General features: G+C 40.6%; 2 protein-coding genes and 2 pseudogenes across 4 annotated transcripts; 2 read left to right on the forward strand and 2 right to left on the reverse strand.

Moving 5' to 3' along the window:
- Positions 1 to 22,753: 22,753 nt before the first annotated feature.
- Positions 22,754 to 86,516, reverse strand: Mrrf (mitochondrial ribosome recycling factor). Of its 2 annotated transcripts, XM_074051074.1 has the most exons (8): positions 86,378 to 86,439; positions 84,826 to 85,714; positions 80,989 to 81,188; positions 71,710 to 71,865; positions 67,343 to 67,461; positions 59,865 to 59,956; positions 38,827 to 38,986; positions 22,754 to 29,666 (listed from the first exon to the last, which is right to left on the reverse strand). In XM_074051074.1, the coding sequence occupies exons 3-8, from the start codon at positions 81,170 to 81,172 to the stop codon at positions 29,589 to 29,591; spliced, it is 789 nt and encodes a 262-aa protein (XP_073907175.1). In that variant the 5' UTR covers positions 81,173 to 81,188; positions 84,826 to 85,714; positions 86,378 to 86,439; the 3' UTR covers positions 22,754 to 29,588. The 2 variants fall into 2 exon arrangements, with proteins under 2 accessions (XP_073907175.1, XP_020028703.1); XM_020173114.2 differs by lacking the exon at positions 84,826 to 85,714 and having other exon boundaries at positions 86,378 to 86,516.
- On the reverse strand, positions 29,678 to 38,807 carry LOC141415372 (intraflagellar transport protein 20 homolog pseudogene; annotated as a pseudogene).
- On the forward strand, positions 79,185 to 79,302 carry LOC141415836 (5S ribosomal RNA; annotated as a pseudogene).
- Rbm18 (RNA binding motif protein 18) lies at positions 86,463 to 107,448 on the forward strand. Of its 2 annotated transcripts, none has more exons than XM_020173116.2 (6): positions 86,463 to 86,601; positions 89,731 to 89,859; positions 97,196 to 97,322; positions 100,288 to 100,374; positions 102,074 to 102,159; positions 105,386 to 107,448. In XM_020173116.2, exons 2-6 carry the CDS (start codon positions 89,747 to 89,749, stop codon positions 105,543 to 105,545), a joined length of 573 nt encoding a protein of 190 aa, XP_020028705.1. In that variant the 5' UTR covers positions 86,463 to 86,601; positions 89,731 to 89,746; the 3' UTR covers positions 105,546 to 107,448. The 2 variants fall into 2 exon arrangements, with proteins under 2 accessions (XP_020028705.1, XP_020028706.1); XM_020173117.2 differs by having other exon boundaries at positions 86,478 to 86,601; positions 89,741 to 89,859.
- Positions 107,449 to 117,247: the final 9,799 nt, after the last annotated feature.

Here is a 117,247-nt window from a genome sequence, read left to right on the forward strand (position 1 = left end):
CCTCTCTCTACCTTCCTAAGACATGACTGCCCGGGATCTGGGCTCCTCTCTATTCCTGTCTACTTGGAATCTTTTAAGTACTTTCTTATCCAACCTAATTCAACCCAACCTAATTCAACTCAACTCAACCCATCTCGACTCTTCTAAATTCAGGTCAAGTCCCAACTTATTTCCACTCAGCCCATCTAATTCAATCAAAATTAATCCATTCAACCTAACCCAGCCCATCCCAACACAACCCAACTCAGCTTAATTCTACTGAATTTCAAGTCAAGCTCATCTCTACTCAACTGTGATGTTTAATCTTGATTGTCAACTTGATTGGATTGAGGAGCATTTAGAAGATTAGTGAAGCACTCCTCTAGGTGTGTGTCTATGAGGGTGTTTCCAGAGAGGATTAAATGAGGGTGAAAATCCCACACTGAATGTGGGTGGCATCATCCCATTTTATTCTGAATGGAATAATATTCTGAAAGGGGAAAGGAGAGTGCCCACTAGCACAGGCATTCTCTGCATCCTGGCCACCATGATGTGAGCTGCTCTGCAAGTCTATGTCCTCCCTGCCATGATGGACTAGAAACTCTGAAACTGTGATCCCTTGCCAGACTCTAGTGGCTCATGCCTATAATCCTAGCTATTGGGGAGGCAGAGATCAGGAGGACTGTGGTTCAAGGCCAGCCAGAGCTTATCTCAAAAATATCCTTCACAAAATAGGACTAGTGGAGTGGCTCAAGTGGTAGAGCATCTGCCTAAAAAGTGTGAAGCCCTGAGTTCAAACCCAAGTACTGCCAAAAACAAAAAAAATCTTTCCTCCCTTAACTTGTTTGCTCAGATATTTTGTCACAGCTATGAAAAAATGATGAACACATCAGTCAATCCAACTTGATCCATTCAACCAAACTAAACTTAATTCAACCCAACTCATCCTAACATGACACAACACAATTCTACTCTGCTTTACCCAAACTAAACCAACTACACTCAACCCAACTCAACATAATCCAACTCAACTAAACCCATCCCTGCCCAGCTCAGTTCTTCTCCCTATGAATCTTCACCTTTATTCCAACACTAAATAATTTTTCCCCAACCCCTTCTTTGCTACCAGATTCCTTAAATAAAGAAGCACAGAGTTAATGACTAACTGACCTACAGAAAGCCAGGGAAATTGTTCTTTGGATTTTCTAGGTCCTTGATGTTCTTATAACCCAAACACATCCTCATACAGTTTGTGATCTTTATTCATCCTTGTCTTCACCATTTACCCCTACTTTCTAATGAAGCCCCATCTAGGCCTGTGAAGGCTCTAGATGGCAAGGAGAATTCTAGTCTCAAAGGAGGTTTGACAGACAGAAGAGGGAGAACTTGGCCTGAGCATCTTGAAGAAAAAAGCAGAATCTGACTCGATCCACAGACAGCATACCACTCTGTCTCTTGTTTTTCTGTTCCATCCACCTTGTTCTGCTTGCCCAGCTCTCTTTTCCTGGCCTTTATCAGTTTGTGCTCTCTCTCGCTCTTGTTCTCTCTCTCTTTCCCTCCCTTTCTCTCTCTCTCTCTCTCTCTCTCTCTCTCTCTCTCTCTCTCTCTCTCTCTCCATCCCTCTTTCCCTCTCTCCTTCTCTCTCTCTCTTCTTCTGTCTCTGTTTGGCCCTATCTCTTCGTCTCTGTCTTGAACTATCCCTGTATCTCTACGTTGCTATCTCTCTGGCATACTGACTGGTCCCTCTCTGCCTCTGTCTCTATTTCTGGTACCCTCTGTTTCATGTTCCAACATTTTCTGGGGAGTGGCTTTTTCTGAACAAAGCTACCTCATTCCTCCACCCTTCCCCTACCAGGAAAAAGGTAGGTCACTCAGGCTACCTAAAAGCCCCATCTAGGCTACTGTGCTAGGCCCAAGACCTCCTGATTCCAGGAGCTAAAACTACTGCCCATCCAGAAAACAGCATTAGACACATTAGAACTATAAGAGATTTAAGCCAATCTTCTTGTTTTATGTATGTGAAACAAAACTAGAAACCAAAAGGAGCCTTTCCCAAGGTCATTTGGAGTTGATGCAATGAGAATGAGGCCCTAGCAGTGGAGATCACAGATTCTGAACCCAGAGGAAGAAGATTTGGATACCACACAGGCTGGGAGGTGGGTGGGAGACAATAGTCCCACCCTCAAAAGCCATCTCTATCATAAGGACAGCATCAGCCCTGCCATGGCATCTCGGGCAACGCCTCCCTCCTCCCGTCTCTCCTTCTCTCTCTTTCTCTCTCCTTCTCTCTCTCTCTCTCCTTCTCTCTCTTTCTCTCTCCTTCTCTCTCTCTCTCTCTCCTTCTCTCTCTTTCTCTCTCCTTCTCTCTCTTTCTCTCCTTCTCTCTCTCCTTCTCTCTCTCTCTCTCTATCTCCCTCCCTCCCTCCCTCGCTCTCTTCCTCCCTCTCAGAGTAAAATGTATTCTCTGGATGATGAAAGAAGAGGAGACAGGAAATATTCTGGGTGCCCCTTTGGTGCAATCTTCCACCACCACTGACCCCAATCCTTCCCACCTCTTAAGGTTGGGATCCCCAGCACAATTCTGAGAGCAGGCTCTCCTGGGCCCAGGGGAGAGGAGGAAGCCTGGGTTTGGCCTTCTGTAGCTGAGTTGGTTGCCCGTGAGTGCTTGGGCTGGAGTTTAACCAACTGAATCCAGCCAGGCACAGCCCCCAAGACTGTCCTGGTCAGGCTGACCCTCCGGGCTGAGAGCCAGGACTGCATTCCTCCCTGCCCCACCCGTCACCAGTCTTCTGGGCAGTCTGGGCTCCAGCAGAAACCTGTGTCCTCTAGGGGCTGGGCCAGAGCCAGCTTAGGGAAAGGGAAAAACCCATAGCACAGCATTTAGGCCTAATCCCCTCTCCATGCCAGAAGCAAAGCCCTAGCTCTCTCCTGAGCCTAGGACTCCCTGCGCATCTGACCACACTCCTTCTCTGGAGATGCTTTCCTCAGCAGCTCTGAGTTCCTGAGCAGGCGCCAGCCTGGGCCTTCCTCAAAACTCTAGAATGTCTGAAAATAGAAAAGGAGAAGAGGAGGCTGTGGTCTGGGTGGTGGGCAGAGGAGAGCTGGGAGGGGGTGAGGAACCAGGCTGTAGGCTCATGGACAGGCACTACCAGGACCCATTCCAACCCAGACTGGCCTCCAGTTCCTTCTCACCCTTCTCTCAGCCCCTTGCTTCCTGTCTCTCTATGAAAGGGACCTCAAGTCACTACATACACCTAAACCTCCAATCAATAGATTGGTAGACTGAGGCCCCAAGGGGCAAGGAGTTTGCTTCAGGACACATAGCATTAAAGCTGGAACTCAGGACTTCTGGATTCCAGACATAAGTCCTGCTTTAACAGACACTCAGAATGGAGTTTGTTTGGAGCCCTGATTTCTACCACATCTGCCCAAGGGGTTAAATTCCCACCCCTGCACTCCCCTCTTTCTCAGAACCCAGGGCTAGGCCTGAGAGCCTGGGATGAACCCTGAATCCCAGCTCCCTCCCAGAGGCCTTGGGAAGGCCAGGCCTCCTTCCCTCCTCCCCCTGCTCCTTCAATGACCTCTGCCTGGGTAGCTCTTCCTTCCCTTTTCCCTTGCACCCCTCTCCCCACCCCCAGCCTGGGCCCAGCAGAGTTGGGGGGTAAGCAGAGAGGGAGGATCTCAGCCCCAGCTTCCCTGATTTCAGATTTATCTGGACCTCAAAACACCAGGTCCCTGTCCTTTTGGCATACGTATAAGTCTAGAGTTTATTTGTTCCCTTCCCACCACACAGTATCTATTCTTATGTCTTGGGACACACAAAACTGAAATCTGCTTCTCTGGTCTCTGGGGCCCACAGCACAGGTCACTTCCTCTGCCCAATAACTCCTTGGAGACAGGCAGGCTGCAATAACACTCCCTGGCAGTATAATTATTGCAAAAGACCACAAGTGCTAATTCCTCCAGAGGGCCCTTCCTTGGCCCTCCCTGGCTGTGTGACCTTAGACAAGTCACCTGTGCTCATCTCTGACACAGAGGAAATTATGAGTACATGAGTTCGAAGGAGAAAAGAGATAACATGAGCAAGCATTGGCATAGAACCTGACATATAATAATCTAAACTAATAATAATCCATGGTTAATATCATGACAAGGTACAGGAAATGCCTCAGTCTGGCTGGTGTTCTTCACTGAACTTGTGCTATCTATTTTCAGTTCCTTTCTTTGAGCCTAATCTGGCTTTTAAGTTCTGTCCTAGAGTAGGGAATTCAAAATTTAACTTAATAACCAGCTCCCTACAGTTTGCTTACTTTGTGATGGGCATTGGGGGTGGGGAAGAATAAGACTAATGTACTCTTGCACCAAGATGCCCAGACTCTGATGGTGGAGATAGGCATTGACCACTGACCAGACCATGACTAAGTAATAAGTCCTGGGGTCAAGGAGAAGAGGAGTCAGAAGCACAAGCATGGCACCTAACCCAGTCCCTAAGATTTTTCCCAGAGAAAGTGTTCTTCCCAGAGAAAACAGCATGTGCAAAGACCCAGAGGCAGATGGGAACTGTGAGAAGCAGACTGCAACTAATGTATGATAACAGCTAGGACTCTGGTAACACTGTAAGTCAGACAGCATTCTAAATACTTCTGTGATATTATGGATTTGGCCTTGCCCAAATAGAAGGTTTGGCCTTTGCCCTAGGCTTCTGGAAAGAATCTCTGGGCCCTTTGAATATTATGCATGATAGGAGACGCTATTGGCCTGGGGACCTTGGGTCACACTGGATACTCTTAACAAATGTGATTTAGGGTGGGCTGGCCACAGCCGTGTCATCTTAGGGTTGGAGCTGGCCATTTGAGAAAGACCAAAGATGTGATAGGGTGTGGGACTTTGGATCAGGCCATGTCAGTCAGCCTGAAGTGAGAGGTCAACCACATGAACAACCAACAAACCAAGCAGTCAATTGAACTACATAACTGAATGCTGAGACCCAGGTGAGCTTCTCCAATAGCAATACTTTAGGCATTGTCTTATCAACCCTAGGAGAACACACTGGATTCCAAGAGCAGAGGATAACAGAAGCTTCATTTCTGGAAGGAGCCCTCCTGGACTCTACCCATGTCTCTTCCAACCTTAATGTGTAGCCTACCTGTAACAAACTGTAGCTGGGAGTATAATAGCTTTCAGTGAGTTTTGTGAGTCTTTCTGGCAAATTTCTAACCCTAAGGGTAGTTTAGGGAATCTCACAAACTTATAGTTGAGTCTCAGAAGTGAGGGTGGCCTTGCCTGGAGACTGGACCTCTAACCTTATAGTTGGCTTCAATTTAGCAAATTTCTAACATGATGTTTCTTTTAATCTTCACAATTACCCCCTGAAGTAGGTACTGTTGTCATTAAACCTGTTTTCTAGATTGGGAAACTGAGTTAAGCCACTTGACAGAGGTCAGGCATTTATCAAGTGACAAAGGTGAAACCTGAAAATAGTCCTCAGGCACTGATACATAGGTCTTAACCACCACGCTACTTTGCCGGACTAGGACAGGCAGGAGGGGACCAGTGAGAGCCAGGTTCGGGGCTTACAGAGGACTGTACCCAGAGAAATTCCTAGGTAAAGAGACTAAGTTTTCTTATGAGGACAATAGGGAGCTACTGATGTTTTAAACAGGGAGTTCTGATAGTAGCTGTGGGTTTTAGAATGTTCCTCTGGACACAGTGTGGAGAGTGGACTGCAGATGAGTCCGAGGGAAAGAAGAACAACTGTGAGGCTCCTGTGAGAGTGAAGTGGCTGGAGCTAAGCTGGCCTTGGAGATGACAGCAGGAGACATATTTCAGATCTTTTACAGATAGACATGTCAGACGGGGGTCAGATTGGATTTCAGGCATAAGGGAGCAGGAGGAGCCAAGGGTAAAACCTAAACTTCTAGATAAAACAATTAGGATGTTCAGTCCATAGGACTTGGAAATACAGAAAAAAAAAAGCAGATTTGATGTGACCTATACCACCATTAGGAGTCCCTAAGGGGTCAACGATGCAGAACCGGGCATTTCCCACACCCAAGCACAGGATTCCTTGTCTGTACCATCAATTACCAGGACAGTGCTGCCATGTGACCACCAGGTGGCAGCACAGGCCGCCTTTTACCAAGGAGGATGTGAAGGCTGGATGGAGAATGGTAGGGGATTTTCTTTGCTGAGAATGCAGATCACCAGGACCAGGCACAAACTGGGACACTAGCCTCAGTCAGCAGTCGCAAAATTAAGTTCCTGCAGGCAGAGAGTTCAAAGAACCCTCGTGGAGGAGGCAGGAATCCTGGGCTCTAGAAATTGTGACCTGGGAGCAGGTACCTGCCCTGTGAGGCTTAGGTTTGGGAGTTTTCATCCCCCCCTCCCCCCCCACACACACACCCCGCCCCAATAGTTATGGTGTTTAAACAAGTTTTTAGAGGCAACATTTTTTTTCTTTTCTTTTACAAACAAAATCCTAAGACCCACCCTTCAGCCCCCTCCCCCACTCTACCCCATGTATAAAACAGACAGCAGGTATAGACTGGCCTGCTTTGGTTGGACTGGAGATCAGAACCCTCCCAAACACAGAATAAAGTCCCCTCATTGAGAACTGTCACTCCCTATCTCTCCAGTGCCATCTCCCATTCACCCCTCACCCCCATTCTCCTATCTAGATCATGCCATCTTTGCCCATTTTAGTCTTTAATGTCCAATCCTTCAAAAAGCCTTCCCCATGCCTCTGATGAAAATGGTCACTGCTCCCCACATTGCCCTGGCACTTGGGCCTGCCAGCAGGTACCAAGCTCCTGCTGTGGCTAGGTACCTCAAGCAAACCAACAGTGTCTTCCTCAGTGCCTCCAGAGTGCAAACCATGCCCCATCCCCCCACAGCAGAGTGTGCCCAGCATCACCCAAGCTGGGGGCTGGCAGGCCAGACCAGGCCTCACCAAGCACATGCAGGGCCCAGTGCAAAATGAAAATGTGCAGCCCCAGGTTCAAATGTGATTATGAATTTCAAGATGTTGGCAGTAGACCATTAAACCAAACACAGGTCACACACAGGAAGCTGCCCTTGACTGTTGTGTGTTTACTGAGCACTTGCCATGTGGCCAGCCTAGTCCTAGGCCCTATGATCAGCAGTGAGCAAGACACACAGCTGGGCTGAAATCCAGTCAAACTATGCTCAGAGAGAAAGGCTTGTTGGCCAAGAAGATGACCATCATCTTCCTCACTCAAAGTCATGATCCACTAGATGAGCTGGGGTCCAGCAAGGCTGCATCCTCCCAAAAGGATGGGACTTTTCCCAAGTCACACAAAGCAAGTCACATGGCCAGGAGGCACGCTGCTATGTGTCTGCCCCACAATTGTGCTTCCAGGCTGCTGTTGGATGAGTACAGGGACAAAAACTGAACACAAGAAATTGGAGACAAAGGATTAGCACAAAGCCTAGCACATAACTGTGGCCTATTAATATTAGTGAGTCCATTTGATAAGTGAGTGAATGAATGGATGGACACTTAGACCAGGCATCTAAATAATGGCAGAATTATGGTTCTGAATGATACTAAGGAACCATAAAATTGGAGTTTTTAAACTATGCCCTTCAAAGCTTAGGGACCAGCAGAGTTGTCTTTGGAACAACAGGAGGGGACCATAGGAAAGGCCAGGCACTCAGAGGTTGGGCCCCTTTTCCACCTTTTGCCCTTTGTGGGTGGAATATACTTGACTTTCCATGTTAGTTTTTGTTTGAAGAAGAATTCGGCTAGCTCAGGAAGGGAAAGAGACTTGCCCAGAGTCACACAGCAGAGACTGGAAAGAGGAGGACAAAAAGGAGGAATCAGAGGCATGAGGTGAGAGGTCACCCAGAGCTCCCAGATAAAAGCCAGAAGCAACAAAACGCATGCAGAACAATAAGCATCAGAAACTGGAGTTTGAGGGCTGGCAGAGTGGCTCAAGTGGTAGAGCACCTGCCTACCAAGTGTGAGGGCCTGAGTTCAAACTCCAGTACCATCAAAAAAAAAAAAAAAGAAGAAATTGGAGTTCAATGCCAAAAATGTGAAATCATGACAAACTGGAGACTATAGGTCAAGGATAGCAAATCTCAGCTAAGAGCAAAGAGATTCAAGGTCAAGTTCCAAGTTCAAAAGCCAAAAGTAGAGGGTCGTTGCTATGTTCATTTAGCCAGTACAGTATTTACTGAGCACCTACTAAGTGCTGGATGCAGTTCCAGACCCCATGATCAGCAGTGAGCAAGACAAAGCCCCTGTCCTCCCAGTGTCACATTCTTGATGGAGGAGGGGTAGAATAAATGTCATTATAAGAAGATAATAGAGCTAGAGATATAAGTGATAGGAAGGAAATGAAATGAGCTGAATGTCAGGGACTGCCAGTAGGTGGGCTAATTCGTATAGGGTGGTCAGGGAGGGCCTCCCAGAGGAGGTGACATTTGAGCTGGATCTGAATGAGCCAGGGCCAGCTGCAAGGCAGTGGGGGTGGTGGCAGAGCTGTTGGCCTGAGCGCCTGCAGATCCACACTGCAAAGTTGGAGGCTGGCGGCTGGGCAGGAAGTCTGGCCCCCTGTAACTGTATCCCCAGGAAGGAGGAAGCCAGGAAGGCGCTTTCAGCAGTCCTATTCATCAAGGCCATGGCTCTAACCCCAGGCAGCGCCAGAGGCTCCCAGGACCCATCCACCTTCAGTCGCCTGGGGAGGAGACTTTGAGGGAGGGAGGGGGACAGCCAGGAGAGGGTCCTGGATTCTCTTCCAGACAATAAATGCTTCCAGGTTCCTGGGGAGCATTCTGAGGGTCACAGCTGCATCTGATCTCAATTACCCCGGGGTGTAGGGTTCCCTGGCAGGGGGTAAGGGTGGAGGGGAGGCCTGTTCCTCCATAATCAGAATCTCCTGGCCCAACTGGTGAAGGCACCTCAGAACAGGTTCCCCAACATTTCAGAACACAGGAAGATGTTCTCCCCAGAAAGAGAGGCCTGGCCGTAGGTGGAGATCAGGGTTCTGCGTCACAGTCATTTTGTTGTGTGACCTGGTGCCTCGCTTGAACTCTCCAGGCCCCTAACAGAACAGCAAAGATCAGACCTGTCTGGACATCATTTTCCTCCCGTCCACCTCCAGAAAAGATGTGAGGATTCAATGAGTAACAAGTGCGCAGTCAGTTTACCTGGTTACAGTGCTCATTTAATCAATTTCACAACCCACAAGACCACAAAAATGACTGTACTTTTAGCACAGGGAGAAAGCTCCTGGGACTGTACAAATTCTGCTCTAGAGGGGTTTTGTGATTGATGAGTTCGAGCAGGTCTGTCTCCTTCCAAGCCTCAATTTCCCCACCCATCACCATGCCTGCAGACAAAGGCCCGCTCAGAAGGGAGTCAGACCCGGTGTGGGTAACCCCATTTGCACAAAGGAGCCTCACTCAAGCTACGTGGGGAGGTTCCAAAAACCCCTGAAGCCTGGTTCACCACCTGCGCTTTCTTCTCAGAAGATGCTAGGGAGGCAGTGGCAGAGGTCGGGCTTGTGGGGGAAGGTTAACGTGGACCAGAGAGCGAACACGGGCTTCTCTGGGCTGGGTTTCCTGCGGCTCATGTGACTTTTCCGGGCTCCCGGAGTAGGCGAGCCGGGCTTCGAACCCGAGCCTGGAGGGCTGCAGGGCGGATCCGCTCCACCTTCACCCGCCGAGGGCCGGGAGCGGATGCCGGGGTCAGCGGAGCGCAGGGCCGCGCTTCCTCCGGCCGCCCAGACCGCTGGCCGGCGGGCCGCTCCGCGGGCGCTGCTTTCTCCTTTTATGTCCGTGCGGGGCCGGGAACTCCCTGCCGGGCCGTGGCCCGCGAACAATGCGCCGCTTCCTGCTGGCCTGGCCCGGCCGCGACCCGCGCGCTCCCCGCCCTGCAGCAACCGGGAAATGCCCGAGCAGGATCTGCCCGCGCGGGTACACCAGGTCGCGTCTCAGGAGACCGCCCGGGCGGGGCCTCAGCTGCCAGTCAACCGACCGAGGGCCACCAGGCAAGAGTGCAAGGAGACCCAAGCTTGGCCAGGCGGCAGCTGGAATGCGTCCATCATTAAACATGCACGCAGCACCCTGTTTAAGCCTAGGTCTACATGCACCCACCATGCACGCACAAGGTTTACGTTGATGGCACTCCTCTTGGGACGTGCCTGTGTCTGCCCTCACATTGCTGTAACGCAAATCCAGACTTGCTGGTTCAACAAATGTTAAATGGACAGCTGCAACATGCCAGGCCCTATGTTGCACACAGGGAATTCAGCAGGGAGCAAAACTGAAAAACTCTTGGTCTCCTGAAGCTTATGTTCTGATGCAGGAAAAAGCAATGAACATCATAAATCACTGCCATGTGTTACATTAAAGAAGATACTTGGAGCCTGTGGGGTGGCACACTCCAGCAATCCCTGAATTGGGGTGCCAAGGCAGGAGGGTTATGAGTCTACATAGTGAAACCCTGTTTCAAAAGAAAGAAAAAGCAAAAAAGTGATACTTCCCTTGAGAAAGATAAGCTACTGGCATGGGAAATTGGGGCTATTTTAAATAGGGTGGTTATTGATATTTTAACTAAAAAAGCAAAGATGCCCAAACCACAACTAAATAGACACATGTCAAAAGCACATGTAATGCTCAAGTATTAAACACTTTTTTCATCTTTGTGTGTGTGTAAACACTCCATACGTCTCTGCTCATCGAGAACATACATATATATGCATGGTATACAGTACATATATCCACTATGTGCACATCTGAACCTATAGCATCTGTATCTATACTGTATATTATCTCAGGACACATGCCCCCACCTTAAATGTCTATCATTACCCCATCTACACATACAGGGCCCTGGGTAGGCTCATATATGTCGCATTCCTCAAGAGTATCTTTTTCTAATTTCACAAACCACATGTCAATATAGTATATCCCAAGGTACCACAATTCACTGATTTACATGCCTTGTGTTAAGATCATCATGTAAAATAGATCACATATGCATATCCCCAGGTACATGTATCACAGACCTTGTGTACATCTATACTGTACACACTACAGACTTACCTGCATCTCCCACATACAGATATGCCTCATACACATTTCCCACCCATTCTCCTGAGGTTGCTTTATATGTCCTGTATGCATACATCACGTGCCAATAACATTTACTGGCTTTTGCTATGTGTCAGACACCATGCTAGGTACATTATGTCATTTGGTCCCTAGGACACACCTATGCAGTAGCTATTCCCATTTAGCCTGTTAAAAGCTGGTGCCCCAACAAATTGTCAGGGCTGGAATCCTACTTCACCATGAGCCAGCCTGCCAAGAGCTTCTACTTCCTTTGTAAAATGGGGGCAAGGTCAGTGCTTACAATTTAGGATTGCAGTGAAGTCAGTGAGAGACGTATATTGTACAGCACCCCACATATAGCAAGTGCTCAATGTTAACTGTGATTACTCCCCATCTTACAGATGAAAAAAGTCAGGCTCACAGAGATTAAATGATTTGCTTATGGTCACACAACCTACAGTGAAGGAGGCAGGTCTGAAGCATTGCATGGTTCTGCCTCAGAGTCCACACACACCCCAGACACATTCCGCACAGACTCCATATGCTCATACTTTTAAGGCATGCATCACATGGCCCCTTGTTCATACCTCATAAAATAAACTCATTTAGCAGCTGTATAGGCAATGCCTACTCACCATATCAGGCACCCAGTGGGTGCTGGAGGATCTCTGCCAGTAGGCAAAGCCAACTTGATCCTTGCCTTTATACTCCTTGCGGATCAGGACCTGACACACCACTGAACACACCACATGTAACCTGCGCACACATGGCCCTGCCTGCCATGTATACATATCTCATATGCAGGTATCCTGAATACCCAGCACATGTATAGAACTTCCATATGCCCCATTAATGGGCCAGCTGCACATAATTCAGACACACCTCTGTATCATTTGCATATTCATTCATACCAGTATGCCCATACCACCTGCACTTGCACCTCCATATGCTCCACATATAGTGTGCACAAAAATGTTTATATGCCACATAAATTTCCTGCCTTTTTATATTTCACATGTGTACACGTACCATATGTCATTTACCTATAACCAGTGGACACATATCACACAGACCCAGCATGTGTGACTTGTGCACCCATTTCCCTGCCTGCCTCACATGGGTAGTTAAGGGGTCCAGGCTAGCTCCTCTGGGTATGTCTGGCATGGGAGTGGGTAAGGAAGGCAGGGCCTGGACCCCTATCCCAGGGGAAAGAAGGTGGGCCCTGGCTTCACGACCAGTGACCGGGAAATTACAGTTGACACCAAACCAAAGTGGCCTCTTCACAGGCCAGGTAATCAGGCCTCTCCCGGATTTGGCCTGACAGTTTAAATGTTCTAATTCCGCTGCCAGGGCCCGTTCCCTCACTCCAGTCTCAGCCCAGACCCTGGCCCACTGTAGTAATTAGACCCACGTTTTCATTACCCTGAGATTAGACAGGTCCCCTCCGGCTGGCCAGAGGACGCCCGCAGCTGCACGGGAACCATCCCCTGCCCGAACGTATTTACCTGATTATGAAGTTTATTTTATAGCGATTGCTCCAGAGCCCTGGAGGCCTCCTCTGCCCCGCCCCTGTTCCCCAGGCCCCAGAAGCCTTTACCAGCCTTGGGCAAATGGTTTCTGCCTAATGTACTGACACCACCTCCCCCCAGGCCCTGTGATCCTGGAGGCTCCTTGCATGGACTGGGTCCTCCTTTTTAAAAAAAATCACTTAAGGAATTTGAGAAGGAAAGAAAAACATTCCAAAAATCTTCTCCTGGGGTGCATATGGGGGTCCCTGAAGGAAACTTCCTTCCAAAACTGTGTTTCATTTATTCATTTGACAAACAGAATTCAATCCCTGAGCTAAAAGCAATACTGTTGCTGGGTGAGGGGATTCATTCATTTTACATCACTGTGTGCCAAAGAATAGGCATGTGGTCACTGCCTTCCTGGAGGTCACAGTCTGGAAGGAGACCTGTGATTTCTACAGCACATGATGGAGGCTTGGCTTGGGGCCCCAAGACCTGCAGGATGACACAGAATTAAGAAAGTAAGATGGGAGAATCATTCCAAGTTGAAGACAGTGGGGGCAGCAGCTTGTAGAGGGCTGGTTTATGCAAGCAACTGAAAACAGACAGGTGAAGCAAGAGTTTAGGGTACAAGGGGGCAGTGGTGAGACTGACACAGGAGCTGTGCAGAGCTCTGTTCAAAAGGGCCTCAAATGCCAAACAAAATTATTTGTACCCTATCCTGAGGACATTGGCGTTATGGGAGGGTTTTGAACAATAGGGGGACTCACTGTATGGTGTCAGCATAGATCGGAATTCCTTGTATTAGTTAACTCATCTTATCTGCAGTCAGCCCTGAGAGGGAAATACTCCAGGCCCACAATCCTTTTTTCTCCACTGTGTTGGTTAAAAGCTTTAGTGACCAAAAAGGTTTCAAAATAGATTTGATGCTAAAGCTGACCTGAAGTAAGGAGAGGCTGTTTGGGAGGGGGGGTATCTTTGTTTCATTACCTGGTGTGCATATTCATGTTTTGTTGAAGAAAATACAAATGATTTTGCTTATAATAAATGCCCTATACCCCCATGGGAGGTCATGTAGGAGCCTGAGCTCTGTGTTAGACTTCAGGAGCAGAAAAATTCTGAAAACCATTTGACTTCACAAATTTTAGCAAAGGGACTCTGGACTTCTAAGCCCTATTGTACAGATCAGGAGACTGTCACTAAGCTAGTTCAGTACCCACTCCAGAAGACATAGCAAGACAGAGCCAAACAGTCAGCCTGGGAGTCTGACCACCACACAAACATCTTTTCTTGACTTTTGATGAACTAACAAGGAGTCTAAGCCTTGCCCAAGGGAGAAGGAGCCAGTATTGCCCAGATGGACTCTGCACCTACCCTCTGCTGGTCCTGGTTTTAGCTGCACCTAGCTCGTGGGCATCACTAGCCCTCCTTCATAGGTGAGGTACATAGGTATCAGAAAGGCACATTGGCTAGGCCAAAGTCCTGCAGCCAGGGGGTAACAGAGCTGGAATGGGGCCCAAGAGCCCCAGGTGTTCTACCTTTCTGGGGACCAGCAAGATGGAGGCACCAGCTGGGCCAGGTAGAGCCAAGGAAATGGGCCCCAACCAAAAAGCAGACCTGGGCAAGAACCTCAGCCCCAAGCCATGGGGCAGCACAGTCACTATTCAGGCCCTGGGTGATGGCTCCATCCACATCTCCTCTACCACCAGGGTTCTTTAGCCTCCCTCTGGCTGTCTCTCTTCCACATGCCCACTCCCTGCAAAACACCTTCCCTGATTTATCTGGGCCAGACCTCCAGCTTCTTGATACCCAGGCTCTCTGATGACGTCTTCTTTCCTCCCCTTCACTAACTGAAGGTGTTTCTAAGCCATTCTATACACTTGACCTCTCCTGTCTAAAGATGTGGGGTCCTCTCTTTTGGAGGGCCAAGTGATACTAAGGGACCAAGCATCAGCTCTGGAGCCAGCTAGACCAGGGGTGAAATCCTGACTGGGATAGTTAGTAGATGTGTGGCCCAGAACAACCCCTCTCCCCATCTGGGTCTCAGTTTGTTCATCTGTAATATGAGACTCATGAGAACATCTCATGAGTGGCTGGGGTGAAGACCAAATGAGGTAATGTTTGTGGAATGCCACCAGTGCAAGGCCTCCTCTGAGGTAGTTGCTTAGTTGGTTACCTGGTGTATGGTTGACACTCAGTGAGATCCTCTGGCCATTGTTTTCCCTGAAACAAGGGATGCTCAATTTAAAACAGCAAATATAAAGCCCTTGAGCTTGGCCTGCAGATAGTGGGATGTGGCCCTGCCTCATCGCCTGTTGGATTTTGGGATTCTGGCCTGCACCTGTATTTATTTATTTATTTTTGGAGGTGCTGGGGTTCAAACTCAGGGCTTACACCTTGAGCCAGTCCTTTTGTGTGCTGGGTATTTTTGAGATAGGGTTTCACAAACTATTTGCTCAGGCTGGCTTCAAACTGTAATCCTTCTGATCTCTGCTAGGATTACAGGTGTGAGCCACCAGTGTCTGACAGTCTCCAGGGTTTCTTACCCCCTGTCCCTACTCGTGCTATTCTGGACACCTGGCATTCTCCTGCCACACTCCATTCATGCATGTCTATGCCCTATAACTCATTTGTTATTTATTCATTCATTTATTCCTAACAAATGCTTTACTGAATAACTACTTGGTAACCAACCCTGAAATAGATACTTTTACATGTTAATTCTCATAACAAACTTGAAAAGGATGGAGTGGTCTGCATTTTACTGAGAAAGAAACTAGGCTAGAGAAACTAAGTTATTTGCCTGATATGATCCAGCTGGCAAGTGTCAGAGCTAAAATTTGGCACCAACCTATCAGCCCCCAGAGCCAGTGCTCTCCTCTCTACTCTGTAGAAAGAGTAGAGGAGATGTGTTAGGGAGGCAGCCCTCTGTGCTGGGGTGGGAGGGGTGAGTGAAGAAAGGAGAGGAGGCTGCCACACAGGTCAGGAGAAAACTTCAACTAGGTTGGAGAACAGGTCAGGAGGGCCTCAAGGTTGGAGAGGCAGGTGGAGGGCGTAGGAGATAGAGGTTGCCTCAGACAGCAGCAGGCTTTGGTCCCACTAAAAACAGGCACCTAGGTAGGATGACCTCAGTCTGCTTGCTGAATCAATGGGGGCCTTGAACCCTCCTGCCCTCAACTCCCAGCCCCATCTTCCAAGCTAGGTGGGAACAGGGCTGTGATGAATGAGAGATGGCTGCTTGACTGGGAGCCTAAGATGGATGGCCAGGGCAGGCAGCTGCAGGAAGGATCCGGAGAGTTCAGAAATAACCCTTCACCCCACCTCCTCCCTCCAGGGCCCAGCTCTCTTGGGGCAGCCCTGGGGTTTCAGACTGCCCTCCAGACAGAGACCAGCTCTGGCAACACATCCTGCTAAAAGCAAAAGAGCAGATGTAACCTGGCAAAGGGACCAGGCTATCAGACAAAGAAAGATGGAGAGACAGACAAGAAGGCAGAGAGAGATAACGAAGAGAAAGGGACATAGAACCAGAGAGACAGAGGTACAGAGACAGGAGAAACTGGGGGAGAAATCCACACAGAGACATGCAAAAAGCATTGCTGTGAAGGCTGAGGAAAAGCAAAAGGCAGGCTCATGGGCAGTAGGGGTGTACCCATCCAACTGGAGAAGGGGCTTCATGACTGTACACAGGACAGAATGACAAAAGAATGGCCCCCAGAGGAATAGGAAAAAGTTCCCAGACAGTATCAGGAGACTCTGGTTTCAGTGTTGTGTGACTTACTGCTAGTCCTTCCCCTCTCTGGGCCTCAGTCATCTCACCAGCAGTGTGGGAGTCACCTGCTTCTGTTCAGATTCCTAGATCTCTATAAGCCTCATCTATGGGGTGGGAGCTGGGATAGAAAGGGGCCTCAGCTAGAGCTGTGCAGCACAGAAGTGGCTCATTTATGCCCATGGCTGGCTGTGGTTCTACTCGCTACAGGGTTCCTTGTGTCCAGGATTATGACAGTAGAGCTGGTCAGATCCCTGATAACTTGTGTCTCTCTCTGGCTATCAGACTGCCACTGTCTTGTGAACTTGTGTTCACAGTTGGAGCTCTTATGAAGCAGCTACCTGAAGGAAATGAGGGTGGGTATGTGCAGACACCTAATCCTGACCATCCCTCAGCTCAATGGTGCTCATGAGGTAAGAGGGTGTGAAGTGCACAGCTTGGTCCCCTCGGTCTACCACCTCCTGCAGCTTCATGCCTAGTGTTGAGTCCAGCCTGGACTATGACCCATGACAGCCACCAGGAGCATCTAGAGGACAGACCAAGGCAGGCAAGAGGCTGGAGGCTGCCTTTGGGAGATGCTGCAGCCCTAGGGAAGGTAACTCAGAAGGTCCCAGTCACTGCCTTCTGGCCTCAGGGGTTATCATGGGCTGAATAAGCAGAGATGGGCTGTGAGGACTGCAGCCTAGGGCCAGATGCCTCAGAAGCCACACCAAGCACCTTCTCACCTGTGTGAGAGAGGATGAAGCAAGCACCCCTCACTCCCGGGAGAGAATAAGCAGAGGTTGCCAAGCATCTGATAGGATGGGATAAGAGCCTTCTGAGACCCAGTTCTGAGAATACCCTGCCCTTCCACCCACAAAAGAAGTAGAGAAATCCAGAAAGTGACCCTGAAGAGAAATGCCCCAGGCTGCAAACTTTCCCATCTACCTTAGGCTGACTTTTGACTTACTGATTGCTCTCCCCTAACCACAGCTCAAGCTGTCCAGAAAGAATAATGATGATGCTTAGGATGTTAATGACAGAGCTCATTGGGTCAGAGCAAGCACACACTATAAAATAGTGAAACACATCCACCACCCCAAGCATTTTGAACACACCCCTGTGAGCCAGCTGCTAGTTGGAAACTCCATGGTCCATTCTCTGCCCAGAGAGAGCATTCTTGTGCCTCAGTTCACTGGGAGGAACATCATCCTCCCGGACTCAGGACTATGGCTGAGTCCTGAGTCAGCCATAGAGGCTGCCCATGGCAGAGCGCCCCTCCTGAGGGCCCTCTCCCAAAGCCTGAGCAATCAAGGCTGCTGCCTCCCAGGGCTGGAGCAAGTGCCCACCTCCTCTGGGCCCCTCTCCTCTGTTGCAAACCCAGCTCATTTGCATGTGGATCGTGCCTGCCACCATGGGTGCTGGGGTCAATTGAAACTCAAGAAAAGAGAAGAAATTTATGCAAAACTGTTGATTGCATTTGTATGTAATGAAATCATCCAATATTCATCTGACTATAGAATCTAATCTGAGAAGAGAACTGAAGGACATGAGTGTCACTGCAAAACTGTAATGAGCCACTGTAGTGATTAAAAAAGCTCTTGAGCCTTCTGAAAATCCAGGCAGAAATAGCGTCTAATCAACTCTGAATATAGGAGGCGAGATTGGGCTGGCACGCTGCGCACGGCCCACCCCGGCGCCGGGGGTGCGTGGTAAACCCTGACGGCCGCGGTCTGTGGATGCCAATCGCCTGGCCACAATCAGCCGAGGCCTCAGTGCACAAAGCAATTGCTGCCTCTTGCCACGCAGAAAGAACCCAATCACAGCTGTTGTGAAGAGCAGCTTGAGGCTTCCGCACCAAAGCATAAGCCTCGCCAAAGACCTTTTTCTGGGTTCTTTGCTCCAACAGGGAGTGAGAGCTTGAGGATCTAGGACTGCACATCTGGATGCCCTGAGGTCCAGCCAGTTCCAGGCAGGGGAGAGTCAGTGTTTTTCAGGGGCCCTGGATCATCACTGAGATGTCACCTTCACCAAGAGGCATTCCCTGACTACCCTAAATTTTCACTCCCTCTCCCAATTCTCTAACCCCTTACCCTGGTTTTGTTTTCCCTCATGGTATTTATCTATATTTGGCATTATCTTATGGTTTTATCTGTTGAATGTCTGCCTCTCCCAAATAGACTGTGAGCTCCATGAGGGTAGGGACTAGACTGCATGATGGTTGGCTCACCTCTGTGGAGCATATGGAACCAGCCTTGGTACTCAGAGGATACTTGACAAGTATGGATTGAGATGCTTAAATGTTTGTTGAATGGATAAATCCACTTCAATGAGCAGCCAAATGTATTTATTTGTTCATTCAGAAAATATTTGCTGAGTGTGCAGTGTGTATGACGCTTTGTTCCTGGCAATGAGTGTGCTGTGGCAAACAAGGCAACAATCCCTGCCTTCTCAGAGCTCAGAGTCTGGGCAGAAGAGATATTAAAGACATTACACTTAATCAGACAATGCAGTGCTGGGATTACCCATAGGCAGTGGGAACAGCTGTCAGAGGAGACACCTGTGAGAGGGTAGTCCCGCCACAGGGAAGGCTGACCCAAGGTGGTGACAGGAGCTAATGGATGCGCTGGAGTCAGCAAGACCAGTAAGGTCCAGAGTGTCCTCAGCAGAAGGAACACAGTGTCAAGTGACAGGTGTGTGAGAGGAGCTGAGAGAAGCCAGTGTGGTGGAGAGGCAGGAGAGAGATGAGCGAGAAGGGGCCAGAGCAGTGTCCCAGATCATTAAGTCCTTGCATAAGAATTTTGACTTTTAAACTGGGAGCCATAGAAAGCCTCTGACAGGGAGCGGCATGGTTTGTATTTTGATGAGTTCACCAAATGGAGAAGGTATCTGGTTAGGAAGCTATTTAGCTGTGATATTCAGTCCTCCAGTAAAGCAGAGAAACTGAGTTTCTGAGCAGGGCCATGTCATGGCAAAGGCTACATTTTAAGATGATTGATCAGGTAGCAAGAGATGGAGCAGAGAAAGGGAAAGCAGGTAGGAGCTAGAAATCAGCCAGGTAGCCAGTCCTTGGTTTGTTCATTCCTGCATTCAGCATTTCAGACATCTCCGTGGGGGAGATGCCGCCCTTCACATTTGAATTTATGGTTTCTGATCTGCTCTGGGTTTGGACACCAAGTGGCCTGTTATTAACATGGGTTCTAAGTTGGAATCAGTAGGTTCTGAGGATCTAAAAGAACGGGATCATGAAGTTGCTTTTTTTAGCAATGGCTTTGTGACATCAAAGGGTCCTTGTGAGTCATTTGTCTTCTTTAGGTCTTTAATTATCACTACAAACAGGGAGCCAAACTATGTGATCTTTATGGCCCTTCCCTACTTCCCAAATGTTACAAACACCCTTCCAAGCCCAGTGGCTTAAAAATTCCAACATGAGGTCTGACTGGCTAAGGTGAGATTACACTGGGCAGCCAGCGAACAGAAAGCAGTGATGCTGGTGGCTCTCGCCTGAAATCCTAGCTACTCAGGAGGCAGAGATCAGGAGGATCGTGGTTCGAACCACCACAAGCAAATAGTTTGTGAGACCCTATCTACACACACAAAGGGCTCAAGGTGAAAGTCCTGACTTCAAATCCCAGTACCACAAAAAAAAAAAAAAAAAGAAGAGAAAGAAAGAAAACAATCTGGACATCTGGATTCAAGTTCCAGCTCTGCTGCTCATTTTGGCTGTCAATGTACAAACTCTTCCCATTTTGTGCCTCATTATCCCCAGACAAGTTCCTGGAAGTGGAGTGAGCGTACACTGCCCAGTCCCTACTACACTCACCCCCATCCAACAGGTCAGACTCAAGTGCCACATCTAAACACTTACTGCCTGCTATGACTTTGAGCAAGGCTGCCAGCCTTTCTGTGTCACAGAAAGACTGTAGTTAGCTTTCCTCATCTGTTCAATGGGGGTCATAAAATCTAAGCCAGAGGGCTGGTAAGAGATAGCTTAGATAATGCAACTTGGGTAATGAGCATGGAGTGAACACTCTATAAATGGTGGCTGCCTGGGCAGGTGGACCAGGATTGATTTTGCCTTCCCTCTCCACAATGGTCCCTTTTTACCAGCAGCTAGGATTCACTGGGAGCTGACAGAATTTGGGGGTTCTTTCCTCTCTTTTCCACTGGGGTGGGTTGGGAGAACACTGCTGAGGCTCTGGTTAAAGACCCTGTCAGCAAAGCTGCCACAATGAACCAGCTAACCAGCAATGGGATGGTCCCCTGACCACACCAAATACAGCTCCTCCTCTTTCTTCTCTGAACATTTTTGCATAGCAGCTGTCCCTCTATCTCTAACAAGAAGCCTTGCTCTTAATTTCAGAAGTCCCCAGTCATTCACTTCCCCACCCCCAAGTTGATCGTGTGTAGTGGATCTGAGATGTGATCAGAGCCTTCCTGGTTTGCTTCCACAGTGCAGGGGCAGGATGGGAAAACTAGGTTCAGTCTCAAATACCTCTGGGCTGGCCCTATGCATGAAGTCCTTGCTCTCAAGGGGCTGCCATTTAGTTGGGGAGACAGACCAGGAATATCACTAGGGGAAACAGGTAGAAAGTGCTTAAGAGTTCTGGGAGCTTGGTGCAAGGAAAGGAGAGACCACATAGGAATAACAGAAGGACTCCTGGAAACTGAAAATCAATGCTGGTAGTGGTGGTACGTACCTATAATCTCAGCACTCAGGAGGCTGAGGCAGGAGCATCACAAGTTCCAGGCCAGACTAGGCTACATATTAAGACCCTGTTTCAAAAAGACTAAACATAACAAAAACAGAAACAAGGTGTTTATACCACTCCTATTTTCACAGAACAAAATTAAGATATTTGTCAAGTTTTCAAACATATATACGCACATATTCATATCTATACACATATGTATGTAACAACTTTAGGGAGCACCTACAGTCTTCTTCCCTTTTCCCAGTGGCAATCACCATTACGACTTTACTTAAGTACCACTCACAACTCTCCCTTGAATTTTATAATTCAAAAGAGTCAAGAATTGTTGTGCATTTATATTCTGATGAATGTAAGTGGCATAATACTGTATATACGACTGCTTGCTTTCTCCTCTGCCCCTGGTTTCCAGGGCTCTACTCTTGTTGAAACACATTGTCATGGCTCACAAATGTATGCATCCTATGGATTCACTACATTTATTTACCATCCAGAGATGGGGTTTCCAGAGATGGTTGTAATCAGGGTTGGGGGGAGGGACACTGGAAAAGTAGGAGGTTGGCCAAGGTCCAGCCAAATGCAGGAAATGGGGCAGGCCCATGCCCCAGGCCAGGAATCTTCAATGGCCACACTGAACACCAGGGAGTGGGGTGGGGGAGCAGGTCCCCAACTCAATAATTTCACTTATCCTCTCTTGGCATCCTCCCTGGAGAGGACTCTGTTGCTCTTTCCATTAATTGTCTCATTAATGACCCAATGAAGTCAAGTACCCATTGTTTTCCAGGCCTGGGGCAGCCTCCCTGACTTTCTCTCCTGGGGGATTTGTAAGCGTCTTTCCTTCCCTATTTTCCTTTGGCAGGCCTCCTTATCTAGTCCCTGCAGCCTGCCCAAGCTAGTGTGTGCTTCCTCCACCCACATCCAGGACCCAGGCTGCACAAAGCCCTGCCCCACCCTCTCACTGCCTCTCCCCTTCTGGAACTGCCCCACTCGTTATGTCTCTTTCCATTTTTCTTCCTTTTTAAAAAATACTGTCTCTCTGGCTCCCCACTGAACTTCTGTCACCTTCTATCTTTGTGTGTACTTCCCATTGTCTCAGTGTAGGTTGTCTCTCTCAGTCTCTGTACAGATGATACTGTCTCTTGTTAATATCTCACTGTCACCATCTGTCACTGGGACTGTCTCCACCTCTCTTGCTGGGTGTCTCTACCTGGAGATCCATGCTGTGTGCACACATTTGTGTGCACATTTTTGTATTTGTCTCTGATTCTCTTTCCGTCTCCCTCCATCCATATATACATCTCTGTCTCCCTCTCTCTCTGACTCACCTCCTCCTCACTGTCCCTCCTCCCTTGTGGGTCTCTGAACCCTCCTGATTGACTATTGTCCTATTTCCAACCCCTGCCTCATCACCACCGCTTGCTCACCCACGGGGTCCCTGACACCCACATGGGTCAAACCGCCTCTCTTCATTCCTTCTCTCCCTAGTTACAGCTCCAGCTTCCCTTGGATGACAGCCTCTGGGACATCAGAGCCAGGAGTAGGTGTGAGATCTAAAGCTTCCAGACTTTGAGATTCATGCACCTGTAAAGTTAAAGAAAGGGAGGGGGGCAACAGAAGGTAACCAAGTCTTCATCTTTCGAAATGGGGTTCTTTCTAGACTTGCCAACTTATTTCATATATAATATCAAAAACAAAAGCAGAAAGAACAAAATATAGAAACACAGTCCTTAATTTTAAATTAGTCCATAATTTAATTTTATGAAAACATTTGCTACATTGCCTTTATTTTGTCCCAAATGGGTGAAGAAGTCACAGATCAGCACAGGTTCTCTGACCTGGCTGGAAACCACTCAACTTATTAAATCCCTTTTCTGATACCCATAGAAAAATCAAATGACCTTTACTGACAGGAGAAAGAGCAAAACTGGAGTAGGACCTGGAAACTCTCTTTCCAGCCCCACTGGCCTTTTAGTAGGCTGATGCCTCGTAGGCCTGGGCATCAGCACCAGATTCTCTCGATTCCAAATAGCCTTGTGTGTCTTTGACCAAGTAACGTAACCTCTCTGCTTCCATCCTCATTTGTAATATATGCAAAATAACAACCAGCTCCTAGAGATGCCCAGCACATAGTCAAGGGTCAATACTTCACCACTCTCACTGTCTGGAAGGAGGGAGTTATGGAGTATTACTTTGAAAGAAGGGAGATATTTTGGTTGAAAGCCTGGACTCAACCTGATATGGACTTGTGCCCACATCAGAGGAAGAATCAACATGGGGAAGAGCTGCCGTCTTGGGAAACCTTAGGAGTGCCGGATCCCAGCAAGGCTGCCTTGGATGCAGGGGCCAAGGTAAGCATGGGATTAGGGCAGAGACCTTTTCCCTGTCTCTGTAAGTTTCCCTTGCCAGAAACCAACACTCTTGTCAGGGACACTGACTCCAGCAAAGTGAAGCTCCTTCAAGCAGTGTGGCCAGCCTCAGAGGCCTCGAGGACCTTGAGTGGAGAGGATAGTAGATGCTATTGTTGTGGACACATGTGACATCATCAGGAGATGCCAAGAAACCCTGGAGGCAGACAGTGGATGAGGCTGAAGGTCCTGAGAGAGGAGGCAGGAAGAATTAGAGAGACTTTGGGTAATTGAAGGAAGTATGACTTCATTTGTATTCATGGCCTAGCAAACCCACTACCATCAGGCAAATGTTTCCTCCAACCCTGCTCTGAACCATCCATGGTCAGCAGGTGCAATTGCCTTGGAGGTAGGGCCACATGCTCAGAGCCCCTGGTGAGGCCTGGCTGGGACATTTGCCGTATTTCCTGGTGAGCACCACCCAAGGATGTGAGTCCAAAAGTGAGTGACTTCAAAGATAAAACTAACAGGATCAGGTGACTGAATTTGGAGTGTGAAAAAGGGAGGCAAACAATGTTCTGGTTTGGTACCTAGGTGGGTGATGATGCCTATCCCTGAGGAAGATACACAGAAGGGTAGGCAGGCTATATTCCAGGCAGAACCAGTTGAGAATGAGGTGCACAAGGAATATCCAAGTGGCAGTGCTCAAGAGGAACAGGAGCAACACCGGAACTAAGAGGGATTTGAAGTCTAGGTAAGTTTTGCCTATTGGGTGGGGCAGGGACTTAAGGCAGAACACACTAGGCTAAGAAAACAGCCTAAGAAAAGGCTTGGAGGTGGGAGAAAGAAGCACGTAATTTCAGAAAAGCTAGTAATTCCATTTACCTAAGTACTAGTTGTTCAAGGTAGTTGTGAGAGCTACAGCACAAAGAGACACATTAGGTCTAGATTGCAGAAGTCACTGAATGTTAGGTTAAAGAGACATAATTTGGCAGGTAATAGGAAGCCACTGAAGGTTTCTGAGCAGAAAAGAAACATGGCGCCAGGCACCAGTGACTCATGTCTGTAATCCTAGCGACTAAGGAGGCACAGATCAAGAGGATCTCAGTTCGAAGACAGCCTGGGCAAATACTTCCACAAGATCCTAGTTCCACAAGATCCTACCTCGAAAACCCTTCACAAAAATAGGGCTGGTGGAGTAGCTCAAGGTGAAGGCCCCAGTACTGCAAGAAAAGAAAAGAAACATGGCAAGGGAAATGTTTCAGGTTGATCTAACTAGACAGCACAGGACAAACCAAACACAGATGAGAACAGCATGAGACAACATAAGACATGGATTATCACTTATTTGTTTATTCAACAAAAACTATACTTCCTCTATGCAGAAGCAACCCTTTCTCAATCTTATCTCTAGTCACTAATCTGCAGAGGGCCGATGCACCAAATCACTTGGTGTGAATAAAATTAATGGCTGGCTTCTTGAAACATACCAGTATTATCAAATAAATGAAAATGAGTTTAAGTTACCTATTAAATGGAGTTTTGTATATACGCACACAAGAATATTGTTTAGCCTTAGGGGAAAAAAAAAGAAATTCTCACACATGCTGCAACATAGATGTACTTGAGGACATTATGCTAACTAAAATAAGCCAATCACAAAAGACAAACACTATAGGAGTCCACTCCCATGAGGTTCCTATAGCAGTAAAATTCAGAGACAGAAAGTAGAATGGTGGCTCCAGAAGCTAGAAAGCGGGAAATAGTAAACTAGCATTTGTTTAATAGATATAGAGTTTCAGTTTTACAAGGTAAAAAGAGCTGTGGAGATTTGCAGTACAACAATGCATATGTACTTAACATTACTGAACTGCACACTTAAAAATGATTATAATGATTAATATTATGTTATTTGTATTTTACAATTAAAAATAAAAGTAAGAGGAGGTTCAGAATGGTTCATGGAATAAAACCCAACTCTTAAAAAAAGAAACACATCCAAAACATAGTGACTCTGAAAGGCTAAAAATAAAGAAATAGGGAAATATATACTAAGTAAATGCAAACAAAATTCATGCAAGGCTATGATCTGGACATATAGCGAGACAGAATTCAGACTCAAAGCATTGCATGAAATGAAGATGTACGGATCTGGAGTCCAGATATGCATCAAACAACTTAGGGGCAGTTCCATGCAGCAGAAGCTACAGGAAATGCAAGAAGAAACAGAAATGGCTAGGAGAGACTGAAACACACTACTTTCAGTTCAATTCTCATCAAAGGGTAAAAAACTAAGAATATAGAAAATCTAAACAACAACCTACAAGCTACGCTTCCTGTATGTATATCAAATATGCCCCCCATAGAGAATAACTCCTTTTGAGCATACATCATGAAAGCTGACCACATATTAAGACAAAGACAGCCTCAATCAGTGACTTGAGGTTATAAGCTTTATGATCAGATTTTCCTAACTGCAAAGTCTCAATCATTTCAATGAGATAAAGGATAAAGCAGCATGCCAAGCAAATATTACTAATGCTGTAAATGCTATTATTGTTATCATTATTTACTGCTTCATCATCATTTTATTCTCACTGGTCCTCTGATGCATTTTAGAGACATCTGCCAATTATGTGGTGTATGAATCTGTAATCTTCCGGAACTGTTTCCAGAACACCTACTTCTTCAGTGTTTACCATGTGCTACAGAGTATGCTGTTTTCCTGTACTCTTTTATTAGAAACAGTTAAAAAATTTAAAAAATATAGCAAAACTCAGCTTCTCTAACATCACTATCCAGGCCCAGTACAGTAATACACGTTTTGAGGGAGTCCTCAATGAAGCATACTGGTAAGGACCTACTTCAAAGTTAGATCTGGGCTTGAAACTTCACTCTAGTGCCTACTAGGCTGTGTGACAGTGGGCAAGTTAAATATACTTTCTGAACTTCAATTATCTCATATTCAAACATAGATAATAGTGGTACCTATATTAATTAGGGTTAAGTTTAAATGCAATAACACCTATAAAAAGTCTAGCATGGTACTTAGCTCACAATAGAAGAAACATTCTCCAGTGTACTTATTAAAAAATGTCACAGTGGTTAAGAGCAAGATCAGTAATGGTAGATCCATATCATGAAATGCTACATTGCAGAAAAAGAATGAATTATACCTGGATAATTCATGGCACATGTGGATGGCCAGAGTTGGTTTTGGGTTTAAAAAAGGGCAAACTTCAGAATATTAACAGAGCAGTACCCTTCCCTCCTTAAAAAAATTTATATATGAACAGAGAAAGAAGGCTATACACCTAATTTTAAAGGAGGATAAGACTGAAAATTGTAAAGTTTCATTTTTAACTTGTTATATGTTTCTTTTGTATATCCAAAACACATACACAAGAAAAAGAGGCAAAAAAGTTCATGGACTCTTGAGCTATTGAGCTGAACAGAGGAGGTGCTTAATTCTTCTGGCAAGTGTGAGAATTTCCATATCCAGCTTTTCTTTGGAAAGGCTGCAGGAGGGAAAGGGGGATGAATTGCTCCCACGAGCTCGTTACTCAGCACATCCAAACAGGTAGTCTCTTTCTCATCCCTGCCACCACTGCAGCCCTGACACACGGAGAAGCAGAGAACGCTTTGATAAATGTCAACTGAAATAGAGCAATCAGCTGAAAGCCATTTGCTGAGCTGTCTGACTGCCCTGGGCTCGAGGTTTTCCTTTATTCATTTATCATGATATACAGCTTTGGCCAACATACACACAGGAGAGAAATTGTTGACATGTGGAACCCAAGTACAGAAAATCTTTCATTCCCCCCACCCCCGTCTGTTCACTGAATAAGTTTTTGTTTATTTAAAGACTACAGAGGATTTGGCTGTTAAGAACCAAATGCCTTTGGAGTGGAGTTACAACATAATTTATCATTTCCTCTGTTTATTAAAAAATCCTGCATCTTTGAAAAGCACATTTGCAGTGAGTGGGGGATTTCAGCCACTCACGAAAAGACTGTTTGCAGAGCCCCACCATGTGTCTTGCCCCAAAAGGGTCTCCTTCACTGCTCTTTTTGTCCGTTCTCCCTTGGCTGACTTCTGATTGATCATGTGATGACCACTAAAGGCTGGGGAATGGACTTTGAGGACAGGTAAGGCAGGAAAATAGTTAGTTCCTTTCATCCTTAACCTTGAATCCTCACTGGCTATTTCACAGTAGGTTCCACTGGCATCAGCAAAGGATGCAATGCAATGCTATTACCTTAGCACAGGACAAAATCTGGAGAGAGTCAAATGTAAAGAGAAGTCAGATGCTGCTTTAAAGGAACTCAGCCAGGCCCCACTGCCACCAAAGTGATTTCATTCTGAAAGGAGACTGAAACAAACATCTCCACCCAAGACACTACAGATAGCCTTTTAGTTCAGTGTGTAAGGCACCACTCAATGACACAAGCCACACCTTACCCATTTTGTATTGTTAGCACATAGCACAGTGCCTGACAAATAAGCTCCCTAAATGCCTGCAAGGCAGCAGGAGGCAGTGGCTCCTTCTGAGTTGGTAAGCACTTCAAGGTGCTGGGGAAGATGGTGGCCTGGAGTCAGGCCATGAAACTGAGAGTAATTCTCCCATTACAGCTTGCGCTGTGCCTCTCCTCATCTGTGTCCTTTAAAATAGGCCAATAAATGTGCTTCTTTGAATTCTGTGAGCTAGCCTAGAAAATTCACTGAATCAAAAGAGGGATCTGAGGATCAAGTTTATAGTGGTCAGTCAGAAGTATGGATGACCCAGACTTGTGACTGGCATGGGAAGTGGGGGCAGTTTTGATGGGCTGAGCCCTCAACCTGTGGGAACCAACATTACCTCCAGGTAGACAGCATCAGAATCGAATGTGAATCCCAGTGTTGCTATTTGCTAGCTATGGGCAAAAACTTCCCCTCTTTGTAAAGTAAGGACAATGAATAATTAAAAGCCTCTACCACTTCCCAGCTTTGTTACATTGGGGAGGATTTGTTACCTAATATTGTTAACCCTCAGTTTTCCTATTTGTAAATGGAGATAATATACATCTGTCGTATTTACTGTGAGGATTACAAGTAACACCTAGAAATGAATTTAGCTCATGATGGAAGGATGGAAAGAAGAGAGGGAGGGAGGAAAATTGAGTGGGAGAGGGAGAAGAAACCCATTCCCTGAAGATGGGTCACAATAAGCCACTTGTCTATTAACAACAGACAGGTCCTAAGGGAAAGGAATCTCATTACCATACTAAGTAAATGTTGAGGACAAGGACAAGAGTGGAAAATTACAGAAGGAGTGTTAAGACCAGAAAGAGAAGAAAAGTAGCCAGTATTTGTTAAGCACCTACTATGTGTGATTTATTCACAACACAAACGTATCAATGCCTATAAATGTTACTCTGTATTATTCTCTTCAGGTTATTATACCAAGATACAGACTAGCAAAAAGAATAATTAAGGCTCAAATAAAAGCAGTAGATTGGGCTATGAAAGCCCAAAAGGAGGGACCCTGGTTGGGGGTACAGGAAGACTTCCCAGAGAACATGACAGCTAAGATGAAAAGGACTAAACAGTGAGGAGCAGAGAGTGGTCCAGGGAGAGAACAGAGTATGCATGAAGATGACCCAGAGGCAAAAATACTGCTCCTGGTTGCTTTATATGCAACTTCTTAGAGATCATCCATCCAAACCAACAATATCCTTTCCTTTGTGGTTATTATTTTTTCAATTTATTTAGATTTTATGGTTTGGTGAAAATAGGCTACCAGCAAAGGAGTGCAGTCAGAGTGAAGGCTCACATCAGTCTGAGCAGAATTTAAAATAAAGAACAGGGCCTGATTCACTGAAAAGGAGGCGCCTAAGATGAGGCACTAAGCTTGCCAACGGTCCCAGTCTGTGGTTACATCGCGGACAAGGTAACTGCCCAAGTAAAGATCCTCTGCCAGCAGCAGATATTCTATAGGGACCACCCATATCAGAAGGCTCAGAGAAGAATGGAGCAGGCAGGATGGGGTGGAATGGGTGGGATGGGGATGGAGAACAAACAAATCTGAGTATCCCACTAGAAGGCTTGGCCTCCCATGGATTGACAGCACAATGACAGCCTTCTATGTAGATGGAAGGGGCTGAAGGAGGTGCCAATCTGACACGTATGGGATCCACCAGAAACTAGACTGTGGCGTGTGGATAGGCCTGCTGGTTTTTCATCCAAGGAGTTCTTTGGTCTTCACTACCAGATATCTGTCCAGTTCGGCAACTGTGTCGTCGGCCATTTGGCTGATCTGCAAGAACACAAAAGAAGGTAGCTTGATAAGTGGGGCTGCAAAAAGGTAGAGGAACAGATGTTCTAGAACTGTGAAAAGGTTATTGAGGAAATAATAATAGTGACAAAAGTTTACATTGAGTTCCAGCTAAGCACTGTACTAAGAAATTTATACATACATTCTTACTGATTCCTAACAACCATCCCACGAGATAAGATACTATTATTACCCCATTTTACAGATAAGAAAACTGAGACAGATCACTTATTCAGAATATACAGCTAGAAAGGTACAACGCCAAAATTTAATCCATGGTAGTCTGATTCTACAAGCCAACATTTCTAACTATTATACAATACAGAGAAGCCACACTGTCTCTTAAAGAGCCTCCAGAATGTCCTATGCCTCAGCTACCCTGCTACATAGAAAGCCTTCTGATGAAGTAACGAAACAAATGCAAAGATCCCAAGAGTTAAGCAGGAAAAAAAAAGTCTTGAAAAAAGATTAAGTACATCTGGTTAACAAACATGGAAAATTCAATACAAATTGAAGAAATGCAAATTAAAACAAGAAACAGTTCAGCTATCATAGTTAGCAAATTTTGATGTTGTGGCTTTTAATTATGATCGCTAATGCCAACAAATGATAGTGAAATGGTTTCACTCATATATCGCTGACAGGAATTCAAATTGATGTAAACGTTCATCTAGTTAACCCCCAAATATCTCAAATGCGGAAATTATCACATGAACAGGACCTGAAATTTTTTTTCTTAAGATCTATGTGTAAAGATATTTATCCTGGCTTTCTTTTCAATAATGAAAAATCAAAAAATCTGAAGTTACAGAATAGGGAAGCAGTTGAATACATATAGTCACTAAAATGGTTAAGACTGTATTTCTTATGGAAAAGAATATGTCATATGAATGACATTCCAGTATCTACTCCTGAAATGTCTGAGTGTTTTATAATAAGCATGCATTACATTTGTAATCAGAAAAAAATGTTCAAAAATGGTTATTAATAGTGTTTCAACATACTTATAATATCATGGAAGAAGTGAGATTCAAAATTCTGTTTATATATCTGTAAGAGAAAAGCTCTATAAAATATGTAAATTAAAAATTGTGTATTTTTAAAAAACTAGAAAGAAATTTGCCAAAATATTAAGTGTATCTTTTAGTTATAGGAAGATACATAATGTATTATTCATGTCTATATCATCACATCCTGCTTAGAACACAACATGTATCAAGGTCTCAGAAAATTTTCTGTGCTTTTCTGTATTTTCCAAATTTTCTGCAATAAGCATACACACCCTTCTAAGAATGAGAAAACCAGAATAACATTTATTAGATGCTGTAGCCTCCCTCCCACATCTAAATGGGGATAAAGGCAGGAGGCTTGGAAGATGGCAACGTGGTACCCCAGGATCTATGTGCTCAGCAGCATGGCAGCTGCTTGACATCTTTATTTGCCAACCACAGGCCTTGGTCAGAAATTGGTAACTAAATGTACTGAAAAGAGCAGAAACTAAAAAATATATGCAGCAATTGGTCCCAGGCAGGGAGGCGGCCAGGCTCTCCCCACAGCAACAGCTGCACATTTTTCAGATGGAAAAGCAAAGCTACTGAGGCTGCCAGATACTCTGCAAGAGTGACTGGACACAGAATGGCAGCTTAGTCCCCCTCACTGCATCAGCCACAAGCCTTTCAGATGCTCTGACCCTGTAGATGCCTTGCATGAGGTGGAGAGCAGTTCCCAGCAGCACATCAGCACCTACAGGATGGCAGTCTGGGACAGCCAAGAACAAGGGCTGCAAGCCTCCTCTGGAAAAAATGGCAGGCACCGAGGGTAGTTTGGGCACAAGGATGGGTATGAGAGGAGGGACAGTACCCCTGGTAATAATTTGATAATGTGGGATGACAAGGTACAAGTCATTTTTTCTACTCCAAGTCTCAGTTTCCTCATCAATCAAATGAGGCTTGCCGGTCCCCTTCTCAAAAAAAAGTTGTGAGGGTTAAGCAAAACCATGAATATACAAGAAAGTTTTAAACTGGTTATTTGCTACGCAAATGTTGGTTGTGTTACTATGATTTTTCTATCATTTCCTGACTCCTTTTCAAATTATCCAATCAATGAAAATATTTACCAACTTTTTATCATAAGTACAAAGTGCCCTCAAGAACAGTCTATCTGTAGCTTCATCTTTTCAATCTTTATTGGACTTCCTAAAATACACCAACAAAACTCTCACTTGCTGAGTACTTACTATATGCCAGACACTGGGTTAACATTTTACATGCGTTACTACACATAATCCTCACAACATATGAAATACTATCGTCCCCTTTTGGCATAATATGAACGTTATTTCACCTGCCTGTTGCATAAAAGTTTCTGCTGTGCAGAAGTGTTTTGTCCTCTGTTACTTCATTCAAACACAACCACCTCACGTAACCCCCATAAATCAAGAGGAACAGGTAGTATACCCTCTCTAGAGAGGAGGAAACCAGGGCACGGAATGTTAACTGCTCTACCCACAATCACATAAAAAGTCAGTGGTGTGGTTGAGCCAAAAACTCACCCACCTCCCAATGACAGGTTTGATGCTCCTATTCCCTTTTGGTGGCTCATAGCACATGGCCTATTCCTTCTTCATTCCAGCCAGGCCATATAAGAATCACTAAGAGTCACGAAGCTGGGGAGAGGAGCGGTCATTTCTAAGTGTGTTGAGCCTCTCAGTCCTCACATCAAACCCACGGGACAAGCACTATTCCCACTTCACAGATGAGCTCAGAGATGCTCGGAAAAGTGAAGCCATTTGCTGACCTTCACAGCTGAGAAGTAAGAGCTAGAATTTTATCCAGGTCTGACTAACTCCAAAGCAAGCACCCTTTCCAGTACCATGAGCTGCTGTATAAAGATTATAACATCAACATCACTACCATAATCATTGTTATCATCACATTTGAGCTTTACTAGTTCAGCAAAATGAAAGGAAAGGATAGTGAAGTGGGTGCCTAGAGCACAGACCTACATATAAGCCATCATCCCTGAGACTGGCTCGGGACACCACTGCCTCACCTAGTCCAGCCTCCCTGCCTTGCCTGTCTGCCAGAAACCGTCCTATCCATCCACCCATCTACCCCCCACCGCTGCAGCCCCACTAGCACCCAGCTTCACTCATTTCAGAGCAGCTCTGTTTCTTGGAGAAAGGCTGCAGTGAAAGGATCTTGGCCAGAGTTACTGGAGGCTTCTGCCAAGTGCTTTAATGTTCAGCAGGCCCATTTATAGTAAACTAAAGTGAAGGTGAAACAGCAGGCTGGCAGATGTCAGAGTCCTGAGCGTGAAGATCCTGGTCCTCCTTCAACAGAGCTGGCCTGGGCTGGGGGATGGGAAGTTCAGAGGGGTTGAGAGAGTTTGGGGTCAGATACAATGGCTGAGATAGAACCTAAAACTGAATCATTTTGCTCTTACATACCAAAGATGAAAGAAACATTGTTATAATAAAGTTTTAAAGAATCTGGCCTCAAAAGAATCCTGGACAATGTTTTTAAAAGGAGAAAAAATTTCACAAAAAATAAAAGTCATTTATAATGCCATTACCTGAAGTGACTGCCTTTAATATCTTGAAACATATAAACTACCAACTATTTTATGTCTATGTGGCTTTTCTTTATAAAAATGAAATCGTAATACTGTTGTATGACATACCATTTTATTTATTTATTTATTTGTGGTACTGGGTGTTAAACCCAGGGTCTTGTACAAGCTACGCAAGGGCTCTCTACCACTTGAGCCAGGCCCCCAACCCTCATGTTTGTATTTTGTTTGAGAGATAAGGGTCTCACTAACTTTGCCAGGGCTGACCTCAAACTCACAATCCTCCTGCCTCAATTTCCCAAGTAGCTGGGATTACAGACATATGCCACCATGCCCGGATATAACCAATCATATTTAAAAAAATAATAATAAATTCTAAAAAATTTCCACATCTATAAAATATTCTTATAACTGTCATTCTGTATAGAACACAGAGAGAGAATATAAAACAATCATTTTCCCACTGTTAGAAATTTAGACAGTTCCACTTTTCTGTTCTTATACATAATATATTAATGAATAGCCTTGTAGACAAAATTTCTTTTTTTTTTCTTTTGGCAGAATTGGGGTTTGACTCAGGGCTTCACACCTGCTAGGCAGGTGCTCTACCACTTGAGTCACTCAGCCAGCCCTGTTTTGTCAAGGATTTTCGGAGAGAGAGTCTTGCGAACTATTTGTCCTGGATGACTTCGAACCGTGATCCTCCTGATCTCTGTCTCCTGAGTAGCTGGGATTACAGGCTTAAGCCACCAACTCCCGGTCTGACAATTTCTTTTGGGTAAATTTCTAAGTTACTGAATCAAAAACATATGGATTTTGGCATACACTGTCATACTGCCCTCCAGAAAGGTTATATGGATTTATATATAAAAAACTTAATTTACTCTGTAGAGTGTGGAAATAAAAGCAATGCTTTCAGGACAATTAATATTTTAAGCTCAGATTAAAATTTTTCAGTTCAAGTGTCAGGTTGCAGAAAAGTTAAAATTTAAAAAATTTATACACATTCTAAAAACCCTAAATGATTTAGTCAGTAAGGCACTAAGAACCTTAAAATATGCACTTCGATGTCCAATAATTCCACACTTGGGATGCTCTGTCCTAAGTAAATACAAGTATTTATAATGAAGATGTTCACTGCAACCCTACTTAAAATATAAACAAATTTTAAACAAAATGTCAAAAAGAAGAGCTTCTTATGGGTATAACCACAAGACCAACTATTTAGCAGCCATTAGAAATGACCAGTGATAAGGCCCAGTGTAGTGGTATGCACCTATAATCCCGGCTATTCAGCAGGCAGAGGTAGGAGGACTGAGATCCCAGGCAAAAGCATGAAACCTTATCTGAAAAATAAACTAAAGCAAAAGAACTGGAGGCATGGTTCAAGTGGTAGAGCACTTGCCTAGCAAGCACAAGGCCCTGAGTTCAAACCCCAGTACAAAAAACAAAACTAAACAAAAGAACACCCAGAAATGGCTATCCACAAAAAGTTTTTCAAGAATGAGAAAATGGTAATGCCTTTAATGCCAAATGGAAAATTAAACCTGGATGCAAAATATATATATTTAATCATATTTAAAATTATGGAGGGTTAAAACAAAGAACTGCTCCAAAATATTAACAGTAACAGCCTCTGCAATATGATTTTATGGGATGATTTTTTTCCCACTTTTTAAGAAAGTCTTCTGTACTCCACATTTTCTATAATAAGAATATATTACCTTGATAATCAGGAACAAAAGTAAACACATTTTTAAAAAACTATTGATGAAGCAACAATCAGCCACAGCCTTGTTTATATAAAACAAAACAAAAACAAAAACCCACACCAGAAACTTGTTCAGAGCCTTCTGATAAAGAAAAATAACAAAATGAATTACATGTAAGGCTGTCTCTTGAATATTTTCCTATCCAAATTTTTCTCCATATGACAGTAAATGAAATTAATAACAACACAACAATAAGGTAAAAATTAACATTTAAATGACAGACTCTTTTAGGAAAGCTTTTACACTGAAAAGTATCTGTATTATGTACTATAAATATTACAGATATGGTAAAAGAGATAGCCTGAAGGACTGCACACTAAAATGCTAACAATGGTCATCTCTAAGTGATGATATTTCAATAACTTTCTTCACTCTTTTTTTTTAAACAACAAGCATGTATTTGTTTAGTATCAGAAAAACTAACAAATGCTATTTTCACTTTGAAAAAACAGTAATAATCAACAATAAGAAGCAATGGAGGAAAAAATCAAATCTGAAGAGGATAGTAAAAAGTCAGTGTTAACAACTGAAGGTTCCAGGAAGGTCTGTGTCAAGCAACAGTGCTGGTTATCTGATTATTCTTCTTTTTCCAAGGAACTTGGACTCTGCTCCCTGAGGCAGAGTCCATAGGCTTCCCACTAGGAAGCAATGAAAAGGCCAAGTATCCACTGCAGATATAGAATGCCAGAGAATAGGGACAAGAAGCTAGACCAGTTGGGCAAGGGCCAGGACCGTCTATGTGAGGCCTGATCTGTACTCAGAAAAGGCGGCCAGCCCGATCTATGAACATCCTCTTTGAGCTGGTGCAGGGAAAGAGAAAGGCAAAAAAGAAGAGGAGCTTTGATGGTTTAGGTGTCAGGTATTCTAATGGTGCAGCCAAGGAACCTCTTGAACGTAGAAATTACCAATCCTTTTTATTTGAAAAAAGGACCCTCAAAGAGTTCAGTAACTTCCCCAAGGTCACAGGACATCAGGTGCAGAACAATCCTTTTCTTTTTTTGCATTATAAGGTTTCTAGGCTCTTATCTTCTATGTGTGCCTTTGCAAGATTATCTGTAGAGCTTTTTATAAATACTCATTCCTACACAGATGTACTGAATCAGAAAATGCAAGAGCAAGGCCCAGGAATGCATCATAAATTTCCTCAGGTGATTTTTGTGGCTGACCTACACACTAGTATGCTAACTGCCAGTCCAAAAGGGGAGTAGCTAATCACTTTATGGCCTCCTCCAGGGGTCCCCCTAACAGCTCTCTGCTCTCTTAGCTCTCTGGCTTCTTCCCTCTTCACTCCTCATCCTGCCCACACTCCTGTTCAACCTTCTTAACATGATGCTTATATTGTGCACAAGTAGGTTTTAGAGTCTATCAAGCCCTTTACATGACATGAAACATTACTAATTCTATCTCCTAAATATTGGTAAATTCACCTCCTATCTCAGTCCCCCACCCCTACCATTCAGGCTCAGGTAATCATCACTTTTTTTTTTAACACAATAATTTATTGCTTTTCCTTCCAAAGCTTTGTGAATTTACAAAAAAGTGGATCAAGGTGTACAAACTACTTAGTTCATACTAAGAATTCAAGAGATGTGGCCCTGCCCTGCCTTGCCACTGGCAGGGACTGACATGCAGTACCAGTGCCCCAAATTTGGCATTACTACCTTCAGAGCACTGTGGTCCTGACATACTATCATGACATGCTTAGGTCATTAGTCAAGTCAATGGAATGGGTACAGAGGTTTTTTAGTTTGGGTTTTTTTTTTTTTTTGCCTTCCTGCTGTAAAAATGAAATTTTCAGTTCACTTTTGAAAAATAAACTGGTCAATAAATTCATTTTATCCTGCTTCTACTTTACTCAAAGCTTCATAGTCAACCTGGCACCTTTGTAGCTGCATTTTCTTTTCTGCTATTAGTGCTTAAAGTTGCTGTTGTTGGGTTTCTCTCTGCTTTGCAATGGATTTGAGCAAATTCTGAACACCAACGGCCTTCATCTTCTCATTTTCTGCTTCTTTTACAAGTTGGTCAACAAGTTCAATTAGACTACCAACTATTTTCTGAAATGGGCCAATTTTGTCCAAAAAAGTCCTTGCACTCTTCCTTGAGCTCTATGGTCTGCTGGGTAACCTCTGGGACCAACATCCACAAAGTGTTCAGCTCATCTAAGTGCAGCTCTGCTTCCCCAAGGATATCCTTGGCCATAGCTGCAACCCAGTAACGGCAGCGCACCCAGGCTGCTATATATAGACAGCTTCTCGTTCAAGTTAACTGCAGTGGGTGCGTGACCCACCAGCACCAGCCACTGTCATGGCTACACAACCTGTTTACCCAATCAATCATCACTTTCTGGCTGGCTTTCTGCAACAGTTTCCTTGCCTCCAGTTGGTCTTGTCCCTGACAATGTTTTATTCCTGGCCACCACAGTCATCTTTCATAAATACAGATGTGATTTCCCCACTGTCTGAAAAAGAAAAATCTTTCCAGAGAGTTACTATATGAAAATCTCCTGGGAAGCTTTAAAAATTCCAGGGCCCCACTCCAGATTCCCTGACTTAATCTCTGCAGTACAGTAACAAATGCATGCATTTTTATAAGGTGGCAGATTATTGTTCAATAAATATTCACTCCCTTTCTCAGATCTCCATGAATAAATATACTTCCTTATAACTATGATTTTGGGCTTAGCCCATGTGACTAGCTTTGACTAATGGGATGTGACAAGAGCAGGTGCTTATGATGTGCTTCAGTGGCTGGACTTAAGGTCCTGGCATCTGCTGTTGCCAAGAAAAGATGCCCTGGGAAACTTGTTGACTCTGAAAGATTGTGAGATATATAAAGCAGGCTTGAGCCCAATCCAAGATTTAGAGCTGAGCTCACTGAGAGCCCAGCCTAAAACAGTTACACCCCAGCTGGCCCAAGAAACAGGACAAGAAATAATGCTTTGAGATATGGCAAATCAACAAGTTTAGGGGTAGCTGGTTATGCACCGTTATTCTGGCCATAGGTGACTGATACAGATGCACAGCCAATGTGGGAACCTCTGAACCTGCTAACTCCTCCACCTGGTATATAAGGCCTTCCATGATCTGGTCACTGTCTTCTTTCCTCATTCCCTAGTCTCACTAGATTCAAGCCCCACTGATCTAAGAGAACAACATTCTTTTATATCAATATTCCTTTGTACATGCTGTTTACTTTCTCCCTCATTTTTCCCTCATTTCCCTCATTTCTGTCCTTTAGGACAGGCGTAAGTGCCACTACTCAACACACAGAGAACATAACTGCTTACTTTTCAGCAACAAGACGAATGAAAGGAGAACAATGGCAAGTGGGTTCTAAGATCCATCTGCTTGTGTTTGGATCCCATTTCTACTACTTATCAACAGAATGACTTAGGAACACTAGTGAACTTCTTTGAACCTCAGTTTCCTCACTACCTACCCACAGTTTTTGTTGTTGCTGTTGTTTTTTGTGCTGGGGATTGAACCCAGGGCCTTCTGTGTACTATACAAGTGCTCTACCACTGAGCTAAATCCCCATCCCCATCTTACATTTTGTAGTTATGAGGAAAAACTACTCAGAATGGAGCCTAGCACACAGTAAAAGGTCAATAGCATCTTATTTTCTTCTATGGATCTCTCCAAGGTCCAGCATGGGGCTAAATCCAGAAAAAAGACTTGGTTAATATTGACCATGTGAATGAAAAGACCAGAAGCACTCTGTTTTAACTGTCCTTGCTTCAGACACGAACAAATGATTCCTTGGGTCAGACACATAAACACTACAACTGTTGGCAATAGTACCTGTTTCTCTATGAGCCTAACAGTATCCTCCGAGGTCTTGTCCTTTGACTTCTTCAGCTTATTAATTGCGTCGGTGCGAACCCTCCGTAAAGAGTCTTTGGCCTTGTTGGTGTTCTGTTTGGCCAGTTTCACCAGCATTTCCCTGTGCTCCCTGGTTACTCTGATTTAAAAAATACAAAAAAAAAAAAAAGCAAAAGACAAACATTCAACAAAATCATTCTAGAATTAACATACAGCCAAGAATTTAACTGATTTGTCTGTCAACTCAGTAGTCTATAATTTTACTCTTTGTCAGATGATGATCTTTACATTCCTGACACATGTCCATGGGCATGCCAGTGTCAAGCATAACTAGCTGAGAAGAACCGGTAAGAGGACCACCTAAGAGCATGAGCAAAGGAATCTACATAGACCCAGTTCAAATCTGGACCACGCTGCTTATGAGATACATTCCTCTCCTCAGAGTTCCCATCTGTCTAATGGGGACCCAAGAGGTAGTGTGAAGACTAAATAAGATGATGTGTGTAAATTATTTAGCATTAACATAGGCACACTTTAAGTTACCTGTAAAAGGAATCAATTATTAATCATAATTAGCCTTTCTCTCTCACTAAAGAAGGCAATGTAAATGAGTGATTATGTCATAGAATCATAGAAATGGCACTATCTCTAACTCTCTAAATCACCCCAAACAAGTAGCAACCTTCGTAATCTTAATTATTGTAAGAAATTACTTATAAATCACCTTGAAAGTGACCAAGACATAACACCAGTCCCAATGGAAACAAACCACTATAGCAGTTAACTTCCAAACATAAGATGTTTATTCCACAACTTAGAATCAGCCCTGGCATCCAAAAAATGGACAAATACATAAAGAAATTATCGTATATATTCATAATGTAGTAGCATTCAGTCATAAAGAGGAATGAAATTAGGGCATTAGCAAGAAAATGAATGGAACTGAAAATCATAATGTTAAGCAAAATAAGCCAGATTCAGAAAGAAAAATATCACGTTTTCTCTCATATGTGGAATCTAGATGTAAAAAAGAACAAAAAACATAAATGTATAAAGGGGATTATTTGGGCAGGGGATCAGTGAGGGAGCAAATATAACCAAAGTACATTATATAACATGTTCAAAAGTGTCAGAGTGAAATCCATTATTTTGTTTTGTTTTGTTTTTTTGTAGTACTGGGATTAGAACTCAGGGCCTGCGCTTGCTAGGCAGGTACTCTACCACTTGAACCATGCCCCCAGCCTGTAAAAAAATTTTAAAAGTACACGAGACTGACGCATGTTTTAAATGGCTAATAAACATCAGTTGTTTAACTATTAGCATTCTCATCATAACAGTGAGCACACTGCACTGAAGGCTGACTATAACACACTTGGATAGGCATTTTTTACAATAATCTTCACAACCACTACATGAAGAAGCTATCATTATTTTACATTTAATAATCATGACAACCAAGAAAATCAGACCAGCAGGTTTGTTCTGCCTTCTTCTCTCATCTTGTACAAACTGAGTGCCTACTCCCTATCAAAACCGAAGTTAGACAAAGAAATGCTGCAGCAGGCAAGTGAGGAAGGACAAGGTGCCACAGGAGAGAAGCAGCTCAGCTAACTCACCAGGAACTGTCTGAGTTTAGAGAGCAGGCAGTAAGAGATTTTTCTGGAGAAATGATATCTAACTGTGATAGTCACCAGGTCTGTTCACCAGTGTTCTGGTTCTTATCCTCCCAGGCACATAGTAGGAATGCATATTCCAACTACTTCTGAAGTTGGCTGTACAGCTTATTCTAGCCAATAAAATGTGAGCAGAAATGATGGGTTTCACCTTAAGACAGAAGCTTTCAGAGACACTGTGTGCTCTGCCATATGTGTTTTCCTTGGCCACAGTACAAGTTGATAGAGTTCAGGTCTATCAGGATGACTATGATGATGACTAGCATCTAACATGCAGCAAATGCAAGAAATATACTTCTACCGCTATAAGCTATGGAAATTTAGGGATTGCTTGTTACTGCAACATAGCCCACCCTATCCTGACTAAAAAGTTCACTTGATCTGAAGAATTAAGTCTACATTGTCAGTACTGGCAGAGAAATGGGGATTTCCAGATGGAAGAAAAGCCATTTATAAAGGCTTTAAGATGCAAAGAAACTTTGCTTCATTTGCTAAACTGGCTGAGGCACAGATAACAAAGAAAGTATGACTGGGAAGCCTTATCCTGGAGGGTCTCATAAGATCATGAATCCTATTTTATAGGTGAAGAAAATAAGGCCCAAAGAAGTTTGGTATCTGATTCAAAGTCAAACCTAGTCAAGCTCAGGACGGCCTGTCTCAAAGCCATTGCTATTTTGGTTTTTTGGGGGGTTTTTTGTTTTTTGTTTTTTTTCAGTACTGTGGATCCAACCTAGAGCCTTGCCCATGCTAGTTAAGCACTCTATCACTGGACTACACCTCCAGCCAAAAAGCGATTGGTCTTAGTATAAGATTCCTCTATCCTGAAATGGACATCACTGGCATATACTTCCTAATCCTCAAATCGACATGGGTCTTGCTAAGTAAGTTCTGGGTACATGTTCGGTTTGGAACAGTGCCGAGCAGCTGCTGAGCATTTAGTAGCATCTAACTTACATTTTCTCTGATGACAAAAATAAATGAATAAATAAATAAAGGAAGTTTGAGGAAGGAAAAGCTCTGAAGACAAAGTGGACAGCTTTGTTATAAATAAATCCTTCTGAATTCAACTACTTGAAGAGATTCTCAAAATAAAAATGATCCTGATTACTACCATCAATAAGCACCTCTATAACCAGGTGAGTACTTCACTGACCTCACAAAACTCTTCACATTGAGTCTCATTTTCCAATGAGGAAATTGAGGTTCACAGATATTAAGTGACTTGCCCATGGGCTTGAGTGACAGAACTGGAACACAAATCCAAATCTTTCTGCTACTCCATGTTGCTAACTCCTTACAATCTATTTCAAATAAATCATGCACTTCTGTTCCCAAACAGAAAGCTTTTCAAAGTCAGTAATATGAATCTTCGAACTGAAAAGGACAAAATCACCATGTCAGGAGTTTAAGGATTTGGATCGGATCTTGTTACTTTTATGGTTTTTAATTCATTGAACAAAAATCATGCTGACATGTTTAGGTCCCTTTTTTGTTCTGCCAAAGCATATGTCAGTATAAGGAAGGAAAAGGAAAATTAAAACTTGATCCACTGATTCAAAAAACTTAATCCTGCTGAAATACTAGGAGGGACAGAAAATAAGTAAATCTAAGGCTGAAAGAAACCTCTTAAACTTCTCTGAAGAGATCTTATTGAAGTATTTCAATCTTGTATTTCATACATAATTTGAAATAGGTATCCTGCTGTTTAGAAACTCTTAATGAAGATTTTTATCTAACCAACTTTTCTTTTTATTACCTTGTTATATTTATATTTTAAATGGAAGAACAAAAAAACACAAACTATGACTCAAAAAACTATTAACAATAAAAGGCTGTAATAAAGAAAATGAAATCATTATATGCAACTTGCCTTATTAAAAAGTCTTATTTTATATTTATTGATTGATTGATTAGTTGATGGTTCTGAAGTTTGAACTCAGGGCCTCACACTTGCTAGGCAAGCACTCTACTACTATTTTGTATCTATCAATGTAAATGTGACATTACCATTCCACTAACACCAGTTTGTAAATGTAATGGTGTATGATTAGCACTGATATATTTCTGTTTAGCTGGATGTGGTGGTACACACCTGTAATCCCAGCACTAGGGAAGCTGAGGCAGGCAGATTCTGAGTTCAAGGCCAGCTTGAGCTACACAGTAAGTTTAAACTTGGGCTGCATAACAAGTTCAAGGCAAGCTTGGGCTACATAACAAGACCTGTCTCAATAAAATAAAATAAAATTTGTTTTAGGATTCAAATAGTCAGTCATCAGAAAGACATCAGGGGGTACTGGAAACAGAAGGGCTGAGAGGAAGAAGGGCAAATGTAAATACATACTGGTTCAAGGTGCTGACCTGAAAAGTATCAAAAGCTAATTAAGCTTTCTGAGCTTTAGTTCCTTATTTCTAAAATGAAGATAAAAAGATACCTTGCAGAACGACTGAATCAGATACAACAGATCTATACCAAAAAAGAGAGCAGCACATAGTAGCCTTGGGTAAATGACAGCATTTATGAATGTTTTAATCAAACACATTTAATTACTTCCTCATGAAACAATAAGGGCACATGTGTTTTAGGAAAGAAACATTATATTATGGAAATATTTTAACTCCTTTCCAGACCAGTGATTAGTATTTCTGATCATCTGCACCTCACACTCATGGGACTCCTGAGCATACTCAGATTTGTATTCCAGGCTTCTGAACTCAGCTGGTTGGTTCCCAGCCTCTACCCTAAGTTGGTGTGCATTTGCTTATTAAAGCTCTGGCTGAGGTGCTCTACAAAGGAGGCAGGTCTGGTCCAACTTTTCCAGATTCAGTCAACTGGTGGAAACAAACTTGTTAGCCACTGCTCAGAACAACTGTGACTGCTGCTAAGACCTTCTATGGGAGGAATATGCAGAATTCTAGCACAGGTCTTCTGCCCTGAGATTTGGAAAATGCCTAGAGAGGCATGGTAACTTGTCAGCTGCAGAAAAAAGGAAAAGGAATTTTGGAAAGAAGCACAGTAAGACAGAAAGCAAGGCTGGAAAGAGCACATCCCACATTCAGGTCAAATTTGTTCTACAGGTCTAGAGTTTTCAAGTCACAAAACCCTGAAATCATAATAAAAACAAAAACAAAAACAAGAAAATGAGGAAGAGATCCCATTTATAAAACAAACAAAAACAGACTACTCCAGTTGGGGGTGGGGGAAGGGTACTAGGGGAAGTGTAGCACTCTCTATATGGCAGGCTACAAAGTTCAGCTCCACCTCTACTCTGGGCCTGGCACTTATAGCTGAGTGACCTTAAACAAATTATTTAAACTCTCTGGGTCTTGATCTTCTCATCTGAAAACAGAAATTAAAAATAAACAAACAAGGAAAACAGAACTTCCATTTCAGAGTTACTGTGAGATTCACATGAAATAAAATATGGAAAGTAGCCAGCACCAAACCTTATAGAGAATAAGCACTCAGAAAATTAAACTGTCTTTAGTTGCTGCTGTTTAGGTTTTCGCAACCCCCTCAGGCATCTTCAAATAGTGAAGAGCTTATTCATGAAAATTTTAATCAACAAAGAAGTGACAGGACAAGATCTATGCTTCAGCAAGAGGGCTTTTTGAGATCTGACAAGTAATTTAACATTTCACATTTTAAAATCCAGATGTTTCAACATATAGCCCTGAAATCTTCCCATTTTGGTATTCATTTATTCACTTAAGGCTTCATTCAACAACTGTTTACTGAGCACCTACTATATGCCAGCCACTGTGTCAGAAACAAAGGACATAACATTAAATACATATAAGTTTACAGTCTAGCAAGGAAGGTGGACATTAAACAAGTACATATATTCTGGAGACTGGCTACACAATAATGTGAACGTACTTAATGTTACTGAACAGTAACTTAGAAATGACTAAAATGGTTTAAAAAATTTAATGTCTATTTCACAGTTTTTTAGAAGTGTATGTGGGAAGGAGTCCTAGTAGATACTAGGATCCACATGAAAGAACACAGGAGAGTTTCAGGGGGCAGAGGAAACAACCAGGGTTATGTTTTCTGTAACTAGCAAATGGAGAGACTATACAGAAGCAGGTAGATGGGGAGCTTAGAACCATCCCACAGCAGCTTGTTGGCTTGATGATCAAGACAGCAGCCTTTTCTACTAGGGTCAGGGAGCCCTCTAGCACAAGGCAGAGGTTTGGGCTGAGCTGGCAGGGTCACACTTTGTTTGTACAAACTTCACCAGGCAGATCTTCCAGTAACATCCTGGATGGAGGCCTTCCTGTAAAATTCCTTGAGCATACTCTGGTGAACAATACGCAGAGGGCATGCCCCGCTGGTAAATAACACAACAGAGAATCCCACTGACTAAAATGGTATTTCCTATTGTTTCAACCAGAGGGGACATATGTACAAAGCTATACACTACCAAAGGAAGCCCTGGTCAGCTTGGGCAATTACAGTAAAACCCAGTAATAATGACATCCAACTTCAGAAGGACCTTTGGTCATTTAAAAGGGGACATTAAACATAGAAAGAACATGCCTTAAAGACAAGACCTAAGTTGGAATTCCAGCTTGCCACATGATAGCTTCAGAACTTTGAAAATGCTACTCATCTTCTCCAAATTCAGCTGTCTCACATATGAATAAGAGTGTGGATACTACTAAAAGGGAGGATTCAAGAATTAAATGAAATGATGGGTGACAAGGGCTTGGCACGCTGCAGATACTTATGTACTGCAGGAGTTCAACACTGGATGGCCTCATTCTTATTCGTGTTACACAATCTCCAAGTCCTGGAGAAAAGAGAATGTGAATGGTTAAGGAGAAAACACTTAGAAACTTCGTCGCTTGGAGCTTGGCCCATGGAGTAGATGGTGAGCAGAGAGGGAAAGCATAGGAACAGAGGACAGCAGCAGACAACCAAGGGTGTGGGGGCCAAGAGTTCTGCTCCAGAGGTGTGGGGTGGGGGGACAACAGGCTAAGGCAGAAGGAAGCTGAACTACAGGGAATGGCATATCAAAACACATTTCTGATAGTTCAACTGAGAGAAAGCCTGCTATATCCTCATTTAGCTGCAGAGACTCATGGGCCTAGTAGATGCATGGGCCTGCAAACAGCAGCAGACACAGGCCCTGCTTCATTGTTTGCTGGAGGGAACTGCCTACTGCCTTGAGGCCACTGGCCCTGAAGGAAATGTTTTTGTTTGTGTAGCCCAGCCAGATTTCCTATGCTTCTAGGTACAACAACTCCCCCTCCCACCAGCCTGTCTTACATACGTTAACGTCTCAAAAAGACATCAGACCAAAGGAAATCATACATTTGTGAAGACCTTCTACCACCAATTGTAATTTTAATTCTCTCTGGTGACACAACTAGTCACCTACTTTTAAAATATTGTTCTATGACTAAAGCTTGGCTAAGCCATCTTAAAATATAGCCCAGGGGGACAGAAAGACAAAGGAGCTGAGGTCAGGAGTTCCAACTCCACATACACAGCTGAATGGTTTGGATTAAGTCTCTTTTCTCCTTCCCTTCCACCCCAGAAGGATGGGAACCCAAGTTCTGGGACAAATAGTCACACCTCTTGCTCCAACTCCCACAAACTAAGAGCAAGCATACATTTGGTGACCAAAGCAGACCTGAGTCCGAGTCCCAGTCCTGCCACTTACAAGCTGAGTAACTGTGGATACTGGCTTTATCTCTCTGAATTGCAAGAAGGCTGTCTAGTGAAGTCTTTGGGAAAAACCTCTGAAGCCAGAGTGCTGGGGTTCAAGGCCCAGTCTACCATTTCTAAGCTGTGTGGTCCTGGGCAAGAAAATTAACCTCTTTGTCTGTTTCCCTATCTGTCAAATATGTATAATACTATTTACTTAATTAGATTATTGTGAGGATGAAATAATAAATGTGCAGGTACATAGTGATGTGCTCAAGAAACATTATCTATTATTATTTTCTCAAATGTCAAATGCAGTGCCAGGGGTAGGGTTAAAAATGTTCAACAGTGTAATGAGCAAATGATAGATGATGGTTAATGAACTGCATATGTAGGTGACTATTTTAAGTTATCAATTATGTAAGTAATAAAATTAATGATGGGCTAAGGGTATAGCTCAGTGGTAGAGCACTTGCCTAGCATGTGAGAGGCCTGGGTTCAGTCTCCCAAACCATGTGAGAGAGAATATATAGCATAGTGCCTATAAAACCAGGCTCTGAAGAAAGACTACCTGTTCTTTCACTTATAAGCTGTGGAGACTAAGCACAAAGAACCTCCTCTGTGACTAAGTATTTTCATCTATACAACAGTGATAATAACATACTGACCTCAAAAGACCCTTATGAATATATTAGCTAATATATAAATATCACCTGAACAGTGGACATACAGTGAGTGCTCACATTCATGTATTTCACAAACATTGATTGTATTATTGCTACTTACTATGTGCTAGGTCCTGGCCTAGAGGCTAGGGATAGAACAGGGAATAAAACCGACAAAGCTCTTCCTCTCTCTTCTAAAAGTATTCACATTCCAGTGAAGGAGAGAGAGAGATAGTAAACAACTAAATGTATAAAAAGAAATATCACTGCTATGAAGAAAATAAAGCAAGATAAGAAGATACAAAGGGACAGTACAATAACAGGCCCCACTTATATTTGCCTCATCATCTGACCCTGGTGTCATCTACTCCCCTTCAATAATAATAACAATAATAATAGTGATAACTAACATTTGCAGAGCCCTTTTAGTGACAGTAATAAGAGCAGCACTGCTGGTACATTAAGACCTGCTTAGATGTCCACTAGCTACCCTACACAACCAACAGTAGTGGGGAGAAAGGAGAGAGGTAATTTATAAAGGACCGCAGTGGAATAGAGTGGTCTGCCCTATAGCAATCAACTGCTAAGTAATGTAAACAGGTGCATGATATGAAGGGCAGAGAATACAGGACGGGCAGGGAGAGAAGGAACCTGCCCTTTGTGTACAACTTTTGAGTAAGTATTGGTGGCAACTTTCTCCTCATCCCAGACTCCACTCTTCATTCTTGACTGAACTTCTTTGTGTGCTTTAATCAGCACATCTGTGCTAGGAAGAAGGCACCATCTCACACTTGGCAACTGCAATAGCAGAAGGCACTTCTAAAAAGCCACAGTCCAGGTAGGAAGCAATATTGAAAGGACAAGGCAGGCATCCTGAAACTGCATGGAGTCTCCTCCAGACTAGAAAGCCAAGAGAGTGTGGTGAACTTGTGCTGAAGAATGAATGCCCCTACAAAGCAGTGATGATAATGAACAGGTAGAAAAAGCTGCTCAAGTGCAGTTTGTGGCTACCCCAGCCCAAGTCAGATTATCACCCCAAGTCAGGTCATCAGGCATTCTTCCCTGATTTTTTTTTTTTCCTTTCAAGATAACTAAAGGTGTGTATATGTGTGGGTTATGTAAGAAACGGTTATTACCAGTATTTCCTGAAACGTGCAAATTATATAGACCATTCCTGTAACAAGATTTACAAGGCAATACAGCAAATAGCACAGGAGGCCAGAACCAGAAGGAGAAGGCCCCAGGCTACCAGTCCCAGAAACAATGTGATAATATGGCAAGAACATGGGCTCTTGAAACATAAATTTCGGTTTAAATAATGGCGCCTTCACTTACTAATCTGTGATACTGAGCAAGACACTTAAACTTTCTGATTCCCAATTTCCTCATTGGTGCTACATCCATCCAAAAGGGTACTTCTAGGCAGCCAAAAAAAAAAAAAAAAAAAAAAGAGATCACCATGAAAAGATATACAGAAAATAACAAGAAAAAAAAAAAACAAGTCATGGTACTGCAGACATTTAGTCTCATTTATGCAAACTAAATACAAATGCTTCTCTTATGATGAGGATATGTCCTGATAAACTCATTGTAAACTGAAAACATCTTAAGCTACCAAACAACATAGCTTAGCAATTCAGCACACTGTAGAATATGGCTATTTTCCCTTCTGATTACATGACTGGGAGCTAAGACCCACTGCCCCCACCAGGATCACAAGTATTCCACAACATATTGCTAGCCCAGGAGGAAAAATCAAAATTCAAAGTACAGTTTCTACTGACTGATTTTACATCACACTTACATCATCATAAAGTAAAAAAAAAAAAAAATCTTAAGTTGAACCATTATAAGTCAACAACCATTTATGCATGTATATGGGTTAAAACATGCCCCTTTTAAAATGTGGAAGGATATATACTAAAGTTAACAGTGGTTACTTTTGGAAAGAATACTTGGGGAATAGTAAATGAACTTTTCTCTTTGTATTTCTATAGGATTTGAATTTTGTCATAAAATGTGCATTATTTTTGCAATTAAAAAAATGAAATTTGTTTATCGAGTCTAATAGCCAGAATATATAAAGAACTCTCAAAACTTAACAATGAAAGGACAAACAAACCAATTAAAAAATGGGTAAAGAACTTGAACAGACATTTTTCTAAAGAAAATGCAAATGGTCAAGAAGCACAGGAAAAAATGGTCAACATCTCTAGTCACTAGAAAAGTGCCAATCAAAATCATAATGAGGTACCGCTTCATATAGTTAGGATGATAATAATAATAACAAGTGCTAACAAGGAGATGGAGAAATTGGAACCTCATATATTGGGAGAAATGTAAATGTGCAGTCTCTGTGGAAGAGTCTGGCAGTTCCTCAAAAAGTTAAACAGAGTTACCATATGACCCATCAATTCTACTCCCAAGTATATACCCAAGAAAATTAAGAACATGTTCACACAAATGTTTGTACAATAATATTCACAGTAGTATTATTCATAATAGCCAAAAAGTACAAGCAGTACTTTAATACAATCAGCATTAAGCAACTGATAAACAGATAAATATTATTTTACAATAAGGAATAAACTACTGGTACATGTTATGAATGTAGAGGAACCTTGAGAACATTACGTTAAATGAAAAAAGCCAATCACAAAAGACCACATTTAAATTTTCATTTATGTGGAATATTCAGAATAGGAAATCTAGGCCTAAAAGAAATTAGTTGCTAAAGTTATCCTCAAAGAGGATGTTTTGGGTAGAAGTGGGGTGTGACTGCTAGTGGTACTGGGTTTTGTTGTGGGGGTAATAATGAAAATATCCTAAAATTGATTGTGGTGATGGCTAAACATTTCTGCAGATATACTAAAAACCAGGGTTGTACAATTGCAGTGCTGAATTAGATCTCAACAAAGCTGTTAAAAAAAAATACAGACCTCTCTTCTCATCTCTGAAGCACTGTGCGATCACCTGCCTCAGGGCAGTGAAGGTAATGCTGCCCTTAACCATTAACAATTCCCTGCAGAAAAGGTTACAGGAGTGCTCAATAACAATGGCAGACTTGACAATGATAATTTTTAAAAATTACACGAATTCTCTATTATAGTTCTTTTCTTTCTTCATGGTACTGCAGTCTAACAACCCTTCTGTCTACATCTGTTCCATCTCCTCTTCAACCTTCATAGGAGCCTCTCCCAATAAATCCAACCATAACACACCACAACCCACGATGCTAGGGATTGAACCTAAAGCCTCCTGCATGCTAGGCAAAGTGCCCTACCACTGAGCTACATCCCCAGCCCTCTCCCAATAAACTTTCACAAAAGTAAATGATACTATTATTCCATCTTACAAACTAAGGCTCAGAGAGTTCAAATACCTAGCCTGAGGGCACATAACTCTTATTTTGGTTTTGCTTTTTAGTTTTTCTGACTGCAACCTTGGTTCTTCCAGCTATCAGTTATGGCTCTCCTTGACTATACAGCAGTTTCCCTCCCTATTCAACTCAGTCTGGGACAATCCTACCCTGCCTCACCCAGTTTACTCTCCCCTTGGAAAAACCTGGGCATCATCCATATCCAAAACCAGCACATCAACATATGGTAGGAAAAAAAAAAAACAGATTTAGCTTGAGAGAACTATAACTCAGGGCTTTTTACTGTTACCTAGAAAGCTACCTTGTCTGACTCTAAGGTTCTATCACCCGATCAAAGGTAGGATCAACCTGATCCTCTGGTTTTATCACGTGAACAAAGTCTGGAGTAAGGAACCTAGTATAGGCATCAGTTCTACCATCCCCAACAACAACAAGAGGACAAGAGGGAGTTGATGACATGGTGGTGAGGCTTGAGTGGTTCAGTGGGCAGAGAGTACCAAGGGGAGCCATGGTCCCTCACCTTTACCAGAAAATACAGCATATCTCACACCATAGTTAGAGCTAGTCACTGGATTTTCCTGTTTGGGATATACCTTCCAGGAGGTCTTATTCACCATAATTCATATTCAAAGAACAAGCCAAGCACTTATTAACAATCAAACTACAGTGCTCCTGAGCAAGTTAAATTCCAAGATGATTACAACATAATGACTTAACTCCTTCCATCCCTAAAAGAGAAAATAGAATTTTAAAAAAAAAATGGTGTTAGGACAGAAGAGAGCATTAAGAACTAAGAGAAATGAACAAACAGAAGTAAAATATCCTTTGTTTTACTCACAAATAACCAGAAAAAGAGGTTTCTAAGAACTACTTAAGCAGGAAAATTAGATAAAAATACTGTAAGAGAAAGGAATTGTTAAGTGCCTATAACATATGACACAAGAAGTCTCACGGTATCTTGTGATTCCTCAAAACCACAGACTCATTTTACAGATAAGGAGGCTGAGATTTCAAAAAATTGAGCTACTTGCCTAAGTCCTCTGCAGTGGGAGGTATGCTGCTCAGATGGCCCTCCATGAGAACTGGCTTTGAGGAATACAGATGCGTTTGGCTTCCATCTCCCAAACTGTCAGATCCTCATTGACTTTCATGCTGAGATCATGCCAAAACAACATTACCCAGGATGCTCCCAGCCAACAACCATGCAGGGCAGTGGTACTCTAGAGCTGAACCACATGACCAACTTGGGACTCCTCCAGGGTTGATGTTTACTCAAGAACACCCCAGCAGCCTTACTGAGACTTCCACTTAGCAGTACTGCATTAAGTATCCTTCTATACAATCTTCCTTCACTGGTATCAGACCTGGACTCGTCTATACCTACTCCTCTATCTTTGATGGGTGTCTCCCATCCAATTCAGTCATGGTGTCTATTTCTCAAAGGATCCAAACTGACAAACCCAGAGAGTGACAGAACAGGTACTACAACCCAGGTGATCTAACCCCAAAGCTATGAGCTTCCCTTTATAACAAAGAGATAGACTAATTGATAAATAAATCAGGTTTCTAAATCCAGTCATTAGTTTTCTTATCTCACTGGACTCATCAACAGTGTTCAAAATAGCTGATCACTGGCCCTCCTTGAAGCCATCTTCACTGGGTTTCTAAGACCCCACACTTTCCCAATTCTCCTACTACACTGGTCACTCATTTTCACTCTCCTTTTCTGGTTTCTCATCTCCTTGACCCATAAACCTTGGAATGAATGCCCACAGCTCAGTTCTCAAATCTCTTCATTATCTATAGTTACTCTTTAAAGTAATTTCATGTAATTACATAGCCTCAGTTACATAATTCCAAAATTTATCTCTCTAGCCCATACCTGTCCTCTGAACTCCAAATACATATATCCAACAGCCTATCTGATCTCTCCACTTACATGTCCAGGAGCATCTCAAGATAAATATGGACAAAATCTGTTGTTCCCTCATGCCCAATCAGCCTTCCCACAGTCTAACCTATTTCCATAAATGTCAATTCCATCCTTCCAGTTACTCAGACTGAAAACCTTGAAATCATCCTTTAGTCCCCTCTTTTTATTTCCTTTCTTTCATTCATTCATTTAACCCAGAGTCTGAAGCATGCTAGGCAAGCACTCTACCACTTGGACACACCCCCTGCCCAAGTCACTTCTTTTTAAATCTATATCTAATCCATCAACAAATTCTGGCAGCATTTCCTTTAAAATGCATCCAGAATCCAACCACCTCTAATCAACTCCACCATTACAACACAAATCCAGGCCATCACCACCTCCTGTCTGGACTACTGCAACAGCCCTTAACTAATTCCCTGCTTTCTGCCTTACCTTCCTAGCGTATAATGCTCAAAATAGCTGCCCAAATGATCCTAACAAAACCTAAGTCACATGATTGTCCTGCTCAAAAACATCCACTGGCTTCCCAAAATTCTTATGGTCTGGAAAACCTTAACATGACTTGGTCTCCTCATTCTTCTCTGACCTCATCTCCTTAATCCATCTGCTACAGCCACATAAGTCTTGCTGTTACTTAAGCATCCCAGAAGACTCCCACCTCCTAGAGTCTTTGTACTTCCAGCTCACTTTGCCTTACTGCTAGATACAGACATACTTTACTCCCTCACACACTCAGTTCTCTGCTCAAATATCACCTTCCTCTGAAGACTTCCCTGAATGCCCTCCTCCATATTGAACCACCACTCCCACTCATGGCAACCTTTATTTCTTTTTACTACCTTATTTTTATTCACAGAGAGAACTCAATCTCAATCTCAATCTCTCTCTCTCTCTCTCTCTCTCTCTCTCTCTCTCTGTCTCTTTCTCTCTCTCTCTCTCTCTCTCTCTCACACACACACACACACACACACACACACACACACACACACTCACACACAGTATGTGTGTTACTGTCTCCTCAGCAGAAGGTCTATATAGGTGAAGGCTTTGTCTGGCTTGTTTACTACTTATCCTCAGCATATAAAAGAACTATGCCTAGGATATAACAGGCACTCAATGAGTATCTGTTGAGTAAATTTATGAATGTCCTAGAAGTTTTACATTTCAGCATAAAAACTCCACACTCTTACAAAAGCAGACAAGTGGATGGAACCAGAGGAGGAAAACTGAGAACTGACATGCCAAGAGGCAGAGGAAAACTTCTTGGGGTAACTGAATTGTTCTATATCTTGATTGGGGTGGTAGTTACAAGGACACATATATTTTTCAAAAACTCATCACGTGTACCCTTGAAATGGATTCATTTTATTATGTTACATCTCAATAAAGTTAGATGTTTTTAACTACCCTGTATCCCATACTGTCTTTCTAACCAAAAAGTGTCATAAAATTCACTGTTAGATTATGCATTCTGATTTGAGCTTTGGAAGTTATGCTTGTTCCACATAGTTTGAATTATTATATAATTAAAATTTAAAATATAAACTGTTGGCTTTTACTATGAAAACAAGCAAACACAAAACAAAAGCCGAAAGCACTCTTGGAAGTCTGTAAGTGTCAAACAGACCCAAATTTGAATATTGTTCAACTATGCCTTTACTAGATAAATGAACTTGAGCAAGTTATTTAATCTAAGGCCTACATTACTCATGTACAAAACACATGGATTACAGAGTGAAATGAGTTAAATAATACAGCATAAAAGTCTGTGCTTAGTAAATAGTCACCTTGCTAGTATTAGTTGTGCAGTGAAGCAAAGAAGGCATTTGAATCCCAATAGGGTTTCCTAAAAGCGTGATGTCAAGTTTGAGTCTGAGGACCAACAAAGAGGTCACCTGGGTATACTGCAGATGGTCATCTGGCTCTGAAATGACCATCTATCTAAGCAGCTGAGCACTATGCAGCACTGCTACAAACAAGCACTCAGGCAATGAAGCATCAGTAGCAACACCAAACACCATATTCCACATTCACTTCTTTCCTAACTGCAGTCCCCCACCACCACTTCCTATTTCCACTAGTGCAGAGAGCAAGACCTTATAAGATCACTAAAACACAGTTGCTAAAAGAAAAATAATTTAAACCAACATATTTGACATTTGGGAACTATGTATAAACAAACACTAAACCACCTTTAAAAACAGCGAAGAAGAAATCTCATGAGAGAATTCTTCTTATTAAAAAAAAAAAAGTACAACCTGGGTGCTGGTGGCTTATGCCTGTAATCCTTGCTACTTGAGAGGCTGAGATCAGAAGGATCGCAGTTCTATAGGCCAGCCCAGGGCAGAAAAAAAAATTTGTGAGACCCTATCTCAATGTAAAAAAGCTGGCATACACCTGTCATTCCAATGAAGGTGGAGAGCATAAAATAGGAGGATGGAGCACCAGCTTAGCCAGGGCAAAAAGCCAGACTCTCCAAAACAACCAGATCAAAAAGGGCCAGCGGTGTGGCAAGGCGGTACAGCCTCAACCTGGTAAGAATGAAGCCCTGATTCAAACCCCAGCATTGCCAAAAGAGAAAAAAGTTCAGAGAAGTATGTTTAGTATAATCCCATTATCATTATACAAAAAGGAATAGGTACAGACACATGCTTGACTTTACACAGAAAGTAGCACAAGTGGTTTCCCATGGAGAACAGGATGGAGGTGTTTTAATTTTTTATTTAATTCTTTTAAAATAAAAGCTATCACAGACACTGATGAAAGAATAGGACAATCAACAAAGGATGCAACCTCAGTGGGGAACAAATCAATCATACGTACTTTTGTGTTTTTAGTAAATTTATCAATTCCTTGTAGTGCTCATTTAAAACCAGACGTGACCCTGGCAGTCTAAAACCAAAGCAGCCCTATGCTGCTTAACGTGGTTTTCCCATTGATATGCAGAAAAACAATGACTATGGTGTGCATGTTTATTTATGTTTGTTTGGGGGCATAATGAAGATGTGAATAAGATGGAGACAGAAATCTGGCCTAGTGAAAAAAAAACTGCTCAAAACCTTTCAGGGACCCTGATTAAGAAGGGAGAGACTGGCAGGCAGAATAGCTCAAATGGCAGAGTACCTGCTTAGCAAGCAGGAGGCCCTGAGTTAAACCCCCAGTATTTCCAAAAAAAAAGACAAGAATCGGGGGAAAAAGAAATAACAAAGACTCTAATTCTAATCCTGCTTCTGCCACTTATAACTATTTGACCTCAGGGAGTAAGTTCTATGAGCTGCAGGTCTCTCTCATCAGTCAAAGGAGCCTCAAAAACAATCTGTCACCTCATAGTATGGAGAGAATCTGGGGAGAGACTGTATAGCACTCAGCTCAGCACCTCCCAGTGCGAAATCTCTAGTGTAGTAAATGGTACTCCAAATGTAATTACACAAACTGGAAAGAAAGTAGAAGAAACTAAGTGAATCTCCATTAAAGGGAATATTCAAAAAATTCTATCCAGTTGATTGACTTAGCAAATAAAAAAACAGCCAGAAAAGAAAAGCAAAATTATGCACACTGTCAGTGGAGAAAGATATAAGCCAGAATCTCTGGGGTCCAGTAGTATTTTACCTGAAGAGAAAGCCATGATAAAAACAGCCACAAAGAATTAATTCTCACAGGCTAAAAAAAGAAGAGTTGGTGATAAGGATCACTCAGGTTCCAAGCTAATCTGCTATGGATTTTGGATTTGTCTCCCAACTCCTTCCCAAAAGATCAGTGGCAGATTATAGTAAGTCACAGACTCAGTAGTCTTAAATAAGAATATAAGGCTCTGAGAAGTGTAATGAGGGTGAGGTAGTAGCTGAGATCTGCAGCAACTGAAAATGAAATGTGGTTCTGGGAAACCACAGTACAGCAAAAAAGTAAACCTACAGACTATCAGTCAGAGGAACAATCATGATCAATCAGGAAAGACTGATTATCCTAGAACTAAACTTGAAATTTTATAATCAGAAACTAATCCTAGGAATGTATGCTTCTTATTCCCATATACCTCCCAAACTCTAAGCTTTGGTGTGCTATTTTCCTCCTCACAGCTTTGCCAATTACCAGCTGTGTAACCCAGAGTCAATGCTTCACCTCTCTGAGCCTTAGTTTTCTCTTCTATAAAAGAGAATGATGTCCTTACCTCCTTATGCAAGGAAATGGAGGAAACAGCAATGTGTGCTAACATTAACTGAGTGTTTATTAAACATAAAAAACTTCCCATATATTATCACACTGAAATCTCTCAATAACTATATAAAGTGTAACCAGAGGTGTGGCTCAGGCAGTAGAGCACTGTCCTAGAAAGTGTGAAGCCCTGAGCTCAAACCTCAATACCATCAAAAAAATATTCAAAACTATATAAAACAAATTCCATAAATTTTAATTTTATAGATGAGCTCTCAGATTCAGAGAAACAAAGAAGTTGCCACCCTCACACTGCTAAAATGCAGAGAACTGGAACTCAATTTAATGCTTGTATAACTCTGGAACATAAATTTGACCACTACACTTTTCTGCTTTCCCTATATATATCAGGCACCTAAAAGTATCTAGCAGACTAATCCCTTTCTCACTCCTTCATTTTTTCCTCAAATTATATATAAATAGAAAATCGAGTTTACTGAAATAGCACTTATATAGTTTCTTTAAGGAAATCATACAACTTAATCTATTTTCTCTCTTAAGCTCACCAAATCTCTGCCTATCGTTATGTACTATTTCACCTACTTTACAAATAACTATCTGGAAGGTAGCAAGCTGCTAGGACAGTGTGCCCTGAGTTGTACGAAGTTACTGTCTTTATTAGTTAAAACTTAATAAAAACCTTGGTCCTCTTACTCCTACATCAATTTTTATCCCCTCACAAGACACAGTCTCCATAATAAAGAACAGATCACTCATTTTTTATCTGGAAAACTACCGAACACATAATTCAGTAAAGGGCCTCGTGACCCTACCACCTTGTCAAAAGGAAGAAAGCATATAAAAAATGAGGTTCATAGGTTCAAAATGATGGTTTTGGTCCATCAACTTTTGCTTGGATTACACCCACCAACCAAGAGAAAATAATGTGAAAGTAAAATACAACAGATCCCTAGGTCTTCAGAAATTCAAATTAAACTGACTGATCTTTCAAATTTTCATACACTGCACCACGAGTGACATCAACTCCTATGGGACACATTCCCCTCTTTAAAGAAAAATGTGACACCTGATTAGACTGTTCTTAAAACCTAAGTCAGCAATGAAGATTTAACAACACAAATTCACAGCATCACAAAATTTTGGCGCTTCCTAAGGGAAGCTGAGAACAACAAAGGAAAGTGAGTGGTTGACCAAAGTTTCAGACAGGAAAGCAAGAAGTAGAATATAAGCCTGCTGACTACAATCTATTCCACTTGTAAATCTTGCTTCTAATGTCCACAAGTACACCTAGAGCTTTACAGAATTACCTCTCCACACAGAAAACTCAGGAAAACTCAGGATTTAAATCCTGACTGCCACTTACTAGTTACATAATCTTGGACAATCCCTTAATTTCTGTGAATTTCAGAGGGTTTTTATCTATAAACTGTGGGTCATAACAGGTTCCACAAGTAAGCTGGAGGTAATATGAACAAGTGGCCTGGCACACAGCCTGAGAAGTCCATAAAGGGAAGCATCAGGTCTGTAATCACCAAGAAAGCCTCGTACATACACATTCTCAGAAAACTCGTTGAGCAAATCAATGACCTAAACCACACAAACAGAACTTGAACCTAGGTCTATATGACTTTAAAACACCAGGTTATAGTGTTTCCAATTCAGATGATTTCAAAGCAGGGTGTTAATTAGGATTTACTGAGAACAAAAAAGAACAAGATAACCATTTTCTAGCCATAAAGCAGGAAAAAGTTCAGTCAGGGTAGTTCCCGGTCTCTTAGTATTGTGATCAATTCTCATTGCTGAGTTAAGTAGTGCATGACTCTAACTCCAGAACCCAAGAGGCAAAGGCAGGAGAATCTGAATTTGAGGCCAGCCTAGGCTCATAGACAGACCCTGTCTCAAATTTTTTTAAAAAATTTTTTGTTGCTGTCATGAGGTTTTGGAATCAACTAAACCTGGGTTTAGGTCCCAGCTGCAGTATAAGATATGTGGCCTCAGAGATACTAATTTACCTCTCTAGCCTAATTTTCCATAACACAAAAAGCCTACCTTACAGGGTAGGTATGTGGCACAAAAAGAAACTTCATTATAGTTATACTTCATTTCCCTTCTAATTATTTAGAAAACTTTATTCATTCACTCATTTTACATTCGTTCAAATGTCACTTTCTCCCCAATCACCCCTTATCTATGTATTACTCCCAAATCTATCTCTTTACCTTGCTTATTCTTGTTCATAGTCCCTACCATCACTTGACATTACATGTTTATTTTTCTATATACTTTACCTATTCAACTATCAGGTAAGCTCCAGGAGGGCAGGGAATTTTTGTTGCTTATTTTGTTTTCTGCTATATCCCAACAACTAGGAAAGTACCTATCCTGCCTATAGTTAGTGCTTATGAATATTTGCTGAATGACTGAACAAATTAATTTATGAGGCACTATGTAAGAATAAGAGTTTAAACCTTCTTCTCTGGAATCCAAGACTTAATGTCTCAGTTGGACTGCTACAACTGCCCCCTGACTATTCTCCTAGTGTCCATTCTGTCCCCTACATTCCATTTGTTAATCAGCAGCCAGAGAGACCCTTGCAAAGTCCATATCAGATCCCTCCTTTGTTTCAATCTATCCAATAGCTTCCCATTTCAGTTAGAACAAAGCCCAACTCCCTCTCTGGACCTCCACCATCAGGCTCTCCTGACTCGTCTAACCTCCTCTCTTTCTACTCTCCACCTGAGTTTAAGACATAACACCTTTTCTCTTTCTCAAACACACCAAGGTCTTATCTTTTTTTGTTTTCCCTTTCTTCTTTGATACAAGATCTTGTGTAGCTCAGGGTGGCCTCAAACTCATGATCCTCTTGCTTCCTAAGTGCAACCTCTTTTCTAACTTAAAAAGGAACATACATTTTTATTAATTTAAAACTTTAAGTCCTATATATTTATATAATTAACATTATTCTGTTCTTATGCCTAAAATTCTTCAACTAGCAAGGTCAAATGTAAAAATATCTCTTCAAGGAATATGGGTTGGATTAGATTAAAAGTGCCAGGGACTTTTCTGACCTGGGGCCTTTGTGTTTGCTGCTCACTCTGGCTGGAACACTTTACCTAGGCTGTTGATGGTCTTCTTCATAATCCAGCTCTCAGCAGAAATGTTACTCTTTAAAGAGTCCTACTAAGCTAAAATTGCCTCTATCACCACTACTCCCCCCCACCCCCGACAATTCACTCTGTTGGACACCACTGGCTTTTCTTTCCTCTTAACATTCCATTATCTGGAATGACTATCTACTTATTTGTCTTAACTTTCCAACCAGAATGTTTGAGGACAAGGTATTTATCAAGGTTACTACTGCAAACCCAGCATCTAGCACGTATTTCTGAATCAGTAAACTGGATCTCAAACCACTTTTGCTAGGATAAAAGATACAAGTAAGGTATGCTATTGGCCTAAGAATATAGTAGGACATTGGTTTCCTTCCAAGGACAATCACCCCAATTCACTGAAATACATGAATTTCAGTCAAACTTACTTAGGAATGGGTACCCGAATTAGCGTGCCTTCGACTTCTGGGTTCAGATTCATTCCACTTTCTCTTATAGCCTTGATAGCTGCAGCTGTACACTGAAAACCAGATCAAAAGGTAAACAGAATTAGTAAATAATTATTACCATATGCAAGCCCTCTGTCGATAACTGGCAACCCATCTTGGCAGAACATGGAAACATTTAGTTCTGTTACCAGTAAGATCAGGAAGTTACATTGGTGTAGAGTGCTTTGATCAAGCTGAATAGCAAACTATGTCCACTCCTGGTACCAGTATATTGCGGAAGGAAAAAAAGAAAGGGAAGAAAAAATAAAAAGAAAACAGCTCTGCTTCTTTGAAAAGATTTCAATGGTTTGAGGCTACACAGATCAAAACCACAATAAATCCTCAAGGGAGGAGGGCTGGTCTGTGCAAAGATTGGTGTAAAGACAGATGAAAGATTTTCGTACGTTAAAAATTCCAGTTGACATCTTACACTCAAAATATACCAGTGCTGATTTGGAATGAGTAAATAAATTTAACTCATTCGCATCTACACTCATACTAAACTCACTCATGTTTCTGAATGAGCAATAAATCTCTGTTGGTGTGTGCTACAAGAAAGGTAGAATGGTGTAACAGTGAAAGCATGAGCTTTGGAATAAAAAAAAATCTCAGTTCAAATCCCAGTTCTGATAACCATGTGACCCTGAGCAGTTGGTTCCCATTTCATAACCTGAGATGCTATGACACCTACACCTCAGAGAGAGAGTGAGATAGTATGAGCAATGCATATCTTTCTCTGTGCCCAGCACACAGTAATACCCAAAGATAGTCATTACATAAACAAATTATACGCATTTATTAAGAATGCATTAATCTCCCAAACAAGGCTGAGTTGATATAATCACCTAGCTGACGTACTACTGCCCTCCTAACATCCCTTAGGGGCTTCTCCAACAGGTTTGCTCACTAATGTGCCAGCTGGCATACTGATGTACTAATTTCCCAAAGTGCCTCATCTCATACTGGAGCAACATTGTCATATACCTGGAATACAATACTAAAGGATAACAATTAAGCAGTGTGGAAGAGAGAGTTTTTCATTGGCAAAACAATGTGGAATTCATGAAAATAAGCCCTCTAACATTTTCAAAAGAATTTTAGGTTTGACCTCAGCCAATCTCCATCACTTGGACTCACAGGTCAATTCTTGGCCTTGAGTTCTTCCTTAGACTTTATGTTTTAAGTACATGGGGATTGATACCTATTTTACTTATCCAGATAATTCACTGTTGTTATTGTTTGGAAGAGGTGCCTAAACACTTAACATTTCATTGTTAAATGATCTTAATTCTATACCTATATGGGCTGTTACTATAAAGTTAAAAAAAAAAACCCAGAATGTCCACATAGACGTGTAGAATCTAAGTGTATATAGAATCTAAGTGTGGCCAATATTTAAAACAGTAAATTCTTAAAATGTACCTCTAATGGCAGATTATCACCTTTTGAAGGGATCTCTATCATAACCAAGTGTAGACTGTTTGCTGTGTATACAGGGACCAACAGGGTAAAATGAAACTCCTAAGCATAGACATGGTCTTCCCTGAGAGCCCAAGGAAGATGGAGTGAAGACTCAACCCATCATACTTCCAATTACTGGCAGAGTTAAGAAGAGTCTGAATGGAGATTTGGTCTAATGATGTTACTTTGTCTATATTTTTTACAGATCCCCAAGCTCAACATATTTAGTGATTATGACAGAAGGAAGTTGATATTTTTTAATAACTAAAAAAAAAAAAAAACCTGGAATTAGGTTTACTGTATAAAGGATATGGCCAAGGTAAATAAAAGTTAACAGGACAAAGAAATTAATTTTCCTCTGTAAGAGAACAGCCACCATCCTTAATAAAATTAAACACTGATTTATAAAATTAACCACTAAGGAAGCATCTCCACTTTGAAGGGGTAGCCTGAGCTCAGATTTCCCAATCCTCCTCTGTAGCTGCTCACCACATGACTGGTAGTCTACTGCTGTAACATCCCACCGCTACCAACCTGTCCTTTTCAGTCTGGCCTAAGTAGCTCCACACGACCTTCCCCTGTAGGTATAAGAGCATTCACTACCAACACCAAGCTGGGCAGAAACTGTGTTTCAATATTTACATCTTCCCAGTACAAAGCATAATGCCAGATACATGGTAAGTGCTCAATAAAGGCTTGTTTGCTGAATTATCTGGTTTAAATCTATTAGAAAAACTCATTTCCTTACTTTACTTCACGGATGCAATCCCTCAGAACATTATTTTATACTTTACCTTTTTCATATGCAGAAAAATGTTAATCAATTGAGGCTTCATTTTGCAAAGAAGCCTAGCGGAAGTAGTTATTCTAACATTCTACATATATATATTGGTTTGACATGGTAGGATGTAGAACCTCAGGAAATGAGAGTCATTTCCCCAATATAATGTCTGAACTTGTAGGTCAAACCTTAATATAGAATTTCCATCACTTATCTTTATCCTTTATCTCCTCACTGAAGAAGGATGCTTACCAGTATCCCAAGGCAAATTGGTTGCTTTCAAATGGCAACACTGACCAACTGGATATAGCTGCTGGAGTACAAGTGTTGAGAAAGATCACTGACTCCACCTGCAGTCAGGCAAGGAAGAGTTCAGTGATCAATTTAGCAATGTTTGCCATTGCCATTGCTATTTTCTTTTTTGGGGTGGGGAACGGGGCCTGGGGTTTGAACTCAAGGCTTTGTGTTTGCAAAGCAGGCACTCTACCACTTGAGCCACACCATTCATCCTGCTACTGGTATTTTTAAACTAATCTATGCTAAAGGACAAAAATTTACAAAACTTCTGTAGAGAGGTAAACAAGTCCTTGATAATTTGGAGTCAAGTCAGCTTTGTTAGTGCCTCATCAATTACTGCCATTCTATTTTTCTCTATATCCTAATGAATCCTTAGAAGGCAATGGCTACGAAAACAGATCTAGTTTATCTTAATCATCAATGAATTCTCAAAAATGTATTGAATTAAGAAATGAATAGTAAAAGGAGTACAGGCTTTCATGTCAAACAGAGCTATGTTCTCTTGTAACATGGAGGAGGACCAGAAGAGAAACAGACAGGCTGTGTTCTGATAATGAGGCAGGGGAAGGGATGGCAGAACAAAGAGATAAAACTTAAAGAATTGAAACATGAAAGTCACATAGCACTGGAGGAATAAAATAGCCAATGAAGTCACATGCAGCCATATGTGGGTTACACTTTGCTTTTTGCTTCTGTAACCTGCTTGCAAGGGTATATAAGGTAAGACCTCTTTGTTCTTAGGGCTCAGCCTTTGGACATGAGTCCACTGAATCTGTGCCAGCACAATAAAACATTGCTTCCTGCTAAACTGCCTCAGTGTCCTGTATCTCAGCTTGAGATTCCTGCAACACTCTTCTTAGCTTTTCCAAAGAGTGTGAACCTAGAGGAGCTATTTTACTTCTAAGCCTGTTTCCTCATCTATAAAGTGGAATGGTAACACTAATTTTACTGTTGATCATGTGAAACAAAATATGAGCAAGTACTGGGAGCACAACAGACAATACATGATAGCTCTTTTCCCTCCATAAGAACAACAATGGAGCCTGCAGAATTTTTTTCTTATATTTGCCTTGTCTTGTTCAAATGATGCTGTGGTTTTATTCCCTTCTTTTCTTTCTCATCATTAACACTAGCTTCAGGCAAGTTTATGGAAGGCAGCAACTGTGTGGATCATTTATCAAGCAGGACACATGTTAAACAAATGCAACACAGTTTTCTGTCTTCAATGCATTCAAAAAGATTATGCATGTAAATCTGTATCATGTCACTGCAGCATAACACAGAAATACTCAGGTTTGGAAAGAAAGCCAACTACATGTGAAACAGAAAGGAATTGTATAAACACTGAGAGGATTAGCTCAGCATTTTGAAGCTACAAACCTGGGTACTCTATGGACAGCTTATAAACTGGAGGAAAGAAATGTTTAGTTAGAGCTATGTGTTTAATATATACACCAGATGAGATCAAAAAATTCAAAAGACAATGTAACTTACACTTCCTTACTCTGTCCCTGTAAATGAACCTCTCTGAGATGCATGTTAAGCTTTTATCAAAACCCAGGGAACTTCAAGTTGGAAAAATGGCAAAGATGCTTTGGTCAAAAGATGAGGATATACTTCAACTTCCTAAGAAAAAATTAAACTGTTAATACCTCCTCCTGCCCCATAAGATTGCTCTGGTGGCCAATCAGGTGCTTCTTCTGTGAATACCATTTGCTATTTAATAACAGAAGTGGCTGGTACTGAAAAGCAATCTGCCTGATGAGGTCTTCAAGCTGTGTAATTAGGAGGCTATTCCCTAAATTGGCCCGAAGTGCCTATGGGATTAGAGAAGCAAGGCAGAGAGGCCTCCGTGGTTCAGAGGGGGCCAGTAAAGGAAAGAGTTGACAGTTTCCCTTTTTATCCATCTCTCTGCTCCCCAATAATACCATAAATGACTGCCTCCCTTCCATCAACCTAAGGATAAGAATTCACCCATTTAAGGAAAATTTACAGAGTGCTTCCATGTGCCAGGCACTGTGTCTGATGCTGGACACAAAGAACAAGTTAGATATGAGAACATTAGATACTTGGAATAGCTGGTGTGTGGTTGTAAGGAGACCGCCACTGAGAAAAAAACACAAATGCTCAGGATGCACTGAGTTCGGTACTCTAAAATTACTCAAATTTACCTATACAGTAGGTCTGAACATCCAAAACTTGGAACAGCATGGAGTGGGCTACATTACTGTCACAAAAACATTACAGCTGTACACATTAACAGTGCTCACCAGAAACCAGATCATATTTCAGGCTCCTCACCTCAAATACTGAAGACGCCTGATTCGGTTTTCATATAATGTGCCCAACTTCCACTAAAGACATGCTGCCTTTCAACAATCTAAACTTTTTATTTTACTACTTAAATTAAACATGTTAGATGCTCTTTTTGGCTTCAGAAAATTGCCATAACTTTTACCTTATTTGGGGGAAACCATTTGCTTTTGGAAGGCATACAGGGAAACACTCAGTAGATCACACATGATTTAAACATAACTAATGATAATGTGGAACTAACTGAGCTGTGTTAACACATGCAGGATTTTAAATTTTTTGTTTTTGAAATTTGTTTTTATTTGTAAAAGAATTTTTTGACCATGCTTGACCAAACTGCATGTAATAAGTCCACAAATAAGGTAGGCTTACTGTAGTACATTAATAGCTTACAGCCAGGCACCACTGGTTCACTCGTGTAATCCTAGCTGCCTGGGAAGCTGAGATCAGGAGGAACACAGTTTGAGGCCAGTTGGGGCAAAAAGTTTGTGAGACCCCATTTCAACAAGTGCTGGGCGCAGGGGTGCACACCCGTCATCCCAAGCTTCACAGGAGGTTGAGATTGGGAGGACTGCAATTCCAGTCAGGAGGAGGGAGAAGTTTGTGAGCTTTATAATTTCAATGGATTAAAGCTGGATGTGGTGATGTGCACCTGTCATCCCAGTGATGGTGGGAAGTGTAAAACAGGAGGATTGCATTCCAGGCCGACCTGGGCAAAAAGCAAGACCCTATCTCCAAAATAACCAGAGCAAAAGAGGGCTGGAAGTGTGGCTGAAAGGGTAAAGCACCTGCCTTACAAGCACGAATGCCTGATTCAAACTCTAGCACTGCCCAAAAAGCTCACAATCTGGTGAAAGTGAGATAGGGGAGCAATTAAGATCTGATAGATTAGGGAAGGCTTCCACAAGAAAATTATATTTATGTTGTGATCCCAAATATAGTAGCAATTAGCCAGCCAGAAGTGTTCCAAGCAATAGGAAGAGCATATGCAAATGCCCAAAAGATGTCATGGGCTTAGTATGTTTGAAGAACTGGACAACCAGTATAGGGAGAGCAGTGTGAAGGAAGATAGTGCCACAAAACTGGAAAGACTGGAAACAGGCAAAGGCCAGATCACATAAATCCTTCTAGGCCACAGTAAAGATTATGTAGTTTAATTTCTTATAGATTACTTGAAGCCACTGATAGACTTAAACCATAGAAATGATTCAATCCAATAAATCAATATGCACTTTTTTTTTTTTTTTTTTTTTTTGGTGTTACCATGGTTTGAACTCATGACTTCACATTTGTAAAGCAGGTGCTCTACTGTTTGAGTCATACCTCCATTCCATTTTTCTCTGGTTGATTTGGATATGGGGGTCTCTCAGACTATTTGCCTGGGCTGGCCTTAAACCTCAATCCTCCCAATCTAAGTCTCCCAAGTAGCTAGGATTACAGCTATGAGCCCCCATTGCCTAGTTCTAATATATACTTTTAAAAGTTCACTGTGGTTACAGTATGAAGAATGGAATGTGGCTGTGATAAATAATAGCAACCCTACAAATGTGCCTGGCACACTAGCTACAAGAGTCCTCCAATTTGAAACAGTTTGTTCATAGCAAGGGCTTTCCCCTTTTTCCATCGCTGATGTAGTTTGTCATATCTAGCATATGTTCAAACTTTGATCTTTTTCTTTGGGGTAGAACTATTGAGAGAGATAATCAGAACAGGAAGATTTCTTACTTTCATGTTAGCATATGAAGAAACAGAGGCCCAGACAGTGAAACAATTTACCCAAAGTCAAACAGCAGGATGGAGGTAGAGATGGAACCAGATTTCAAGCCCTCCAGTACTCTTAATCTAGGCCAATTTCTAGTGGACCAATAAGGACAGGCTCAATTATCTTTCCTAACTAGATTTAACATCATATAGTCTAAAGGTTGCAATGATTTAAGGCAACCCATCCTCCAATCTTGGAAACTCTGTGCAATATTTGCAATGCTCAGTTTAATTTGAAAAGGAATGTGAATTCCTAGAGGGTCTACTCCAAATACTAATGCAAAGGTCACAAACTGGTGGCACTAAGGCCATATCTGTTTCATGTGTCTCTCCAGTTTTAAAAAGAGAAGTGAATTAGTCATCAATATTTAACAAAGATCATTAGCTTCTTCTAGAAATAAAAACCACAGTATCTGGTAACACTGATTACCAGGCCCACATTTCTGCCTGGCAATGATCAGCAAAAGCTGGGCAGAGATGCCCCACTCAGACAAGGCATAGACGCTCCAGGTTACCAGGGCCCCCAACATCAGCCAAACACCAATCATTGCATTGCCATATTGTTTTTCTTAGATGGGGTCATGTTAGAATTCAAATTATTACCTAGCCTCTACAGCATTAGAGTTTTAACAGAATAGGAATTTAGAAACATGAAGAGAGCTTTCCTTATTCTTAAGTTCCCTTTAGTTTAGTCTTCTCTCTTGTTTTATCCCAAGATATAAGGAAACTTCCTCCTGACCTGACCCAGCCTCCTCCATTCCAAAAGAGACTGTGGAGAGGGTCCCTTTCTTCAAAGCCATCTTACCTCGGGGAAACTGGCCATATTCACCAAAATCAGTTGTGGTGACTTCATGGAGATCTGGCCAATCTGATTTAAAGCAAGTTTACCATCAGCAGTTACCACAGTAATATGATCAAGGGATCCTAAAAGAAAAATTATAAGGTTTTAGAATTACAAAGGACCTTAGAAGCCCCACATCCTAAGTCCCTACCTAATTCAAATTTAACAAACATTCAAGGATCCCTTATCAATGTGACAAGACTGTTCAAGGGGCTTTGTAGAGACAGCAGTGTCATGTGACATGTGATGGAGAGAACCTGAATCCTTGACAGAACTAGGTTGGAATTCCTTACTAGCAACTAGGGTGAGCAACCATTCTCATTTCCCTGGACTTGAGGGGTTTCCTGTGACAAAGGCCTTTTAGAGCTGAAGCTATAAAGAACTGATGACCCTTTCAGCAACTCTGCCATTACTAATAATGAGACCTCTGTGGATGGAGTTACTTACCTTCTCTGTGCTTTGGTTTCCAACTTAGTTAAAAAATTACCTTACAGAACTAAAGTAAGGACTATAGCTAAATATAACTAACCATGTATGTAACCCATATCTGAAAAGTTGTCTCTTAGTATCCCTTTTGATTTTTAGAATCACCCTGTAAACACTGTATTACTACCTCCACTTTACAGATGAAAAAAATGAGACTTGAGAAGGATAAACAGACAAAAATCATAGAAATAACAAAAGGAAAATCAAGAGCCAAGACCCAAACTCAGGTGTGCTTAATTCCAATTTCAATCAAGGTTCTTTCCCTTATATGAGAAGATCTCAAATCTGGCTGTGGGGTTGGTGAAATGCCTCAAGTGGTAGAACACCTGCCTAGCAAGCATGAGGCCCTGAGTGCAAACTCTGCAAAAGCCTGCTAAAAAAAAAATCTGGCCATGCATCAGAATCAAGAGGACGATTTTAAATTTAGATTCTTGAACCCCACCTCAGAGACCATGCTCTGTAGAGGCTTTGAAAACCTGTTATTTTGAGGGACCTAGTAATTTTTTGTTTTTAATTCACTACATGATTTTGACCCACAGCCAGGTGTAGAACCACTCACTTATTATCACCCTTGATTCTGTGCTGGGATGCCCTTTAAAAACAAGCCCATTCAAAATAGTTCCTGCCTGGTAGTGAGGGGGGTAGGGGGGTAGAGGAAGGGGGCGGGGGTAAGGGAGGAGAAATGACCCAAACATTGTATGCACATATGAATAAAAGAAAAAAAAAGCCCATTAGCAAAAAAAGTAAGGGAGGGAGGGAAGGAAGGAGGGAAGGAGGGAGGGAAGGAAGGAAGAAAAGAAGGGAGGGAAAAGAAGATGAAAGAAAAGGTCAGGAGTGGTGGTGCACATCTATAATCCAAGCACAAGGAGAGACTGAAACAGGAAGATCAAAATTCTAGGCTGGCTATAGCCCAGATGAGACCCCATCTCAAACAAAACAAAGCAACATAAAATAAAACATCTATTTACAATTCATTTGTTATCCTGGATCTGATCATTTTCCATATCTGAATTCTGGAAAACTGAGCAAATTTTTCAGAAACCAAAGAAGGTAACGATTAAAGTCATAGCTACATATGGGACGTTATTCAAACTCCCTGGTTTACCATGCAAATAAAACTAGCAGAAAACCCTTACCAGTCTCAGTAGCAACCACTCATGAAGGGCTCATTATGAGACACAAGGGGGATGGGGGCCTTTAAAACAAATCAGAGTTGTTTTGGCAATATGTTGTTAGAATAATGCAATCATGCTATGACCCAACGATCTGATTTGAGGTACTCAAACAGATTCAATATCATCACAAACAGAAGGTTGCTGACTCACTAGTTTCAAACTGGAAAAGCCCAGAAGGTATAATGATAAAAGTCATCATGCTTCTAAAGACCAAAGACCTAAGTTCAAAAACCAACTTTGCCACTTCCAGATTGGCAGATTCCTCTAATCTTATAGGCCCCTGTTTCCTGATCTCTAAATGGGAAATAAAATTGTATTTATAGGGAGGATTAAATCAAAAAGTATATGAAAAATACTTATAACTGTCCCAATAGTGCTTACTATAAATACTTCTTAACATTTTTCTGTATTTTAACAAACTAATGTACTCTATAATACATTCTTTTGCCTCAGGACTTTTGCATATGATTTTCCTTCTACTGAGAATACCCTTCTCTGCTCTGACAACTCTTATTCACTTTTAAATACTCAGCTATAGTAGCATCAATATCAGAAATCTTCTCTGATCCTCTTAGCTGGAATACAGACCTCTCTTATGAGCCCCCAAGCATCCTATGCACACTTCAACAATGATGATAGCCTAAATTAATGGAACACTTCCTATGAGCAACATATCATGCTGAATGCCTTTTATAATTAATTTCCTTTCATTATTATAATTGCCCTATGAGATATTTATATCACTTTCACCATTTTACGGATGAGTAACTTGCTCCAGGTCACAACATCTCTTAATAATGAAACCTGAATTCAAACCCAGGCCCAACCATCTGCATAGCCATGTTTACTTGTCTGCTCTTTTGTATTAGATTCTAGGCCCTGAAAGGTGGGACTCTCTCTATATTCATAGCACATATTAAAATAACCAGCACAGCATAAGTACTCGATAATGTTATGGTGAATAAATGAATGGATGGATGGAAGGATGGACAGATGAAAGGGAAAGAAGACAAGAAGGAACAAACAAACCTGTTCCTCAGACAACTGCTGAAACATGTCAACTATCTTGGAGATAGAAATTTAGACAGATGGAAGTGTAAGAGGAAAAGTGCCTACTGACTCAGGTAGTAAGGAAAGGTGATATGGAAGAATCTAACAATAAGAAAAAAAGACTGGCTAAATTAAGCCTGTTTCATCCAGTTTCTTTAAGACCCCAAGTTCTACAAAAAACATTACCCAAACATAACCCAAAGAAAAAGAAGCAAAGAGGAAATACCAAGGAGAGGCCTTTTGAAAATGGATCTTAATTCAGCCTTCCTGATTTGCCATAAGATCCTTTGCCATAAAAGTCCCAACAAGGGCATTATAGTATGCAATTGTGGTAGTTCCCGTTCCCTAAATCCATATCGACATAATGCATCAAATCCTTTTCCCTCAATCTGTCCCTAGTGAGAATCTCCCTCAGCCTCATTCCTGCCCCCCATTTTCTCAGAGGTTAACATTTAACAAATTACACTCCCAACCTCTTTCCAGGCCCATCATCTTTTTAAGTTCAACAAGAGTGGAGTTTGCTGGCTAATTTTAAGTATCACATTTCTCCCTAAGCTCCTCTCAAACTGCTCTCTGGTTTCGACTGCAGAATGTTAACAGGCCAGAAAGCACAGGGGAGACAGAGTACTTTATCAGTTTCATACCTACAATAATAAGCAAGCTTAAAATAAACAGCTGGGCGAGATTGAATGGCATGCTGTACTGTCAGCAAAGGCAAAAATGCCCCAGTCTAAAGGCTGACAAATGACAAGAATGGCCTTCTAGTTTCACATTGTATCTCATCTCTGAACTCTGAATGTTTCTGATAGTGTTTACAATGAAGCTGTGTAGTTTTCACTCGGCTTTCTTAAAAACTAGTTCATGAAATAGTTTCTATTTTCCTTACAAAGTTCCCCAATCAAGACATGAATGGAAGCAGCCGAAGCTCCCACAGATATCTTCAGAGGGGGTCCCAGGCTTAACTATAGGATGATGACAATTTGCAAAAGGCCAATTTAACAGCAATTGGATTTTTCCTGCCTGCTTGCACCATTAGCTGACAACTCACTTCTTCATCACATCTGCAAACAGTTCTCCTAGACAGTTCTGACATTTCCCACTTAGGAAAGCCACTTTCAGGAAGCTATTACCCAAACGGAATCTTCCTGGTCAAGCTCGGGGTACAGAAAGATCTCAGGTGGGCAGGTTTGCAGTCATTTGATTCCCAGTAAAGGATAAGAACTGCCAAATAGGATGAACTGGAAAAAGCAGACCAAAGAACCTAAATTCCTAGATGTATTTATAGTATTTGCAATAAAATCTCCTATTTTTTGAGAGTATAATACTATGAGAATGATAACCATGGTTGTTTTTGTTCATTCCCTGTGCCCAGTTCATTATGCACTAACACAAACACTTACTGAATGAGTAAGTATAGTGTTAACCATGTGCCAAGCACTGCGCTAGAAGCATTATACTTCAATTATTTTAATTCACCCCAAATCAATGAGGTAGAAATCAAACAAGGCAACTGAGGACCTCAAAAGTAATTGCCCATGGTCACCAGTTAGTGCCAAAGCTGGAAATAAGACTGCCAAAAGCCATGCTCTTTCCACTATACACTACAGGTCAGTCACTAACCTGGTGAGGTCCTTATGTTGAGAGTCTTATTGAAATTCTCCTTGAGTGCTTCCATCACAGACTTCATTTCTTCATCCACCTCTTCCAAGTTGATTATATCTTCAACCAAAGCTATATTAATATTCACTCTGGTTTGGGAATGTCCCTTCCCTTTGGCTAGAAAGTCAACATTCAGTGAATAAAAAACACAACAGCGAAACAGTCAATAAGCATTGTTAACAAGAGCCTACTGTGTGCAGGGCAAAAATTTAAGTGCTAGAAATAATATTATAAAACACACCCTCTTTCCTATAAAAGAAATTGTATTCATTGGGTATCAGCTAGATACTCAGCATTGTGCTAAACACTTTCTCAGACATTAGTGAAGGCACAGGTTTTATGATTAGATATTCCAGGTTAAAATTCTGGTTTTAATGCATATTAAGTTGGGCCAAGTTACTCTCTCTTTCTGAGTATCAGGTTTCCAACCTGTGAAAGAGGAATAATACAATCTATATTGTGATTAAGTCAGTCAAACAACTAAAGAGTATTATACACGTGGCAGAGAATCCATAAGTGAATTAATACCTTATATTTCAGTGAAATGAACACAAGATGAAAGGTAAAGTGACTTGTATAATGTCACAGGTCAGGAAATGGTAATATCAAGACTTAGTCCCAGATCTCCCTAAATTTAAACCCATGAACTTCCCATTACACCATATCCATAAAATTTAATTGGAGAGGAAAACATTAATTTATTTAAAAAATAAATACTAACACAAGGCTATGTCCAATATTGGATGGCTGATAAATGCAAAAACAGTAGTTTAGAGACATTAAACACCACCTATGATAATAACCATGGCAAAGAATAAAATCTGAGTTTATGTCTAAACCATCATAGTGATTTTTCTGATACATTCTATAACATGTATGTGATATAAATATTCTTGCATTTCTTTATGAGGATAGGAAAGGGGAAAAATAAAATATTTAAGTAATATCTTTTTGCAATGAATATTTTATTATTTATTCATTAAACACCCAGCAAAAACACTGATTCACTTAAAAATTTTATTTAATATCTACAGTGAGCCCAATCCTGTGCAAGTTGTATAGCAAATCCTAATTTGCAATGCAATTTCAGGTATACTCTTCTATTTAATATTCAAGACAGCTCTCTAAGGTGAGAAAAACAGAGATTATTATTGTGCCCAGGGTACAGATGAGAAATCTAAGGTACAAGTCATTTAACTAACCAGTAAGCAGAAAAGTATTTTTTTAAAACTTTTATTTATCTGCTGTTGTCACCAGCATGCTCAGAACCCTATTGCTCTTGAGTTAGTAAACTAACGGGTTAGAATCTTTCAGAACTGATGAAAGATGCCAACTTTAGATTCAGAAACATGAATTACAAATAAGATAATAAAAGTAAGTCTGTATTTAGACATCTTGCAAATGAAGAAAACCAAGGACATAGATATCTTGAAAAAATGTCAGAGAAAAAGAATCAAAGGGCTCAAAATTTAGACTACTTTCCAAGAGCAACAGAAGCCAGAAACAATGAGAATATATCTTCAACTTTAGACTTTTTAAACGAAGTACACATGTCAAAAATTTAAAGATATGCCCATCAATATTAGAATTATGATAAATAGTGGTACTTAGGAATGAAATACCACACATCACAAGAAAAAATAGTCTACAACTACAGAGAATTTAAAGAACACTCACAATGTTGAGAAAGAGGCCAGACACAAAATACAGACTGCAAAGTTAAAAAAAAAGTCAAATATGCCAGGTACCACTGACTCACACCAGTAAGCCTAGATACTCAAGAAGCAGAGATCAGAAGGATTGCAGTTTGAAGCCAGCCCCAGCAAACAGTTCATGAGACCCTATCTTGAAAATACCCATCACAAAAAAGGGGTTGGTAGAGTGGAGTGGATCAAGTGGCAGAACATCTGCCTAGCAAGTGTGAGGCCCTGAGTTCAAACCCTAATATCACCAAAAAAAAAAAAAAGCCATATACAAGAATGTACATGCAACAGTACAAAAACAGACAAAACTAACCATGCCATACAAGTCAGAATAATAATTACTGCAAGAAGTAGAGGTAATACTTACTAGATATGAAGTGATACTTACTAGATGTGAATGTCTGGTGTGCTAACAGGATGCTATTATTTTGGTTTTTGCTGTGCTGAGTATCGAACCTATGGCCTTATACCTGCTAGGCAAGCATTCTTCCACTGAGCTACATCCCTAGCCTCTGGATTTTTTAAGACAAGATTTCACTATGTAGCTCAGGCTGGTTTGAACTCACTATATAGCCCACACTACCCTCAAACTCACAATCCTTCTGCCTCAACCTCCATAATGCTGGGATTACAGGCATATACCACCATACCTGGCATATGATCTGCTTTTTATTTGCGTGTTGGTTACACAAGTGATTTCAGTTTGTGAAAATTATCAAGCTCCATCATTATGATGGCTACACTTTCCCATATTGCTTTTTTTATTCCTACAAAAAGGTTTAAAAAAAGATTAAGGGTAACTACCCAAAGAAAAATACTTATCTTCCAAATCAGCAGAGATGAAAAAGGGGAATAAAGAAATTCAATTAATTTAATGGAAAGGAAGACAAAGCAAAGAAAACCACAGAAATGAGAAAGTGCAAAATAAAATGATAAAAATGTAAATATTCAGCAAATACAATAAACATAAATGGACCAAAATGACAAGTTAAAAGTTAGAGTTAGATTTTAACTTAGTCATATATGATATCCAAGAGGTTTTACAGATAACATTAGACCACAGAAAGGCTTAATGGACAGAAATGGAAAAATTATAACCAAATCCAGGCCTGGTGGTGCACACCAGTAATCCCAACACTCAGGAGGCTGAAGAGGAAAGATTGCAAATTCAAGGACAGTTCTGGGCTACATAGCAAGACACTGTCTCAAAAAAATTATAATCCTAGCAAATATTAACCGAAGAAAGGCTGGTATTATTATATTAATATCAAACAAAAAATATTTTAAGATAATTAGAAATAATGAGAGCCACTTCAAAATGATAATAGAAACAATTCACCAGGAAGATATATAACAATTCTGAGCCTAAATATAACCAGTAAGATTGACTCAAAATGAACAGAACTAGGAGAAGAAACTGTTGACTCTACAGTCACACTAGGAGACTTTAATAGATCTTGCTTTTTTCTTTTTTGTTTTTTTTTCATGGATGTACTGGGGTAAAAACTCAGGCCCTTGCATTTGGTAGGCAGATGCCCTACTGCTTAAGCTGTCCCTCCAGCCCAATATTGTTTTCTTGATAACTAATAAATTGAACAAACAAAAAAGTAAATAGAATTGAGAACACAATTAGTCCAACCTGATCTAATGAACATATATAGAAACATGCACCCAAAAACAATAGAATACACATCATCCTCAAACATGCTTGGACCTTTATATGAAATACCCAGGGCTTATCCCATGAAACAAATCTCACCAAATATCAAAAATCTTGGAGTGGAGGTGTGGCTCAAGCAGTAGAGTGCCTGCTTTGCAAGCGCAAAGCGCTGCATTCAAACCCTTGTCCCACCAAAAAACAAACAAAACCTATAAGGAATGTGATAAGGCCAATTATAGATAACTATCATAACATGTCAATATTTAAGAACAAATTAGTCTTGAGCTTTTGTGCTGGGTGCCAATGGCTCACACCTGTAATCCTAACTACTCAAGAGCAGAGACCAGGAGGACTGCAGTTTTAAGCCAGCCCGGGCAAATAGTTCGTGAGACCCTATCTCAAAAATACCCATCAGAAAAAAGAACTGTTGGAGTGGCTTGAGGTGTAGGCCTTCTATTCAAGCCCCAGTACACACAAAAAAAAAATCTCTATCATATGTTCTCTGACCACAGGAGGATTAAGCTTACCACCAAATAACCATATGTCTGAGAATTTTTAAACATTTCTCAATAATAAATACTCATGGACTAAAAAGAAATAAATAAAAAATTTAAATATCTCTAATAAACAATCATGGGCTAAAGAGAAATGCATAATAAAAATTTTAAGTATTTAGAAATGACCATAATAAAAATATTAACAAAAACTTGTAGGAAGTATTCAGTTATATTTAAATAGAAATTTACAGTCTTAAGTTCTTATAAGAAAAAGAACAAAATATTATTCACAATAGTCAAGACATGGAAAACAAGTGGACTGTCTGTCAAGGAACCAAATGGATAAAGAAGCTGTTGATGTATTTATACAACAGAATATGAGGCAGCCTTTAAAAAACAGGAGATTGTCCCAGGTGCTAGTGGCTCATGCCAGTAATCCTAGCCACTCGGGAGAAGCCCAGGCAAATAGTTCATGAGACCTGCATCTCCAAAATAACCAGAGTAAAAGGGCTAGAGGTGTGGCTCCAATTGGTAGAAAGCCTACTTTGTAAGTCTGAAGCCCTGAGTTCAGACCCAGGTACCACAGAAAAACAACAACAAAAACAGGACATTGTGCCTTTTGCCATAACATGCATGAACCTAGATGACAGTATGCTAAGTAAAATGAACCAGACACAGAAGTACTGCATGATCTCACCTAAATGTGGAATCTTAAAAAATATATCACTGAATACACACAGACATAATAAAACAGGGAGAGGAAATGGAGAAACCAAAGAATACCAAGAACAGATACACAGTCCTAACATCTAATACACATCACGAAACCTTTAGTAAATAATATTGTTTTGTATTCGGGATTTTTGCTGAAGAAGACTAGGTCCTCTTGCCACAAGTAATCTGAACAAGTACATAAAGTGATGAACATGTTCATTTGGTTGGTTATAAGTAATTATCTCACTACATGCACAAGAAAACATCATGTTGTACACCGTAACTACATACAATGAAAGTTTAAAAAAGGAACAAAGCCCAAAAAATTAATGAACTTTTGGCTCAAGGGCTAGTAAAAGAACAGAAATCAACAAAATAAAAGAGAACCACAAAACTGCTTTTTTAAAAGGCAATTTTATAAAATTGACAAGCTTCTGACAAGAACAACTGTGGAAAAAAAGAATAAATAATGTTAAGAAAGAAAAGAGGAACATAGTTATCAAAGCAGCAGAAATTTTAATAATCTTAACAGACTGTTACGGACTTTAGGTCAACAAGTTTGAAAACTTAGAAAAAATGAATTTCCTAAAAACATGAAACTTATTAAAACTAAGACAAGAAGAAAGAAAAAATCTAAGTAGTCTCATAATCTTAAAGAAAGTGAGGTTGGGGGTGTGGCTCAAGTGGTATAGCACTTCCCTACCATGCATGAGGCTCTGGGTTCAAGCTCCAATACTGCATTAAATTAAAAAAAACAGAGAAAGAAATTAAATGTATGATTTAAAGTCTACCATACACATATACATACCATATCCAGATGATTTTACAGGCAAGTTCTACCAAATAGGTAAGGCACTCATAGTTGATTTTACAGACCACCCCATTATGAGAAAGACAGATGGACACCCCAACTCACATCATGAAGCTAATATAGCCTTGATACAAAAATCAGAGAATGACAATAACAGAAAGGTATGCCCATCAATATTACAAAGTTACATTAAGGCTAATCCCACATATAAATATAGACTCAAAAATCCCAAATACAAAACAACATTATTAACTAAAGGTTTCGTGATGTATATTAGATGTTGGCACTACATATCCTAAGTATAGGCACAATAAATTTAGTAATCTGCCAGGCACTGGTGGCTCACACCTGCAATTCAAGCTACTCAGGAGGCAGAGATAAGGAGGATCGCAGCTCAAAGCCAGCCTGGACAAATAGTTTGAGAGCCCCTATCTCGAAAAAACCCATGACAAAAAAAGGGTTTGTGGAGTGACTCAAGGTGTAGGCCCTGTGTTCAAACCCCAGTACCACAAAAATAAATAAATCTAATAATCCATATACAGATTATGTATCAAGCAAGATGTATATAAATATCAAGAACAAGCAGAAATCATACCAAAAATGCAAAAGTGGTTCAACATCAGAGAAGTTACTAATGTTGCATTACTACATTAATAAAAGAGAGGGAGGGATGGGGACGTAGCTGAGTGGTAGAGTATTTGCCTAATATGTGCAGGGCCATAAACTTAATCCCTAGCACCGGAAAAAAAAAAAAGGTTTGGGGGGGTGGAGTGAGGGGAAACTATCTCAATAAATATGACAATGGCATTTGATTAAAATTTAATTTAAAACTAGAAAGTTTTTCACTAAAAAACTTTTAGCAAAATAAAGATATCTCCTTAAAAGACACTATCAAAAACAGGCCCAAAGCTGTGACTCAAGTAGGAGAGCACCTGCAAGTAAGAGGTCCTGAATTCAAATAATTCTTGATATTAACGTGTAAGAAATATTTACTTTAAAGTCAGGAATAAAACAAAGATGGCTACTAATACCAATCACATTTATTCAAATTACACAGGAGTCCCTAGCCAATTCATTGGAGAGGAAGGGACAAACAGGAGACGAAGGGAAGGAAGGGAACATATGTGTATACATATGCAGCAAAACACTTGTGCAGAATGTTCATAAGAGTATCATTTGTTTTAACTCAAAACAAGCAGCAACCCAAATATCCATCAACTGTAGTTATGGGTACATAAATTGTGGTATGTGCATGCAGTAGAAAACTGTAAACAAATAATGGGCCAAGGGTAGCCTACATAATCCCAGCTACTCGGGAAACAGAGATAAGAGAATCTCAGCTGAAGGCCAATTTGGAAAAAAAGTTAGGGAAACTCTATCTCAAAAAACAAGCCAAGCATGGTAGTACATGTCTGTAATTCCGGCTACTTGAAAAGCAGAGATGGGAAGATCTTAGTTCAAGGCTAGCCCAAGGCAAAAAGCACAAGACTATCACAAAAAATAACTAAAGCAAAAAAGGGCTGGGACATGGCTCAAGTGATAGAGCACCTACCTAGCAAGACCCTGAGTTCAAACCCCAGCACTACTGAAAAAAAAAAAAAAACTTATCAACTCTCTGCGTCACTTACAATTTAGGTATGTACCTTCCTGTGAAGTATTATAACTAAAAATAAGTTTTCAATGCATCACATGTAAAAGTAACAACAATGATATGATACCACAGAAATAAATCTGATCAATGAACTGTGCAAATCTTTCTGGAAAAAGTTGACAATGATTATAAATTTCATATAGAAGAACAAAAAGGCAAGAAGAAAATGAAAAAGTATATGTCTAACAGGGGGTGGGATATTTATACCACTAGATTCATGACTTTATGACAATGTTTCAGGCAGTCAGTAATTTAGTGCAGACAGAAAGTAGTTTGACAAAAACAGACCTCAGAAACAAAACTGTACATATAAAGAAACTTAACAGAGGGGCCATTACACACCTAGATGGGCTACAAGTAAAGATGAAACAACTCAGGATCCATATAGAAAAGAAGCTTAGTCTACAGCCATACCACCCTGAACACGCACGATCTCGTCTGATCTCGGAAGCTAAGCAGGGTCAGGCCTGGTTAGTATTGGATGGGAGACCACCTGGGAATACTGGGTGCTATAGGCTTTAAAAAAAGAAAGAAAAAAAGCTTAAAATTATAATTCTTAACATACCATTTTCAGGTATAAATTATCTTGGGACAGGAAGGACTTCTTGAAAAAAGACACCAAAAGCACAAATGATAAAGGAAAGAACTAAAAATTATAACTACATTAAAACTTATTTTTAAGAAAGATACCATAAAACAGTAAAAAAGCAAAGATACTTACAATCATCAATGGATTTGTATCCCTAATGCAAAAAGACTCCAATAAATCTAAAAGAGAAAGCTAAACAACCAACTTTTTAAGGAGGCAATCAAAGAAGACAGAAGAACTGAACAGCCCAGAGAATATGAAAAGATGCTGCTCACAGGCTGCAGTTAATGTCAGTGTTTAGAAGATTGCAATGCTACAGGCTTCAGGAAACCCAGATTTCCAGCTCTTTCACTAATTAGATAAGATCATGGGCAAAGTTTTTTCCAATATGTACCTCAGTTTCCTTATTTCAAAATGGTAATATCCAGATTCACTAGGTAAGCAGAAGCGTTTCTTCACTAGAAAATTATAATTTCTTCAATGCATAAATGACAAGGATTGAATTAGCAAATATACGGAAACATTAAAAAACAGATGTAACATACAGATCAAATGTTATTATCACTCTTAACAGAATATAAGTCTTCTAAGAATTAAAGGTCTTTAAACAACTTATTAATTTTCCTATTAACAAAAAGGTGAAGGTATCCATGAAACCAAAGGGAAGCCAGTGGGAAAATAGTGAGCAGGGTATTTCTAGCACCATCCTTGAGAGCAGACTATCTGATACAACACTGAAAATTGTCACTCATTCATTCATCTAACAAAACTTATGAATACATCATATTATGTGTCAGATCCTAAGAGGTGCTAAATAACAAAGGAAGAGAGTTGATCTTCATGGGTCCAACATGGAAAGCAATACAATACAAGCATGGAAAACAAACAATGATTTTAAGACTGATTAATTAATTAATTACTGCTGTTCTAAGTGTGTCAGAGGTAAAATAACAGTCTACACAAGTACATGTAACAGGGGACCTGACCTAGCCTAAGAGGTCAGGGAAGGCTTGCCTAAGGAAGTTAACATTTAAACAGGGACCTGCGGTACATCAAAATCTCATTCTTAGATGACACAAGCCATTAAGATCATCCATCTAAATCCATGGCTCTAATACCCCCTTTACCCAAAAACCTTCTGGTTTTAATTATATTTCCACCATGCATCTTTCTAAAGAGAGAATATGCTGATGCCCAACACGAGCATTCTGGTGTGCTTGACACTTACACCTTTAATTCTAAATCTAAAAGACTAAATTAGGCATTTTCTGAGCCACCAAAAAAAATAAAATAAAATAAGGCAACATGGTAATAAGAAAACAGGACCTGAGGGCTGGTAGAGTAACTCAAGTGGTAGAGCACCTGCCTAGCAAGGTGAGGTCCTGAGTTCAAACCCAAGTACTGCCCCCACACCCCAAAAAAAAGAAAGAAAAGAAAACAGGCCCTGTGTCTGTCATTGTGACCTTTTAAGCTATGCAACTGAACTGTCTGAGACATCATTTCCTCAGACAAACAAGGAAAGAAATTCAGTATATCTCTGTGATCCCCACCAGTTATGACAATTCAAGGGCTAAGTACAAAGGGTAAGAAGGAGAAGGCCAATCAATGTCTCTACCTTTGGCTTTCTTAGTTGCAAAATGGCGAATTGGTACAACTGGAAAGACCACGTATTGCCTATGGTCGTGTTGTCTTCCACTCACTGTCTTCATTGTAATTTCTGAAACAGGTCTGGTCAAGGATGCAAAGTAACTGCAAAAGGCAGGGTGGATCAAGCGGAAGCATTTTAATCCCAAAGCCATGACTGAAGACGATCCACTAAAAAGAATAAAGACAAAAAGGAGATCTAAGTAAAAGAGACCTCACTGTAATTTCAGAAAATAATTCTTACCAATTATCAATTCATATAAACTGAACTATGTATTACAATTTACTTTTTTAGTTGTGCAGGGGGGCTTTCAGTGTGATGTTTACATATGCACTTATAATGTATCCTGATTAGATTCACACTCTCCATCATCCTTACTCCCCCTTCCTTCCTAGAACAATTTCAACAGGTTTCATTGTTCTATAGTCATATACATACACAAAGTACATCAACCACATTCTCCCTCTTTCACCTTCTGTTTACCCTCCCCCCTCCACAAACAGGAATTGTTTTACCTCCCTGCCCTTCATTTTTTTAAGTGTACATTGATTGTTCAAGGGGGTTTCACTGCAGTATTTTACATGTGCATATATTGTACTTTAATCAGATTAACTCCTTCTATTGCTTACTGTTGACCTGCTCCCCTATTATTCAATAGCTTTCATGTACTAGGCAATTTAAATGCATTATCTCTAATCCTCCTTCCAACAACTATAGCAGGAAATACTAGTCTCATTTTACAGGATGAACAAACTGAGGCACACAGAGACTTAAATAACTTGCCCACAGCCTGTAGCATGCAGAACCCCATGTTCTTTTCCACTGTACCAAAATGCCTCTGTTAAGCAAATGTGCAGCAGCCTAAATCTTTAATGATGCTAATTAAACCCTAACATAAGAAAAAGCATAAAATCTTGACAAAGTTTAAAGAGAGAGGGCAGAACATGGGAAGACTTCAAACATAATAAGAAAATCATTTCAACAGGCATAAAATGACTGGAAAATTTACATGACAGCATTTAATTAAAATTTTCTTTGGTTCCTTATGCACTGATTACCAATTAAAACACACTTTAATGGGAGTCTGAATCATGAATGAGGTTTGAGGTCTTCCATAGTATAATAATAAAGCTCTGGAAAACGCACCCTCCACGAGGTTAACACAAGTTATATAATTCTGAGGTCTTTAACCATGGCAAGATATTACTGCATAAAACTATCTCGGAGACAGGACACAGTCTTAGCCAACGAATGTAACATTAATAGCTCTACCAGGAATCTGAGTATCACTCAGATAAAAATTAAGAACAATTAGCATCAAGTATCTGGAAGCTGCTCTTTGAAAATCAGTCCCACATCTCATTAAAAAAAAAGAAAGTCCTAAAAATTTGATGCAGTATAATAGAATGAATAAAAGCATGGGCTTGGCAGCCAGGAAAACCTGGACTCCAATCCCAGTTTCACCACTGACTAAGTGCTCCTAAATGTCTTTGCACCTTGACTTATTTCTTACTTATTTCTTAGAGATGAGAATAATGAAGTTAGGCAGGTAAAACACTTGGCATAGTACCAATTATATGCCTTTTTACTATTCATTTTCTTTTCTTTAAAAAAGAAGCAATGATAACAATAGCCACATTCATTAAACAGCTACCATATTCCAACCAGTGGGCTAGATGTTTTATATACATTCACTATTTCATTTTACTTTAAGATCAGGGCTATTTTTCTTATTGATGAGGAAAATAACACCCAGGAAGAAAGAATTATCTAAAGCAAAAATCTGTATCCATCTCTGACTGACTCCAGGCCACCTTATACATCAGTAATGACATGTGCAAGATTTCTTTATTGTTCTAACCCTGGCATCAAAGTCTTTGAAAGAAAAGGTAAAGCTATTAAATAATTTCTCCTGGTGGAATATTTAATAGCAAGTAATTCTAGATATCAACAATCAGTGTGTGAAGTCCATACAGATCTGGATGAAAATGGAAGGAGTATTTTTCCCCTCCTTTAATTATTAGCAATAGCTACTATCCACTGAGGTCAGGCCTGGCTGCTTGCTTTACCTATACTGTTTCATTTAATCCTGTCAATGATGCCACAAAGAAAATATAATTCCCATTTCACAGATGTTGAAATGGAGGCTAAGAAAGATTAAGTCACTGTCCAAGAACATGGCGCTAATAGCCCAGGTCTATTTAAGAACTGTTCACAAAAGCTTGGCTCCAAGTGAGGTTTCTAAATCTATGTTTCTACCTAATATAGGGAGTACCTAATTCACACTTATATCCAAATATGGCTGTATAATGCATAGTATTTTATTTTTTAATCTGGCTGCCCCATGTATGACAGGCTTCCTGATGTTCTTGTTGCAGGTCAGAATACCAATCCACAAAGCAACAGGAAATCAAAATGGGTTAGAAATAAATAACCTTTGACAGAAAATGCAGTACCTAAAAGCAAACCCAGCAAACCCAGTACACATGAACCGGAAGACAATTCTATATATAAACCACATTGCTGAAATGCTTGAAGCATAGATTTTAATTACGTAGAAGTGAGGAAATTTCAAAATGGAAGCTTAATAAAGGCAGTCCCTTGGATCTTTTATCTTAAGGACACACACATTAATATTCACTTCAGCACAGGTGAAGAATTAAAGTTGAGGAAAAAAAATTTGTCATAAGAGTACAAGTATTATCCAATAAAATTAACCCATACACAGAAGCAATGTGGCAAAAGTGTCTGAGCTTTAGGTATACTCTGGAATTGGAATCTCAGTTCCTCAGTTACTAGATGTATGTCTTCAACAGGTTTTTTTTTTTTTTTTTTTTTTTTGCGGTACTGGAGTTTGAACTTAGGGCCTTCACCTTGAGTCACTCCACCAGCCCTATTTTTGTGAAGGGTTTTCAAGATAGGGTCTCCTGAACTATTTACCCCGGCAGCTTTCAGCCATGATCCTCCTGATCTCTGCCTCCTGAGTAGCTAGGATTACAGGTGATTTAGCTTTTTTGACCAACAGCTTCCACCATATCATTATGAAGGTGATGAGTTTTTAAGAAGATAATAAGGGCTGAGGTACATATAACTCAAGAGGTAGAGCACTTGCCTAGCAAGTGAAAAGGCCCTGAGATCAAACCCCAGTACCACCAAAAAAACAAAAAAAAAAGATAATTAACACTAAAAACAACAGCTAAGAGTTATACAATGATAACTATGTTACATAACTATTCTAAGTGCTTTACATACATTAGAGTCTCAAGATAACCCTGTAAGTACTATTACTGTTACCATTTTACAGATAAAAAAACAGAGGCACAAATAAGTTGCCCAAGATTTGAACTAAGAAAATCTAGCTTCAGTCTGTGCTCTTAACCACTATACTATGCTGTGTACATAAAGCACTCAGTACAAAGTCTGGCATCCAGTAGGTATACAAAAAATAGTAGCTATTATAATATTCCAATTGTTGAAATATTTGTAAGCTGCTTACATTATTTTTCCTAAGCTGAGGGTCTCAAAACTTGAATTTCTCTGTTCATCATAAAGTACATTTCAATTTTGGAAAGTCCTGGCTTATTCATTGTCCTTGCAACCCCTTTCAAACCAGCTGTGCATTAACTCACAATATGCACATTTTTTTCTTTTGGCAGCACTACGGTTTGAACTCAGGCTTCATGCTTGCTAGGCAGACACTTATATATGAGCCACTCCACCAGCCAATGCACATTTTTATAAATGTGTGTACATTCAGGACTTTGTTTTATATAAAATGCTTTCACATGTGTTATTATATTTGATTACCTTCCAAGATGACTGATCTTTCATTTCCTCACAGGCTCCTCCTGCTCAAGGTCTTCAAATATGACACTGAATCTGCTTGAGATGATCTTCCCTCACCTCTCTACCTCCCATTTTTCTTTCAGATTTCAGTATACTATCACTTTCTCAGAGCACATCTTCCTTGGCTACCTCCACCAACCCAACTAAGTCACATGTACTACAGCCAATTTTACAACACTATATATACTTCATCATAGCACTTAATTTTTAACAAGTTAATATTTGTGTAATTGCCTAAATTCCTCCATATGACTACTGACACTGCAAAGACTAATATAGTAAAACAACCTATCTACTATTAACCTTACTCACTACTATATTCTCTGTGCCTAGCACAGTGGTTAAACATAGAAGACCCTATACAAATGTGAAGACCTTGCCCAGGGTCAAGATTAGGGCACCAGAGTTGAAATCTACATTTCTGATGGAGGTCATGGGCTCTCCTTTCCAACACTGCCTCCATTAGCCCTTGGTTTTCCTGATTTTTGCTCAAAGAGAATAGTACATGTTCTCTAAACTCAGTATCATGTAACAAAAGGTATTTGTAATACCTGACTCTACACAGTATCATATCGACCTTGGCACAATCAAAGAAGGGCTATGAAAACTAACAAATGGACAAAGAGTTTTTGCCTAAGAGCTATATCATTACTTCCTGCCATCTGCCTCCTTTAGATACATACTACCCATATTCAAAAAGCATTTTTGGAATCTCTTACTTACTGTCTTGTGTCTTGTGTCAAATCATTTCTCCTACCTAGGTTTTAGTTCAACTATAAAATGCAGGGCTCGGGAGGTAGAGGCAGTATATCATGAGTTCAAGGCCGGTCCAAGCAAAGTTAGTAAAACCCTGTCTCAAAAGCAAATTAAAAACAAAAACTCAAGTGGTAGAGTGCTTGCCTAGCATACTGGGGCCCTGGGTTAAATCACCAGTTTCAGATATAGATAGATTCCCAGTTCTAGATTAGATCAGATAAGATAGATAGATTATGTAAATGAAGAAAGGCTACTGAAGGTGTGGCTCAAGTGGTAGAGCGCCTGCTTTACAAGTATGAAGCCCTGAGTTCAAACCCCAGTCCCACCAAGGAAAAAAACAAAAAGAGTAAGAAGGGCTACTGAATAACAACTTTTCCCACTGGACGGTACTGAGTAGTGATTAGAAGTTCAGGCTAGGTCTGACTGGCAAAGTTATCTGAGCTTCCGTTTCTTCATCATGGGAGAGAATGTTCTGAAAATGCAATGTTCCTGTCAGGTGACACGCTACTAAATAGCAGCTATTTACAAAGTCCTTTGACATCTCCCTAAATTCCTAGCTAATGAGACAAGCCCCGCCCCCACCCGTGAGGCTCGCTGAGGCCCTAGATCCCGCCCCCAGCCATAAGGTCAATCCTGATTCGAACTGAATGCGTCAAGGGCGGTGGTCCTGTTCCCTGAGTTCCTGCAGAGGTCCTCGAATAAGGGTCTCTGGTACCTAGACCCCATGCGCGCCTCGAGACCCCTCGAGGCCACTCACCAACTATCCACCCGATTACTATGGAAAGACTCGCGTCGGCGGTGATGGCGGCGGCGCGGGCGTCATGACGTCATGGGACGGCGCGGCGGCGCAGACGTATCGCGTCACGGGCAGTCTGGTAGCCGGCGGTGTGTAGGCGAACGCGGCCAGACGACGTCCGTCTGATACGGGCGTTGAGACCTGCTTTCGGGGCATGAGCTGAGGGCACCCGCCAAGGCCACCAGGTGAGTCCGGCCGCAGTATTTCCCTACGCCCCAGCGCCAGCCCAGCGAGGAGGTCTTAGAAGGGGCTGCCCTCGCAGAACTACTGTCAGGCCCCGCCCCGGATTGTCCTGCGGCTGGCCCGGAAATAACAATTGGAGTAATGACCCCTCGCCTATGGGAATTTGCAGCCAGTAATTGTGAAGCCGGGATTCCAGGCTTGACGCGCTGTTAGCTTTTAGGAACTTGTGCCTTTGCTTCTCTGGTATTCAGTTTTTCCGGAATAACTATTCTTGAATTCCAGGGTTGTTGCCGTTCAACCGGGAGGATAGAGGTAGATGAGTTGGGTGAACTCTTTTTCTAAGAGACTGTCGCCATTGCAAATCCAAAGACTTTAATAGTCTCATGTCTTCTTGATCTTTTATGACACTTTACCGATTCTCAAAAAGCCTTGTGCTGAGCTGTCATCAGTATATACTTAATGAAAATGACCGCATGAGATAGGGATAATTGTCCTTATTCTAGGAAGGAAAAAAACTGAAGCTCCAATAAGTGGCTTGCTTAACTCATTCGCTCAGTAAATATTAAGCATCGACCATGAGCCAGGTAGTACACTAAGTGCCGGACTAGGACTGGAGGAGTGGCTCTAGTGGTAGAGTGCCTAGGCAAGTACAAAGCCTTGAGTTCAAACCCCAGTATCCAAAAACAAACTAAGTGCTGGGGACAGAACCATGAACAAGGCTGGCAAGGCCCTGCCCTCTAGGAATTTACATTTTAGAGAGGGAGACAAAATAAAACGTTAAATAACTCACCGAATTCGCATTATATGAGAAGAAAAAAGTGGCTGTGATACAGAATAACAGAGGGCTCTATTCTGTTAGGAAAAACTTTCCTGTGGAGAAGACACTTAAAAGGAGATCATGTAACTTACTAAGGTAACACAGTAACTAGGTTCAAAAGTGAGGATTTGAAACCAGATCTCTCTAGCCCCATATCCTGCATTTTTCTCATTAAAACATGGTATCTTTTTCAGTATAAAGTAGCTTTTGATATTACTGCTTCTTTTCAGTGTGAGAGCATCAGAAGTTTCTGTCATTTGGATGTCAACCCAATGTCTACCTTCCCTTTCCATTCAAAGTAGTTCACCCTGCTTAATTGTGTTTGCAGCATTGACTACTAGTCTTATATCTTTTGCTTTTGTATTGTCCTGCTCCCCCTTTCAAATTTAAGCATCCTGCAAGCAGGGACTTTGTTCACCGCTCTGGCCCCAGTATTTAAGTAGACAATGCCTAGAAACTTGAAACTTGGTATTTTTTTTTAATGGGTGACCTGTAAGAAAGTAGGGGGAGAAAAAGCAGAGAAAAGACAAAAATGTTTGTCATGTTTCTACTGCTGGGATTCTATTTATGTCTGGTTCACCTTTCTCTAGGAGTTAAGAGCAGGACTGATAGTTTATTCTTTTCTCTTTTTTTAGTTCATGGTCTGTGGTTTAACAATTCATAGTTGTCATACCACATTGCTGAACAGATTAAAGATGTGAGTGTAAAAAGAAGAAAAGTAACATTATGTGCAGGGAATAGATGTTTAAGAAATAATTCACCCAGGGACTGCAGTGTACTAGACTTTATAGGGTATGCTGAGATGAATGAGAGGTAAGAGCAAGCCCGATTGATGGCTCAGGCCTGAAATCCCAGCATTTGGGAGACTGAGGTAGGAGGATGACAAGTTTGAGGCTAACCTGGGCTACATAGCAAGTTCTAGGTCAGCCTGACCTACACAGGGAGACCCTGTCTCAAAAAAAGAAGGAAAGAAAAAGAGGTAAGGGTAGTGTCAATGTATGTCAGCTGCTGTTATGACACAGTTCCTACAGTGCTGGAGCTCTGGGGTACTTCCAGATATATAGGACACGTTTTTCCTAGCAGGGAGGTCTGAAATCTGGCATAGCCTGGCATCTTCCCAGCTCCTTTATCTTTTCTTTGTCTACCATATTATACATTTATTAAAATTTTCTTTTTCATTTGTCATCTCATTTTTGATCCTCTCAGCAACCTTAACTTATTAACACAGCAAAGTTTATTCTTAATGATAGGGAAACTGAAACTCAGAGAAAAATGACTTCCAATGGAAATGCCACAATTTGAAAACAGGTTTTTCTTACACCAGGCTTTCTGAGCTTTCCATTACTGTATCCATCATAACCCTCATTCTTCTTGGCTGTGAGATGAGCTAGTTCCGGCACTAAGACTCATAATAATTTGCCATTCTCTAGCGCTTCCTAGGAACCATGAAGTATTTTCAATGCTTTAGGGGTATTATTTTAAATGCTTTAGGGGTATTGACTGAGTGAATCTGCACACCTTTATGAAGTATTATTCCTGTGTTACTGATGAGTAAACCAAGGTAAAGAGTGTTAAAGTAACTTGCCCAAAATTATACAACTAGAAAATAGTAGAACTGGAATAATTAAGGAGGAAATTAGTCTCTTCCCAGACTCTCCCAAAATATTAAATATGATAATAGCTAATATATATTGGTTAGTTACTGTTGTTAGATACAATGTTTAGTGGTTGTTCATGTACTATCTTTAACCACATTAACCCTATAAAAAGAACTATTATCTCCATTTTTATATATGAGGAAGTTAAGGTCTAGAAAGTGGAGATTATTCAGAAAATCACAACCTGCTTTCAAGCTCACCTCTGACTCCAAAATCTGTGGACAGATGTCCTACGTTGCCTCTTCCCTTTGTTGAATGCCTTTTTCATGAGGAAAAGGGATATACTGCTATTTCTTTTCCTACCTATCCCCTTTGACTTCATTGACACTGTCTTCCTGGTGGTTTCCAAGGCTTATTTTGGGTAGTAATTGTTGAACTCGAGTATCATGTAGTAAGAGACTTTGGCCTCCAATCCAAGGAAAGCTTGAGATTCTCCACACAACGACACCTCTTCTGCTTTAAATGTCAGCTTCTGTGCTCTGACTACCAGAGGAGCTATCCTAAGGGAACTGGTCTTGTTGTAGAACAATTGAGGCCTTTAAAGGACTACCTAGAGGACATGCACTCCTTAGATAAATGTTTGTTGAGTTAAATGTGAAGTCTCATGTTCACACAGGGTTTCTCCTCTCCTTCCTGAATATTCACATTGCCTTTAGTATTTCATAGAGATTGATGGAAGCAGAAACCAAAACTCTTCCCCTTGAGAACGCATCCATTCTTTCAGAGGGCTCTCTACAGGAAGGGCACCGATTATGGATTGGCAACCTGGACCCCAAAATCACAGAGTAAGTCTAAATCATCTTAATTTATTGCCTACAAATTTGGGATGTTGGCAGTAATGATGTTTACAAGAATTTCCAAGGGGTGTAGGATTTATTCTGAACCTTTCTCTTTGAAGGGCATGTGATATTATTAGCCTGTTATCTTGTCATTTTTCTTACATTTGTACTCTGCTACTGTAAGGGCACAGACTTGATTACCCTTTAAAATAATACCTCCTTTTTTCCTACTTGGCAAAACTGTACTCCCATTTTCACATATTTGAATCATTATACCCAGTGGCTATAGGGAATTATTTTCTAGAATCAGCCTTAGCTGTATTTTGTCTCCCAGAATGAAGAAACAAGCAGAATTCTCAGGACCTCTTCAAGCAGTCAGAGGAGTCCTGCTTGACTATAATTTCTGTAAGCAGCCCAAACCATAGACAATGATAGTGGGAAGGGATTTTATAGATTATCCCAGTCCCTTTGGTTTTCTTTCGTTCATTAAAATGATTTGAATAGCCAGGAGCTGGTGGCTCACACCCATCATCCTAGCTACCTGAGAGTCTGAGATTGGGAGGATCACAGTTCAAGACCAGTCTGGCCAAAAGTTAGTGAGACCCTATCTCAACAGGCAAAAGTTAGGCATGGTGGTATGCTTCTGTCATCCCAGTGACCAGGAAACGTAAATTGAAAGATCATGGTCCAGGCCCACCTGGGCAAAACAGCAAGACTCTGTCTCCAGAATAACCAGAGCAAAAAAGGGTAAAGCAGTAAAGTGCTTGCCTAACCAGTACAAGGCCCTAATTTCAAAACCCAGCTCTGCAAAAGAAAATCAAAAAAAGAAAAAAGAGTTGAATGCCATTTTGTGCTAAGTGCCATACTCTAAGCGGTTTTCAGACTTCAAATCTGAGGAACCCTGTCAAAGTAAAAGTAATCAGAAGCTATATGTAAAATCTCAGAACCACTGTGATCAAAGGAAGGAGAACATGTGCCCAATGACAACTGCCACCCTTTATTTGCCAAAACCTGATAAGAATCTGAGACTTTCAGGGTTCCATGGAGCACACTTGAAATCCTCTGATATGCTCGGGCTCTCTTATCGTATATTAGACGAAAGTAGGGTCTAAGAGACAGAAATGCCTTGCCCAGAGTCACAGAACTAATTGTCCAGACTCCACTCTTTTCCATCACAGTAACTATAGTAGAAAGGAATTTTTTAGCAAAGCATTGAGAGGTTATTCCTTCCCCCACTTGTTTGGTAGAAGGAAGGTGGTAGGTACTTGTTGACAGAGTAGTAAAGAGTATGTGAATTGAGTTGCATGGAGTCAATCCTTAAAGCAAAAGTGGAGTATATCATTAGTCCTAGAAGTTACTCTCTTTGGAATAGTGTAAAGGCAAGGGGAGAAGCAAGAAGGGAACCTGTTGTTTGAGTCTGGATGAGTGGAGATATATTCAAGAATTGGGATTAAAGGAGAGGAAAAGGAATATAAACTAACAGATCAGGATCACTACAGAAAATTTAGCTCCTTAAGCCTACTTATGCTCAAATCAGTTAAATATAGATATATTTGCATCCACTTACAAATTATGATGATGTTAAAATATAGTGCCCCATGTTGTGTTACTTGATCACAGGGACCCTAGAATATAGTTACATTTATTTCCATTCCCTCTCATGGTTCATGGCTTTAAGGATGACTGTGTGAATTGTCCAGCCTCTCAATTTCTGTTTATCAAAGAAGTTTTTCCATCACCTAAAACGCAAGCTATGAGAGAATGCTCCCAAGAGTGGTTTTTCTCCCTGCCTCTGTTTGTCTAAATGGAAATCTGAAGCATGGAAACAATGTTGGTTGTGTTGGCTGCAGTTCTCTGTAATGAGACTCCTGCTGCTTGTCAGGAAGGTTCACATGGGCATTTGTCCCTCAGTTTATGTCATAAGTTGGAGTTTAGGAATATTTTCTTCATTAGAGTTTTAACAAGAACATTGAATCAAAACTTTCCCACTGATATTTCTGTTCTTTTCACTTCCAGCCAGAGATGGACATTAAGTACCAAACTGTAGATCAGGGCTTTACTGGCTAGAAGTGCTTTTGCTCTATATATGGCATCCTCACTTCTATATCACCAAAGACTGTTTTTACTAGTTTTCTTCCGTGAATTCCTTACCTTAAAACAGTTCATTTATGAAACAGATTGTTAAATAGTAATTTCTTTTTAAAAACCTAACTACCAATCATAGCTTATGTTTAACATAAAATGTTTAGTATTATTTCATTTAATTTACTTAATTGTAGCCAAAAAAAAAACCCTAAGATTTTAGTAAGGTAAGTCTTGTGGAAATAAATACGATTTCTTCCAAATTGTTAAAATATGAAATATGGCAGTACTTAACAACACCTCACCAACAGCACTTTTCTGATCAATTTTTCTGAATTTATTTTGCTATTAGTTCTAGTTATTCCATGTATATATGCACCTCTAGATTATTAGTCTGAGTCTTGCTCGAGTTATACTAGAATGTCTCTCATCAGTCTTTTCTCAACAAAGTATGCATTCCTAACTCTCCAGTACTCTACTATTATACTTCTTGCTTATTTGGGTTCAGTATGTAGTTGCAATACTGACCATTTCAGGACTATGCTCCATGCCACAAATACTTCCTATAACTATATAAATCTCAGACATTTGGATTTGAGGGAATGATGCACTCGTATTTGTGAAAGTAGCAGAGTTCAAAGTCATGTTCTTTCCACTATGTTTTAATTCCTCAACTACATTATAACTCTTATTTCTTCTAACCCTAATATTGTATGAAGTCCTCATATTTAAGCTCATAACTTTGGGAGGTAACAAAACACACACTGTTTTCCTACTTTATAGGAAAAGAAGAGTTGAATGTGTTGGCTCAATTTACTGTAGTAGTTAATGATAGGACTAATTTCCCACTTCCTAATTTAGTACACTTTTCACAAAGTCTCCTATTTTAAATTTAAACATGTAGGAACTTCTTTTAAATTGTTGTAGGACCCAGTTTGTACTGGATTGTAAGGTTAAACAGTACCTCTAAATATTATTACCAGTGCCTTCAAGGGAGAAGCCAAACAAGTATCCTGACATGCCTATTTTCTACACCATGGTTTCCTCTAAAAGGATTAATACTGGCTGGTTTTTGTTTTTTTGATTTTTTGGTGGGACTGGAGTTTGAACTCAGGGCTTTGCACTCAAACCATACCTCCAGTCCATTTTGCCTTGGTTATTTTGGAAATAGGGTATCATGAGCTATTATCCTCCTGATCTCAGCCTCCCCTAAGTAGCTAAGACTAGAGAAGTGAACCAACAGCACTTGGCTGACTTTCTTTTTTAAATATAGAGTGTGATATGTAGAAAGCCATTAATATAGCCAGTGCATTATACAAAAGAAGTATGAGAAAGAACAAAGCCAGTAGAAATTCTAATACAATATTTTAAGTGGAAGAAAAAATCATAAATAAAAGTAAGTAGGAATAAGAAAATTTTTAATAATGAAATCTTAAATTAGTAATGTTTGATAATTCAAAAATTTTTTAAATTTAAGGAAAGTTACACATGAACAGTATATAGGAACACCTTTTTGTTTTAAAGAGGTTGAATACTAAATGGTAATGAAAAGAGCAGCTGGATAGATAGAACACTGTTGGGTTAAGACAAGGTCTTTAAAATTTATTCAGACAAGTTTGAATTTCATATAGAAGAGATTCATTGTGAGTCTTAACAGGAGCCTGACATCATGAGAGTGAATTTTAGTAGGGAAATTAGACCTCAGCTATGTAAGATGAATTGGAAGGGCAGAGACTAAAGATGAAGATTAGTTAGGAGAAACTGCCATCACCGTCACTGATGAGTGAGTTTGAGACATGAAAAATATGATTGAGGAAGAATAGCGAGTCAAAGCTGATCCAGACAGGTGTCTTCGTTTTGTGGTGCTGTGAGTTGAACCCAGGGCATCAAGCACCCGAGGATTCTTGCCTGAAGAAGGTAGACGTCTCATATCCCCACTGACCATACAGTAGCTGGAAAGAGCCATCAGTTTGTGGTGAGGACGAAATCAGTTTGGGACACGTTAAGTAAGTTTATAAGCAGTGTCCTTCTGATGCTGACTTTCAGGGATTAAACCAGAAAGCAAGGGAAAATAAATGCACTAGCTTGGGAGAGCGATGTATTCACCTCTGAGGAAACCTTTCTCAGCCCATTCCTTATGTCTCTTACCTTGTCCATGCTTGTTTTTATGCCTTGGTTTCCATGAAACAGTCTTTACCATTTGCTTACTTAAATCTGAAACAGTAAAGGCGAGGTGACACATGCTTGTAATACTAGCCTTATAATCCCAGCATTAGGAGATGAGACAGGAGGATTTTAGTTCAAAGCCAGCCTGAGTTACATAGTAAGATCCTGTCTCAAAAAAAAAATCTGAAAAGGCCACTTAAAGAGCCCTCTCATCATTTCTATAAAGAAAATTTTCTGAAAAACAAATTATTCACTAAAAAACAACCTTAAATGTTACTTCATTGGCTTCTCATTGCCTAAAACATCTTAAAATTCCCTAAGCACAACATCCTTCACGCCTGGCCTACTGTTGTACCCCACTCTCTCCCAATAGGTCAGACTCTTTTTCACCTCTGTATCTTTACAAGTGTGGCTTCTCATTGCCTAAAACATCTTAAAATTCCCTAAGCACAACATCCTTCACGCCTGGCCTACTGTTGTACCCCACTCTCTCCCAATAGGTCAGACTCTTTTTCACCTCTGTATCTTTACAAGTGCATTCACTCACTCTGACAGATGTTACCACCCCTTTGGCAAAGCTTTCCCTAACTACCACCTTTCCTGCAGAGTCAAGCTTCTTCATTGGTGTGTGCATGTACATACTTCTGTGTGCAAGTATCATAGTGTTTTATGATTCTGTACATATCACTCTCTCACCAGAATGTGAGGGCCCTGAAGGCTCTTTTATTCATCTGGACAGTCTGTCTTACTGGTTCTGGACACATAGTAGGTGTCTATTTTAACATTTTTATAAATTGCTTTTGTGCCATCAAGCAGAAAGGCTGTTTTAAAGATTCATTACAGAAAACACTGATTAAGTTGCAGAAATGTGTGTGGGACTGGTGTACTGATTCTCTTGCTCCTGAGGCAACAGGGCACACGTTTCAGTAAGTGAAGCAAGCCTCTGATGAGTAGTCAGCTCTCCCATACTCCAGCAGTAGATAAAAGTGCTTGCAGATGTGAAAGCAAGACCCTTCCAGGCTTTTTCACTATCAGAGCTTGCAGTCCCCATCTCCAGGAAGCAAAATAGTAAACATTTCATTCCTTTTGTTTCGGTGTTCCGATAATTTCAAGAAATTATCAAACAAGAAAAGAAATCCTGGAGAAGTTGAAAGACACAGACCTAAGCAGATGTTCCTGGAATCTTAAGGTCACACTTCTCCGGCAGAATGTGTTTGTTAGCTTTACAATGAATAATCTGTTAGCAGGCTTTTTTTTTTTTTTTTTGAGTAAATTAAAATTCATTTCCTAGGAAATGCCAATCACATTACCTTCCTGCTACTAAGCAGAATAGAGCTAATGAAAAGATGGCCAGCCACAGTAGCCTTAAATTGTTTTTTAAAAATGGGTTTGCACCACTCTATGGCAACTGGCGTGGTATAAAGGTATGAAAGAATGTAGTAAGTAGAAAGTGTAGCTGTGAACTAAAGACCCTGGGTGAGTTTCTTCTAACCCATCTGTCAATATCTGGTTGACTCACTCTTACTGCAAGCCTCTTCAGATAACCAAGTGAAAACAGAAATTTATACTTGAGGTGTCTTCCCTTTCTCCTCAGAGTTACCTCCTACATTCTCACTGGGTAGTTGAGATCTCTTACTGGGAGATGGGAACTTAAAAAGTAGGGGATCATGGTTGTTTTCCTTTTCAAAACAGGTCCAAAGATGAGATTACCATTCACAATGTGCCTTGGGATCCTTTCATTCCCCCCATAGTACTAGACCTGTGTTATGTCTTCCTTGCTACTTGGTGTCAGACACCTGATTCAAGATAATGGGCTTCCCTGTCGATGTGCATTAGTATCAAACTTAGTATAACTTATGATATGCTTCCCAAAGGAGATTCTTGTCCAAGAATAAAATCTGGATAAGTTTCTCCTAAAAGCAATGTGAATATAAATGTGCCTATAAGGACAACTTTACTGAATGACTCCCTGTGGGGTAGAATTCCCAGTAATAACAGATTTAGCATGTGGGCTGATACCTTTTTAGTATCACAGGGACAGCATTGTTTAGAGAAAGCCTTGACTCTACTTGAATAGCTTGGAGGATGCCAGGAGGAAGGCCAAAGGAAAAGGAAATGGGAGAGCTGTTGGTTTGTCTCACCCTTACATCAGATGACAGGAAGTTGAAATTGGGATTGGCCACAGCAACCTGTTATGGCCACATCTGTTTGAATAACTTAAAGCCCTTAGAAATCAAATAAGTTTTACAGTAAGGAATCCAAGTAGAGGATGAGGAGCAGAGTAGCAAGCAGTAAGTAGCTTGGGGTGACCATCTGCCAGGAATAAATTTCTTCCTTGACTATTTATGCCCTTGTTCATACTGCAGTGTAGAAACTGTGTTAAGGCAAATAAATTTGACTTTACCTATGGCTAGTTGATTGTCCGAAGTGGCTGGGCAGCCTCAGTCATGCTGTGGTTCCGTGTTGCCTAATATCCAGTCACATCAAGAATGAAACTCTCAAGCATTTATTGATGTGCCACTAGCTATATTTTGGTTTTTAGCAGTTTCTCACAAGTACAATTTGAGTGTAATGATTAACTATAAAATCTAATAGGGAAGTCTTATAGGACTGCTTTTATTTTTTTCCTTCCTTTGTGTAAATCTGTATGTATTTGTTACTTTGTTTATTTTTTAGATGGGGTAGGTTTTGACTTTTGGAATGTGGGTGTGTATTTCTGATGTAGTTACAGTTATTCACAAATGCTTTCTCACTGCCAAGAAATTAAAAATAAATAAATCGACACTATTTTTGAGCTTTTTTTCCAAAAGAAAAACAAATGGTGCTTGTGGGCCAGAGAGCTGTTTGTTAGGTGTGGTTTTTTTTGTTTGGTATTTTTATGTTGTACAGGCACATAGGCATGACATTCTAGTTCCCATTCCAAATAGAGGCAAACAACTCTGTTTGCCAGATAAACTAACATAGCAGTTTGGGCGAAGGCAAGGGTGAGAGATTTTATCCCTGGGGTAAATTAGCTCCCACTTTTATCTTGTTCTTAAGGCTGAGTGACCAACAGAATTCCTAGAGTGGACTCATTGCTCTTCTTTTTCCACAGATACCACCTCCTCAAGCTTCTCCAGAAGTTTGGTAAGGTAAAGCAGTTTGACTTCCTCTTCCACAAGTCAGGTGCTTTGGAGGGGCAGCCTCGAGGATACTGTTTCGTTAACTTTGAAACAAAGCAGGTAATTGTGCTACCCTTTATGGTACACACTTTGTCATAATATTCTGTAAATCTTTTAACTACTAAACCAGCAGTTCCTTGTGTGAGGAACCATGTTTCATTCTTCTGTCTGTACTTTGCTCTGAGTGCTGAAAGAGATGCTCAATAAACAGCTTGCAAAATCTCCTCTCCTGAGGCTCAAGGTCTTAGTTGACTGACCTGTTTTATTGACCACATGGTTTGGGGTGCCCACATCAAGCACATGGACATCCCCCTTCCTATTTTGCCTTATTCAGTTCTTTAGTGGCTGGTCAACAAAACCACCTTTTCTTTCAGTAGTTTTGTCCTGTGGGACAGAAACCCTGTTGGTGGTGAACCACCCACAAACTATTTTATTTTGATTTCTTAAAACTGCACCCTTCTGCACTGGTGGAGTGGCTCAAGTGATGAAGTATCTGCCTAGCAACCGTGAGGCCCTGAGTTCAAACCCCAGTACTTCCCAAATAAATAAATAAATAAAAATGTTTCAACAATGTTTCTCGATGTTTCAACAAATTTTAATACATGTAGAAGGGCATGGCCAGCTTCAACCATGGTGTATACGCTTATCTTGTATCAAAACTCAGTTCTTCTTTCTTTATAAAATGCATTTATAAAGAAATGGAGTTGGAATTTTATCTCTATAGCTATGGAGATGCTACTCAGTAAACTCTGTAACTTTGTCATATGTAGGAAAATTGTCCAGTTTTGATTTTGTTAATAACTTGTATGGATATTTTTCTTATTATAAAGCTACTATATGCTTATTATGGATAAAAATACAGATAACACAAAAAATTTAAATCACTGAGACCATTCCATAGAAATAATCACTTAATATTAGTTATAAATCTTTCCAGTCTCTTTATTCACATTCACATACACATATAAACACATATGTAGCTTAAAACATAACTAAGATATCATGTTTATCACTCAAAATATACCTTTTTGTCTAACACATCAAGATAACATTCTGTATTGTGATTGTGGTTTCACTAGTATGTTATATACTTATCTACAGGTGTGACTAGATAAAAAATCATTGATCTACATCTAAATGCATTTTATTATATGTGACTTAGAGTGCAATTAAAAGCTAATCAATACCATTTTCAATGACTGCATACTACATTATGTATATGTATGTTATTTGATCTCTAGTTGTTAGCAGTTTGAGTTATCTCCAGTGCTTGGTTGTTGTGAACATCACAGTAGTGAATATCTTTACAGTTATAATTAGGTGAATATTTGCTACTTTTATGGAAATAGAATGACATCATCAAAAGCCATGCATAATTTTTCTTAATGCAGTTGCTGCAGCGGGGCATGGTGGTACACAGCTATAGTCTTAGCACTCAGTAATCTGAGTCTGGAAGCATTGCAAGTTCACGGCCAGTTTGGGCTAGTGAGACCCTGCTTCAAAAAAAACAAAAACACTGAACTAGAAATCATAAAGCATGCCTTGTATTTTTAGCTCTTTTACTTATTAATTTTAAATAAATCTCTTCTTTTGATCCCAATTTTCATCTGAAAAACTTTAGAAAGTTGGGAGAATACATGAAGATATATATGAAACTATAGTTGGCATTTAATATCATTGATTGTATGAACTTTGAAACAATGTACAAAGATAGGAAATTGTTTTCTAAAACACTTATACCCTGGTGTCATCTTATTACTGCTGATACTTCAGAACTAATACAGTGTGTCATATAAGTTCTAGTTCACCTAAAAAAATTAGAAGAATTACATGTCTCTTATCCAGCACTGTAATTGTGTCTGTCTGTGTGTGTGTGTGTGTGTGTGTGTGTGTGTGTGTGTGTGTGATGTATTTGAAAGGAACTGGCTCACATGATTATGGGGGCTCCATAGAGCAAGCTGGTTATACAGATAAGATAAGAGCTGATGTAGTCTTAAGTCTTTTGATGATGTCATTCTATTTCTAATTCTGTGTACTGTGGCCAGTGATAACCAATGCCTCACACATAGTAGGTACTGCATAAATATTTATTGAATGTCATGCTGGTGAGCTATGGAGGAACAAGAGAATCACCAGTAAAACCAGACTACAGTGCCAATTGGGATTACACCTCAGTCTGGGATAGACTCTCCCTATCCTCTCGGGCTTCTTCACCCCTACTAAACATGGGTTATACTTGACCGAATGCCTCATGAGTACAATTGGGCAAAGAAGGTTTGCGAGAATGAGAAAGTACAGCAGGTTTCCTGGGAGTGACCTAGGGTGACTTTTATCCAGCTTCAGAAATTCCTTTTAACCTTGTTGCTCCTATATCTGATGGGGAAAGGTTCAGGGAACTTAGGGCTTTGAAAACCAGGTGCATAGATTGACTCACACAAGTGCCTCGTTCATAGTCTCTTTGACTCACTTCTACGTTTTCTGGCCTAACTTCCTTTACTCCCCTATCCTTTGAAGCCGTAACTATTTCTCACTTTGGATCCAAGCAATAAGCCTTAATCTAGGATATAACTCTGGTATCCCTGAAGGGAATACAGTTTCTTGACATAGTGGATGCTACCCCAGATCCTACCCCAATGCAGATATGTAGAACGATATCACCCAATAAGGACAGTACTGTTAGCTAATATTTGTGATGTGTTTGCCATATGCTCATGCTTTACATGTACTCTGAATCCGTCTAATAACCACCATTATCCATATTTTACAGGTGACAAAGCTAGAGACATTAAGTGGCTTGCCAAGCATCATACTGCCAACAAGTGACAGAATTTGAATTTTTGTCTGACTTAACTACTTATACCTTTTTTGTTATTCTGCCTTTTAAAATTATAAACCATTTGCCAAGTATTTACCAAAAGCAATGTGGTTAGAAACTCAGCTGTGAGAGCTAATGAGGCATGTGAGAATACAAATAGCTAGTTAAGCATTTGAATTTTTGACTAATTCTCACCCCTCTCTTGGACAGGAAGCAGAACAAGCCATCCATTGTCTCAATGGCAAACTGGCACTGTCTAAGAAGCTGGTGGTGCGATGGGCACATGCTCAAGTAAAGGTAGGTCTAAGAGGCTTGAAAGACAGCATCACACTTCATCCTAAATAAGTCAGTAAGACAGTTGCCCACTTCTCCATTTGCATCCCAACCTCTTTGCATCTGCAACAGCCATACTTTGGTCTCCTACTTGTATTTGCCATGTATGTTGCCAGATTTTTATTTTAAGGAGCATCTCAGGAGGCATTAAGCTATTTCATTGTTTCTCTCCACATGCCCACAGATCTTGTTTTTGATTGATTTTTCCATGTGGCTGATGTGTATACGCAGACCTCTATCATTTTTTTCATAGGGGTGATTCTTTGGAGGAAAAAAGTATTCAATTTTAAAAGTAGTTGCTTTAGGCATTATTAGACTCTTTCCCAGCCTCTCATCTCTTAGAGAGTTTAAACTTGTGTTTTGTTATGAATGCTTAAGAAATGGTTAATTTCTATGAGTGCATACAGAGCTGGCATCTCCTTACTCCAAAGATCTGGAGAGTAGCTAATGTGTGCACTTCTGGAACTTTGCGGTGCCTGTATTGTCTCAGGCCCTGAGAAGTGGCAAACTGCCCTGTTCGTCCTATTGTTTGTCTCTTGGGAGAATGCACTAGAAAAACTAGCCATAAAAGAAAAAGAAAAAAAAAAACAGTATTCTGTTCCAGCTGTCACAGAGGAGATGAAGTATTTAGACTAGAGTAGTCCCAAGAGTCAGTTATCCTCCTACAGTGGGTCCAGATAAACCTGGCTGAGGAAAGGTTGTAACAGTCAGAGCTAGAGCTTCCATCATTAACTGTGTGAACATAGTTTTTGATCAGAGGCATTTTACCCCTACCCAACACACTTCCCAGTAGAATCAGAAAAACCAAACAGACATTTAAGTGCAGTGTCCAAGCTGAAAAACAAAGCTCAGAAACTTTGGATCCTTACGAGCATTTCAGGTAATCACAGGGCCTTCTCAATTTCTAGGACACATTGCCTTAAAAATAGAAACAAGAAGAATTGCCAAATGCTTTTTCCTCAAAAGAAAATCAAGTCTCATTTGCCAAACTAGCTGTCGTTTTCTCCTTCTCCATCTCATTGAAAAGGCATGCAGGAGAAATCATCCTTCATTCCTGTCTTTCATTTGAAAATTTCTACCTCATGGTTCTTCTCTCTCATAAATCTTTTTTGACCAAAGTCTCCTGGTTGTTCCTTAATATCATATTTACTTTTTACAAGAAACATGTAATTATCTGACATAAAATTAAACTCTTACTGCATAATTTTTTCTGTATCATCAACTGAATGTTGTCGCTACTGTTCTTCTCCACTCCAGCCTGTTAAGAGTTGAATATTATGCAAAATCTAGCAAAATTTTTAAGTGTTTTGAATAAAATAAATATTGTAGAGATGATGTGTGACAATTAAAGTAAGAATGTAAGAGGGCATCCCTGCTGTATATTTGTACCATCTGTGAATTTGAACATTGAAATTCTTACATGGGAAATTCTCTACCAAATAAAGAGGACTAGTGGCTAGATAGAAGCTTCTTCTCAACTAAAATTATTAAAATTACAGTTTTTAGACCAAACCTTTGCAGATTTTTGCATTAATTATAAATGTAAATTGTCCAGAAATTGCTAATGATAAACTGGTTGTGATTAGCATTTCTGAATTCTTGCACCAAAATAAAGGGCTGGTTTCTGACAGGTGAAGTAATTTCCCTTTTTTCTTACCTTCAGAGATATGATCATAACAAGAATGATAAGATCCTTCCAATCAGTCTTGAACCATCCTCGAGCACTGAACCTACTCAGTCTAACCTGAGGTAAGACAGCATACTATAAAAGGACACAGTTATGAAAGAACTTGAGCCATTTCTTTATTCCACGCCTTCATGAGTCTTCAGACTCTTAACTTAGAATAGAATCTACTAACTTGATGTGTTGAGAGATGTATTCAGTTAGCCTCTAAAATGTATGTACTTCCTGTCCTTTCATCCCCAAGGTTATGTATCCCCATTTATAGAATTCATTCACTCAAGAAAGAGTTGAGTTTAGTTACCACACACTAAGCCTTTTGCTTGGCACTGGGGATACAAAGATAAATCAGGTATAGCCCTTACCCTAAAAATAAGCATTTTAATAAGGTCTTAAGTCCCTTTGGCATGTCATTATCCACTAATTCCTCCCCAGCCATGAGTTCTCTTATACAAAATTTTAATTTGCAGACATTTAATTCTATGTACCATTGCAGAACTATAATAGTTTTGGTTCTAGTTTGTATGAATTGTCAGTTACTTCTTTGGAGTTAATTCAAAACAGGGGCACAAAGATTGGGTAGAGAAAGGGGAAGTTAAGTGGGTGGTTGAGCATAAGTAGGAGTTTTTGTTTGGCTTGGGTGGGTTTTGTTTTGTTTTGTTTTTTTTGTATTATAGCCTAGGGAGAAATTTTAATGACAGTAACAATAGCCAGGATTTGTCAAACTTACTATCAGTGAGTACTATGCTAAACACTTTATATGTGGTATGTCCTTTAATTATCATAAGAAATCATTTTACATAAGAGAAAACTGAAGCCTACAGAGGTGAAATATTTTGGCTGAAACCATGCAGGTAGCAAATATCAGAGTTGGACAGAATTCAAAGCCAAGTTTAATGGACTTCACAATTCAGTCTTTTAGTTACTACTTCTAAATCACTATAAATGTAGGAATATAGTTCTAAAGTCTGTTCCAGGGAAGGGAGAGAAGATATGTGAAGGAGCATCAGTGGATCAGAAATCAAGTTATGAAGTCAGTCTGTTTCTTAGAAAGTCAGTGATGTGTATGTGGATGGAAGACCAGACCAGAAGGAAATAAGATTTTAAAACATCTCACTAAACTACAGGAGGAAGTGGTCCTGATATATTTTCAAGAGTAGTAAATTGAAATTTATTTATAATTATTCATTCAAGTTTAATGTCATGATATTTCTTAATTTTGTGTTGCCTGTATTGTTCGTGCTCCTTAGAAACTGTAAAAAAGGAAACTTATGATTTCTCCAGACTCACTGTTTGCTTATATCCACTGTGCTATTTTCACATTAAGATTTGAATCTCCTTGGTCATAGTTCATAGATCTGGAGGTTTTCATATGTCTAACTGCAAATCGGTCTAACTGAATTTGTGCTCAGTGATCACCATATTATAGTTGTGCATGTCTTTCATTTCTTAAGGTCAGTATTTGCCACTTGTTTACCAGATAACCTAGAATTTTCCATCTATTTTTTTAATCCAGAGAATCTCAGCTTACATCTTTCTATTTACATCTGTGCCTAATTAGAGCAGGTTGTTTCCCTGTGACTCATACAGAATGCCGGGGTGGCTGTCTCATTAGTGAATGAAAGAGGTGCCAAAATACAGCTTGGTGATTCCTCAGTATTCTTTTTTTTTTTTTCTTTCTCAGTATTCTTTTTATTGTAACTTAGATTTATTGTTCATTTGGGTTTTAGTTTGGTTTTTTACTTTTTTAATTGACATATGAAAATTGAACATCTATAGGATTCCTTCTATGTGATGTTTTAGCACATGTATACATTATTTCATAGTCAAATCAGGGTAAACATATAGTCATTTCTTTATGATGACTTAGTCTTTTTAATTTCTTATCCATGAAAATTTGTGGGTATGTACAGCAAATACATACCTTTTGAGGATTTCTAGGAGACCATATACACACTCCTTCCAAGTTTGTCTTACTAGCTATAGACGATTAATAGCATCAAGAATGGAAAATTGCCTAGTGCCAGTGGCTCACACCTGTAATCCTAGCTAATTAGGAGGCTGAGATTGTGAGGACTGCAGTTCAAGACCAGCCTGGGCAAAAAGTTTGCATCTCCAATATAACCAGGGGAAAATGGACTACAGGAGTGGCTCAAGCAGTGAGCACCTGCTTTGAAAGCACAAAGCCCTGAGTTCAAACCCCAGTCCCACTGGAAAAAAAAATGGAAAGTAAAGGAATCTGTGGGCCAAAAACTTCACACTACCCAAGTACTTTGCATTCTGGTCCAAGGATAGCAATGACTTTAGTCAGAAGCAAATTCATTCACAACTTTCACAGCATCTCACCTCACCCTTTCTGGGGGAGAGGCTTTGGGAGACAGCAAATGAATTGAATTCTACCTTTACAGTTTGTTAGCTGTGTGAACGTTGGGCACATTACTGCCTGTCTGCATTTGTTTGCTTTATAAAATATGGATGGTAACCCTTGTAGGATTATTACAAGGTTCAGAAACAATACAAGTAAAATGCTGCATACTATGCCTGGAATATTGTAAGTAACAAACATTTGTCAATAAAAAGAGACTTTATAGGATTTCCAGAATTTTTTCCCATTGTTATTCTGATTCAAAAGGTGGTACAGTGTAATGGTTCATGCATGGGCTTTGGAGTCTTTATTCAAATCTCAGTTCTCTCAATATTGTTGAGTATAACATTGTGCAAGTTAACTTTTCTGTGCCTCAGTTTCTTCATCTGTGAACTAAGGAATGATGGGCTGATAGAGTAGTTCAAGTGGTAAAGCACCTACCTAGCAAGTGCAAGGCCCTGAGTTTAAACCACAGTACAACCGAAAAATAATAAACTAAGGAATGTAACCTACCTTATGTCATTTTCAGTCCTATCTTTGAGTGTCAACTCTGTGCCTAGCACTAAGGTACTAAAATAGTGTCTGTTTCTGAGGATTAAATACAATATTTGAAGTAGTCCTAACAGTGCCTTAGCTTATATTAAAATGTTAATGGATAGTTTAGACTGAGGTTTGAACTCATTGCCTTGCCTTGTACTTTTACTAGGCAAGCACTCTACTGCTTGAGCCACATCTCTAGCCCTTGGTCTCTTTCTTAAAATGAGAGCTTTGGTTACTTTTTTTTGTCTTTTGTATGAAATGTTTAAATGTTTTTAGTTTAATATCTTGTTGTTTCTCTAATATGCATAAGAGGCATAAGAAGGTGAAATATACAAGCATTTTCCAAATGCATCTAGTCACACTCTGATCCTCTGCTATTCCTTTTCCAGTGTCACTGCAAAGATAAAAGCCATTGAAGCAAAGCTAAAAATGATGGCAGAAAATCCTGATGCAGAGTATCCAGCAGCACCTGTTTATTCCTACTTTAAGCCACCAGATAAAAAAAGGACTACTCCATATTCTAGAACAGCTTGGAAATCTCGAAGATGATGGTTGTGAATTACCATAGCAGCAAAAGAAGATTGGTCAGCACACCTGAACTCCTTTGCCTTTGTACTTTGTAGATGTGAATGGTACTGTCCAACAAAGCACAGTCAGATGTTAGGATTTGGTAATATAATGTTTTTGGATGGTCTTATGGATGTGTCTTCCCTTGAACTATTGTGGAATTGAGCATCATCCAGAATAAATAGGATTGTGTCCAAAATTGTGACTTGAACACTGAGATGCTGTAGTTGGCTGGTTTGCTTGGATTTATAACTCCAGAAACATTATCTAGTGTGCCAGAGAGAAAGGCAAACATGCAAGATGTTAATATTTAAATCAAGAAACTAAATATATTAATGTCCATCAGAAAAAAATGGAGCATTTTTCTGTGCACATGTCTTTACAACATAAAGAAAAAGTAAAAGACAGGAAAGTGAGAGAAAGATTTTAAATCATTTTTAGAACCACTATTTGAGGATTTGCTATGGAAATCCTTCCAACTGGACTAAGAAGATTCTTGGCAAAAAAGAACTGGTCCTTTGAGCAAAATCTCAGTTAGGGAAATATAGTGTGTATATCTTAAAATTATTTATGTCAACAAACTGTGGAATCAAATTTAGCATTTTATACCACAATAGAAGTTCTGTTTAGAATCCAACTTTTATTCTATAGTGATCATTTTTTAAAATCTAAATAATCCTGCCTTCTATAATACAAATGTTCTAACATGGGACTTTAAAAATTGCATTTATTGCATGAGATTGTTTTTATAGCATGAGATTTTTCCGTTTGGAATTATATCATGGTCAATCTAAATAGGAAAACAAAAGTTCTTTGAAAGCCTAGACTTTGCTGTATTGGTCACAATCAAACATTATTTTCTAATAAGTATGTATGGGTCTGAGTAGAAGAGGCCAAATGATCTTGTACAGAATGAGAAGGAAGTCAGAGGAGCAGCCACTGCTCTGGCACCAAGATTTTAATCACTTCATATTTTATGTAGTTTTAAAAGACTGCATGACTTGAACATGATCATTCATAGAACATAATTCTTACTAGATAGTTTTGTGTCTTTGAACATTTTTAATATAGCAGTATAAAGAGAGTCAAAAACTAATAGACTTGGTATGTTTCTTCAGCACAGTTTTGGTCATTTTGGTGCCAGGCTTGACAGACTGTTTCATTGGGCCACACCATTGCTTTTTTATAGGTAAATCACTTTGTTACCTACTCCAGTTGCCATTCATGGTGATTAAAGACTGTTTGCCACTATCATTCCTAGTAAGAAGACCTTTATTATAGGTACTTTTAAGTCTCCCTAAGAGTATTAATGTACAGGGGTAATGGCATACGTCTGTGTTCCCAGTACTTGGGAAGCTGAAGCAAGAGGATTGTGAATTCAAGGCTAGCCTGGGCTACAAAGTGACACCTCTGTCAAAAAAAAGAAAAAAGTATAAATGAATTTAAGACACTTAAATGAGAACTTAAGCATAGGGAGGTCTCAGAAGCTACAGACCTGGTTCAGAGAAATTCTTACCACTTTTCCTAAGGTCAATCTTTTAAAATACATTTTGCATTTATTAGCTATGTGTATCTATGATGCAAGTAACTCTCCTTCCACTTGGGGGCTAGTTCAGGGAGGTGGGAGTACTTGTCTCCCATTTTTCTGGTGATTTCTTGGAGTACAGAATTCACCATTTTATCCTTAAGTCCTCAAGGGTTATAGTGGTTTAGAACTTAATGCCAATAGCCTTCTATTTTTAATAGGAACTTAGAAAATACTTAGGATTATATAGAATTGTTTCCTTTAGAAACCAGAACTATTTATTTGTATTTAAAGCAGTGTTTATTATTTGTACCAATTCTTACCCTCCATGTGAATAAAAGCAAAACAGTACCTATGTGATTATGTCTTCTCTCGTCCATTTACTAGAATAAAGATTGCAACTCTCTGGTAGTCTTGTTCCCAGGAGCTGATAAGTACCTTCTCTCCAGAGGGCTCCTGCTAGACATTCAACCTCCAAGGCAATTCGCTTCACCCTTTTGCCCACCTACCTCTGTTAGAGCTGAGGGTGTGGCTCAAGTGGTAGAGTGCTTGCCTAGCAAGCATAAGGTCCTGAGTTCAAACCCCAGTACCACCAAAAAATAAAATAAAATGTAATGAAATGGTTAATTTAAAAAAAGCTGGAGGCATGGCTCAAGTGGTAGAGCACCTTCCTAGCAGGTGTGAAGCCCTGAGTTCAAACCCCAGTACCACCAAAAAAAAAAAAAAAAAAAAGAATGCTTTCCTCTGTTAGAGATAAGAAAAGGGACTAGCTATTCTCATTGCAAGTGTAGCTGTTTGAAAAGAAGTTAACAGAAAACTGAGGGCCCATACTTACCATACAATGTTCATTTTCTCTCTCAAAGTAGAAGTTTCAGAAGAATTAATTGTATGTGTTGTAAATATACTGAAAGCATTCTGATGAGAGGTTTGTAAAATACAATTGTTAATTTGGTTAACTGTTAAGAGATGTTATCTGTTTTTCTAAAAGTATCTCATAATTTTGACTTATGCAAGAGTGGATTGACAAATCTTCAGGAGAGAGATGTGAACTGTCTTCTTAATCTTAGCTCCTGTTTTCTCAAATGCAATATGTAACCCTAACCATAGGGTAGTTTGGGGAGGAGGATCACATAAGGAAAGATTTTTTCCAAGTGTGTCATGAATCAGTAGCCTCAACTTTATAAAACCAAGTATTCTACAGCCTTGTCCCTTGTTTACAGAGATACAATTAATTTATAAATCAGCCATATATCTGTGATTTTTTTTATCCTATATAAAGGAACAGGATCAATTCTTACTTGGTAAGTTAAATGTTTAAACATCATTATGTTCCTAAATTATAATTTGATCCCAGCATATTTGTCCTTGATTTCTCTTTCTCTCCTGCTCCTATCCAGTCCTTGAACAAGTCCCGGCAATTCTGTCTTCAAAGTACATCTTCAATCTCACCACTCCCCACCTCCATCCAACACTACCATTTTTGTTCTAGCCGCCATCATCTCTTGCCTGGACTATTACAGTACCTTCCTAATTATCTCCCTGTCTTCACTATTGCCCCCCTATAGTCAGTTTTCCACACAATAGCCAGAACAATTCTTTTAAATGTCATTCTCAAGCCAATAAGCAGAGGCATGTGTCTATAGTCCCAGCTATTATGCAGAAACAAATCATTTGAGTCCAGGAGTTCCAGGCTCAGCCAGGCACCATAGCAAGACTAAGTATCTTGGACTGGAGGTATAGCTCAAGTGGTAGAGCACCTGCCTAGCAAGCTCACGGCCCTGTGTCAAACCCCAGTATCACCAAATAAATATCCTGCCCAGAAAGACTCCATCTCTTTAAAAACTAAAAAAAAAAATGTCACTCTCTTAATGGCTTTCCCTCATACCTAGAATATGATCCAAAATACTTCTAAGACCCTAAATGACTTGTCCTGGATTGTCCAACCCTACATCTTCCCTTGCACACTGTGGCCCAATCATAATGATCCTTGAATACAAGGAAGCACTTTCTTCAAAACCCTTACATCAACAGTTGCCATTGCCTGGGTTTAAGAGTCTGTCCTTGGTCTCCCTTTCAAATGACAGTCCTGCCACGTTTCGATTCTCGCTCTTCATTTTCTAAATAGAACTTAAACCACATCCAACATTATATATAAATTGATTTTGTCTCTTTTCATTTGAATCTAAGTTGACTGTAAGAAGGAACTCTATGTCACTGCTATGCCATCAGAATTTGAAACTGCCTGGTATGTAATACATCCTCAATAAATATTGGCTGAGTGGAATGCCAGGAGCCTACTATTTGAGCAATCAAGGAACTTGTGAGACAGTTGCACATAGCTGCTTTGTCCAGATGGAAAAAGTGGAAACCCAGAGGGAGATAGTGACTTGGCCAGGATTACATAATTAATAGATCCTATGATTTGGATATGGTTTGAGTGTGTCCCTTGATGGTTAATGTGTTGAAATTTAAGTCCTGTTGTGAAGTATTAGGAGATTGGAAACTTAAACTAAACTCTGACTTTAATGGGAGATGGGCCTTTGGCAGATGATTAGAATGAAGTAAGATCATCAAGATGGAACAGCCATGACTAAGTGCTGGTAGCTTTATGAGAAAAAGAAGCAAGACCAGGTGACACACACATTCTTATTACCTGTCTCTTGCTATGTGATACCCCACATCACCTCAGGATTCTGCAAGCAAGAAGTCCATCACTATTTCAGTCAACCTCTGGTGGACCTTCAGAACTATGAGCCAAAATAAAAATTTTTTTTTGAGACAGGATTGTACTATGTAGCCCAAGCTGCCCTCAAAGTCATGATACTCATGCCTCAGCCTCCTGGGTGCTGGGATTACAGGCATGTAATCCTCTTTTTTTATATAAAGTAGCCTGCCTCAGGTATCTTATTATAGTAACACAAAACTAACAAAGTGTGAGAGCTTTAGGTAGAACCCAGGCCTACAAACACCTATCCCAGTGTACGTTGCCTCAGAGAACTGGTCCATGCTACCTATTTTTGTACAGCCCACAAGCTAGTAACATTTTCAAGTGGTGGAAGAAAAAAGTGACAAATGAAAATGACACAAAATTGAAATTTCAGTGTCTGTAAAAAAAATTAGAACACAGTCATCCATGCACATACATTTACACATTGTCTCTGGCTATTTTCCTTCTATAATAACGGTAGTTACAGTATCAGTAGTTACAACAAAAACCAGCCCACAAAGCCTAAGATATATACTATCTGTCTCTTTACAGGAAAAACTTAACAACCCCTGCTCTAAGTTACCCCAATACTAGAAATGTCTTTCTAAGCCTTCATGGTAGCCAAAATTATGTTACTGCAGAAAATAGTAAAACAGGTGACAGTGATTTGCATTGGGTATTGTTAGCTACTTATTCACCTAGCTGAGCCCTTAAAAATATTTGGGGATAGGGAACTAGCTATCCCAGCCCTAGTAGCATCATTGTATTACGAAAGATTGTAAAGCTCATTGTCCATGTGAGGAAATAAAACCCATATAAGCTTTGCTATTAGACATGCCTGCATTGGAATTCTAGCCCCGGTATGTGAACAGTTAGTAAGGAATCCTTGAGCTAAAGTGACAAAAAAACACTCCAATTTCCTCATGGTAGAAATGTTACTGGCTCATGGAACTGAAAAGACCAGGTGTTCAAATGATATGGTCAGGAATCTATCTTATCTCTAGATTGTGTTTTCTTCTGGGTTGGTTTCATTCTCACACAGGTTCTCCCTTCAAAGTCTCCAGAGAGAGATTTGAATCCTGAGGTTTGAAAAAATAGAAAAATGTTAGAATCTATCCCAGGGCACAGGTCTATGTCTTCTTTCCTCTGCATTCGGTCTTACCTGACTAGGATTACTGACTACACAAAATGGCATTTTATTTTGTATGTGTCCTGTGACCTTCCTAAGCTAGAAATATAATTAAAAATTTAGCGTTTCTCTCCTGAAAACAGGCCTGTCCCATCTCTGAAGCTTTCTGGTAGGTGACCTCATCAAAGCAAAACATACTCATTCCATGGGTATAGACTGAGCATTGACTGCATGTCAGCATGAGGCTGTAAAGATGATAAGGCATGGTCCCCATGCATTGTCACGTACCACAATAAAGGGAAGATTTGGGAGCTTCGGGAGAGCAAAGGATAGGCACCTAACCCAGCTGGGGACAGAGGTAAGAACGTAATGATTTCCCAGAGGAAGCAACACCTAAGCTGAGCACTGAAGGATGTTAGAACATATGCCAGGCCACAGGTTTAAGAAAAGCATTGGAGGAAGAACAAAGCCCTGAAGTAAGGGAGCTTGAGAATTAATTCCAAGTGTAGTTAAGACATTTCCAAATACCTATGTTCATAGAATAAGCCAGGTTTATGAGGCCTCTTCAATCTGAGAGCATTCCCTGGTACATTGAGACAACCTGAGTTCATCCCCCCAATGCTCTCCAATTGCTCCTTCTTTTATGTCTTTGAGAACAACCTAATGAAGAAAAAATAAATAAAAATTAGAAACCTGGGAGCAACCTTTGACATTTTCCACTCCTTCACTTCCCACATCCAGACTCCTAAATAATCTACTTTATATATATATTGAAGTTATATATGATGTTAGCTGGGCACAGTGGTGCATGCCTGTAATTCAGAAGGTGAAGCTCAGGAAGGATTGCTGTTTGAGGTCAACCCAGGCACACAAATTAATGACACCCCTGTCTCAACCAACAAGCCACAAGGCAGGCATGGTGGCACCCATCTGTGGTCCAGCTATGCTGGAGGAATAGTAGGATGGTGGTCTAAAGCCAGGCCTGGGCAAAAACATAAGGAACTATCCAAAAAACCTAAAGCAAAAAAGGGCTGAAGGCTGGCTCATGTGGTAAAGTGCCTGCCTAGCAGCTCCAAGGCCCTAAGTTCAAACTCCAGTACCACCGAAACCATCCAACCAAATAAACAAATAAATAATATGTGATGTTATATAGAATCATATATATAACATAAAAATATAGATACAAATATGTAATATATGATTTCATAGAATCATATATAAATATGTGCAAATACTTGATATATAACATAAATAGCTGCTTTTCTTTTGGCAGCACTGGGGTTTGAACTCAGGGCCTCATATTTTGCTAGGCATGTGCTTTTACCACTTGAGCTACTCCACCAGCCCTCTTTTGTGATTTTTTTTCCCCCAGAATAGGGTCTCGTGAACTATTTGCCTGGGCTGACTTCAAGCCTCTATCCCCTGATCTCTACCTCCTGAGTTACTAGGATTATAGGTGTGAGCCACTGGTGCCCAGCATAAAAAACTTTTAATATGAAAAGTTGATTATTTAGGAGGCCAAATGTGTATATATAGCACATGATTATATATAATACAGTGACAAAAAATTAACTCAATTATATTTCTTCTTTCCATTCTCCTTGTACTTGCCTTATCACCTCTCTCCTAGATTATTGCAAATCCTTCAGGACTCAGGGAATGACTCATCTCCTTTCAAATCTATCCACAAGCCAATTTCCTAGGTCATCTTTCCAAACCCTCAATTTGACCATGTCATCTTCATGCTCAAAAGCCCGTGATGGCTCCTCACAGCTTATATTTTAAAACTGAAATTTCTTAACATATTCCATTCTAGCTATCTTTAAGCTTTATCTACTCACTGCTGAAAAAAATCAATAGGGGAGATTTACTTTTAATAGTGCAGTTAGGGGCTGGCAGAGTGGCTCAAGAGGTAAGAGCACCTGCCTAGCAAGCATGAAGCCCTGAGTTCAAACTCCAGTACCACCAAAAAAATAATAATAATAAGGTCGTGCAGAATGCCTGAGGAGTGGCCATATAGTCCTTGAGGATCCCCACTTAGCTTGTGCCTTTTGTGTACTCATTAAATCCTTTTTTTAGTGAGGACAGTGGCTCTGGTGACTAATACTTACCGGATATGGGGCCAGTGCCAAGTTCTTAACTTAAAGATGCACCTTGGTCTCCTGGAACCATTTCAATGCTTGTAAATAGCTTCTCTGTTAATGCCCATTTTATGACAAGGAAATTAAAGCTCCTAGAATTTGTCACTTGCCATATTGCCCACAGCCAATGTGTAACAGAGTCAGGCTATTAACTCTAAGCTAACATCATGCCAGGCTGATCTGGAAAGACAGGATGCTGTTTCCTGTGGAAACACTGGCTAGCAGACCCAAGCTAGCCAATTGATAAATACAAGGTCATCAACTCAGTACTCAACACTCCATGCTCCAGCAAACACTGTGGGCCCCCAGTCTTCATTCTGATCCAACTCCCACTCAGTCTTTGCCTGCCTCACCCTCTAAGGACTTCCCCGAAAGGTCACCTCTTCTAAGATGTCTTTTTTGGTACCACACCCATGAGCCAGGCTAAGTGCCCCTTTCTTCTTCCTCCAATAGCGTCCCTTGTAGCACCTATCATTCCACACTGCATCTGGCTCTTCTCTCTCAATAGATTGTGCACTCCTCATGAGCAGGGACCAGGACAGCTTCTGTGTGCCTAGCGTGGAACCTGGCATGGAGTGGATGCTTTGCAAATATCTGCTGACCCAAATTTATTCAGTGGATGTCTAAACTGGAATGACTATAACTGTTTACATTTGCAAGATACTTTAAGATCTAAAAAGAGCTTTCATATTGATCATTTCACTTACTCCTCAAAGATTGGTATTGTCTCCATAGTTGAGGAAACAAAGTTAAGTGACTTTTCCAAGTTCACCCAGTCCAGAAAGTAGCTGGGCTGGGATTTGACCTCAGGCCTCTGTAACTCCAAAGCTCTCTCCAACATTTCCCATGTCATCTGACACAAGTGACAGGTACATTTTACCACCAGGGACATTGTGGCCAGGAGAGGTAAATTGCTGGCCTAGGGTCATGCAGTTTGTACCCCATTATGTGCTCTTTCCTCAAACAGGAAATGTCCAGGAAGGTGACAAGGTGAGAATATGGTCCTGAGCTAGGCAGGAGTATGCAGCCCATGTCTCTTCCCATTTGCCCCCTCCTCATTCGTCACAATGTGAATGTTTAGATTTTGTATTTAGTATTTACTCTGAAATGGCTTTCATCTGATTTCCCCCTTGCTCACCAATTTAGTTGTCAGAGTAAATAAATGTGAAGCTGGGTCTCCAGTCTCTCTCAGCTCACATTACCTTCCTAGAATTACTCCCCGGCGGGGTAGAACCACTGCTGGGGGCCTCCCACAGAATTATCCAGTTACTAATGAATCCTCTTTTCAAACCCAAACCTTAGATGGGGGAGGATGGCAAAATCCACCTCAGAGGACCAGATGACCATATCCTCTCTTAGTGGCCAAGGACAAAACTGAGGTGGGAATTAGTTAATTTTATACATATCAGGTGCTAAATACAGCTTCGGGAATGAGATCAGCACTTGTAAAAATAATAGTTTTTAATGTATGGTTAGTTGTCATTCCAATCCTGAGGGTAAGTATTGTTCCCATTTTGCAAATGAGGAAAGTGAGGCTCTGAGAAGGAAAATGACCTGCCCACAGTCTCCTGCAGGAAGAAATTAAGTATCCTGATAGAACATAGCAAATGTGTCATTTTATGCTGCTGGAGTCTGGGGTGACTGGAAGAGATATTTCTTATGTGAAGTGATTTCACTTCTTGTCCTCTTTGAAGGCAGGCAAGGCCTGGGCTGGAGTAATGGGTCTTCAGCTTCCTAGGTAAAATTACCCAGCAGAATTTATGCTTATTATTTTGGTTGATTCATGCCTTGCCTTAACTCCATAAAGAATTTGAAGCAGCACCCTGCAGAATAACAACTAGAAAATTTGGCCCGTCCATGTTATGATGATGGCATGGCTAATATTTGTTGGTTGCTTGCTGTTTGCCAAGCACAATTCTGAGCCCTGGTACATGGATTATTTGCATAATTTTCACTGTTAGGGTTAGGCAGAGAAGGTGGACACCATTATCATCCTCATTCTACAGGTGAGGAAAATGAAGCTGACCAAGTGACTGAATGACTTTATTTGTCCAAGAGTTCCCAAGTAGTAAGAGGCAGTGCCAAGACTGGTACCCGGCAGTCGGGCCCCCAGACTTTGTGTTTCACTACTGAGTTTAGTGCCTCGTATCCCAGTTTTGATTTTCTGAGCACTTAGTGAGAATTCAGAAGCAGAATTGCACAGGAGATAAGAGTTGTCTTTGGGGTCCAAGAGCCAGAGCTTGAAATGGGGGCTTTTGTAAGCTTGTTTTCTCAACTATAAAATAAGTTAAAAATAACTTCTTTATAAGGTTGCTGTGAGGTTTAAAGAGAATAATGCACGTAAAACAGTAGTTGGCACATAAATGTTTAATAAATGGCTTTATTATTACTATTATTGTAATCATTCAGGGAGCACATTCTTCTCATTCCTCCTTATAGCTTATCTGTCAAGCCTCTGAAGCTTTGTAGTCATCTCTCTACCTGGATTACTTTCTTCTGTCCTCTGAACCTAAGTTTTACCTGCCCTTTACTTTCCACTCAAGTCTCCTCTACCCCTCTTGCCTAAGGAGTTTTGCAAAGCCAGTACAATCTTCATGCCTGTTTCCTGTAGTCCTGCACCCACTTGTGTGAGGCATAATGCAATGTGTGTTACCCCTGGATTCCCCAGCCACTCAGAAAGAAGGAGGAAGAGATCAGGGAGGTCCTGTTGTTATTACCATATTGCACATGAGCCAGGAGCCATATCCAGGTTTTTAACAGTATATGCAAAGTGTGCGTACACTTTGCGTGCATGTGCAGAGGGTGGACATGGTCATGAATGTAGTTTAGAAATCAAGGGTATGAGCTCTGAAACAAGATGAGTCTGGTTTTGGATTATTAGCCACAGGCACCATTTTTGACCTCTCACATAATCTCTCTGAATCTCAGTTTCTTCATTAGTAAAATAGGCACCATAAGAGATGCTGCCTAGCAGGGTTATTATGGGAAAAAATAAGATTATGATGGTGAAATGCTTAGCATTTTAATACCTGGCACAGATTAAAGTACTCTGAGAAGTTGGAATTATTAATATCTCAAAGACATATTTGAGGTGGAGGGAGTTGTTCACCACTTACCATGTTTGAGAGTGACTGTGTATGTGTGCACATGTGTGTATGCACACACCTCACTGGCTTCCACATTGCAACCTGTTCTCTTAGACTATGGGTTCGAAGAGAAACTCTTTGCTCTCTGAATTTCTGTATCTGAGAGTAATAAATAATTGGGATGCAGAGGCTAGAAAATGCCATTAGTTGGGGCTGTTTCTGTATAAAGGAACAAACAGCTGGTATATACCTAAAGGATGGAGGAGTGAATCTTTAAATTGTGTTGGTGTGCAGACATCCTCATCTGCCTGTATCCATTAGGATGTGCTTCTGTGTGTGTAGACTGACACTGTGACTATTGGGAAACCTGTATCTGCAGAGTTATGTGTACCATTTCTGCCTATATGTGATTACTTCACCATCTGTAAGGATATATGTGTATATTTGTGAACTAGTGAGTAGAGGACATAAAGTTATCCAGGGTTTGGAGCTCTGTGGGAGCTGTGCTTTCCTGAGTATGGATGTATGCACAAGTGTAAGCGCAATTGTGTAGAGTTGTTTACATTTGTAAATGAGGGCAATTATTGAGGTGAAGGTATGTGTGATAGGTTGTGGGTGGCTGTGCTGACTATAGGGCTAAATCTGACTCTGAGTTTTTAGAAGAGTATACGTATTTACATGTGTCTCTTTAGATGGTTAGTGTGTAGAGAAGGGGACTGAGATTGTAAGTGCCCACTTGTGTCTGTATGCTATAGGGTGTTAATGTGTACAAGGTTGACTTTAAGCTTGAGGATTCTGTGTCTGTGTACTTGGAGGCTGTATCTGTCTAAATACTGACTCTCCTCTCTCTCTCCTCTCTCTCTTTCTCTCTCTCACTCTCTCTCTCCCCTCCCTCCCTCCCTACAGAAGGTGGATGGTGTAGCTAAGCAAATTTTGAAGTGAAGGTAGATGTCCCAAGCAATCCCTCCTAAGAGAACTCAAGGGAACTCCACTCCCCTCCCCCCCCACACACACCATCCCATTCAGTCCTTAGGAGCTGGTTGTTATGGAGCAGAGGTATCTGTGTAGACATGTGAAGGTATGTGCGGACGCCTTG

This window comes from Castor canadensis, chromosome 13 (assembly GCF_047511655.1).
Source record: "Castor canadensis chromosome 13, mCasCan1.hap1v2, whole genome shotgun sequence".
Taxonomy (NCBI): Eukaryota; Metazoa; Chordata; class Mammalia; order Rodentia; family Castoridae; genus Castor; species Castor canadensis.

Excerpts from the sequence above, each read along its gene's own strand:
- Mrrf (XM_020173114.2), bottom strand. The coding sequence starts at position 81,172 with ATGGCTTTGGGATTAAAATGCTTCCGCTTGATCCACCCTGCCTTTTGC. Across the intron at positions 71,866-80,988 it reads TGCAACTAAGAAAGCCAAAG|CCAAAGGGAAGGGACATTCC; the intron begins GTAGAGACATTG and ends TTGACTTTCTAG. Across the intron at positions 67,462-71,709 it reads CAACATAAGGACCTCACCAG|GATCCCTTGATCATATTACT; the intron begins GTTAGTGACTGA and ends TTTTTCTTTTAG.
- Rbm18 (XM_020173116.2), top strand. The coding sequence starts at position 89,747 with ATGGAAGCAGAAACCAAAACTCTTCCCCTTGAGAACGCATCCATTCTT. Across the intron at positions 97,323-100,287 it reads TTAACTTTGAAACAAAGCAG|GAAGCAGAACAAGCCATCCA; the intron begins GTAATTGTGCTA and ends TCTCTTGGACAG. Across the intron at positions 102,160-105,385 it reads CCTACTCAGTCTAACCTGAG|TGTCACTGCAAAGATAAAAG; the intron begins GTAAGACAGCAT and ends TTCCTTTTCCAG.